The sequence below is a fragment of the Salvia splendens genome, chromosome 3 (assembly GCF_004379255.2).
Source record: "Salvia splendens isolate huo1 chromosome 3, SspV2, whole genome shotgun sequence".
NCBI lineage: Eukaryota > Viridiplantae > Streptophyta > Magnoliopsida > Lamiales > Lamiaceae > Salvia > Salvia splendens.
In genome coordinates this window covers 38557802-38701980 of record NC_056034.1, presented here as the reverse complement: position 1 = coordinate 38701980, position 144179 = coordinate 38557802, and the positions used below count along the sequence as shown (strand labels likewise).

Sequence of the window (144179 nt, the reverse complement as noted above, 5' to 3'; positions counted from 1 at the left end):
ATAACATGATTTTAGTTTAATTTAATTTTTCGCAGAAACGACTGTTTACTCGCATATTTCATTTCCAGTGTCAGCCTTTTCAAATCGTTAAAATTAACCCGTTTGCATCGTGAATCTTACTAATCCAATATTGCCAACGATTTTGAACTAAATCATGTCATGTGTCAACGACAGCTCCCATGATTAGTTTCCCAACCAATCATGTTTCATAATACAACAATTATCAAATACAATAGATTTTTGAATTGAAAATACCAGTTTGCTTAAAGAAAAGGTTAGTAAACGAGGTGGGCAGAAAGAGTTGAATCGTGCAACTGTCTATTCCTCATTTAGATGCATTTGTCACAAACATTACATATGACTCTTATCAAGACTACAAGTCTACAGCACAATACCCCCATTATGGATAAAAAAAATATAAGGGCAAATTGAGAAAAATTTGAAACTTTATTCAAATTCTGGTTTGACTCATAACTTTGAAAATTAGCCAACAATATTATGAATTTTTACATTTTTACAGTTTTTCCATGACAAAAAATTCAGATTGTCTATTTGAAATATATTTTGATTTGATGCACATGTTTCAAATTGATCACGTTGTTGAATTGTTTGCTAATTGTGTGAGAAAAATGATAAAACTAAGGAGTGATGTTGTCCTTGTTCATTTTTCGGATATTACACTAGTTATAATCATGTTTTTATAATCATGTCCTTGTACAATTTATCGTAATTTTTATTTTGGGTGAAAAATTCTTATTTATTTCATTTATACTTATAATCATGTTTTTATTTCCTAAAAGTAAAAAATCAATCTCATTGACTAGTAGCCAGTATGAGAAAAGCTTCATTGAAGATTGTTAGATGGAGTAGCATCACAAATACAAGAAACTGTAAGCAATATTGTAGGTGCATCATGCATGTAGTGATATATCTATATACAGAGGTGAAACCATAATATAACGTTGGAGACCCAAACTAAAGTTAAAAATTATGAGATATTATTCGTTGTCCGCATTGCCGATTTGTAGCATTGACCCAACTGCCAAACCACTTGAGTTAATTCTATAACACTTAATTTCACATGTAATATATCTACATAACCTCAAAATTGGTGGGGGTTCCAATGGCCCCCACCCAACCATGTAGGTCTGTCACTGTTGACAAGTAGAATTTCCATGAAATAGATAAGTACTAAGAGAAAATGAACTAGAGAATCGGTGATAGAAAATAGAGATATGTCAATGGTTGTTGAGAGAAGCAAAGTCAACATCGAATGAACCGGCAATATCGAGAAACGACAATGGAAAAAATATTTTTTTCTTTATAATAAAGAATATATTAAAAATATACATATATTAATGTGTAAATCGAAAAAAAGAACCATATTAGAAATATACATATATTATTGTGTAAATTGAACCGACGATGCCAGGCCGATTGATCAGGCTTCTGGCCTAGTTCGTAAATCAGTCTCTTGCTTCCAAACCTGCCTTTGCCACATCTTCCACCCCTAAATCCTCACACCTTCTCGATCCTTCAACACTAATAGATATAGACTCGGAATGCTCGAGCCTTGACTCAAAGCTGAGCTAAAGTGCTCCTACATCAACAAATGCCCACTTACCTTGCTCATATTTATATTCCCTCATGCTGGAGGTGTCCTTTTTTATTGTTTACAACTGCAGCTTCAGCATGCACAACTAATCACTACTTTTAATATGGATCCAGAAATCTGCTAACACTAGTTCCACTACCTTGTCATATTTCTCTTACTTTACAAATTACTCATTAAAATTAGAGTCCTTTCAATTTGTGCTATTTTTATGGATAGATGGAGTACTACTTATGATACTCCCTCCGTCTCATAACAAGAGTCACATTTTGCTATTTTGGTTCGTCTAATAATAAAAGTCATATTTCATTTTTTTATCATAATGGTAATTAGGTTTCACATTCCATTAACTCATTTCACTCATATTATATTATAAAATTAATAAAAAAAAGTGAGCCTCATATTCTACTAACTTTTAAAAACTTACTATACTTTAAGATAGTACTGTATTAAGATTTCAGACCTAACCGTGGCTGAGGCAATCTTCAGATTATTTATTTCTTTGTACAGCTGTTTGTATCTATTGTGAATGGGGAGTGTAAATTACTAACTCAATACTTAATTGCTAACTATAATGAAATAATAGTCATTAGATATTCAAATCAAGGGCCTAGATCATCAGCCCCGGAATGTCAATACGATCAACAAAAAATGTCAATAAGAGTATTAAAGTCAATTTACGACAAATTAGTTATAACTAACTTTTGAAAAATATCTCATAACTTTAAAACGAATATAACTTTATTGATTTAAATTATTTTTTCGCACAACATATATCAAATTAAAGATAATTTCATAAGGATTCTAACGAGATCTCACTTGCATATGTTCCGATGTCAAAATTTGAAAAAAAAATTAAAATTTTTCATTGATGTACTTTTATTAGCACTAAAAATACCTGCAAGTTTACAAGGTAGATCTAGTATAACTAAAGGTCAGTACCGGGATATCGAACACAGGGAATAAGATTGCAACTGGCTACCATATACTAAGCGTCATATACTATTTAGAGACACGGAGTTTTTGATTTTGAATTTTATAAACTAGATAAACAAAAAAAACAGAAAGCATAAAAATAAAATAATACAAAGTAGACAAAAGAATGTAGAATTTTAGAATCCAACTACTATGACATAGTGATGATTAATCTCATAGAACCTTTACATTTATGTGTCTCCAGAATTATTAGGAAAGTGGCGATTCTAGAATATGCCCTCTCTCGAGTGCACCTATTCAGTAGATTAGACTCTAACTATCAAAGTCTACTTCCAATAGATTAGATTCTAACTCCTTAAGTTCCTAAGACTCAAGCCCTCACAAATGGTTCCCTCTCTCGAGTGCAGATAAACCTATGTGTTGTACTCGTTCCTTTTACCACGTAAAACTAGCTATCTCTCGATTAATCTAGTTAAACGAACATAGTTCTCAAGTTGGCCAGACAAAAGAACAATAAAAGCACAAGAACAAGCAAAATAATCACAAGAGTTAGGAAAAGGTTCAATTCAATAAATCAAAACACATGTATAATAGTTTTCACCAAAAAATCTACAAATGATGTTTAACTACTCATAGACAAGTAGTAAAAACAATAATAAAAGCACTAGACGTGAAAGAAATTGATAAAACCCAAGGTTGAATCTTCAATCTTCAGTCTTTTCTTGCCTGGATCTGCAGAGCTCCGCTCCAATGGAAGATGAATGAATTATGTGTGGAAGATGGAATGGAAGAATGTGTAGAGGGGGAAGGATTGGAGGCTCTGAGATCAAGATTATGAATTAGGTTCAGAGGTATTTATAGGCTGGAAAAAGGATTGTTTTTGATAAATTTCGTGCCCTACAAGAAATAGGAGAGATTTGGCTTCACAGTATATTAATTTATTTTCTTCCGTGAATTTCCGCATAAATTCCTGTCAGCTTTGACTGCACTGCGCAACGTTCGTAGAATTGTCATAACTTTCTCCACAGAACTCCGATTGAGACATGCAAGATATCCACGCGAAGCTCTTTCGAAGACGAGGAGAATGGCATGTAGTAATCACTGACAGGACTTCAAAATCGCTGGCAGAATGGGCTCGAACAGAGGCTGCTGCACTTTGGCCCTTTTTTACCCTTTTCTATCATTTTATATCATTTATTAACAAACACGTCAAAAATACCAAATGTATAACATATGCAATTTAATAACATAATTTGCATGATTGACCTTTAAAACAAGTCAAATCTAGTCCTAAAAAACATACAAAATCTGTGTTTGTGATTCATAAATTTCTTTAACAACTTTATATCAATACACGGCACATAACAACTTTTTAATATTAAAAAAAAAACGAAATTACACATGACTATTATCTTTTTAATACTCCATTCGTTTCACTATAGTTGAGTCATTTTACCATTTCGGGAAGTTTCTTCATAGTTGAGTCATTTCCTTATATGGTAACTTTTTTCTCTTTCGTACTTTACTCTCTTACTTTATTCTCTCTACTTTATTCACTTTATACTTTATTCTCTCTACCTTTTCATCTCTCTTACTTTTTTTTATCTATTTATTTAACACACCCAACATTACTTTCTAAAACTCTGTGCCGAAAAGTTTCGCCTCAACTATAGTGAAACGGAGGGAGTATTAATGACTGAAAAATGAAATTACACATGGCAAATTGTAGACCACGAGAATTCTAAAATCTTATGATATTAAATTAACTGTAGTTAGCAATTAAATGATGAGCTAACAGTTGATCACTCCACATTCCCACATTCCAAGGACGGAACCAGAAATACAAATTAGCTGGTGCTGAAATGTAATAAAATAATAATATTATTAAATTATTTAAAATAATAATAGTAATATTTAAAAATAATTAATATATATAATTCGATTTGTTGTTTCATTCAATTATTTAAAGTCGAACCGAACCAAAAATTAAAATATATCAATCAAATTTAGAAGAACTAATATTATATTTAAAATTTGAAAACAAGTGAGCATGTATATAGAGAAATAAATCAAGTTAAATGATGTATCAAAATCAAAATACATCAATAAAAATATGTATCAGAATCAAAACTAATATAACTGTTGTAAATTAGTTATTTATCTTTTAATTGATTCTATGTTTTTTAAAATAATGAAAAATAATTTTAAATAATGAAATCTATGAAATCGATGAATTGATGAAGATTGTGTGCAAACTAACTATAGTATTGTACTTGAAATATTTTATCCATGAAATATTAATTTTAAGGTGAGGAGATTGAAATTATTGTGCTTGCAAACTTTATATTCTTCTAGGAATTATAATTTGGACGATTTGGTGACAAGTGTCCCACTCTTCATGAAAAAAATGAAAAAAAGGGATGAAAAAAAAGTAGTAAGTAAATTAAAAGAATAGAGCAAAATTGGTGAAAAAGAATTTCTCGGCTCGACAACGGTGTAATTGTTTACACTTGGGCTTGTTTAAAATTTAATACTAGTCCAGCAAGCACAATAAAAGTTAAGGCCCAACAGAACTAATAATACTAGAAGCCCAATTATAATCATCTTCTTTCCCAAATTTTTATAGCGTCTAAAACTGTAAACATTTTGGATTCAGTGCAACGGCGACGGGGCGCCAGCGCAGAGGGAGACCATGGGTGGGAAGTTTTCGGGACCGGCCAAGCCCCCGCTGGAGCGGTGGCTTGGCCGCTGGTGGTTCCGTCCCTGCCACATTCCCCATTCGACGTCAATAGATCACTTTGTTTAAGATCACTAAATACTCTAAATACTCATTAATTCGATGGATAGATATTTGCAGATAAATATTTAATGCGGACGAATATAATTCAATACAAATAGATGTCGATAGATCACTCTGTTTAAGATCTAAATAAAATATACACTTTTTACAAATAAAAGAAACAATTTAAAATATCTCCCACTAGCAGAGCAGAGTGATAATTCCATCCACGTTTTCCAATACATTTGAGTCTAATTGAAACGGCGGAATATAATCTCCTTTATGAGCACGCCACGCGTCCAACACTAGTTACAGAAAATTTGAACCGCAATACGCTGTCGTTTTCCTCGAAAGTACGGCGTGGTTTCCTGGAAGACTCCCTCACCTCGTTTCCACTACCCCACCGGTTACCCGCTTTGACTCACCGATCCCACTCTCCAAATCCAACTCGTGGCACCCACCACTCGTACCAACCCCACGCGGCGTCGTCGGACCCCACCCACCACTGGAGGTGGAGGAGGAGGCCCCCGCCGCCGGTGACCTCCTCCCCATACTGAGAATTCTCTTGAAATACGCTAGCCGACTCGCCGGCGAGCTCTGAGTCAACTCGAACACCGCCTCCGGCCGCCTCGCCGGCACCTCAATTCTCACCCCTATCAAATCCGCCCCCTTTCTCGCCCCCAGGGATGACAACGACGACGACGACGTCGTTTCCCCTTCCGCGTGCTGACACGTGTCGCATAAACCGGGCCTCGAGCTCGAAACCGGTTCAGACGAATTCGACTCCTCCACCGATTCGAGCGGCTCCGCGGCGGCGTGGCCCACCACTTTCTCGACCGGCGAGCGGCAGAGCGGGCAGGTGGAGTGCGAGCGGAACCACATGTCTATGCACTCTATGTGGAAAGAGTGGTTGCATGTCGGCAGCAGCCGCACGATTTCCTTCTCTTCGAATTCCGACAGGCAGACGGCGCACTCCGGCGGCGCCACCTCCTGCTCCTTCTCCGCCGCCGCAGGCTGGTGGTGGTGGAGGAACACCGGGAGCGAGTTCAGCACCGCAAGCTCGAGGCCGCGGTCGGCGCCGGGGAGAACGCGGTCGGCGTAGAGCACGACGTGGGGCCGGGCGCCGCGGCGCTGGCGGTGACGCTCAATTTGCCGGCGGCGGAGCCTGACGAGGTACCACCGGGCGTAGAGGTGGAGGCCAACCATGAAAACGACGACGGCGAAGAGCACGACGATGGCGCTGAGCATTATCTTCCCGCTCAACGCGTAGCCCTGCCCTGGCTCCGCCGCCTTCACCCGTTCGTCCGATGTAGACATGCAAATCCCGAAAAATTACACGAATTTCAGAGAATTGTTTAGTGTGAGAGAGTTGAAGGATAAGTGAGAAAGCAACTAGTGATGAATTGTGGATTTATACAAGGGACAAAACTAAAACTAAAACTAAAACTAAAACTTTAAGATAAAAAAAAAAGAGGCAGGAAAAGTTGATGACGAGGAAATTTCGCGATGGTTTCAGTTAGTCGAGAATTAGGGCCAACTCCTGTCTACGTGAGAGCTTAAATGACGGAAATGGGTCGGAGGTCAAGGGGTTTGTAGTGGAGTGAGTGGGACTCGGTCGGGGGTATATTAGGGATTGCTGGCGGCGGATTAGTTGCGAGCTAATTACACAGGTCAATTGTGTATAGATGAGAGGTCAACGTGACTACAAATAGGCATGCACAAATCGAACCGTACCGCCGGTTAACCGAGGGTTCACAAACCGGAACCGAAACCGAAACCGGCGCCGGTGGTTCGAACCGGATGACGGTTCGGCGGTTCAAGCAGGCCGGTTTAGGTTAAAAAAACATGAACCGTAACCGGCGGTTCAAAACCGCCGGTTCATAGGATTCTGGCTTGGGCGTAGCTTTTCAGGCTAGGTGTGTAGAAAAACAGGCGGTTTACGTAAAAAACCGGCGGTTTCTGCCAAAAACCGCCGGTTTCTGACGTGAACCGCTGGTTTTCGACAGTTCTGGACCTTTTTTAGATGACAGTGTATAGGCGAGAAAACTGGTCAAAAACCGCCGGTTTTCGGCCAGAAACCAGCGGTTTCCATCAGAAACTGTGTACTGAACCGCCGGTTCAGTCCGAAACCGCCAGTTCAGGCGGTAAACCAGGCGAAATTTGAAATTTGATTTTTTTCTTCCAATTTTACTCCTATAAATACCCCACTTCCTCCATCATTTTTACTCACCCCATTCTTGTGTTAACAAGAATTTCCTTCTCAATCTCAATTTCTCTATTCTCTATCCTCATTCTCTCTAATTGCTCAAGTTGTTTACTACTATATTTGTTGTTGTGTTCGTAATTTACCATTTATTCAATACTCCGTATTCCATAATATTTTCATTTTGCATTATGTCTTCTTCTCGTGGTGGACTGGGACGTGGTGATTGGGGCAAAGGAATTGCCCAAGATCAAAGTAGTCGTCCCCAAAGATCAAAGCGACCTAGTCGTCGAGAAGTTATGGAAGAGGTTTCCCGAGTGGCGGCTAAACGCATGCAAGTAAGTTCTAAAAAATAAAATTATTTTTACAATTCATAATTTCGTAAGATTGAGTTTTTAAATTTTTTTTGGTGTTCCTAATTAAAACTTCAACTTATATAATATTTATAGATATAAGAAGATCATAGGACCGTCATGCTACTCGCTGAAATGCATCAAGGTGGGGGGAGGGGCGGTGGTAGTTCCCAACAACAAGATGACGAGTACGACATGTCTATATCGTCGGACTCCGACAATAATGATGATAGATCTCATTCTCGTATTCCGTCTAGCACCGGCGGAAATGAGGACATGCCTCATCCCCCTCCACCCACTAAAAAAGCATTGAAATCTGATATTTTTGTTAAACACTACAAAAAGGTCTCGATGGTAATTCTAAGTCCTAATGATCCGTTCTCTCAAGAAGAGACATCCGCGTTTCATGCATATTGTAACTATTGTGATAAAGTCTACAAATTTGCGAGTGGTGGGGGATATGGCACCATCCGTCGTCATTTGGTGACAAAGCATCCGGTAGAATGTGGCACTGCCTCTACCCAAACCCAACTAAACTTCCAACCTGGTGGCTCAGGTTTGTCAGGTACGCCTCTTTTTAAATATGATCCTAAAAATTTTGCTGACGTTATGACTAGATGGGCTGCAATGAAACAATTTCCTTTTAATGTTTATGATGACAAAAAAATTGAGGTTACTATGCAAAGTGGTTTGAACGTAGCTGTCAAAAGAGTAGGTCGAATGACCGTTCAACGATCTACCGTTCGACAATGTTTGGAGAAAAAAGTTGAATTATCAGGTTATTTACTCAACTTGGGACACAAAGTGTGTATGGACTGATTGTTTTAATAGACATTCATACATGGGCATTACGGTTTACTTTGCGGACAATAGTTGGACTTTGAACAAGCGTTTGATTGGTTTTAGAGAATTTGAGACACCACACACTGCACCCGAAATTGCTTCTTTAATTATTCAAGTTTTGAATAAATTTCAATTACGCAATAAGATATTTTCTGTTGGTTTTGATAATGCAACTGCTAACACTGAAAGTATTAATGACTTGATTGCGGCTTGTGCTCCGGTTATTGGTGGTGAGTATTTTCATCAAAGATGCATATGTCATATTTTGAATTTATGTGTACAAGATGCGCTTGAATTATAGCAAAAGCATGTTAGTCCTATTAGAACTGCAGTTAGATTAATCCATCAAAAGTCGTCTATTGGCAAAGTTTGGAAGAAGTATTGCCATAAAAAGAAGGTAAGATATATGAATTTTATCATGGATGAGTCTCATAGATGGAATTCGACATATGATTGTCTGAATTCTACTTTGACGCATAAAGATTCTTTGTGTGATTTTTTTAGAACCTTTCCCGTTTCTGATTTATATCTGTCGCATAGTTGTAGGGATCATAGCGTGAGTTTATTTAAATCGTTCAAATATTTCAAAAATGCGACTGTTGAATTATTGGGTGTTTATTATTGCACCGTTGTTCGTGTTTTAGAGCATTGCATGTATATATCACTTGGTTTTAAAACTGCGATGAAAAATGCTTCATCTTCTCCTGAATTGATATGTGTTTTATATTATATGATTGAAAATGGCTTAAGTATTTCAATGAGATTCCAACGGTGTTTTTGATTGCAAAGGTCTTGGATCCAAAATGGAAATTAGCCGGTACCTCCAGGATTTTAGATTTTTATTATAACAATTTGAGTTATATTGATCTTGGTCCACTTCAAGCATTGTAAGCGGATACCAATGACCAATGGGGAGTAAACCTAACCGAAACATTTCAAATAAACCTCCCGGACCGGTCAATTGTCCAACAATCCTTCGAGTTTAACTTGCGTGCTCTCTACACCGAATATGAAACCAAGTATAACAGTACCCACAAAGTCAGAAGACCTACTCCTCCTCAACAACATAATTTTGGCTTCGCATTTCAAACTGATTATGATGACCCCGACGCGCAATCCCAATTAGCCGACCTATACAGCTATAGCACCGACGGAAGGTCGACCTCATGTATGGTAAGTAAGTTAGATTTATATTTCGATTCACTCTTTTCCTTTGGTGATGAAGGTCCTACTTCTCCCTCCCAAATCGACGTCCTCGATTGGCGGGGAACACACGAGAAAGATTTTCCATACTTGCGTCAATGGCCAAGGAGATTTTTTTGGGTTCCGGCTTCCACTGTCGCCGTCGAGTCCGCTTTCAGTGTTGGAGCACGTGTGTTAGATGAATCAAGAAGTAAGCTCTCCGCGAAAAATATGGAAGCCGTGATGTTACTTGATGATTGGGCCAAAGCTGACGTCAGAGAACAAGAAAATGACTGGGATGACCGTCAGGAGGAATCACAAGAAGAATTCACCGGGGATGAATCGTAGGCCAACCGCCAACCTCGGCCAAGCAAGCCAAATAGGTAAGTAAGGTAAGAGAACTAAGTGGGCTTTGATTCCCTAATGCAAATGAGCATTGGGGATACGTAGGCACCTCAACTTAAATTTTAAATTTAAGTTGAGCTCAAGTCCTTTTTCCTTTATTTTTTTTCATTTGTTTCTACTTTAAAAATATGCAAATACAATTAAATAATTGTATTTGTATATACTCTAGTCGGTTAAGTAGATTTCTCTATAAGGCTAAATCCGAGAAACTTTTGACAATTCTACTATAATTGTTGATTGTTAGACTAAACTCAACATTTAAGGTTGAATTGCTAAAGGTGTCCTCAATTTAGTTATGTAGAAACATCTCCTTCGCCGACTAAGAGTATATATACTTATAAATTTATTGTTCAGAACTTCAAGTCTTTTTTGTAATCTGTAATTAGCTTCGTTGTAGACTAGTAGTGTCATTCTATTTAAATTTTTTGTTTAAGACTTCAAGTTTTTTGTGATTTGTAATTGTTGTAACTTGTAATCTTAATAAAATTGCAATTTTTATCGTGATTTTTTGAATTTTATTTACGCACATTTCATAGATAAATAAATAAGAAAATGCAAAATCCTGTTCCGGTTCATGAAAATGTTGAACCGGAACCTGCGGTTTTTGAACCGTGTGCATGCCTAACTACAAATTTCAGTTTTTCTTTGAATTTCTTTGAAATTAAAGAATTATTAATTGAGTTTAATGCTTTTAAGTCCACAGGACACACACACCTCTTTCCTACCCTATATCCATTGAAATAAGTAAGATTATATGTAGTGGAGTGGTGTGTTTGATGTAAAAGTTCATCTATGTGCGGACGATAACAAGGACAAAAAGGTTTAAATTTAACTAACTCTAAAATAACAAATCAAAGATTTTAGAGCATTTGTAATGGATACATCTCTTTGTCACTGTGTGTTATCCACACTTCTCTTTTTTCTTTAGCTAATTTCAAATAATTATAAAATACGAAATCACTACATAAAAATGCAAAAAATTAAGACTAATGATTTTTTTTCTAATGTTAAATTTTATCAAAGTATATACTTCTATAATCATAATAATTATAAAACCTTATTCCAATCATAATAATAAATATTACTAATACAATATTCAGTTTTTTTTAAAAAAAATGAAACGTATTATTTGTATATATAATTCAAATTATAATTAATACTAATATATTCCGCGTTGCCTTGATCACTTCAATGGCCATCTTTAGGAATCTCACTATTAGTCAAGTTTGGACTTACGAATCTCGAAGGAATTTTAGTGGCTATGTCTACTAAATCACATTCTAAACAAAGATGATTGCATTTGAGAAAGTGCTGTCAATTGCAACATTTTCAATTAACATTCTCCATAAATGATAAATATAACGTGATAAACTCGACGCGTAAAAAATTACTAATAAATTCTGAATTTATAGTTTCATGCATAAAAATTAATCTATTACGCCAGTCAAACTTATGCCAATATTACCATCCTTTTTCCGGGGAAGATGTTTCACAGCCAACTGCTCAAATTCAAGGCTGATTTTTTTTTCTAATGAGACACTCGAAAAACATATCATAATCTATGGTATTGTATATTATATTTGAAACTAAAGCACCGTTTCCCTATAAAATTCCTATATAAATGCAGAATTTGAGTCTATAAGATTTGTTATGATCCAGATTTTGGGCAATAATACTAATATTGGAGTAGGTTCTAGGAAATCGCAACAATTTTGGGCATATTTTGAGTAAGTCTTATCAGCCCTATATACATTCAACAATCGTTGGTTCTTGATCGATGCTGATTTAGGCCACGTAATTATGATGAATGAGAGTATTATGATCCAGTCCACGAAAAATGAAAATAATTATGAAAGTAACATTATTAAGTGCATAAGAAGATTCTTCAATATTTGTCGGTTGTTCCGTTTTTATCTAAACACAAATTGTTTTTGGAGAAGGGTAGCAACTCCATTAGAAGGATATAAAATTATGAGATTAGGTTTGCAACGTAATATTGGGAATTGTTTTCATTTGGAGTGGGGTTTGTTAGTTACAGTTGACAGTTTCTGGTAACAGAGTTTGATGAGTAAAATTCTATACGAGAGAATAAGCCCAATATGATTTCTCAATGATATATTACCGCTCTCTCACAATAAGAGTCAAATTTTGTCAATTCGATTATACAATAAGAGTTATATTTCACTTTTGTTATTAATAAAATAACAAGTAGATCCCAAATTACACTAACTCTCTTCACTCACATTTTATTAAAAAATCAATATAAAAAATGAGTCTCATATTTCACTAACTTTTCCAACTCATTATTCTTTACATTTCTTATGACCAATGTCCTCTCCAAATGTGACCCCTATTATTGGACGGAGGAAGTATTTTGCTTGTCGGTGTTGCTGAGAAAAAAAATAGAAATATAAGAAATTGTAAATTTATATTCCCTTTGTCCTCCATTAATTAGCATCGGTTGATTTGGCACAGGCTTTGAGAAATGCAGTGGAAACTGGATAGAAAAAGTTAGCGGAAAGTAGGTCCTACTTTTATATATCAATTTAATAATAAAATGTGAGTGAAATGAGTTAGTGGAATGTGAGGTCTATTAACAAAAGTAGTAAGGGTGTCAATTAATTGAGGATGAACGAAAAGAAAATTGGTGCCAATTAACGGGGACGGAGGGAGTATTAGGAAAAATATATGAAAAATTATCAATCAATTTTCTTAAAGATATTTATTTAAAGATTTCATAATTATGCCTGGTAGTGTTAGGCCCAACTTTCTGTTAAAATGGGTACACAATTGAATAATCGATTGGTTGGGCTTGGCCTAATCAAAGTATCGAATACGAGATGTGAATTATTTTACATCCGAAAAGTAGAAGTCCAGCTCCAGCCTAAACAAACGGTACGTGGCTCAGTAAACAAACACACAAATTAATTTGAGCTTTACAAAAAAAAAAGATCTTACAACATTAAAAAGTACAGAAAACCACAAACAACATCTGTCATATTTCTCCTATGCATCAATCAAGTTATTGTATTTTGGGAACTGCTTGATAAATTATCAAAGTGAGTTGGTCAAGTTCGTCACTATACTAATACGTAGTACTCCTATTAATCAAGAATTAATACGTATTGCATACATATGCAGAATAGAGATGGAAGTATCGTGTACTTGGGAGGGAACAAAGACATGTATGTAATTCGTAAAAACTTTCGATACTTAGACTTGGTTTAGTTTTAGGAAACGGCCCAAAATGATAAAACAGTACAGCTAGTCAATTTTTTAAGGACGAAGGGAGTATATAGTAAATTATTTTAATATAATTAATTAAGTAATAAATTGCCCCCTATATTTTTAAATAAAAAATATAATTTAAAGATACATCGCTAAGCATAGCAACGAGCATGGAGCGCATGCAAGCGTATGGTGAGGATGGATAGAGTGGATAAGAAAGAGTCTGAATGCTAGTTAGGGAACTAGCCGTTTGTGGCAGTTTCTCTTTCGGTTACAGCCGATGAGGTGAATCATCATTCACTCATCTTAGCTTGGTATATAGTTAGGTTGAGTAGCTTTGTAATCAGATTAGATTTGTAACAATACTCTTGATCATCAATAAGATCTCTCTCTATACCTTTGGTAATTCTAGTGTATATTCTACAAACTCAAAAGCCTTAGCTTAGTTCTTGTTCGATCTTGATTCACAATCAACAATTGGCGCCGTCCGGTGGGAATCGAGTTATTGATCGGTTCATTGCTGCGATGGCAGCACGTCTAGAGGCAGAGAAGTTCATGGGGAAGAATGATTACGGCTCGTGGAAGATGAAGATGAAGATGAAGATGAGAGCTGTGCTAGTGCAGCAAGGTTTGGCTGCGGTTCTATCTACGGCAGAAGCAGAGGAAAAGGGGAAGGGGCCTGGGCTTGATGAGAAGACGCATGCAAAGCTCGAGGAGATGCAGCTGAAAGCTCACAACACTATGATTCTGTGCCTTGGAGATAAGGTGCTGCGTGAAGTGCAGGGTGAGAAGACCGCGGCTGCGATCTTGAATAAACTTGATGAAGTTTATATGGCTAAATCTTTAGCCAATCGTCTCTACATGAAAATGAGGCTTTATTCCTATTGCTTTGCCGAAGATAAGTCTATTGTTGATCAGTTGGAGGATTTTAGTAAATCCATTGATGATCTTGAGGCGATTGATGTCAAGATCAGCGACGAAGATAAGACAATTCTTGTTCTTAATGCTCTGCCGAGTTCGTACGATCAAATGAAGGATGCAATCCTCTATGGCCGAGACAAATCCACCACGCCGACCGAAGTTCATGCCGCTCTTATGGCTAAGGAGCTGCAGAAGGGAACTGTTAGGCGCCCAGATTCACAGGCTGAATCTCTCAACATAAAGAAGTTCAACAAGAAAAGGTTCAAGAAGAAGTTTGATGAGCCAAAGCCTGATGGAAATGGAGCCCAAGGAAACACGCTCATGTCACTGGTGTAAAAAGCCAGGACACTTGAAGAGGGATTGCTTCGCGTGGAAGCGAAAGCGGGTTGCAGAAAGTCAGCCAAGCAGCAACGTTATTAGCAGTGATGGTGATGAACCCTCTAAGGTGATGAATGTTATGGATAAAAGGGAAGGAGTTTCTTGGATTATGGATTCTGGTTGCTCTTTTCATATGTGCCCGAATGCAGATTAGTTCCAGGATCTGAGAAGTTGCGAAGGATCTGTTCTTCTTGGCAATAATATCTCTTGTAACATCAAAGGAATCGACAACATCAAGATGAGAATGTTTGATGGTTTTGTGAGGATTTTGTCAGAGGTCAGATTTATTCCAGGTGTGAAAAGGAATTTAATCTCACTTGGAACTCTTGAAAGGAAGGGTTATTTGTTCACTTCTGGGGAAATGAAAGTTTGTAAAGACTCAGAGGTGAAGATGCTTGCTCATAGAATGGGAAGCCTCTACTATCTTCAAGCAACTGTGATAACTGGAGGGTCTAATGTTGCAGTTAGCTCTCAGAAGCAGGCATCTGAGGTTAGGCCATACAGCTGAGGGAACATTGAAGGCACTCATAAAGAGAGGGGCCACTGATGCAAGTTCAGATGAAAAACTCCAGCCATGTGAGGATTGTTTGCTAGGGAAAGCTAAGAAGCTCTCATTTCCTACAGGTAAACATACCTCAAACTCACCTCTTGATTATAAACACTCAGATCTTTGGGGGCCTACACCAGTGAAGAGTATGGGAGGAGGGAAGTATTATATGTCGATTATAGATGACTATTCTAGAAAAGTATGCGTCTATGTGCTGAAAGAAAAGTCTGATGCATTTAATACTTTCAAGATTTGGTGCAAAGAAATGGAAACTGAGAAAGGGATCTCTCCAAAGATTTTGAGAATTGATAATAGCCTTGAATATTTGTCAAATGATTTTGATAATTTCTGTCATGAGAAGGGAATCAAGAGGCACAAGACAGTCCCTGCCAATCCACAACAGAATAGAGTGGCAGAGAGAATGAATATGACACTTATGGAATGGGTTAGGTGCATGCTGTCTTCATCTGGGGTGGAGAAGCATTTATGGGCTGAGGCTGTAACTACTGCAACTTATTTGATAAACAAATGTCCATCCTAAGGGATAGGTGGTGATATTCCAGATGAGAGGTGGTACGGAGGGAAGTCAGGATATATTAATGTGAAGCCTTTTGGGTGCAAAACATATGCACACAAGAAGCAGGGAACACTCAGTGCAAGAGTTGTAAAGTGCATAATGCTTGGCTACCCCAGAGGTGTTAAAGGTTACAGGCTTTGGTGCATAGAGCCTAATAATGGAAAGATTGTTCTGAGCGGAGATGTAGTGATAAGGATCCAAGTTGATTGTGATCCATTAACCCAAGATTTATACCATTTGATGATGTTTGATCTTCAATTGGAACACAAAAACACAAAAACAATAAAGGATAGGGTGGATGTAGCCTTCAAAAACTAGATCCAAAAGGATTTGATGGAAGACAAGAGATGAAGAAAAGTGAATTTGATATTATCTAAATCCATTGATGTAAAAAACACTTTAAGTAATCTTCAACTAATGGCTCCACTACTCAAAGGAATTCACAAGCCCTTTGATGCATACCTATACTTGATCATACTTGATTGAATCAATTGATGATCAAGCAACCTAAAATTAGGAATTGGATAGAAACCCTCTTCAAGAGGAACAAATCTCTCAACCATCTATTTTCATCAAAGTCTAACCATGAAACATGAGGAAAAGTACTATTTAAGGCTTGGGTGACCCACTGGGGCAGAATGGGTCCGAAAATGATGCCCGGCTGGGTGGTTTATCCTCCTTGAAATTCACCCGGTCGGGTGAAACTTTTCTGCACTGCGCGGTTTTCGTAAAACGACCATAACTCCTTCTATCGGACTCCGATTGAGGCGTGCAAGGTACCCACGCGAAGTTCTTTCGAAGAAGAAGACATTGTTGATAGTTTCAAAGATTTTTAACGTCATTTTGATAGGCTGATCACTGGTTGAATCCAGATTTATGTAAAATCCTCGATGCACGGCTTCCATGATCGTATCATGTGCATCCTCCAGCAAGATTCTCTGATTATCACATGCTCTCTTATGCTCTGCACATAGCTGAGCAACTAGAATTCTTTGAACCTATGTCTTATGAGGAAGCTATGAGGAGTTCAGAGAGGGAACAGTGGATTCAAGCAATGAAAGAAGAATTGGAGTCACTGATTAGCAACAAAACATGGATTCTGGTAGAAAAGGATGAGTCCAGAAAGATTATTGGTTGTATATGGGTTTTCAAGAAGAAGATTGAATCCACTCAGGCTCAAAATATCAGATTCAAAGCAAGGCTTGTGGCAAAAGGTTTTAACCAAGAAGAGGGAATAGATTTCAACGAGGTTTTCTCTCCAGTAGTGAAGCACAATTCCATTAGAGTCTTGTTGGCAGTGGCTGCAATGAAAGATTGGGAGTTGGAGCAGCTGGATGTAAAGACAACCTTTTTGAATGGAGATTTGGAAGAAACTATATATATGGCTCAGCCTCAAGGCTTTGAAGTCCCTGCCTCAGAGCAGAAAGTTTGTATGCTCAAGAAGAGCATCTATGGCCTAAAACAAAGTAGCAGACAATGGTACTTGAAATTTGCTGAAAGTCTAGCTAAGTTAGGATTATGCAGATCACTTTATGACAGTTATGTGTTCATATAGAAGCAAGGGAACAAGGCTCCTGTATATCTACTGCTTTATGTGGATGATATGCTAATATCAGGATCAAATGCCACTGATATCAGCAAAGTGAAGGCTCAGTTAATCGCAACTTTTGAAATGAAGAATCTCGGAGTTGCAAAGAGGATACATGGGATGGATATAGTCAGAGACAGAAGCAAGAAAAAATTGTGGTTATTTCAAACTTACTACATTCAAAAGATTTTGAAGAAATTCAAGGTTGGAAACATGAGTAGTACAGCAACACCATTGACAGTGCATTTTAAGTTGTCAAAGGAGCAGAGGCAGAAAATGAGACAGAAAGAAAGGAGATGGAACTAATCCCTTATTCCAACATAGTTGGAAGTATAATATACCTCATGATATGTACTAGGCCAGATATAACTCATGCTATAAGTACAACAAGTAGGTATATATCAGATTTTGCAAGGCAACACTGGAATGCACTAAAATGGACCATGAGGTATATGAAAGGGGCTGATAAACTGACTATTTTATTCACTGATGAAGGTGGAGATGAGCAAGAACCACTGATTGGTTTCTTTGACTCAGATTATGTGGCCAATCTAGATACAAGAAGGTCATAAACTGGAAATGTGTTCACTTTGTTTGGTTTAGCTGTGTGTTGGAAGTCAAATTTGCAAGATGTGGTAGCACTTTCAACAACAGAAGCAGAGTACATTGCTCTGACATCGGCTGTGAAGAAAAGCAAGTGGCTGATGGGTTTGATCTCAAAGTTTGGAATCAAGCAAAGTGCAGTAACAGTCCATTGTGATAACAATGGAGCATTGTGTTTGGCTAGACATCAAATGTTTTACGAACACAACAAACATATAGATGTCAAGCTACATTTTATAAGAGACGAGGTGGAGAGTGACAGTGTTAAGGTAGTGAAGAGTGACACTGCACACAACCCGGATGACATGCTCGCTAAACCATTGAGCAAGGAAAAGTTCGAGTACTGCTGCAGACTTGTGGGTTTACGTGTGATAGATTTCTAGTCTTTGTTATATCAGCCAAGGTGGAGATTGTTAAGGATCCATGGCTGAGCATAGCAATGAGCATGGAGCGCATGCAAGTGTATGTTGAGGATGCATGCAGTGGATAAGAAAGAGTTTGAATGTTAGTTAGGGAACTAGCCGTTTATGGCAGTTTCTCTTTCGGTTACAACCGATGAGGTGAATCATCATTCACTCATTTTAGCTTGGTATATATAGTTAGCTTGAGTAGCTTTGTAATCAGATTAGATTTGTAACAATACTCTTGATCATCAATAAGATCTCTCTCTTTACCTTTTGTAATTCTAGTGTACATTCTACAAACTCAAAAGCCTTAGCTTAGTTCTTGTTCGATCTTGATTCACAATCAACAGAAAAAAACAAGGGTTTGTCTTGTTAGAGACGAAGATTGTTTTTTCCTTTCTTTAAAGAACAAGCAGAAAAAAAAACAAGGGTTTAGAGTCGTCGATGAACAAATATTAGAGCTTTTCCATGACAAAAAGTTGTATGTGTATATTTTTGCCCCTTCAACTATAATTTCCTAGCTTTGTCTTGTTAGAGACGGAGATTGATTGTAACGCCCCACTTTTTGAAACCTAATTTGCGAACCCTAAAGTACTTGCATTTAATACTTTTAATGTTGCGAAATCCGTGGATTAATTGTCCAGTGGAATTGTTGTTGGATACTTTTCGTGACCTAATTTTGAGTTGGGCTTTTGACTGGGTCAACTTTGTTGAATATGTGACGTGACTGCTTTTGAATAATTGATGTGGTATGAATTTAATTATTTTTGAATAATTGATAATTTGTTATGGGAGCTCGAAATTTGTGAAGTAAACCACAAATGCAAATTTAAATAATTCCTTTCCGAGAGAAATATTTATTTGACTCAATTCCGTGTTGGATCCGATAAATTAAATAAATAATACAAAATCCAATCTCGTGGAAAATAAATTGTGAAATACAAATGATCGTGAATCAGACTAATTCAATTAAATATTTTCCTTCTTGACTTTCACCAAGACTTTCCTTAGTTCAAATTTTAAATAAATATTCTACAGAGATTTTCCTCTCCTATGTGATCTGCAAATAAAATTTCAAAGAAATAAAATTAGTCAATCCTAATTAATTTTTGTGAAATTAATTAACCATTATCCACCTCTCTCCCACGTTAAAAAAAACCTGTATCCCACTCTCGTGAATCTCTTCCAAATCGTGAATCTCTTCCAAATCTAAACCATCAATCAGCCGCCTCATCTCTATAATACTCCTTTCGCAAATCAAACTCAATCAAAAATTTTGAACAGAGGAGAGGCAGAAAGTTGGATCGACTGCTCCCAAGCCACACACTCTTTTCAATCCATTGCTAGTCTCCATTACTAATCTGATCAGAGGTAATTTCAGAGAAATCTATCATCCCCTTCCAAAATAAATTCTCTTTTGACACATGAAACTCTTTCTGGCAGAAACCGAGAGAAGGGAGGATAGAAGCCACAACCTCTTTTGTTTGCAGCTACTCGTCCCAAATTGTTGAAGGTATACACCTCCTTCCACCCAAATCCGATTTCATACTGCTGCATCCCTACATCCCACACTACTGTCTATTAATCTGAAATAAATCTCTAATCGGAATAACCGAAGCAACCGAATTAAGAACTGGACTTAAATAAATCAAGATCGCACCTCTAATGGGGGAAAATGGGGCTAATCGAGGTTGATCGAGGTCGCCAGAGAGCCGACGAAGGGAGCAGCGGCGGTGACCGGTCGATTGTTGCGGGGCGACAGAACTCTAATTTCTTTTCAATTCGTGTTGTGTTTTTGGGAAGGAAAACGACGGATCTGGAAAGGGAGTATTTGTTTCCATGGTTTTAAAACAATTAATATTAGTTGGGATCCTTTTTTTTTAAAGATGGAATGTGATGTTGTACGTGTGTTTTTTTTTAAATGGAGCATTTGACTTTTAAATTGTGTTACTCATTATCTGATGAATAAGTTAAAATGGAAGTGGACGGTGTACGTGTTTTAAAATGGGAGGATACATGTTTTCTTCTCCTTTTCTTTGGGTTAATGCTGTTTTTGAATTTGGCTTGGCAGTATCTTATTCTATTTATTTATTGGACTGTTCTAATGTTTATTTCTTGGGCCGATATGTATTTGAGTTGGGCTGCTTTGTTTTTCTCTCTTGTCGGACTGTTTTAAAATAATTGTGAGAGCTTGAACGGAGTTGATTAAATCCGAAATTGATCGAAGAGATCAAGTCCTAATTGGATGAATTTATAATCTTATCAATAAAAATAATTGAAGCCTTAGGATGCATGCATCTTAATTGTTATTTGAATTCTTGTGTTGATCTATGTGTTATTTAAATGTTAAAGGTGATTCCTTGCAAACAAGACGTGATATCAAGGGAAATAATATATTTGTGGATTAAGCACTCGAGGTGAGCTTTCTTTTAAATAAGGACAATGTCCTAAATATTTTATCGATGGGAATGAAACTATGTTTATCATGCCGTGATTTGATTTTAACGTGCCTATCTGATGTGGCCGCAAACCCTACTTGGATTAGTGTACACCTATGGTAGATCGTGTGCTAGCGTATGAGTTGGCTGGTCTAGTTACTTGGTTTGTGGCCACATTCCATGTCATGTATGTGCAGATATGGTTAACGTCTATGAGAAAATGACTGATCAGTCGACTTTTTACAATGGGAATGATTTTGAGTGCCTCGGGCCTTTCTAAAGCAAAACCCCGATGGTTACTTATGAATGTCATGATAAATATTATTTTGATAACTTGTTTTCGGCATAAGTCCACTGAGTATTTTTATAATACTCAGCCCTCCATGTGTTTTCCTTATGTGCAGGTTGAGCGGCGACGAGAATTTGGTGGTGTTGAGCAGTTAAAATTGAAGTATTATTTGGTTATCTTTGATTATGTGCAGGTTGAGCGGCGAGGATAATTTGGTGGTGTTGAGCAGTTAAAATTGAAGTATTATTTGGTTATCTTTGAACTACGAGTGTCGTTGTGTCTCCACACATGACGTCACTCTTTCTCTTGAACGCTTCCGCTGAGACATTATTTTTTTATTCATCATTTATTTAGCTTTGAACCTAATTATTTGGATATTTGAAAACTTGATATCTTTTGGATAAATGTCAAACCCTTGGTCATTTTTTTAAATATTAATTATTGGTCAAACTTTTTATAGAAACCCTAGTTTTCTTCGTCTGTTTACTGAGTTCTTTTAATCACGATCGCCCATATTTATTAACCATAAAGGGCGGTCGTGACATTGATATTGAAATTATAATCCCTAATTAATCATTTCAAAATCAAATTAATACATTATATATTGAAATTGAAGAAAGAATAATTGGAAACTGAAACTATTAGATAATTCGACTCCAAAAATGAGATACATGATCTCAATTACCTGATTTTCTAAATAAAAAAAAAAACATGACACATGAAACATGACACGTGAAACAAATCCATAGATGGTATTGCTTAGGATATACTCTTTATGTTCTTGGAATCCATCGCCTTCTCCATGTTTGATTCTATTTGGCTTAGTTAATGTAAGGAAATTTTAGTTTACAATCTATGTGGAGTATGGGCTATCTCTATTGGGCCCGACAATTATTTGTCACGGGCCCAATGTGGTTTAGTATTGCCCAAACCCAGCTGGCCAGTTCTCAACTCCCTTGTACGCCCGATGGCTGCCACGTCTTTGCTCCACGCGGATCACATCTATGAGCCGTCCGGTCTCTTTTGTGTTTGTTGTGTGATCCGTTAGTCTCATTCTTATTCACTCATTTTCAGACTCTCTCTCTGCGATCAAGGGTTTTCTCCTACTTCTCTCGAGAACTCTCTCCTTCTCTCTCCATCAAATCTCTTAATTTGTGAGTTTAGAACGACGACGTCTCTAGTAGAGGTAACATCTTGGGTTTCCTTGCGAAGTCCGATGCTTGATTGAACTTGAGTGTTCAATCTGCTAAGTCGGAGGAGATATTGACGGTTCCTTGTGAGATCATAGAGTTTCCAATGTTCTTGAGTGCCTTGTGAGTTTTTGAGCGGTGTTGTGCGTTTGTGCGTGTTGTAGCTGTTATGACATAATAGAGTTGAGACAAATAGAAATGTAAAGAGACACTGATTTACGTGGTTCACCAATGTTATGCCCACGGACAGGAAACAGAGAACAAATTGTACCCAGATTGTTTTCGGATTACAGAGTTGTGTGCCCTATTTCAATATAAATATAAATAGGCACACAGACGACAGGCTAGGCCATATATAACAATTAGGGCATAAAACAGAAACATAGCATAGCAGCAAACTATACAGATTCAAGGCATACTAACAGTAGCAATGACCGTGAGTAGTAGTTGGTGAATCCTAGGGTTTTCTGAGACAGGTACTTCGGTGTTGGTTCCACGTTGTTCGCCTTGTGACTTTCGGTTAAAGGAGGGGTTGCTTGGTCGGGTGGAGTTGTTGTATAAATCTGTAAAGATCTTCTTTCTTTGTGCTACTAACTCGTCTACTTAGTGTGCAAGTGATATAACTGGATAGCTTGGGCTTGTGTCGGTCAAGACTCAAGTATAGCTGGGGTTCCTTCTATCTTGCTTGTGTATTGGACTTAAAGCCGTGTAACGTGTCTGTTGTTTGGAGAGATTGTTTATCTCTCCGTAATAAACATAAAGAGGTCTCTGTAATTAGTGAATTCTTGACGTTTTGATCCCTACAATCTCACTTCCACATTACTTTGTGTATTCAAAATTAAATTTGATTAAATGTATAACTATTGACAACAAAATTAACAACAATGTCAAGTTGTTGTGCAGTTTCGGTTAAAGGAGGGGCTGCTTGGTTGGTGCACTTGTTGTGCAACCCGAGCCACCATACACTTTGCATATTCGCTTGTGGTTGTTTGTTCTTTCTTGTACAGATTGCTTTCTTTGTTCTACTAACTCCTCTACTTAGTTTGCAAGTGATACAATTGGATACCTTGGGTTTGTGTCGGTCAAGACTCAAGTGTAGCTAGGGTTCCTTATATCTTGCATGTGTATTGGATTTATAGCTGTATAACTGGTATGTTGTTAGGAGAGATTGTTCATCTCTCTGTAATAACCATAAAGAGGTCTCGATAATATAATTAGTGAATCATCAACATCTAATCCCTACAATCCCACTTCCAATTTACTTCCCTACAATCTCACTTCCAATTTACTTTACATGTAGTCAAAATTGAACTTGGTTAAACGTCTATTGACAACAAAAGTAACAACCCTCCTCAAGTTTATGATCATTTCACTACAAGATTCATATAATGGATGAATGAGCTTTGTCGTCAAATCAAGATCAGGTATATCTGGAATGTGTTAATTTTACATTAGAAGATAGCGAGTGATAAGCTTCAGTGAACTATTGCATAGAATAACCAAACAAAGAGTAGTGTTCCTGCAAATTGGATTATATAAAGAAAAACTCGTCTAATTTCTAATCATATACTATATAGAAATCCTTTAATTATTACATGAACCCATAGTTGGAGGAAACCAGATTAAGGAATTTCTCATTTGTGCTTACCACCCCAAATCAACTACTCCTGAATGATGAATCATTATTGGCCAACTCTACACCAAACTATCAGATTAAGTATAATCTTAAATTTCAATACTTCTTCTTTAGAAGCGGTCTTTGCCAATAAGCTCAGATTGTACACATACATCACTACTTTTTCACAAAAAAAAACCCCCAAAAAATAAAAAATAAATTCTCTCTTTTTTTGCATATATGTTCAAGAACTACATTCAAAACCCAAGGCAACAAAACTCACAGCTGATCAAGAACCCTAATTACTCAAAAAACCATAAAATTGAGCTCCAAAAAAAAAACAATATAATTTCCTTTCAACCAGCAGAATCCCTCTGTGGTTTATCAAATAACAAATTATTATCGTCATTCATTTCATTTTCTCCAGTATTAGCAGCCCGATTCTGATTAGCCCTATTCACTTCAATCTCTCTATACCTCTCCAAATACCTCTTGAGAGGCGGCGCGTAGTCGTCGAAGCCCAGGGCCGTCATTGCCCAGCAGACGTCGTCCCCGTTGACCGTCTTGCGGCGCTCCTTGCGGCACTTCTCGGATGCCTCGCCGGTGACGAATCCGATAAACTCAGAGACGCATTCCTGCATCGTCTCCTTGGCCTCCTTGGAGATCTTGGCATTGGGCGGCAGGATCTGCTTCATGATCCTCCCCACGTTCGCGATCGGCAGCAGCCTCTCCTGCTCGCTCGTCGACGAGCTGCTCTCCGCCATGCTTATCGAGAACACGGCCTTTGAAGACTCGAATGCGTTGTCGTCGTTGTTGTTGTTGTTGTTTGAGGCAGACATCTTGAGGGAGAATATTTTTTTTTAAAGAAACTGTGTTTAGTGTCTTTAATCTCTTGGTCAAACTATAGATATAGTGTGTGTTGTGTGTTTGTATATATATATGTGTGTAGATTGTAGATATTCTATGTCATATTTCATGTGTCCTTCCTTGATGGTAACTTATGGCGTGTGACGATACTTGGCCAGCGACATAAAATATTAAACTACAAAATTCATCCATTATAACCCCAATTTCCGTATTAACCCTATAACCAAATCTGGACCACACATTTTTAAAATCACGCGGTTGATATTCAAACTTAGATTTACTTCATAAAAAAAAGCGCGGGGGTAAATATGTCATTTCGCTCATGATAAAATTTACGTATCCAAATTTCGCTCATTTAATTTCTGAATTTCGCTCATTTTATCATTTTATCAGTCAGTCAAAAGTATCATTTTATCAACTCAGAGTATCATTCTATCCGGGAAAACTATCATTCTATGCAATAAACCTAACATATATCATTTTATCATTTTATCAGTCAGTCAAAAGTATCATTTTATCAACTAAGAGTATCATTCTATCCGTCAAAACTATTATTTTATCAGTTTTATGTCATTTTATCACGTTAAAGTATCATTTTATCTTCTTATATGCAATTTCTTCAGCTAAACTATCATTTTTATAAGGTTACTGTCATTTTATCCGCTTAGATTATCATTTTATCAGGTAAAAATATCATTTTATTAAACAAAAATGTTATTTTATACACCAAAAATACCTATCATTCTATCGGCTGAAAGTATCATTCTACCCGACAAAACTATCATTCTATCGGCTGAAAGTATCATTCTATCCGGCAAAACTATCATTTTATCTGTTTTATGTCATTTTGTCACGTTAAAGTATCATTTTATCAGCTTATATGCAATTTCTTCAGCTAAACTATCATTTTTATACGGTTATTATCATTTTATCCGCTTAGATTATCATTTCATCAGGTAAAAGTATCATTTTATTAAACAAAAATGTCATTTTATACACCAAAAATACCTATCATTCTATCGGCTGAAAGTATCATTCTACCCGGCAAAACTATCATTCTATCGGCTGAAAGTATCATTCTATCCGGCAAAACTATCATTTTATGCAATAAACCTAACATTTATAAGCTAAAAGTAACATTTTATCAACTCAGAGTATCATTATATCCGAAAAACTATCATTTTTATAAGGTTTCTGTAATTTTATCCGCTTAGATTATCATTTTATCAGGTAAAAGTATCATTTTATTAAACAAAAATGTCATTGTATACACCAAAAATACCTATCATTCTATCGGCTGAAAGTATGATTCTACCCGGCAAAACTATCATTCTATCGGCTGAAAGTATCATTCTATCCGGCAAAACTATCATTTTATGCAGTAAACCTAACATTTATAAGCTAAAAGTATCATTTTATCAACTCAGAGTATCATTCTATCCGGCAAAACTATCATTATAAGCAATAAACCTATCATTTTATCAGTCGGTCAAAAGTATCATTTTATCAACTCAGAGTATCATTCTATCCGGCAAAACTATCATTCTATGCAATAAACCTATCATTTTATCAGTCGGTCAAAAGTATCATTTTATCAACTCAGAGTATCATTCTATCCGGCAAAACTATCATTCTATGCAATAAACCTATCATTTTATCATTTTAGTAGTCAGTCAAAAGTATCATTTTATCAACTCAGAGTATCATTCTATCTGGCAAAACTATCATTCTATGCAATAAACCTATCATTTTATCAGTCAGTTAAAAGTATCATTTTATCAAGTCAGAGTATCATTCTATCCGGCAAAACTATCATTCTATGCAATATACCTATCATTTTATCATTTTACGTGATATATGGCGAAATTCAGAAATTAAATGAGGGAAATGACAGTTTTACCCCCGCACTTTTTTTTATGAAGTAAATCTAAGTTTGAATCTCAACCGCATGATTAGAAATATGTGTGGTCCAGATTTGGTTATAGGGTTATTACGATATTTAGGGGTTATCATCTGATCACGACTCTATATATATATATATTGATGCGACATTTTGCTAAACTTAAGAGCCATAAATTGTGGCACTTTTGGCTGCAAATGGGAGCTGACAGGTAATAATATCTATCTTAGTGTTAAAGTATGTTTAGTGCTTGCTAACTATTTCGCCAGGTAAGAATCCATCCTCCCAAAGAATATGTTTGACTTTATAGCCTTGGTACGATTTTATACTTTTATTTGAAGTTATAGAGAAAACACAAATCAAAACTTTGATTTTTATAAAAATTGTAAAATTAAAAATATTAATGATATTTTTTTATGTATTAGAATCAAACTAAATGAATAAAACGGACAAACAACGCAGAACGTGCATTAAACGAGCTTGATACTCACGAATGATGTAAATGTATATTTCCATGTAGTTATAGGTATATCATAATGTCTACAAATATAAATAACAACGAAATGATATACCTTAATTGTACATAGCTTTTTTGTATAAATATGTCGAAATATAACTTAGTTTGATTTAATTTGATATCTTATTTAAGATATCTCCTTGTTTTATTATGTTGGATAAATTTGTATTTTGGATGAGGATAAATAGTCCATATTTAGTCAAAATTAAAAATTATAATTTTAAAAAAATTATAAGGACATTATGTTTAATATAAAAAAAATCATTTTTTTAATTATGCACTAAGAGTAAGCTCATAGTACTAGTGAAACGGTATACCTAAGAAACTCCTCAAAGAACGAATACAAATAGTTGAAATTAGACACGAATCTCAATAAACATATGGAAAAAAATGGCAAAAAGACAGAAAAATCTAAAAGTCAACTTCAGTTAATAGCTTAAATCATGTAGTAATAATTGATCAAGCAATAGAGTGGTTAATTCATGTGGTCAAAGGTATTCTCGGGCTTGAATCCACAATGACATGTAAAATAAAACTAGATGATTCTCTAGAATATAATTAACCTCGGACAAAATACATCTGGAGATTCTTGTACCTTAGTAATGTAGTTGCAAAACAATGTGTTCCAATATGACAAATTATTTATTCCAAATGATCATGTGTATGTTCCATTACTGATATACCTAATCAAAAGAGAAAAGCATAGTCATATCCTAAACTATTAAAATTGGACATTTAGCATTAAATCTGTAGGATATTGATAATTAATAAAAAAAAATATCTGAATGATCTGAAAACATGCAAATCCATACGATTTTGTCATGGAATTGTAACTCTAGCTAGTTTCTTAAAGGACCAATTTTTTTTTGACGTGATACACAAAACACTCAAGATAAATAGATGATGAACTAAAAATGCAAAAAACGGCACAAAATGTAAATACAAAAAACTGCTAAGAAGAAAACATTTTACATATGTTCTTGATATGGATTTTCATCTTATTGATGCATAATTTTGGGTCAAATTAATCCCACTTGCTTTTGGTAATTATTCTGTCATCTTCATAACCGTAGAAAATTTGGATTCTGACAGTTTGTCCTAATCACCCACTTCCCCACAAAAATAGTATAGTTATAGTACTACTATTAAGATAAACATAGTATGAGTATTAAGATAAACATAGTGTTATTTTGGACTTAGGCATGCTTCCACAATTATACGTATTTGTACATTCATATCCATAATTTATACATGATGCGTCTATATGGACATGATTTTGATATCACTTTGTTTAAATTTTTAAAATCCACAATCATCCAAGAGTTCAAAATTGAAGAATATGACGATGTTGATTATAAAATTAAAAGAAGTACTAGTATATATTAAGGGGTGTTCGGTTGGCAAGATTAAATCTCATGATTAAATATGTATCATGTTTGGTTCATAAGATTGAACCCTTCAACTTAATCCTAGATGGATAGTCTCATGATAATTAGTCATAGCCTCCCCCCTCCAATTAAAATAATCCCACAACTTAATCCTAGATGGATAGTCTCATGATATTAGCCATGGCAACCGAACGCCACCTAAATGTATAGGTACAGGATTAGATAGAACTAGAAGTATTCTCCCACAATTGAATAATTGATCTTTGTATTCCAAAATACTGTGTATACGTAGCATCATTAATTACAATGATACTGCATTTTATAGAGCATGTATATTTTTTTCGGTTTCATGAGTATGTACTCTGCAATGCATCTTATTTTAATGATAATCATACGAAGATTTAATGATATAGACTTGTAGTTATTTCTTTTATTCATTTCATGAAAATAATTTTAGCATATATCAATTCACGTATTTAATTAAAATAAATTTTATACAATTTTTTTATACGTTAAATCATAATTATATCGAAGAGAAAGGTACTTTAAATCCCAAGTAAATCAATATTGCAAAAAAATATATGAGAGAATTAATTAAAACTTTGCGGACTCATACATACTTCAATCGCACAGATGTCAGATGGAATCGAATTTATTTTGTATGATGATTATCTAAGTCATGGGCTCATGGTGATGATGATTAAGAATTCGAATTTGTTAGTTTGCAAGTGGACAAATTAAATAAATAGATATAAATTAGTTTAATTTGTTTTGAATGAATGCATTCGCATGTTCCAAGGTCGTGGGGTTTATGGATATTCAACCAAGCCAGAACAAAGGAAAAGACAACTTGATCAATTACAGATGCCATATTCACAATAAAGTAAATATTAAACCAGTTCATTACTAGTTATAAGGACTAAGGAGGAGTTTTGATGATTAATTAATACTGATCAATTTATAGTTCACTAAAAAAGATTCATTTGATACTTCTCATAAATACATATTACTGTGTAAAATTAGTATCAATAGTAAAAAAGAGAAAAAAAAATAATCAACAAGTTGATATTAAACAGATGTCATGTTGGTGCAATAAAGTAGTAGTTCCTCTTTTTAAGTGCACCCACATTATACTTTGGTTCATGTTGGTGATTCCTTGGCAGTCCTCTTTTGTCTAATTCATCACTACATTTTCTAAAACAAAAAAGAAAACTAAAACTTTATAATATAAAATGGATTTTAATTATATGAGGAAAAACAGGGTTTGAAAGGGAAACAATTGTTTCAAATTATTAAATTACAACCAATGCTAGAGAAGTCATAGGAATATTCTATGGCCCGCACAGCCCTTATTTTGAGAAGATTCCATTTCAACTCCTTTATTTTGTACTATTGCTGATTATTTTAACTTTATTTAATTATAATTGGATCGTGGAGCTGTTCATGACTAGGGCTTGACCAATCTTGGAGAAGTTTGCTTCAATATTAAATCAATTTTGCCATACCAATCAATGCCTTCATTAACATGCTATGTATCTAGCTGTTATTAAGTTGGTGATATTTTTAGTAAATATTAGTAGTATTGGAATGTCGCATTTAATGAGATGGAAGAGAGAAAAGATGAGCTATTCAACTCGGTTGGCCCATAAGAAGGCTTTACAATTTTATAATGTATAAGCCCAATGGACCGCTCATCAAACATTTAAGAGGTGAAAACATTGTTTATTTTCTTAGGCACTATACCAAAAGCAGTTGTTTCTTATTAATAAAATTATAGTTTTAGGACTTTTTTGTCTTGAGTAAATCCACTTGTCAGATCTCTTATATGGAGTACTACTATTTATAGAATTTATAACTTCAATTTTCGATTAATAGGTCGAAGTGAAAATGTCATACCAGTAAGTTATTGTGGCACTTTAAGAATGTCAGTTAGTTCAAGTAACGTTATTGTGGCACTTTAAAGAATGTCGGTTACTTCAAGTAACTCATATAGATGATAACACAAACATGATATTGTTGATTATATGGGCTGATTTGTTAGTGGACTATTATTGTTGGGCCTGGGATTTATTTTTGACCTAGGTAATGGTGCGGGCTTGTGTTTGCTCTAGCCCAAACCCCGGATGATATACCCCTTTCTCTCCTCTCTGCCGTTTCACTTCATTCTGACTCTCTCATTTTCTCGTCTGTTTGAGTTTCCCTTGGTTTTCTTCTCTGATGATGATTCTCTGGTGTTTCACTACGATTTATCACGGATATTTGAGTGACTAAACGTGTGTGTGGGTGAGGATAAGCAACTGGTTCGGTTGCTTGAGTACCAGAGAAGTTAGGGTTTCTTGTTGAGAGGTTTTCTATGTGAGTGGTCCCGAGAGTGGATAGATCCGGTATAGTGGAGTGGTTTGGGGTTGTAATCCGTTGTGTGTGAAGAGTTTCACGGTTGGATTCAACGTTACTCCCTTGGATCGTGATTTTGGTGAATAGATCTGTACTATTAGCGGGTGGCTGAGCCATAGCTACAAGATCTATGCGATTCCTATGATTTCTCTCTTTAACCTGCGTTATTTGTTTAGATCCGAGAGGATTTTCTATTGTGTTACTAACTAGGGTTTCTAGTGTGCAGGGTTTTCGGTGGTTCTTGGAGCTTCGGGTCCAGGAGTGTTGTGGTCCGAGATAGTTAGCTATATCTGTTGTAATAGCTAGACCTTACTTGTATAAAAGCAGTCGCGAGGGTGATAGTTTGACTGAGCTATATTGTACAAGACCAAAGATGTCTCGGTAATTAGTGAATCCGGGTAGTCTGATCCCTACAGTGGTATTAGAGCCACGGGGGGACTACTCCGGCACGCCGAGTCGCTTAAAGGAGGTGGGCAAGTGGAACCCTCCCTCGAGTGGGGGTTTGCTCTGGTAAATTGGCTGAAACTTTCTGGATTTTTGTTTTCTGTATAGTGCCAAATATAGGATTGGAATTTTGCTGCTGGTAGACAGTCTTGGCAAGACTTAGGGTTTTACCTGTGTTTTTTCTCTGTGATTTGCTTGCTTCCGTGGTTTCTTGGTGCTCTCTGATCTCTGATCTCCTTTCACCTGACCACCTAGCATATTATACTGCCTAAGTGACCCCCTGCGCCCTCCAGAAGTGAGTGATTGCAAACTGGGATAGCCTTAGCAAGTGTTGCTCGTGACAGTCAGGGATTTGAGGTCTGACCTGTGTGCTTTGTGTGTTTTTTGGGTGAAATCTGTGAAAAACCTGTTTGATGTCGGTGTGGGCTTGTTTCTGTGTTGGTTGATTGCAAGATTGTATGTTTTTTCCCTTGCTCTCTGTGTTTTTTGAATTTTTTTTTTAAAAATGGCCCAACATGTTAGCCTGGTTCCTTTTAATGGTAAAAATGATTTTGTGATTTGGAAACAAAAACTGAAATGTGTTCTTATTCAAAAAAAAGATTTTCAAATCTGGTGATGATTCTGTGCCTGATGATACTCCACAAGATAAACTGGATGAAATGAATGAGTTGGCTAAAGCTACTATTATTCTCAATCTGTCCGACTCTGTGATTAGGAAGGTTAATCACATTGAATCTGCTTATGAAATGTGGAAACACCTTGATACCTTGTATACTGAAACTTCTATGTCTTCAAGGATGTATCTGCTTGAAAAACTTTTCAAATTTAAGCTTGATTTGTCAAAAGATATTGATGACAATGTGGATAGATTTCAAAAGCTTGTTCAAGATATAAAGAGACCATGTGATAAAACTATTGATGAATATACAAGTATTGCTTTGATGAATGTCATACCTGATTCTTATAGTGATGTGAAAGTTGTCATTAAATATGGTAGAGACACCGCTCCTCTGGATTTGATTATTAGTTCCCTAAAATCTAAAGAAATGGAACTGAAGGAAAGGGCCTCTGACAAAAATGCTTTAAATAGGGCTTTAAATGTTAGAGGAAGATCTAAATCAAAAGGGGGGAATGAATCAAATGGTGGGTTTAATTCCAAGAAGAAATTCAGATCTAGGTCCAGTAGTAAAGACCCCAGATTTGTTAAGAAATGCTATAATTATGGTGAAGCTGGGCATTTTGGAATACTTGCATATGGATGTGTGGGGCCCTGCCTATGTGTCTTCCCACTCTGGGTCTGTGTATTTCCTGTCTATAATTGATGTTTTTTCAAGAAAAGTCTGGTGTTTTCTTATGAAACATAAGTATGATGTTTTTGGAAAACTTGTTACTTGGAAAAACTTTATTGAAACTCAGACTGGGAAAAGGATCAAGGCTATTAGAACTGATAATGGTTTGGAGTTTTGTAATAAACAAATGGATGATATGTGTGCTGGTTTTGGTATTAAGAGACATAAAAATGTGCCTTATACCCCACAACAAAATGGGGTTGCTGAAAGAATGAATATGACTTTACTTGATAAAGTGAGATGCATGTTAGCTAAATCTGGTTTGTCCAAAAAGTTTTGGGGTGAAGCTTTGATGACTACTACTTATCTTATGAATCGATCTCCTTCTGTGCATTTGTTAGGACAATGTCCTGAGTATGTGTTTACTGGAAAATCCCTTAACCTTTCTCATCTGAGGGTGTTTGGTTGTTCTGCTTTTGTGCACACTAAAACTGATAAACTTGAACCTAGATCTAGAAAAGGTGTGTTTTTGGGATATCCTGAAGGTGTGAAAGGGTATAGAGTATGGCTGAGAGATGAGCCTGGGTTTAGAGTCATCATTAGCAGGGATGTTGTGTTTAATGAAACTGAGTTCCCCTGCTTGAAATTGACTGAAAACCCTGCTCCACAGAGTGTGGACAATGACCCTCTCACTGAGGTGGAGTCCACAGACAAGCCCACTGATGTGGAGCATCCACAAGATGTTCCAAGTGAGGTGGAGCAGCTATTTTGGAACTCTACACCAATCTATGCACCTAGTGAAACACCTAATCAGGGAAATCTGCAAGGTAATGTTGTTATTAATGTGCCCTTGCCTGACAATGTGGATAATGCTGATGAAATGCATGCTAGTCCTGTTAGAGTGAATGCTCCCTTGCCTCCCCAGAATGTGTTAAATAGTCCCTCGGGGGTTCAAAATGCTATTGATGCTCCCAACTTGAATGATTATGTGTTATCTAGAGATAGGACTAGAAGGCAGAATATTCAAAAACCTGCTAGATATGATGGCTATATAAGGTTTGTTGCTTTGATCAATTTGGCTTTTAATGTGCATGAATCTGATGGGGATGAGCCCCAATCTTATAAGCAGACTACTAAATCTAAGTTCTGGAATGAATGGCATAAAGCCATGTTGGAGGAAATGAATTCACTAAAAATCAATCTTACTTGGATACTTGTACCCTGCCTCTTGGTGCTTCTGTGGTAGATTGCAAGTGGCTTTATAAGCTAAAATCAGAGGTGGAGGGTCTGAGATACAAAGCCAGATTAGTGGCCAAGGGTTTTACTCAACAAGAGGGGGTAGATTATACTGAAATATTTGCTCTTGTTGTTAAATTTACTACTGTGAGATTAATGCTTACATTGTGTGCTCATTTTGATTGGAAATTGAAACAAATGGATGTCAAAACTGCTTTCTTGCATGGTGATTTGGATAAACCAATTTATATGAAACAGCCTGAAGGCTTTGTTGATCCTAAGTTTCCTAATCATGTGTGTTTGCTTAAAAAGGCTTTGTATGGTCTGAAACAGTCCCCTAGACAGTGGAACATTAAGTCCAATACTTGTATGCATAAGATGGCTTTGTTAGAAGTACTTTTGACGCTTGCTTGTATGTGAAGAACCTTGACACTGTGACTGTCTTCCTTTTGTTATATGTGGATGATATGTTGATCATGGGTCCCTATTTGAAAACCATAACTGTTGTGCAAACTGCCTTGACAGTGTGTGCTTGTTTTGCATCAAGAATCCTATGTGCACAAAATTCTGAAAAAAGTGAAACATTTTTTATGCTAAGCCTGCTACTGTACCCTTAGCTGCACATTTTATGTTGAGTAAAGACTTGTGTCCTAAATCTGAATATGATATCAATGCTGCCATGAAGAAAGTTCTCTATGCTAATGCTATTGGATCGATGTATTTGATGGTTAGTACTAGGCCTGATATTGCCTATGTTGTGTCTTTCTTGAGTAGATACATGTCTAATCCCGGTACTGTTCATTGGGAAGCTTTAAAATGGTTGCTGAGATATCTGAAAAATACTGCTAAGTATGGACTGTGCTATTCTAGATGTGAAGAAGGTGTTAAATTGACTGGTTATGTTGATTCCAATTATGCTAATGATAGAGATAAGATGAAGTCAACCACGTCATATGTCTTTACTTATGCAGTTCTTGTATAAGTTGGAAATCACAGTTGCAGCATATAGTGGCTCTGTCCACTACTGAATCTGAGTACATTGTCATTACTGAGGCAATGAAAGAGGCTATGTGGTTGAATGGAGTACTTTCTGAACTCAATTTTGTGAAAACTCCTCCTGTTGTGTTCTCTGATTCTCAGTCTGCCATTCAATTGTGTAAAAATCCTGTTTTCCATGATAGAACTAAACACATTGATGTAAGATTTCATTACATCAGGGATATTGTAGAAAAGAATGAAGTTTCTCTTTTAAAGGTGCACACTGATAAAAACCCAGCTGACATGGGGACTAAATGCCATGGGGACTAAATGCTTACCACTTGAAAAACTTCTTTTCTGCATTAAGTATCTGCATTTTGACCTAGGTTAGATGCATGTCCCGGGGGTAAAAGACCTCAGTCACCTTATCTATTTTGGTAAGAGTGTATGGTGGCTAGAGGCACTAAGTCCTATAGGCTAATGGGTGTCAGCCCCTCTGGAGCCTAGTAGGCAAACCTGGTGGTTTCCCTAAGCAAGTGAACTTGGTTCTTTGGTGTTGTGGGGACTGCCTTGTAGGCAATGATGATTTTATACCTTAGCTAATAGTGCAATTGGTTTCCCAAAATAATATCCAAGGTGGAGTATGCTGATTATATGGGCTGATTTGTTGGTGGACTATTATTGTTGGGCCTGGGATTTATTTTTGGCCTAGGTAATGGTGCGGGCTTGTGTTTGCCCTAGCCCAAACCTCGCATGATATACCCCCTTCTCTCCTCTCTGTCGTTTCACTTCATTTTGACTCTCTCATTTTCTCTCACACTCTCTCTCTCTCTCTCACGTCTGTTTGAGTTTCCCTTGGTTTTCTTCTCTGATGATGATTCTCTGGTGTTTCACTACGATTTATCACAGATATTTGAGTGACTAAACGTGTGTGTGGGTGAGGATAAGCAACTGGTTCGGTTGCTTGAGTTCCAGAGAAGTTAGGGTTTCTTGTTGAGAGGTTTTCTGTGTGAGTGGTTCCGAGAGTGGATAGATGCGGTATAGTGGAGTGGTTTGGGGTTGTAATCCGTTGTGTGTGAAGAGTTTCATGGTTGGATTCAACGTTTCTCCCTTGGATCGTGGTTTTGGTGAATAGATCTGTACTATTAGCGGGTGGCTGAGCCATAGCTACAAGATCTATGTGATTCCTTTGATTTCTCTCTTTTACCTGCGTTATTTGTTTAGATCCGAGAGGATCTTCTATTGTATTACTAACTAGGGTTTCTAGTGTGCAGGGTTCTCGGTGGTTCTTGGAGCTTCGGGGCCAGGAGTACTGTGGTCCGAGATAGTTAGCTATATCTGTTGTAATAACTAGACCTTACTTGTATAAAATCAGTCATGAGGGTGATAGTTTGACTGAGCTATCTTGTACAAGAACAAAGAGGTCTCGGTATTCAGTGAATCCGGGTAGTCTGATCCCTATAGATATAGCACCATAAATCAATGAAAGAACACAAATATGAAATTTCATGTAATTTAGTGGCCCAATATATTAACTGAAAGTAGGTAGTTGTTTCTTTTAGATCTCTTAATCAACATATATCTAGGGCTGACAAATCGTGCGGATTGGGTCGTTATTGGGTCAACTTGATAATGACCCAACCCAATAAGGTCTAATCCGAACCCGGCCTGTTAAGGAAACCGTAAATCCGAACACGAACCCGACCTGCTACCTTCAAATCCGAACACGACACGATAACGACCCGAACCTTATATTACACGATTAAACCTTAATTTTTAACCTAATTTACACAATTAAAATTCGTTTTATACTATTTAAACCTAATTTATATGAAATTAAAAATTTTAAGTAATATATATATTTTTAAATAATAATAAAAATAAAAATATTATTTCTTAATGGGTTACTCGTATTGACCCGCATCCGACCCGAACTCAACCCGAAATTATCGGGTTCTTAATGGGTCAACCCGATAAGGACACGGACCCAATAAGACTTGAACCCAACCCAATAATTTCGTACGAATTCGTGTCGGATTATCGTGTCATGTCGAAAATTGTCAGCCCTAATATATCTAGCTTGTTAGTTCTTTGTTAGCATAGTTTTTACTCTTCTTTCAATTTTGTTTTCAGATATAATGTGTAAATTTTTTCGAGTATTCAACTCTTGAAAGTCTTGATCAATCAAAGTACACCACTACACCAACACTTGTCAATGCATAATTAGTTAATATGCAGATAAAAGAATGGAAATATTACATAGAAATGTACTAAGTATGTTTTTCTGATAATTGAAGAAAATGGGATGGATTGCTTTTGTCATATTGATTTATACCTAGAAAATATTATTGTGGTCAAGAACTTGGGATGTATTGCTTTTCTAGAATTTTTTTCTTGAACTTGAAGTAAATGTATGACGCAGTTTATAAATCAAAAAATATGTAGGAGTTATTTTTGCATGTGAGATTAGTCTTTTAACTGGGAGATTATTGTGTTGTGAAATCTAAAAAACGTTAGAAATAAAACACACGGGCTTGAAGAGATATAGAATATATATATATATATATATTAATAGGGGAGCGTTATTCTCCTATTCATCCCTTAGATCCTTTATTCTTCTTAATATGGGCCGTTAGATTTCATTCATCAACGGTGCAGATGATCTGCATTATTACACTATAATGGTGCATTATTAGTCGGTGTGCATTATTCAATTAAAAATCTGCATTATTACACTATAATGGTGCATTATTAGTCGGTGTGCATTATTCAACTGAAAATCTGTATTATTAAATGACATGTGGCACCAATATAACCGTCGGATGACAAAATCGTGGGGCTGAGATTAAAAAGAATAAAGAACAAAAGATATAAAAAGGAAATGAATACATCACGTGTGTTAAGGTCATTCACAGCTTTGTAGTCCAATGTTCTTTTTAATCACAGCCCTTGGATTCTTGAATTGGATGGTTGTGATGATCTGCATTATTTGACGAAAAATTTGCATTATTAGTCGGTGTGCATTATTCAACTGAAAATCTGCATTATTACACTATAATGGTGCATTATTAGTTAATGGTATATATATCACTTTATTGGAATTGATCGAGTAATATGAAATAATTGTTGCAGAAAAAGAGATATGGATAAAGAAATCAGTCAATTACGACTTCACTCGATTGGAAATTTGGAATAAACTAATAAAGTTGTATTTTTTTTCAATTATAATTCTTTCCATAAATGACCTATAGATAATAACGACTTCATGAAATTGAACTAATCTAGAACTACTATTTTTTTTCCTATAATAAATTGTTATCCATAAAGACCTATATAAAATTAAAGAAATTACGACTCCTAACCGCGCGCGGGTTGTTGCTCGCTCTATAAATTGCTACTCCTTTGTTCTTTGATCTTGCATTCACATGAACTCAACAAATCTCTTTCTCTCTTCGATTCAATTCTACACATCTAGTTCTCATAAGGTAAACCACAGTTTCATCCCTCTTTACATGTTGCATATGTACATGCATAACATAAAACTTTACATATTCCATTCATTTGTCTTTTTTTTCTTAGCGTTTTCGTTCCTTTACTTAATTTTGGAGCATCACCAAAGTATAATTTTTTGCGATTTTAAGTGACCTCTTTGTGTTGTCATGATTTAGGTTTTGTCATAACTTATTTGTTTAATTGAATCGATTTTTTTTGTTTCTCTTTTCTAAGTTGATTAGCTTGAAATTTATGTTTATTTCATATGAAGTTGGTTATTTATATATGCTAGAGAAAATATTTCTTGTTGCCGAATCATAGTAGGAGTGGAACCGGATTGGTCTATAGTTAGAATTTTTATCAATTTCAGTAACTAAAATTTATCTTCCTAAACCCTATTTTTGGTTGGTACGTTAGGGTTTGTTTTTCACTTTGTTTATATTGTTGAATCAGAACAAGTCTGTTTTGTTTGCTAGTGAGAGGTGCGAGTGCAATTTTGAAGGCGTTTTTCACCATTCGTTGCAAAACCCATCACTTTTCTTGTTCGGTTTTGTGACCTAAGCTATGAATTCTATGTTGCATTGATTGAGTTGGCGTTTATTCTTGTTCAAGCATTCGAAGTGATGCATCTTTACTTGTGTGATGGCAGATGGCTTCTGTGGAGAATATATATGATCCGTTTGGAAAGGTAGACCCAAAAGACAAGTGTAAGGCTGGGAAGAAACGTCCGGCTCTCTCGGAGGTACGTATAATATTGCTCATGTTTTTATCGCGTTTTTCTTGATTGAATGTGTTGTCCTCATTTTGGTTGTTTTTCTAGAAATCTAAATCATTCGGGAGTAAGCATCAAGGTTCCCCTAAAAGGGCTAAGAGGGTGCTGCCATTAGAGGATTTGTATGTCTCACTTACAACAGATGAGATTCTAAGTTGTTGAGCAAAGATTGCGGCCTTAGCATGGCCTTACTGAATGATCTGTTCTGGGAGGCAGTCTGGCCGCGTTTGCTAGCACGTGGTTGGCATTCGGAGGAAGTCAAGAGCGCTAGCCTCAGACACGCGGCTAGCTCTAGTTCTAGTTCAACCCTGGTTTTCCTTAAGCCCGGAGTGAAGAAATTTGCTAGGAGTGAAGACGAAGATAGGTGATCAGTATTTTGCATGTGTGAGTGGTGTGTTGAGGAAGGTTGCTATAGAGCCTGTCCTGCTCGAGCTCGGCCCAGAATGGACTATTGAGACACTACAAAATTCCAGTCTGCAGCAACAATCAGTCGAGATAAGTCGCAATTCTAGGAAACAAATGCAGCCATAATGGCATGGCCGTGGAGTCAAAAGGGACTCCAACCAATCCGACGTGAATTCATAAGCAACGAAGGTTACAGCACCTGCGGGTGCAGTTTTTACAATTGGCGGGGTGATGCCTTTGTATAGACCGACCCAACCCTCTTTATGCAAAATTTGGCGTAGTGCATCATACATGTTTCTATAAGCACGATGCTCCACTCGAGCTCCATATCTTGGATCACCTTGCAGCCCTTCAACCTAAAAGTTTGTGTCCCAAGATTTAATTTACTTTCATGGCCACAAAATATTGGGGATGATCTAGAATCTAGACTAGAGCTGAGATTGAAAAATAAAATTAATTAATAATCAACAGTTGAAACCGGAAATTTACCTGAAACCTCTTCTTAACCACATCAAGTGGATGACATACAGCTTTAGCACAATGCCAGCAGCCAATCCACATAGGAAAAGCTGGAAGCTTGAGAGAGTATCATCGGCTTCCATATCATAACCAGGTCTGTACCGATTCCAAACCTAGATAAACGAAATCAAATTAGAATCCTAACAAAATATTTAATTTTAAAAAAATCAAGTTACAACAGTAAACTACAGATACATCTGGTAGAGAATGAGTGTGTGTGTGTGTGTGTGAAAGGGCGGGGGCGAGATCATAGTAGATCACCATAGTCCAACGTTTGAAAGTATCATATGTCCCAAACTGCAATCCAGCATACGGCACTATCTCAATCCGTGTTGGTGTCAGTCCAGCATAAAGCCCTCGAAAGCCACGTTTAATAAGTATATCAGAGAATGCAGCCCTCATATTAGGATACACCTGGTTGAAATATAGCACCATTAAGTAAAACCTCGGCATAATTTCTATGCATCAGATGATACAGGAATACAATATGCAAAATTAACTAGGAGACTAGCTTAGTAGATACAAGCATGACCAAGGATTTTTCAAAACTTTGTTCCTAAATAAAGTAGTTCTCTCAACCACCCTAATTGGAGAAAATAGTCATGACTTGCAAGTGTATTCCAAAATACCTTTGGTTCACCTTGTGAAGCTAAAAGGGTTCTTATAAGATCAAATGGGTAGGATCCAACAGTCGCTGCACATCCCGCTAATGCCCCACTAACATATGAAAGATACGAACTTATATTGATATGGTCTTCTGCATAAAGAAAACAAGAGAGTAAGGCATCATCAAAAACATAAAAGAAACGCATGGCAACCGGGTCAACATTGCACAAGAATTTATCATCACAAGTTCACAACAGTTCTTAATAGTATATTTCTATCTCGTCATCATAAAGAAAGACGAAAGCATAATTTACTAGGTCTAACAATCTGATATGAATCAAAAGATGCTGAATAGGTGCAGATAAAGTCAAACCTGACTTGGATGAACCAGAACAAATGACTTCAATTTGTGCAGAACTGTAAATTGTATTGCTGTGTACGGCATCACCATAAGCAAGGCTGGGACATTACCTCTCCAGAAACCCTGTTAGGAAAATAACCAAAAACAAAATGAATATGCAAGGACAAAAGGAAGATGGAATCAGCTACAGAGTCGCAAAAAGTCATGACGAGAATTCAAACGACACACCTACCATTGGATCAATGCAGATAAATGAAAAGGGTCGATAGGCACTTCTAAGGTCGTATTGCCGAAAACAAATTTAACAGGCTACATAAACCTCTTTCTCCCTAGACACAACCTATTCTTTATGGAACCCAACATGCCAAGAAGATAAGAGCACTCAACTAACTGAATGCCACACCATAATATTTCTTCCTCTGTAATTTTCTTTTGCGAATCTTCTTTCTGTTTTGTTCCATACTCGTCTTGTTAGAATTTTTTTGTCATTCACCTCTTTGCCTTCAATTTTTATCCTTGATGGATGTCAAAATGACAAGAAAGATGACTCATTCCCCTTTCTCTTCCAAGTTCACTAGTAAAATCTATTGGATACAATTCCCATATGCTCACACGAGTTTTGGAATTCACAAGCACTACCTTTGATGCCATATTTTTTCCTTATCCTACAGTCAATTCCTAGTCTTAACCCCCGACAGAAAAACACTCACCAACCATGAACAAGCACATTATTTGGTGGAAATGGGAAGGACTTATCTTGCACATGATTTCCAAATACATAATGAGCATGTAAGAAAGAAGTACCAAGCATAACATGGAGAATGTCACATGAAACTCGACCCCTCACCAAAAAAGGAATGTGGATCCACATGCTCTTAAGCCTTATCACATGTAAACAAAGCCTATAGATGCTATATTTCATAGGTAACCAATACCGGCAAGCCTTCCTCCCTAAAAATGTCCTTTGTTGCTTGCAGCATACCAGTATATTTTGATTGACTAAATGCATCTCTCCGAAGCAAAGCCCATTGCGTGGTGGGTTCCAATTGAACCTGCCCCAACATATGCAGTAAATGATACACTTATCACCAAAACTTTAAACCAAAGTAGAAATATGTGCAGATTATAAAGTAAGGAAGCTGCAGGAATTTAGACCATAATTCTTCAAAAATTCAACTTTTCCAAACAATTGAACTAGAAAATCAACCTGAAATCGGATTTTGATCACGTCCAGGGGCGAAGTGACAGTTCTTGAAATCCCACCCGAAATGGCGCCAGCAGATGCATCAATCAAAGCCCTTTTCAGCTGCCCCGACTCCTCCATTCCCCTCCAACAATCACGCTTTAAAAATACATTGAAATGCTGCAATTTTCAAACCCTTATTTTGGCCTAATCGGAGTCACCAGAAGCCATAGCTAATGCACCACAACAAAGAAGAGGTACAAAATACATTGAAATGCTGCAAGTTGTGGACTTTCACATGATAGTTACCAACAACAATTGAAAACCAAGGGAAATTTTTTAAAAAAAAAAGAAATTTTTTACCCGAGATTGTGGAGTTGCTAACAATTCTACGAGCAAGATATGGACTTTGATACAGTAGGGATTTGAAGGGATATAAATGGGTATCTGATTAATACAATCATCCACACACCCAGCAGAAAAAGCAACAGTAGGAGTACATATGTTCAAATACAGATTCATTAAAAAAAGTGAGTATTGAAACCGACCTAAAAACAAAATATTGGACAACTCATATTCAAAGGAGTCAATAGAATCCGCGTGGGACGACACAAATTTTAGGGATATTCTTTCGGAAAAGGAATCATGAAATAATTTCAGTACGATCTATTAAAAAGTTACTGCTACGAGTAGTACTCTTCTAATTTTTACTCTAGTAGTAAGTTTTGACAAGTCTTAGCTCATAATTAAATATATCATTTTTTAACAAAAACTTTAATAAATTAATCGATTTTTTTATCAATAGAATATAGATCCCGTAGTAGTTAATAAATTGCGTCTTTTATTTAGTTCTTGATTCCATAAAATAGAATAATTAAGTAAATAGTAAAATATTTCATCATTTTTTTCTTTTTTAATTTTTTTTATGTTATCAAATAAGTAAAAATAGCAAAATAACACGGATTAAAAAATAAAATATTAAAACATGCATGTTATTAAATGCAGAAAAAAGTATAACGAGAAATAAACTGAAAAATGGGTGATGAAGTAAGATGAGAAGTGAGGTATTTATTGTAAAAAATAGGAATAAATTTAAAACAAAAATCAAATCCGTAGACGGATTTTGTGGGTGGAACGCCCCTGCAATAGCGTTGATATCTGCGAAGACCAGCTGATCCTTAAGATGCTGGATAGAAATTGGTAATATTATTAATTAAATTAGAGGGTGGGATGTTCTCTATCAAAAAACTATTGCAAGTTTTCATTTTCTAGTGAATTTTATAAATTAATGATGAGAAACTAAGTAAAACAGGAATGAGAAACAACTATTTAGGTGGTGGCTTGGAGGCAAGAGAGTCAGAGCATACGGGGGATTCTGGTTGGCATACAAGATGGGTTTTTAATGTTTTCACATCTGGTGGTGATGGTTGCGGATATTTTTCCAATGTATTTGAGATCAATGGCTCTGATCCTGATGTTGTCGCAAAGCTTAGCTTTGCTGCATGAGAAGATAAGCCTCTCTGAGATGGCGGTGGTTCCCTTGATGTTCATGATCTCGACGTTGCTAATCTTGATCAAGGAAGGCTTATCCAAGGAGAAAAGGTTCCATGGGCAGTACTGCTGGTCAAATATGACCGGGTTTCTGACATTGACCATGGTGAGGTTGATGAACCGAAGGTCCGAGATGGTGAGTGTGGCCGGGGCAAAGGGCCATGTCTTGATCCTTACTCCATTGTCGGTGTTGGTGAAGGTGCACCCCTCAACGGTTATCCTCTTCACGTCTTTCTCCTGCACTTTCCTTCCTAAACCGCCGATGCTAATGTCGTGCCCTGGCCCATATTTCACGTTCTTGATGAGCACGTCACTGAGTTCGTCTCCCATGGAAATGCAGTCGTCGCCGGTCTTGATGACGGAGTCTATAACCCTTATGTGGTTGCCTCAGGCGATGTGGATGTCGTCGATGTTAGGGCTGTCCTCAGGGGCGGTGATCATGATGTGCTTGAAGGTGACGTTGCGACTAGAGATGCAGTTGACGTGGAAGTATTTGTTGTCCTTGGTAGTGATATCTTGGATGATAGAGTTGTTGATAAAGTTCAAGCTCAAGTTGATGGGGAGCTTTGGATAGTTCTTGTTTATCTTGCAGTTCCGGGCTTGTTGGCCCTGCCCGTCTAGTACACCGCCACCGGAGATGGTCAGGAAGTTAACGTAGTTGATCGTCACCCATTCGTTGGTCTTCACGGGGAGTTTGGTCGGGTCTGAGTAGGCTTTGAGGTTGCCTTTGATCTGTAGGTTGATGGGGGCCTTGTTCGGCTCGAGCATGCGAACTTGGTTTAGTGTCCAATCAACTGTTGGGATCAGGATCTAGCTTGCCGTTGTTGACGTGATTGCATTTTTCCATGCTTTAATCAATGCCTACATATTTATATCTATATTTAGGAATAATAATTATTTATATTATCAAGTTTAATCAAATTATATTCAATTAATTACCTCACTAATGTCTGCACCTGGCTTCGCTCCGTATTTTGTGATGTCGAACACCGCAAGAGAATTCGCCTTCAATAGTAATTGCAAAACTAAAATTAATGATAATATCATTTTTGTATTCATGATAAATGGATGGATGAATTTTCTTTTCCTTTTAGTTTTTTGGGGTATCTGTATTTTTTTATTGCTTTTAATTTCACAATATGTTCCTCGCAAATATATAATGGAGAATATGTCCAAAATTTGGATGGTTGAACATGTTTGTAATTGGTCCAAAATTTGGAACTATAATCCAATATTTGGATGGTTGAACGTGAATGTAATTGGTCAAACTTTACATACGAGTTGGAATCTTATTAACTCAATATTGACATTTCTTTATTGCTTAGCATTAGATTAATACTAAGAAATACTAGTAATTGTACTAGTTTCATGTGAATTTGCCGTTTGGCCATACTATTATCTCTCTATATCAACATCGATTAAATTATAATTTTCTATTTAATTTCACTACCAATATATTTGTAATATTTTATTTTAATGATACTTTACTCTTTCATAGTATTTATTAGGATTTATTTTAATTACTCCAGTTTTTAGCTTTAAAATATTTGGCGAAGTCCTAATTATTTAAAAACTTAATACTATATCCTAATTTAAATCTTTTAATTTATTTTTCCGACGATATATTATTTCTAGAACTAAATGTATCATATTCTAATCACATAACTTAATTTTTTAGTTTATTTACTTTACAATTCTTAACTAACCAATTAAAATGTCTTAATGATGTCTTTATTTCCTGATATGATTTCTACCCTTTTTCCTATTTCTAATTATATAGTACTACAAATTTTTATTCTTAATTTTACGAGATTGTGGAGTTTCCAACAATTCTATGAGCAAGATGAGGACTTTGATATAGTAGGGATTTGAAGGGATATAAATGGGTATCTGATTAATACAAGCATCCAGACCCCCAACAGAAAAAGCAACAGTAGATCAAATACATATTCATTAAAAAAAAGTAAAGGCCAAAATTAGTCCTGAACATATAGTCATTTTACGTTTTTGGTCCTAAACATTATCTTTTGGATTTTTTGGTCCTGCACATATGGAAATTTGATCTTTTTGGTCATCCGTCAACATTTCCGTTAAAAACTAACGGTCAACGGCCGATTTTGACCAAATTAAACTTTTAATTCTGATTTTTACTCCCTAATTATTTTTACACTTCAATTTCATCTTCTTCCGATGGAGGCCCGATCCGTGGAGACATGGCCGTAGCGGAATTTGCTGATGAGGACGGCGTAGTCGGAGAGGAGGGTGTCGAGGAAGGGGGCAGAGTTCGCCCTTCTCGTATTTCACTTTTTTTAGTTCCAAATTTGGATCTTTCCTTTAGAAAACCCATCTTTGATTTTTTGATTTTTGGATGATGATAAGTGGAAGGAAAGAAGATGAAATTGAAGTGTAAAAATAATTAGGGAGTAAAAAACAGAATTAAAAGTTTAATTTGGTCAAAATCGGCCGTTGACCGTTAGTTTTTAACGGAAATGTTGACGGAGGACCAAAAAGATCAAATTTCCATATGTGCAGGACCAAAAAATCCAAAAGATAATGTTTAGGACCAAAAACGTAAAATGACTATATGTTCAGGACCAATTTTGGCCTACACTCTTAAAAAATAAGTATTGAAACCGAACATTGGACAATACTTATAGAAGTCAATAGAATCTACGTGGGACGACGCTAATTTAGGGATATTCTTTCGTAAAAGGAATCATGAAACATAAAAAAGTTTTAGTACTAGTATTTTTGTTTATAAAAGTAGTACTCTACTAATTTTTATAAGTATTAGTGGTAAGTTTTAGCAATGTCTTAGAGCATTCACAACCGTGCTCTTGCCAACGAGTACGGTTGTGGGCCCGGTCCCACTTTTTCTGCCTGCTCTTAGGCAAGAGCAAAACACCCACATACGTGCTCTTCCGCAAGGACTGGCACAAGGGTCCCACCATTCCATTATTCAATTTAAATAAAAACATGTCCACAAAATTAAAATACATTAAAAATACCCGAAATAATATTACAAAATACATTAAAAATTACATAATTAAAATCCTAAAAAATAAAAATTACATAATTAAAATCATAAATATTAAAAATTACATAATTAAACTCCTACAAATTAAAAATTACATGATTAAACTAATAAAAATTAAAAATTACATAATTAAAGGCTAAAAATACCCTCGTGGAAGACTATTCATCCGGCGGCACTACCCCCAATTGTTTTTGGAGGCCCAATATCATGGCCTCATGCGATCGAAGTTGCGCGGGGGTCATAGTTGACCTATCGGCCGAATTGAGTTGGGCCAAAATCCCCCATAACGAGTTGGTGGGGGTGGAGGTGGCGCATAGGGAACGAGAACGGGAGCGGGTTCGGGAGCATCGCTGGATGGAGTCGCGGCGCGACGGCGGTTGGCCGCCGCATTCTTCCTTCCTTGCGGTCGGCGTTGAGAACCGCTCGGGCCGGCGTCGGGGCTACCCAAGTTAGCTCCGGCAAGTTGGCTAGCCACGTCTTCAGAGCCGGCGTCGGATAGGGATACCGACCTTGACCGTTTGGAGGAGCCGCTAGAGGAGGATGTTATGCCTCCCCTATACTTCGGATGCGACCGCGTCTCCTGCCAAATGTTGAGGTACTTGAACGGCTTGTAGTTCATGGATTGGTAGGTCAACAAGGCGGAACTGATGTTGTCGACCTCACTCCGGCCGCTCCCCGCCGACCGCTCTTCCTGGAGGTAATACTCCTGGAACTTTTGGATTTCTTCGTTGACTCTGTATATGGCGTTGTGCACCATACTCTCGTTGCGCTCGATCGTTCCCGGCGGTCGGTTTTCATTGTACCGGCGACAGATGCGCCACCAATAATGATCGCCGGATTGGTTCGTACCAACCTCCGGATCTTCAGAGATTGACAAGAACACTTTGAACAATTGCTCCATCTCCGCCGGAGTGTACGGTGTGCGGACACCGCGAGTAGGAGGAGTCGGAGTTTGGGAGGGGCCGCTCGACCTCGCTCTAGGCTCGGGTGTCCACCCGTATTGCCCTTCGGGGGCATCTTGGTCGTCGATCGCGTAAGGCTGGTAGCCATCCGGAACTCCGGAACTTTGGGTTTGAGGAGGGGCCGAATATTCCGTTTCCGGACTAGGAAACGGTTGTGAACCAAACCAATCGGGGTTCCAACCGTGGGAGCCCAGGGGTGATCGTCGTGGCCGGACATTGTTATGTTGTAGGAGTGGAAGAAAGATTGAGAATGGAAATGAGAGAATGTAGATGAGAATGGAAATGAGAGAATATAGATGAGAATGGAAATGAGAGAATGTAGATGAGAATTGTGTAGTGTGGTGTGAAAGTGGGGGTATTTATAGATGAAAATGTGTATTTTTGGGGGAAAAAATTGAAAAATAAATTAAAAGTGGGTAGAAAACAGATATAATTTTTTGGAAAGTGGGAAAATATTTTTTTATTTTTAATCATTTTTTTTAATTAAAAACCGATTTTAAAAAAAAATCAAATTGCCAACGGCTATGCCGTTGGTCAATCACCGCCTGCCACGTCACCTGCTCGCTACCACTAACTTTTCCAATTCAATGTTCTTTACATTTCTTAAAACTCGTGTTACATCAAATGTGACTCTTATTAAAGAATGGAGGAAGTAATATTTAAATAAATAAATAAAAAATTTATTACTAAAATTAAATTATAGAGAGTTGATACTGACTCAGTTTCATTTTCAAATCTCATAAGTGGTTCATGCCACTAGTAATAGTGCCCTTATAATTTGCACATTTTCATTTTCCTCCTGTCACGTTGGCATTTCAAATTCTAACTCCATCACCTAATAGCGTCAGACCCAAAATCCACTCTTATATATTCCACCATTTTTATCTTTTTTTAAAAAAAATTTGTGTTATCAAATAAATAAATATATAGCAAAATAATATAGATTTAAAAACACAAATTAAAATATGCATGATAGTAAATGCAGAAAAAGTACCACGAAAAACACACTAAAAAGGGTGATAAAGTGAGATGAGAAGTGGGATATTTATAGTGTAAAAAGTTAGGAATAAATTAAAAAATATTCAAATCCGAAGGTGGATTCTGCGGGCGAAACGCCCCTGCAATATCGCCAATCTCCACGCCCTAGCCGACCGGCACGCCCTATCCTACGGGCGAACATTTAGGCAGTTATATCAGCTGAACCCGTGCAATAGCGCCAATAAACCCGCGGATCGCATAGGGCAGGTTTATGGGTGTTATTGTGAGTGCCCTCAAGATACTTCTGGTATCAAGAGAAAGATAGACTTCATAAAGTGGAACATATTCTAGCAGCAAATGTCAATAGAGAACCTATCATGATGGTGTCAAAACTATAAAGGCTTGTGTGACTGACTATCCATATTTTGGCTAGATAAAATGGACTATAATAACAAGATTTTTGCTAGTTATGTGTCTAGTTAATATATTTGGTAGGTTAGTTAAAAGTTCGTTTTATCTTCATATTTAGTGTAGAAGTTAGAATACAATATTAAATTTTGTGTGGACAAAAATATCATCCATAATATGTATGCACAAATTACAAGTGAAAAGGATAAAGGATAGCATATGATTAAGGACACATAAAACTCTTAACTTCCCCTAACATATCTATCAAATGTGATATTAGCACAAAAGTAAAAGGATGATTTGTGAATGATTATCCATAAAAAAATGGTAGTCGAACTGAAGGTTAGAAAAAGTTTGGTAAGAGTGAGAAATTGATCAAAGATAAGCTTATCAGAGCACATACAAGTATAAAAAATACAAAAAATATCAAAATTTAGAGATAAAAATCTACTCTATAGAGGAATAATAGATTATATCAGATACTAAAGTTAAATAGTCTCCTGTTGTCAGCAAATACATCAACATTCAATAAAATAAATTTAAATTCTCTTCATTTATTTTTCTGACCATATTTTATTTCTAGACTAAATTTATCATATTCTAATCATATAACTTAAATTTTTTAGTTTAATTACTTTTTTCTATTACTAATTTATATAGTACAGTACTAATTTTTATTCTTAATTCTCACCATATTTTATATTTTTAAAATTATCATTTTCATTAATTAATTGTTTCTTTTTTATATCAGTTTCTAATCGTCAAAAGCCCTAATTCGCCGATTAACCAATCGAAGACCAATGTATTCTTCTAGGGCCATTTTCTAAGGTGTTAGTACATGATTGTAATCAGTTTTATTTTAGAAAATTGATATATTTTCGATTCTCTTTCAAGGTCAATGTAGGTATTTGCGAGTGTTGGGTGCACGTACCCGCATCGGGTATTCAGACATGTATGCTCGGGCTGAGATTGGGTGTGTGAGGGAATGGAAATATTTATTGTATCCAAAAAGAAGATTCAAACATGTGGTGGGGTTATATTTTAAAGAGGGAAAGTCTTTTTTGGTCCATAAACTTTGTAAGAGTATCATTTTAGGTCCGTGAACTTTGAAAATATCATTTGAAGTCCGTCAACTATGAATTAATATCATTCGAAGTACTTTTTTAATATTTCCAAGTTTTTATGGACGAAAATACCCTCAATACCTTAAAGGGTACATATTTTTACTTAACTTATCACATACTCATATTTTTTGACAAATTTTCTAAATATAATTTGAACTTCAATATTGCCACTTAATTTTGTGACATGCAAGAAAAGTTCCTTCAACTTTTTATAATTAAAGAATTTTAAAATATTTTTGAGGTATGGATACTTGTAAAATATCAAGGCACGGTCATTGGACGATACTTGAATATTGATATACTTATTTAAAACTAATATCACTATATCAATATTCAAGTATCGTTTATTGACTGTGACATTAATTTTTACGAGTATCCATTCTTAAAAATATTTTGAAATTCTTTAATTTTAAAAAGTTGAAAAATGAACTTTTCTTGCATGTCACAAAATTATATGATAATATTGAAAGTTAAATTATATTTAGAAAATTCATCAAAAATATATAGTAAAGATATTTATAAAAAATATGAGCATGTGATAATTTTATTAAAAATATATACTCTTTAAGGTATTGAGAGTATTTTCATCCAGAAAAACTTGGAAATAGTAAAAAAGTACTTCGAATGATATTAACTAATAGTTGGCGGACCTAAAATGATATTTTCAAAGTTCACGGACCTAAAATGATACTTTGACAAAATTCGTGCACCAAAAAAGATGTTTCCTCTCTGTTTGTGGTAAAATTATGAGAATCACTGAATGAATATTCTACTTAAATAAATTCAAATATAATTACTAAATGTCTTAAATGTTTGGACCATTGAGGACGAAACAATGTATTTTTTCCATAGTAACACATATATTAACACTTAAATATTTGCATGTGAACTGAATTGATATCACAGAGTTTTAGACAAATAAATTACTATTCAAAAATATTTTTACTTCCACTTTCCGTTATCATTACAAACTAAATAAGTGTATTAAAAAGCTTTCACTATCCCAATTTTATAAAAGTAAAATCATACGAAGCAATAGTTATTTTCTCAAAACTTCTCTTAATTTATGTGTATAAGCATAAAGTACAGTTTAGCATAAGAAAACGATAAGGACCACCACAAAGTTAAAATTATATACTCCATATATGAATATTTTTAAATAGTGAACATCTTTTAAATCTTTAAAAAATACTCCCTCCGTCCCGCACTACTCGCACTTATCTCCTTTTTGGGCGTCCCAAGTTACTTGCACTCTTTCCATTTTTAGTAAAAAATTTCACCTACAGCCGTCATTTTTGACTTTCCTATACACTTATTCCTTAATCTCCGAGCCGAAAAGGAAATGAGCGAGTAGCCCGGGACGGAGGGAGTACCAAACTATACATGAAATTACGGGTAGACTGATGGAGTACGTACTAAACAAGCCCAACAGCAGTAAAGCCCATCAGCCTAAAGCCCAAGAAAGAGTATCAGTTCGGCATGACTAAAGAGTATCAGTCCGGCATGACTAAAGAGTTCAGTTCGGCACAACCAAAGAGTTCGGCCCCAGCCTACAGCTCGGTAAAAGCCAACCAATCAAACTCTGCTCTCAGGTCGGCATCAAGCTCTACTCTCAGATCGGCAAAAGCTGCTCGGCAATAATTCAGCAGTTCGGTCTCAGTATTCGACCGAACTAGGAGATAGTGGACTCATGCAGGATTTCCACCTCCACTACACCCACGATCTATTTAGTGGTGTCAAGCAGTCATTAACTCATGGAGGATAGTGGACCCATGCGAGATCGCCACGATCTCCACGACATCCACTACCTAATAAATGGTGCTGCATGCCACGATCTTGGTTGATGGTATAAATAGAACCTAGATCAGATAGATAGGGTTAGACTCTCTCGCTCTCTAGAGATAAAAATATAAAATAGCAAGTCTGTATTTGTAAGCTGTAGAAAACAGATCAAGCAATACAACTCTGCCCTCCTTTCTTCCCGTGGACGTAGATTTACCTCAGTAAATCGAACCACGTAAATTCTCTGTGTCGTGATCCGTATTTTTACTTGCATTTATCACCATCAGAAATTCGCGGATCCATCACTGGCGCCGTCTGTGGGAAACAGAGAACCAAATTTGTGATAAAGCGAATTTTTGACCCTTTTTCCACCCCAAAAAAATGCATACCAGATCACATAACACCCATAATACCGTTCGTGATAACCGTGAGGAAGCTAGTCCAGCTCGCAGGTCTGAAAAACGGCCTCGGGAGACATCTACCTCCGGTTCTCACGAAGAAGGAACAAGCCACTCCAGGAGTCATCGCACCGAGTCTTCCCAGCAGCCCGATTTAAATGAAGCTGTCAAGCTGTTCTTGGCCGAGAAGCAGGAGGAGTTCTTAACCTTCCTGCAGAAGAGCCAACAGCCGGAGAAGACAACGACGGATTCTCCCTCCTCATCTAGGCATGAAAGTCACTACCGCAGTAGTGACGTGTCTTCCAGGAGAAAGAATCCTCAACCCCGACATGTTCCTGTTCCTCCTCGGTACCGGAACCACAGGAGAACTCCATCTCCTCCGTACCGAAGAGATGTCGGGTTCGCCATGTACGGAGCATTAAAGACTCCGTTCTCGGACGATATCACCCGAACTCCTTTGCCGCGGAACTACCGGACACCGTCAATGACTTATGACGGGCTAGTGGATCCTCATGACTTCTTGGGACGCTATCAGTATAATATGGCGAACCAGGGTCTCAATGAGGTCCATATGTGCAAGCTGTTCCCCGAGCTGCTCATCGGGAACGCCAGAAGGTGGTTCGACAGCCTTCCTCAAGGCAGCATTAGATCCTACCGAGATCTAATGGATGCTTTCCACAGGAGGTTCTTTCAGAAAGCGGAAGCCCGGATCACTTCGGCTCAGCTGCTTTCTATTCGTCAAGGTCGCGACGAAAAAATCAGCGACTTTATGACAAGATTCCACAAGGAATGCCTGCAAGTAGACGATCTCAACGATCTGCTTGTCATCTCGGCATTCCAAAATGGAATCCTGCCCGGAGCTCTCTACAGGAAGCTCGTTGAGTGCGGTCCGCAGACAGCTCAGGAAATGTGGGACATTGTGGACCAGTACTCCCGGGCCGATGAGGCAGACCGTCGCAAACGGTCGTTAGACAGCTCATCGTCCCGAGGAGACAGAAGGAAGCCCGATCATAGCGATCAGGGGCATCCTCGCCGGACTCCATTTGAAAGAATTCAAAGGGCTCCGGTGCAAGACAGATTGGGACCCCGTCTCAACCCCGAGAAGCCGCCCGCTCAGTTCGTACCGCTGAACAAGTCAAGAGCGGAAATTTTCGAACTACATTCCGATATGTTCGAAAGACTAAAGCGGATGACGAAATCAGCCGTGCGCCGAGGAGTGCCGACATTTGGCCTTCCATCAAGACTACGGTCACGATACCGAGGAGTGCCGACATTTGGCTGCAGGTATTGATGCCCTTGTGAAAGCAGGGACGTTAAAAAAATACCAAAGCAAGCAGCCGAAAAAGAACAAAAAGCAGGGAGGTGCGAACTGCGCTCCTCAGGATCTGAAAAGACAACAGGATCCCGAAGACGATAACGAGCCGCAATATGATGGAGTAATCCTAACTATTGACGCTCTCCCTGCCGGGAAGACTAAATCGTCTCTGAAGTCATAGAGCAGAGGTTTAAAAGCTCAGTCCGTTTGCTGGGTTGTTGGGTTTCAAAGGACGGACTCAAGGCAAATCCCTCAAAAGTTCAAGTTATTCAGAACATGGCGATGCCGAAGTCCATACACGACGTGCAAAGGCTAACCGGATGTCTAGCCGCACTGAATCGATTCCTTTCCCAAGCAGCCGAAAAGCAACTGCCGTTCTTCAAGGTGTTGAAAAAGGCACCAAAGTTCGAGTGAGGAGCCGAGCAGAAAAAGGCCTTTGACGAGCTCAAAAGTTATTTAGCCGAGCTTCCAATTCTCTCTGCTCCAACAGATGCCGAAGTAATTTTCTTATACTTAGCGGCATCTGATCAAACCATTAGCGCGGTGCTTGTACGAGAAGAAGGCCTAAAGCAGTTTCCCATCTACTTTACAAGCCGAGCATTAAGAGGTCCAGAAACAAGGTATCAACCTCTGGAAAAAATTGCTCTGGTGTTAGTAAATGCAGCAAGGAGACTGCGGCCATACTTCTATGCTCACAAGGTATGCGTCTTAACCGACCTGCCTCTTCGGCAAGTTTTGACCAAGCCAGAAGCATCAGGCAGAATCGCCAAATGGGCCATAGAGCTGGGAGAACACTCAATCGAGTACCTACCTCGGAAAGCCATCAAGGGACAAGCCTTGGCAGATTTTCTTGCAGAGGCCAAGTTCGATCAAGCAATCCCTGTCATTGCCGAACAGAAAAATTCCGCCAATGACGAACTAGCACAGCCCTTGGAATCCGAAGTAGAGCCGCCGGACTGCTGGAGCGGATTCGTAGATGGAGCTTCAAACAAGATGGGAAGTGGAGCTGGTATTTTACTTGTCGCTCCCGACGGACACGAGGTAACCTACTTACTTCGGTTCCTATTCCCCACTACTAATAATGAAGCCGAGTACGAAGCCCTCCTGGCCGGACTCCAGTTAGCGCAAAGTCTGCTCGTCAAATCTCTCAAAGTCCATTGTGATTCACAAGTCATAGTAAATCACATGTTGGGTACAAGTGAAGCTCGTGACGAGAGAATGAAGAAGTATTTGGACAAAGCGCAAAGCATCAGCCGAAGTTTCTCCTATTTTCGGATAATCCGCATTCCCAGAGCGGAAAATAGTCGAGCAGATACCTTAAGTAAGTTGGCCTCAGATCCGAGCTCAAAGGCGGAAGAATTAATGCATCAAAGCATTGATGAAGCCGAGGTACATTCAATATCCAGCTCGCCGAACTGGATGACGCCGATCTTGCGGTATCTGGATCAAGGACAATTGCCCGAAGATAAGAGAGAAGCTCGGAAGATCACGTGCCGAGCACTTCGGTACGAACTTCATGAAGGAGTCCTCTTTAGAAAGTCTTACCTCCAGCCGTTATTGCGGTGCGTAGGACCAGAAGAGACGGACTACATCCTCAGAGAAGTTCATGAAGGATCGTGCGGTAGCCACATCGGAGCCAGAGCTTTAGCTAAAAAAGTTCTGAGACGGGGATATTATTGGCCAACCATGGTACAAGAGGCAGTGCAGCTCGTCAAGACATGCCCGAAGTGCCAAATCCATGCAAATATCCCAAGGATGCCGCAGACCGATCTATCCACTATGCAAAGCCCTTGGCCTTTTATGCAATGGGGTATAGATATAGTGGGACCACTACCACAAGCTCCTCAGCAAATAAAATTCCTAATCGTTGCCATGGACTACTTTACGAAGTGGGTGGAAGCTGAACCATTAGCTACGATAACGAGCTCGAAGGCATTGGATTTCGTCTGGAAGAACATAGTGTGCCGATTTGGCATACCCCACATCCTCATCTCGGATAATGGGACTCAGTTCACCGACAAAACGTTCAAGAATTGGTGCCAAGAGCTGAACATTCAACAGCGGTTCACTTCGGTCTCCCATCCCCAAGCAAACGGACAAACGGAAGTAACGAACCGGATTCTGGTGAAAGGGTTAAAAGCTCGGTTAGAACAAGCCAAAGGACAATGGGTAGAAAATCTCCCTCAAGTCCTATGGTCCTACCGAACTACACCCACAACCTCCAACGGTGAAACTCCGTACAGTCTGGTGTACGGCACTGAAGCCGTAATTCCGGTGGAGATCGGCGTACCCAGTCCCCGAACTCTAAATTTCTCCTCAGAAATGAATGACGACGGACTGAGAGCCGAGCTAGATCTTGCCGAAGAAAGAAGAGAATTGGCATGCATAAAAGCAGCCAAGTACAAGGAGCAAGTAGCCCGGTATTACAACCAAAGGGTGAAGAAGCTGCAATTTCAAGTGGGAGATCTCGTCTTGAGAAACAACGAAGTAAGCCGAGCAGAAAAGCTGGGCAAGCTCGAACCCACATGGGAAGGTCCGTATCGGGTGTCAGAAGTCCTCGGCAAAGGGTCTTACAAATTGGCTCACATGTCAGGAGAACAGGTACCCCGAACATGGCACATTTCCAACCTCAAAAAGTTCCATTTGTAAGAGACAGTCCGGTCAGTCAGTCTTGAGTCCTGTTCGGTCAATGTGCTTTATTTGGTTTGCTTGGTCTTTGTTTGTCTCTATGTGCTTTTTATTTGTCTATATGCGTTTTGTCTGTCTATGTGCGTGTCGTCTCTTACAAATGTTACTGAGGTATCTTGTTCTTCGAAGGCTGATCCCCTTCTTAGAACATATACAAGCCAACGATTGTGAGTCAAAGCTTCTACAGAAGATACAAGACCACAATTCAGCTTAAACAAGCAGTTCGTCTGAAACGAGCTGCAACAAGCCAACGATTGTGAGTCAAAGCTTCTACAGAAGATACAAGACCACAATTCAGCTTAAACAAGCAGTTCGTCTGAAACGAGCTGCAACAAGCCAACGATTGTGAGCCAAAGCTTCTACAGAAGATACAAGACCACAATTCAGCTTAAACAAGCAGTTCGTCTGAAACGAGCTGCAATAAGCCAACGATTGTGAAGTCCAAGCTTCTAAAGAGGATACAAGACCACAATTCGGCTTAAAAATCAAGCACTTCGTCTGAAACGAACTGCAACAAAAGTCCGATTCACGCGATAAAACTTGCCTGAATTAGAACAAGGGAAAGTCCGATCCCCAAATTAGGACAACGGAAAGTCCGATCCGAGCGATAAAACTCGCCAAATTAGGACACAAGCTTAGTCCGGTCAAAGATGTTTATTTCATCAGACCAAAGACGAGTCCGGTCAAAGATGTTTATTTCATCAGACCAAAGACGAGTCCGGTCAAAGATGTTTATTTCATCAGACCAAAGACGAGTCCGGTCAAAGATGTTTATTTCATCAGACCAAAGACGAGTCCGGTCAAAGAAGAGTTCACTTCATCAGACCGAGGACAAACATCAACTTACCCCGTACCTTTATCCAGAATGCCGAAGTGATTCACTTCGCTTTCCGGGGGGGGTAGTGATGGAGTACGTACTAAACAAGCCCAACAGCAGTAAAGCCCATCAGCCTAAAGCCCAAGAAAGAGTATCAGTTCGGCATGACTAAAGAGTATCAGTCCGGCATGACTAAAGAGTTCAGTTCGGCACAACCAAAGAGTTCGGCCCCAGCCTACAGCTCGGTAAAAGCCAACCAATCAAACTCTGCTCTCAGGTCGGCATCAAGCTCTACTCTCAGATCGGCAAAAGCTGCTCGGCAATAATTCAGCAGTTCGGTCTCAGTATTCGACCGAACTAGGAGATAGTGGACTCATGCAGGATTTCCACCTCCACTACACCCACGATCTATTTAGTGGTGTCAAGCAGTCATTAACTCATGGAGGATAGTGGACCCATGCGAGATCGCCACGATCTCCACGACATCCACTACCTAATAAATGGTGCTGCATGCCACGATCTTGGTTGATGGTATAAATAGAACCTAGATCAGATAGATAGGGTTAGACTCTCTCGCTCTCTAGAGATAAAAATATAAAATAGCAAGTCTGTATTTGTAAGCTGTAGAAAACAGATCAAGCAATACAACTCTGCCCTCCTTTCTTCCCGTGGACGTAGATTTACCTCAGTAAATCGAACCACGTAAATTCTCTGTGTCGTGATCCGTATTTTTACTTGCATTTATCACCATCAGAAATTCGCGGATCCATCATAGACATTATTTGAATATTTCCACCCATACAACAATATAAATATTTAGACTTTTTGGATTTAGATGGTTTCTCTAAATGTTTTCATACAAAAAGAATACATCACAATAAGATCATATAAATGAACATTATCAAATATCCCAAATTTTGCAGAACAAAATGTATAAATTAAATAAAAATACAATTACAATCCAAAGTAATGATAAAATTATTAATCTTATTGCCAATGAAATGATGTCACGATTTCAAGCTCGTGAAGCAGCAAAAATTGAGCATGAGAAGAAGCTATTTGCACTTTAGGGGCAGGAGTACCGTGGTAAAGAGGAGTCGAAATTGGACACAACAAATTTGATTGTCTTGAAAGTCTCTAACTCTAAGAGCGTCCACTGTAGGGGAGCCGCCGGCTGCGGCTCGTGGCTCGCATGTGGCTCGGCCGCGGCTCCCTATAACGAGTGCCACCAAAGGCCGCGGCGGGGGGAGGGGAGAGCCACGCCGGCGGCTCGGCCGTGGCGCTTGGGCACGATCCGCGGGTCCCCTATTGTAGCGGCCGAGAGCCGCGGCTTCCCACTTTTTTTAAAAAAAAATTATTTAACTTACACACATTTTACACCATTCTCTACAATTTTTATAAAATTTTCGAAAAATACAAGGTGGAGATGATAATTCCCCCGACTATGTAGATTCGGATACGGGAGCTTTCTGTTGAATAAGGAAATTAATTAATTGGAGAACAAGAAGGCAATGGATGAAAATATGGCAAGAATAAAAAAGGAAATCAATGAAGATTATGGAAAATCAAATAAAAAGGATATTAGTATAATTAAAATATATTTTCCATGTTTAGCTAGAATTAGAGTCTATATATAGTTGTGTAACCATGGAGAGAATAGAATTCAAGTCATTCACAATGTAGTCTTTAAAGTTCTCCCCGTCTTTTACTTTCCGTAATAATCGTTTATTTTCCGCATTATATTTTCTAACATGGTATCAGAGCAGGTTCGATCACGTGGATCGATCGCTGTCTCTATTGAAAAAAAAAATGAAACCCGCCTCGGGAAAACAAGGAAGGAGACAACCAACTTTGCTGGGAAAGCCAAAGCCCAAGTTGGTGAATCTCACTAAGGTTACTGCCAAGTTTTTTTTTCAGAATCTGGTTAGGGCTCTCGAAAATGATCTTACTGGAGTTGAGGGCTGAAACTCTGCCCGACGGGAAGTTCTTCACCAACAAAGTAACAACATAGATGACCGATAGTGAGAGTGAGAGAAAGCTGCAAAGGCGCAGCCGACACACCAATGGAGCGTCAAGATTGCCACGCAAAAGGATCGATGGCGGAATGGCCCTAGAGAGACTTGTTGAGACTAGCAACAAGGAACCACCAAGAAAGGAGAAACCAACGAAATGGATGCTTGACAGAATTCCGAGAAGATGCTGGAGAGCGCATTGCCGCCAGAAGACAGGTTGTCCTCGGGGGCGAGAAAAGAAAGGCGACGAGAAAAAACAGAGGTGGTGACCTGACGAGGCCGCTGTTCTGGCGAATTGAAAAAAAAAAAGAATGAGATGGACGCTGCTCTTATGGTTTAATTATTAGACTCCAATTTTGGATTTTTTAATTTCTCAAGAATTAGGAGTAAAACTTGGACATGAGGTTGGCTGTTGGCTATTATTTTCGGTTTGAAGATTAGCCTCCGAAAGAACTCAAGAGAGATTGAAAGAGAACGAAGAGAGTCATGAATTAACCGGCCGAGGGGAGAGGAAGAATGCGACCGAATAACTCCTCTCCAAATCTAAGGTGGTCATGAAGGCCAAAGAAGACCGATTTGATATTGCCGGAATGGCCTGAGAGAAGGTCTCCATTTCCTGCAGCAGTGCCTCCGGAAAAAGAGACAAAGAAGTTGATAAATTATCCGGCCTAGGGGGAGAGAAGGCCACGACCGAAGAATGACTATCAGACCAAAGGAAAAGATGACGAGTTATCCGGCTGAGAGGGCGAGATATTGATCAACCGAATGACTCGTCTTCCAAGCAGAACCACTAGTGGAGAGAATACTGCTGGAAAAGAGCTGAATCCCAGACACAACTGTATGATAATCGATCACTGCTGCAAAGGTAGCCGTGCCGGAGATGGACAGAAGATGGCTGGCCCCGTCGAGAGAGGAGAAGCTACTGCCTAGGGCAGCCAAGATAGAGAAATTACTTTAAAATGGATGAAGCGTTTGGCCAAGGGGAGATATCAGCCACTTGCCAAACGATTCAATCTCCGAATCAAGGAGAGAATTTCCGAGGACAAAGGCGGAGCAACCAACGTCTGCGCGGCGAGGGGAAGAGAGATAGCGTCGCCACACAGCCACTATGAAGAGCTGGTAGGAATGGGATGTCGTCGGGAAGACGTCGAGAACCTGTTGCCAAAAGAGGATGTGATGGTATGCTCGCTGGTAATGCAAGTCCAATGTCGTCGGGAAGACGTCGAGAACCTGTTGCCAAAAGAGGATGTGATGGTATGCTCGCTGGTAATGCAAGTCCAATGACTGGCGAGAATGTAAAGCCTGATTATGGACGAGTAGAAAGGCTGAGAAGAGCCGTTGATAGTGGAGCCAGTAGCAAGGCTACAAAGGCCACCGAGAAAGCGGACGAGAAAAGGCCACCGAGAAAGAAGACATGATGCGCTATCTATGATTGACATGATGCGCTATCTATGATTGACATAGAGGCTTGGGAGTTGCCATGAAGAATGACGAGAAGAAATCCAATAGAATGATCGGAGAATGAGGGACTCCCAATTGAGTTAAGAAGAAAAACCCAGAAATGGCAGGTGGAAGATCCAGTGACGGGGATGCACAATTGATGGCAATCACCTTGGCTGCCGGAGGACATGTTATCCGAAAAAAAACCAAAATTAAGCTTTGGACTGCAAATTAAATTGAGTCAAAGTTTTGGCTCCTAGACAAGAGCAAAAACTGTCTAGATTAGCTCCTCGACAAGAGCAAAAACTGTCTAGATTAGCTCCTCGACAAGAGTCAAAACTGTCTGATTTAGCTCCTCGACATGAGTCAAAACTGTCAGAACTAGCTCCTCGACACGAGTCAAAACTGTCCGAATGAGCTCCTTGACACGAGTTAAAACCGTCAACAAAAATTGAAGAACTCCATGAAATTAGTCTAAACTTTCAATGATGAATGAAGAACTCCTTGATAAGAGCCTAAACTTTCAATGAAGAAAAATGAAGAAGCTCCTTGAAAGAGTCTAAACTTTCAATGAAGAAAAAATAACTCCATGATATGAGTATAAACTATCAACGATGAATTGAAGAAGCTCTATGATACGAGCATAAACTGTCAATGGAAATTAAAGAACTCTTAAATACGAGTATAAACTATTTATCAAACTAAAGATCGTGCAAGTTAAGTGTCGAAAAACTCGATACTCAACTTGAGGGGGAGTGTTGGAATAAGGAAATTAATTAATTGGAGAACAGGAAAGCAATGGATGAAAATATGGCAAGAATAAAGAAGGAAGTCGATGAAGATTATGGAAAATCAAATAAAAAGGATATTAGTATAATTAGAATATATTTTCCATGTTTAGCTAGAATTAGAGTCTATATATAGTTGTGTAACCATGGAGAGAATAGAATTCAAGTCAGTCACAATGTAGTCTTTAAAGTTCTCCCCGTCTTTTACTTTCCGCAATAATCTTTTATTTTTCGCATTTTATTTTCTAACACTTTCCACCTCCCCAACACTGGAGATCGAGTCCCACCCCCCCATCCCAGATGTGGAGTCTGCCATCGTCGGCGCCGTGGCAACAAATACCTCAAAACCGGGGTCAGTCCCCCTCTCATCAGCAGAGGTACGTGGGTCGTCCCCAATCGGGGTTGGGCGACTACCAACCCAACATGGACGCGATCAACATTCCGCATTCTGATATCCCTTCTCAAGTTCAATCCTCCCAATTCCATTCCAATCAATCTCTTCTGGATGAATCTAATAGATTCACATGGGAGGAATTGATGGGGACATCGGAGACCCCGACGGCCGGACGTGTGGAGATGAGGAGAGGAGGCGGCTCTTAGGGGGGGCGAAGCGGCGGTGGCGGTCGCGGTGGGAGACGAGGCGGTCGCGGTGCGCGAGGCTCCGGCCGCGACGGAGAGCAGCAAGGCGCCGGCCATGGCGGTCGCAGCGACCGCAGTGGGGGCGGTGACGGAGATAGCGATGGCAGTAGCGGTCGACGGGGGACTTTGTACACAAAGGCGGCGTCCGTTGCTATTGCCAGGGCATGGGACGCGGAACACTGCTGAAAGCGGCCGCAGGGAAGCCGACACAAAAGCATTGTCGATGCAATTGTTCAATACTGAAGGCTACGCCATGTTCGGCTACTGGGAAGAATTCCTCATTCTGCGGGACTCCCCGAAATTCAGAGCCATCTGCGAGGAAGAGATTGCTACTGGTGCGAAGCGTACAAGATTCGGCAAGGCCAACAACTACAGCAGTAGTAGCGGCTCACGTCCCTTCGACCTCAACGACGATGTTTTGGAGGAGCCCCCCTCGTCACTCTCCCGGCGCCCACGTCCACAGGGTCAGCAGTCCACAATCCGAGACGCTAGATCCGCCTCCCAACACTCTGTTGAGGGCACGTTTGCATCCCGCCCCGGACGGCCCAAGTGGCGTTGAACAACACCCTGGAGGTGCAGATGATGAAGCAACTTCATGATACTTTGTCCTTGTATGAGAAGTTGGCCGACCCGCCCACCAAGCGGATGTACTACGACCTCATACTGAGGCTGAGGTCGAGGTTGGGGTGGGAGAAAGCGGCAGCGGCAACGGCAACGGGAGCTGAGGGCGGCGATGGTGACGGCGATGGCGATGCAGCTGGTGAAGAAGAAGCGGCAGATTCTGATGACGCCACCGAGTAGGCGGCGGCGTTGTCTTTTTAGTGTTTTTTAAAAAAAATCGTTGTTTAATTTTGCCCCTTTCTATAATACAACGAAGATTTGGTTTAATTTTTTTATATTAAATTATGCATTTTTAATAATTATTATAGTCCAATAATTTTTTTCTACTTAAATTAAATATACAAAAATGAAAAAAATTTAATAATTGGTGGCTTGGGCTTGTCCATTATAGTGTGAACAAGTATTTTTTTGGGCCGGCCAAGTTTTGTGGATTGGCTCAAGGCGGCTCTACTACTGTGGACACCATAAGTCCTTGAAAATGGGGCTTTGGTGATTTTTGTGAATTTGCTAGCAAACATAATATCGTGTTTGATTGTAAAAGGAGGCCAGGCCAACATATGACAAAGTTGTGAAATGACGGTCTTGTCCCACAAATGTTTTGTCTTGCCTTATGTACCCTCCAAAGAAGTTTAAGCGGCAAATCATACTACCTCCGTCCCCCAAATATTGTCCCACTTTGACCATGCACGGGTTTTAAGAAATGTAATGGAAAATGAGTTGAAAATGTTAGTGGATTGTGGGTCCTACTTTTATATATTAGTTTTATAATAAAATGTGATTAGGAATGAGTTAGTGGAATATGAGGTCCACTATCAAAAATGATAAAAAAGTGAAATGGGACAAAGTTTGGGGAACGGATGAAAATGGAAAAATGAGACAAACTTTTAGGAAACGGAGGTAGTAATTTTCAAGGTAAAAATGGCAGAATAATCAGTTTCAAGAAAGAAGTACAGTACTTAATTTTCTCCACGATATCACCCTCCAAAGTAGGCCAGAGTTATACAATAGGGTGTCCTAACATGATTTCCAACCGAGTCATGTGTTTTCTCCCGGGTCCGTGTGTTAGTTTTCAAAGCAATCAAACAAAGAGTAGTTTAATGAGTAGTGTTATTTTCAAGGGTTTTCAAGACAATCAAACACTGTCCCAAAATCATTATTTATATATATCAATTTATTTATAACTTATATTATTATAGCCAACTATAACAACTAATTAAACACTAATAATAATACGAGTTTCATTATCCACTAACACTACTTTAACTATCCTTCTCTCATTCTCTCTTACTTTACTAATTATACATGACTAATTCTCGTGTCATTTTAAAGGTTTATATTTTTATAGGACAGATGGAGTAATATATGTTACTATTTCTTGAAAAAACAAAATTACTTCCAATGTAAATAAGTTGTGAATTTTACAATGTACATGCAACGAGTTAAATTCTAGCATAATATAAACCAAATGAAAATTACACAAGTAGCATTGAATAAAATATTGAAAAGTATATTAGAAACTTGCAAGACTTGCCTGCCTGGAAATAACTAAAGAAAGAACAAAATTAATTATCAGAGATATCCCGCAAAAATAAAATAAATACTGTAATTATCGACAATCGTGGTAGCCGCCAGATAATTTACATATACCGTGTCAACGTTGACTTGAAGAAACACGTTACGCCAACACGATAATTATCATATTCATAGCTCTCTCTCTCCTTATTCATTGCAATCTCCGCACTCTCTCTCTCTCTCTAATCCGTTTCATCGCAATTCATTGGGGATCTCAAAAATGGAGCATCGAACTCTGGAAATCACGCTTCAATCGGGGAGAGACTTGAACAAAGTGAATCTCATCTCCAAGATGGACGTCTACGTCGTCGTTTCCATCTCCGGCGGCGACAAAACCTCCAAGCAGAAGACCCGGTCTCCGGTCGACCACGACGGCGACGCCAATCCCACCTGGAACTTCACCATGAATTTCACGGTCGACGAGGCCGCCCTGCAGTCGAACCGCCTCACCCTCGACTTCAAGCTCGTCTGCGAGCGCGCCCTGGGCGACAAGGATGTTGGCGAGGTCAGCGTCCCCATCAAAGAGCTCCTCGATTCTCCCGCCGCCGCCGACGGCAAGAAATTCCTTAACTACCAAGTCCGCAAACCCAGCGGTAAACCCAAGGGCCAGCTCACTTTCTCCTGCAAATTCAGCGACAAAATCGCCGCCGCCGCCACAGCTCCGGCCGGTAAAAGTGATTTTACCGGGTACCCTGCCGGAACTAGCTCCGGATATCCACCTTCCGGAGCTTACCCGCCGCCGTCGGGCTATCCGGTGGTTGAGGGAGGCAGCCATTATCCACCGCCGGCGGCTTACCCGGCGGCTGAGGGAAGTGGACAATATCCACCGCCGCAACCGGCGTATCCTGCGGTGGCTGAAGGAAGTGGACAATATCCGCCGCCGGCGTATCCCGCGGTGGCTGAGGGAGGTGGACATTATCCGCCGCCGCCGCCTGCAGGATATCCGGTGGTCGGCGATGCTCATAAACCGGGAGGATATCCGCCTCCACCGCCGGCTGGGTACGGTTATCCGCCGCCGCCTCCGGGGTACGGTTATCCGCCGCCGCCTCCGGGGTACGGGTATCCGCCGCAGCAGGGGTACGGGTACCCGCCGGTGGCGGCGCAGCAGCCGAAGAAAAAGAATAAGTTTGGGTTGGGATTGGGGGCTGGGCTTCTCGGCGGGGCTATCGGCGGAATGTTGATCGGAGATGCGATTTCCGATGCGGCTGATTTTGACGGCGGCTTTGACGGAGGGTTTGATTTCTGAGCTTTATTTAATGTGGTTGAATTTTATGTTGCTTGTTGAATTTATTTATACTTCTAATTAATGTATATTGTAAATTAAGTTTTGTGTTTCTCTTTTTCATATCAAAACTAATGTTTGATTCGGGTATATTGATTAATTATGTTTGTGCTTTTTGATGTATAATCATTCAGTATTTGAGTAGATTATTCACGTTACAGAGACACGTTCATTTTGCAAGTTGTTGAGTTGTTGGTCCACAGACTAATTCCAATAGATGGAGCAGCAGATTTGGCACGTATTTTATAGGTCTTCGTTAAGCTATTAGAATCAAAACTTGATTAAGAGCATCTCCAGTGGGCGGACATCCCACTCGGACATCCACTAGGACATCCCAAAAACACCTTCTGCCACGTCACTAGGACATCCCACCCCACTGCCACATCACTAGGACATCCCATGCATATCCGCCCTTCCCATCGCCCTTCCCACTAGGACATCCCGCAATAAAAAAAATCATAAATTCACAAATAAAACAATTTACGTTTACGGAAATAAAATTTGACCGAGAATACGAACGGGAAAAATTAACAACTTTATCGGAAAAAACATACATGATTCGAAAAAAAAAATTACACACTAATAAAAAAAAAATTCATACATTATCACGTCAACCCCTCTGAGTCCAAACCTCTTCGATAATATCCTGCTGAAGTCGAATATGGGCATCTGTTTGCCGCATGTCGGCAAATGCACGCAGCCGCTCGACCTCTCCATGAGGTACCCCCATATTCACATTCGCGGTGGCCACGCCGTGACTTGGACCTGCACCCGTATCATCTTCATTGGTCCACTGAGTCAGTTCCGCAGCTTCATTTTCGACAATCATGTTGTGCATTATGATACATGCGTACATGACATCGCCGATGTTGGGAATATACCACTGCCGTGCAGGACCCTTCACTACCGCCCACCGACTCTGGAGCACACCAAATGCCCGCTCCACATCCTTGCGCGCTGCTTCCTGACGGCTCGCAAAGTATGTCTTCTTTTGTCCGGTCGCATGCTTGATTGACTTCACAAAGACAGGCCAGTTTGGGTATATCCCATCTGCCAAATAGTACCCCATATTATGTTGGTTGCCGTTGGCGACGAAACTGATGGCGGGACCAACGCCATTGCACTGATCGTTGAACAGGGGCGACGACTGGAGAACGTTGATGTCGTTGTTGGACCCGGCGACTCCAAAATAAGCATGCCATATCCACAACCGGTAGTCAGCTACAGCTTCAAGGATCATCGTGGGATGCTTGGCTTTGAAGCCGGTAGTGTACATCCCCTTCCAGGCGGCGGGGCAGTTCTTCCACTCCCAGTGCATACAATCTATGCTGCCCAACATCCCAGGGAACCCGTGCACCGACCCATGCATATCTATCAGCATCTGGCAGTCTTCGGGGCTCGGACTCCGAAGATACCGCTCCCCGAATATCGCTCTCACGCCCGCGCAAAAATTTTGCAGACACTCGACTGCTGTCGACTCGCCAATGTGGAGGTACTCGTCGAACATGTCGGCCGCGCCTCCATACGCCAGTTGTCTGATTGCGACAGTGCACTTCTGCAAGGGCGTGAGTCCGGGTTTGCCAGCTGCATCCTCTCTGATCCTAAAAAACAGGTATCTACTCTCTAAAGCACCCACGATGTGCAGAAACAGCGGACGATGCATCCTAAAGCGTCGCCGGAATAAGGCTTCCCCAAAACGCGGTTGCGGAGCGAAGTAGTCCGCATACAACCGAATATGTGCAGCAATGTGGTCACGGGGTACTTGAGTTCGACGATGGATCGGCCGAGGTACCGCCGCCTGCTGCCGCCGCTGCAACCTCTGTTGTAGCAGCCTCTGTATAGCACCTGAAACAGCGACCTCCAACTCATTCTCGCTATCACTTTCACTAGACATTCTAGATATACTTGAGATTATAGATGTAGAGAGAGAAACTTGTTATTAACGCAAGTGGTGCGAATGAAATAAAATTCAACGAGCCGTATATATAGAGTTTCAAAAAAAAAAAAAAAAAAAAACGGGACGTCCGACCGGACGTCCGAGTTGAAGCCACAGTGGCGGACGTCCGCCCGCCCGTCGCCGGGATGTCCGAGGACACCCGACGTCCTCACGGGACGTCCGTATCCGACCTCCGACCTCCCAACGGCGGACGTCCCGTCGCCCTTCCCGGTGTCCGACCGGACGTCCTACCGGAGGGGCGCCATAGGAGATGCTCTAACTATCAATCATATTCAACTCCACACCCAAGAGACTAGTCAAATTAGAAAATTGGGGTTTCTAGGTGAAAATGTTGGAATTTGATGCGACTTATTAATCCTTGATAACTTCGTCTTACTTGTTGAAAACAAAATGACGCCCATAAAACAATTTATTTTTAAAATTAACACAAGGGGAGAAAGAAAATAGTGATGATTTAAACATAATAAAACCATAATTTACAATGTAAACATTCATCAGTTTCATGACACTTTCATTCCTTTTGCATGATTTAGATTTTTTTTGGTCCTTTTCGCTTTTAGAAATATCTCTTCCCCAATTTATTCTACTCCATCGTTCATTCTTATTTTTGTTCTTTCGGTTCACCCTTGACAACAAATATATTTTCCACCTCTTCATATTATTTCGGTGTCAACAAAATAGTATTGTTCCAAACAATTAACTAGTCATGTGAAAGCTGGACAATTCTCAGTCCCTTCCCATTACATGTTCAATGTTGGCAACTATGACATCGAGGAGGCACAACCAATCCCTCCAGGGAAAAGGTTAAGAAGATTCCTTACACTCCAAGTGAAGGAAACAAGAAATATTCATTAGATGAGATGAAAGTATTGGCATGTATCAATGTCGACGTCTCCAAAGACCCGTTGATAAGCATCGGGCAAATGATCTAAGTTCTTGGGAATGGATCACAAACAAATACCAAGGTCAAGTGCAGAAAGAACGTTTACAAATTCACCTGCTAGGCTGCTACATATCCTATTTACGGAAGATTTGGCTAAGTGGTGCGGCCTGTGATAATATTCGAAATGATACTGAAATGGCCTTCTATAACGATATGGAAGAATAAACTTTTAAGTACAAGGATATATGGATAATTGTTCATGGCCACCCAAAGTTACTTCATCTGGTCACATAAAGTAAAAAAAAACTTAACTATTTATATTTTGGTTTACTTTGTCAACAAGCAAATCTGCCCACATGCTTACCGTCAATGCTCCACAAATAGGGACGCTAATGCCGTCGATTGAATTCTGATGTCTCAAAGCAGGGACTGAGCATGTAGGGACTATAAAAAGACTAAAAGTATATCTTTTAGTAATTCAGAAGGTTGATAGGGACTTTTATATAATTATTTACATAAAATTTGAATAAATCTAAAAAAATTATAAAAGAAAATATTAAATAAAAAATAGTAGTTCATTAGGGGCTTAATCCCCTTTGGTCCTCTAGATGGGTCCGCCCATGTGAGTTTGAGTCAGTGTCAGTCCCATGGATCACAAAGCTACAAAAGATTAAATTATGGTCTCGATTAAACTACAGACTCCAAATTTAATTATGGTCTTTTCATCATAGAGCGAGAATGTTAGTGCATGTTTGATACACATGATAAGTCCAAGATAGCTAAATTATCAGGCCTTAACATGTTTTTGGTAGCCAAATTACTTCATCTATCTAGCCCATGTTTTTTAATCGGCCCGAACCAGGCCCGCCTCAATAACTCCATTTCTCATGATATGCAATCACAGGGGAATGGGTGTGATTGTTTATCTGCTCATTCATTGGAACTTGATACTCATGTAATTGACTAAAATAACCCTCCACATCTACCCCTCTCTCTCTCTCTCTCCACATCTGTTGCAATTCAGAGCATGCGTAACGCCATGGGCCGGGCCGCAAATTGCGAGTCCCGGCCCGTCCCATGCATTACACGGAAGGCCGGCACGGCTCAGGCCCGTCCCGGGGCCGCGTTCCCGGCCTGGGGAGCGTCCCGCGTCACGGCCCGGGACGGCGTTGCACGGTGACGGGCCGCAACTGGCGAGTCCCGGCCCAGCGTTACACGGTCCTCGGGCCGGGCCGCAACCAAATTTTTTTTTATTTTAAATTCGAAAATTTTTTCTATAAATACTACTCCATTTTCATACACATTCAACTTCACATTCAACTTCAAATCTCTTCCTAGAATTCGAAAAAATGTCTCCTCGTCAAAGAATATTCGAAGATCAATTGACCCGAGTGTTAGGAGAGGCGGTACCCGGCAATCCAAGAAGAAATGAACAACGAAGTTGAACGCTTCCAAGCTGCTATTCAAGCTTGGAACGAACAACGAACCCGGGTACCACGTACCCGGATGTATATTCACCGAGACCGTGAACAAGCTGCCTTGCGGCTTTTCACGGATTATTTCTCTAGAGATCCGCGATGGAGTGATCAGATGTTCCGTCGCCGGTTCCGGATGCGGAGGCCTTTGTTCATACGCATTGTCAACGCCGTTGTAGCTCGTGACCCGTATTTCTGCCAAACTACCGATGCTGTGGGCCGGGAAAGTATATCGACGTTGCAGAAATGCACGTCTGCCATTCGTCAACTCGCTTACGGAACTACATCAGATATGTTCGATGAGTATCTCCATGTAAGCGAGCCTACTGGACGGGAGTCCCTCGCTAGATTCTGTCGGGCAGTCGTCGAAGCATTCAAGGATACGTACTTGAGAAAGCCAACGACCAACGACGTTAGCAAGTTGGTCGACATGCACGAGCGGGCCCACGGCTTCCCGGGGATGCTTGGAAGCATCGACTGTATGCACTGGCAGTGGAAGAATTGTCCAACGGCTTGGAGAGGACAATACACTAGCGGGCACAAGGGCACACATCCCACGATTGTGTTGGAGGCCGTTGCCGATTTCAGATTGTGGATCTGGCATGCCTACTTTGGTGTCGCGGGGTCCAACAACGACCTCAATGTGTTGAACGAGTCTCCATTGTTCAACGACTTGTGTGCTGGGCGAGCACCGAACGTAGAGTTCACGGCCAACCACCGTCGGTATAGTATGGGGTACTATCTGGCAGACGGGATCTACCCTCGATGGCCCGTGTTCGTGAAGACTATCACAGCTCCGACAACCGATCGGAGGGCAATGTTTGCCCAAAGGCAAGAGGCGGCTCGGAAAGATGTCGAGCGTGCATTCGGAGTCCTCCAAGCGCGGTGGGCTATCGTGAAGGGAGCGGCCCGTGGTTGGCAGCGGTCAAACATCGCCGACACAATGTATGCATGTATCATAATGCATAACATGATCGTTGAGGACGAACAAGATAACGTCACTTTGTGGAGCGACGATCCGCTCGCCAGCACCGGGAGTAACTACGTTGTCACCGAGCCGCCCGTGCAGGGCCTTCCTCACGACATCCGCAATGTCATGGCTCGTTCAGCTGCGATGCGCCAAGAGGAACAACACACTCGCCTCCAAGCCGATCTAATCGAAGAAATTTGGACTCGCAACAACGTTTTCCAGCATTGACGTTATGTTTTTATGTATTTTATTTTCAGTTTGAAAATTTATATGTTGTAATTTTGCAGTATTCGATGAAATTAAATTTTCCGTATTATAAATTTTCAGTGTTTTTTATTTTACTTTCAAAATAGGTTGGAGTTGTGAATAGTGTCATTTATTAGTTGCAGCCCGGGCCGCAACCTACAGGGTTACAGCAGTTGGGGCCTGGGCCGCAACTGTAGAAGAATGATGACGTGGAGGGGACTTGGGGCCGGAAATGGGGACGGGGTTACTGATGCCCTCACAACCAATCTCTCTCTCTATCTCTCCCCCTTCACTCCGCCCCTCTCTCTCTTTACCTTCTTCACTCTCCTTGCCTTTCATTGGTCAATCACGATGAGTACGGCGGTAGCGGAGGTCCTCCATGGACGCCGACTCTAGCCCCTGTGATTAGCGTCAGATTTGGATCAGATTTCTTGCGATTAGCCCGTGCCTAGTTTCTTATAACCTAATTTTGATTCAGATTTTGTTTCGATTTTGATTTTTTAGATTTCTTTCTTATACAGCATTCATTGTTTTTGTTGTTTTTTTATTATTCAATTTTTTTTTCGATTTTGTTTTGGTAGAATTATTCTATAGCTAGCTACTCATTGTTTTTGTTAGCTTTTTATTATTCAAATTTGTTTCAGATTTTGTATTTGTAGATTTCTTCAATAGCTACTCATTGTTTTTGTAGTTTTTTGGGTTGAGATTTTTATTTTTTTTATTTTTTATTTTTTATTTTTTATTTTTTACAGCAATTCATAGTTTTTATAGATTTTTTTCTGACTTTTTTAAAATATTTTTTCATTGTGTTTAAAGTATAATTGGTACTTACAGTGTAAACTGGTTACAAATTATTTAATTAAATTTAATTTGTAGAAGGCCATAACCAATAACCACATTTAATTAAAATAAATATATTGCTAATCACAATTTGTGAAAATATATGTACTACTAAGGACATAAACGTCTTTTAATACCTTATCTTAAATTGTATCTTAACGTAGCAAATACACAGATTAAAATCATTATCTTAATTTTTATCATGATTTGTATTATTATCTTAGATATCTTGTTCTTCTTAGCAAACAAGCACTTAGTGTTTGAGATGGTCTTCCTAAATGAGGTCCAATTTATCTGGTAAGCCCATCACGGCCCAACAAGATCATCTCCCTAAAACCTTACTGAAATGATAAACTCACCTAATAAAAATCCCCATTTCCGAAACCCTAATTGAACAATCGCCATGAGACCTCTCGACGAGATTGAGACGACCGCCGTCTTCAACAAGCTCCACAAATTCGTCGGCAACAACCTCAAGAACATCGTCCTCGAATCTCAGGCCCACGAGGGACCCGAGCCGAACCCCGGCCGCTACTGCTTCCGAATGCAGAAGAATCGCGTCTACTACGTCTCCGAATCGCTCGTGAAGCGCGCCACCAACATCAAGCGCGACAAGCTCGTCTCGCTGGGGACGCAGATCGGCAAATTCACCAAGGGCGGGAAGTTCCACCTGACGGTCCAGTGCCTGAACCTGCTGGCCGCCAACGCCAAGCACAAGGTATGGCTGAAGCCGACGGCGGAAATGAGCTTCCTGTACGGGAACAGCGTGTTGAAGGGCGGGGTCGGGAGGATTACGGAGAGCATTCAAGTTAATGACGGCGTGGTCGTTTTCTCAATGTCCGATGTGCCGCTGGGATTTGGGGATGCTGCTAAGAGCACCGTGGATTGCCGGAAGATGGACCCCAATGGGATCGTTGTGCATCGCCACGCCGATATTGGAGAGTATTTGAGGATGGAGGATGACCTTTAGTTCTGATTGAATGGTGAATTATGATATAATTTTGGGAAATCTATTTTGTGTTGGTTGATAATTATCGAAGTGTTTCCGATTGAAAATGTGTTGTATTTTCATTTTCTGATATCATTTCCTCTGATTTGTTTGATGCAGATTATTAATGCTAATCGTTGTTGTATGCTGCTGTGTGACCCAAGTTCTGGTGGTTATGTTTCCATCTTGATTAGCGAATGTTTTGGTTATGAAATTTTGTACCTTAATGTTTTATTTGTCTGAGTTTGTTAGGATTGTGATGAGAAGTGAAGAGTTATGGGGTGAGTTTAATCGTTAATTTATTATGATACTTGTTCTAGTACATAGGGAGTAGTATGAATTTTGTTTGTTAATATGATTTTGGTGTTTGTAAGATAGTAGTGTGAATGCAACTGGCCGAGGTGATTGGCACAAGTAATGCTTCTCACCAAGTCAACAGGTGCACATATTAGAAATTTAATGGTACAACAACCAGCTCTTGTCTCCCAGAGTTACGGTCGCAAGATAGAGAGTGTCATACATACATATCTCCTTTTCGTTTTATGGTACAACCAGCTATTGTCTCCCAGAGTACAACAGGTGCATTTTCATAGGCTGCTAAGTTTGATTGTAAGAGCATCCGCAACAGTGCTTGCTGGCGTCCGTGCTGCTGGCGCGACACCATTGTCGCCGCCGCTGCATTCCCGCCGCTGGCACCGCGCTGCTCGATGCATCAAGCACGTCCGTGCCGCTGAGAAGGCTACGTGGCGCGTTTCTATTGGCTAACGGATTATCCATTGGAAATTCATTTTTTTTAAATCGAAAATAATACCAAAAATTAAAAAAATATATTTTCAGATTCCCAAAAATATGTCTGTTTTATTATCGTTTTGCTGAAATTTTTTTGATTTTTTCATAATTTTTTTATTCTCAAAATCATCTATAAATACACATTCATTTTTCACATCAAATCAGCTTTCATTCATCTCTCATTCATATTTTTTCATACAACTCATCTACATCTTCCTCTCTCACTCAAACTCTCTCAAATGGATTTCACCGATACTATGGCGAAAGGAGAGTGCGAAGAACAAGAATACTATGTACAATATCGTGCTGCCTATGAAGTCTATGTCGTCGCCACTGCCCCTGCCCCTGCCCCTCCTCCTCGACCAATTAGATCAATTCGCCGCTACATCTCTCGTGACCGGGAGTGTAACGACCCGCTAAAACGATATTATTAGAAACAATAATGTTGGCGTAATTATACACATATGAGTGACTTTTTGCGTAATTAATTTTCGAACTACGATAGAGTGTTGTTTACGATGGAGTGTCGTTGTATTCCAGACGTTAGCCAAGTATATAAAATATATATATATGTATAATAAAAGAATCAGATCCCAAAATCAAAATTTTAATATCCGATACATCCAACAAAAGTCCAACAAAATTTAGTTTGTACATCGTATGTTTTAAGAAAACGGGTACTTCAACGCGGAGGACCACGAATTGGAACCGATTATACCTACACACCAAATTAAATGATTAAGTAAGCAAATACTCAAATAATTAATTAAAAAAAATATTTAATAAGCGTATCCGAGAAGGAACGCTTGTCATGGCAGCATTTAATGTTGCCTTAATGAGTAGTAGAAACAATGAATGATGCATTAATGAAGTCTAAAAAAAAATCCTCATCCTCTGACATATGGTAATCATTCTCTGCAAAAATAATTGCAAGTTACGTCACTTGCCATCTTTTATAAATCGGTACATTTATGCACTTTCTTTCACCATAAAACATCACCATCATATATCCTAATTTTCCTTCACATGCCCCACATTATCCCAAACCCCACATTATCCCTTCACAAATCCCACATAAACTTTTACTCCGCACCCGCCCCACATACTATTTCCTCTGCCCACACCAACCCCACATCGGACAGAGGAGTCCAAGGAGGAAGATTTGCTCACACTTGTAGAGTCAAGCACTACGAACCAACAACACTTTTCACCACCAAAAAGGTAAACACCAAGCCTTTCTTTCTTATGTAAAAGCATGCATTAAGTGAATTTAACAACACACATAAGTCCAACCTGATTTCACCATCAAGTTTTTAGTAGCAAGACAATTGTTTGAATTCATCGAATTCATAAAATAGAGAAACCAAGTTATACAAATATAGTAAGCACAAGTTAACAACTTATCTCTAGAATAAAAATCTGTCGGATTTCCGGCGATGGCTCTTTGGCAGCCCGGATACGTCGAGGACAGCCCCACACCCCGATTCTTCATTAATTTCACCAACCTTCGCAAATTAAATTCCAAAAAACCTCAGATCTAAGACTTTAAATCCTTAGAAACTGAAATAAAAGGAAAGAACAATAAATCAACCCTTACCTTTCGGGAGTCCGGCGAGGAGGCGGTGGATATCGGGGGGGAGAGAGTGGAGGGCCGCGACGGCAAGCCGCCGCGCGTACAGCAGCGGCAGCGGCGGCGTGAGCATAGCCGAGGGAGAGAAGAGAATGGAGAGAGAGAGAGAGAGAAAGAAAGAGAGAGAGAGGAACCGACGGAGAGAGGGAGAACCGATCCGCTACTGTCCGGAGACGGTTGGACTGCCGGTAGGAGGGCGGCGAAGCCGCCGCCTCTGCATGCCGGCGGTGAAGAGAGGAACCGAGGGAGAGAAGGGAGAAAGAGAGGAGGAGAAAGAAGGACCACCGCCGGAAGTGGCGGTGGCGCGACAACGGCACTGGAGGGAGGCTGGCGGCGGCGGTGGCGATGTGTGAGAGGGAGGGAGGCTGTGTGTATTTTGTGAAATGAGGGAGAAAGACAAGTGCAAGGGTATTTGAGTGTGCATCATTTAATTGGGCTCGTTTATTTGGGCTTCTGATTTAATTACTTGGGCTGTATTAAAAAAAACATTGAGCCCAACTACTTGTGAATATTTTGGTACAGCAGAAAATAATTAAGAAAGGCCCAGTTTCGAATTTAATTTATTTTGGGCTTAAAATAAATTGTTTAAGAAAGATGGGATATTTAGTTGCGATCCGAGTTGTTATAGTTTTACGTAAAACTTATAGTGACGCATGGAATATCAACTTAGTCGGAGCCGGAAATAGAAAACGGAATAGTAATAAATAATGTAAGTTTTAGAAACTTCTTAATAAATAATATAATAATAATAATAGTAATAATGTTAAAAAAACTAATTATAGTTGTAATAAAAAAAAATAATAATAATAATAACAATAATAATAGATTAGTTTAAACCTTGAGATTTTCTTTCTTATTTAATTAGATTAGTTTAAAACTAAATTAGTATTTTCCTATTGTGATATTTTCAAAAGGGTACGTTCGCAAGTAAAGTCGGAACGAAGGATTCAAGTTAAGAAAACTAAGCGATCAAGGTGAACTTTCCTATCCTACATACTAATGTGGATAAAAATGCAAATTATTTTGAGGTGATATTTTATGAAAACACGAACACATGTTTGTGACTCTTAAAAATGTTGTCTTGCCATAAATATTTTTGTACGATGCCTATCTGTTTGGCTAAGGCCAAAGGAATTATGAATGATGATATAAGTCGAATTCGGGTCCCAGTGAGGGTGGTGTCCCCGCTCGGACTAGTGTATACAAGCTACCTCTGACATGTTGGGCAGAGTAGGTGACCGAGGAAGGTGGCCACCTTCCCGGCACAAGGATACCTCTGACATGATGGGCAGAGAAAGTGACCGTGCGAGAACACCATCTCGACGGCACAATGTGATCAGATATGGCTAAGTACCGGAAAAAGGGGCTGCAGCCCAATGTGAATATTTTTAGTAAGCTCGGGTCCTTTTCAATAACACCCCCGAGTATTACTGTGGTGATGGCTTGACAATATTTTCAAATGTATATGTGTAATTTTCGGCAATGTGTTCACTGAGTACTTTTTTTACTCAGCCCTGCATATATTTCTAAATGTGCAGGTTGAGCAGCGAAGTGGTGGAGGAAGTGCTATTGAGACAAGACATTTAATTCAGTCAGATTTTGACTCTCGGAGGTTCATGTCTTCACACATGGAACCTCGTTCATTTGCTTCCGTTGTGCATCTAAAAAGACTCAAGTCTATTTTATTCAAAACTCTGATATTTCGAAATTTTTACAAACAATTACTCTAGTTTTCATGATCGAGTATCTTTCTTCTATGTATCAGCACTTAATTAGTCATGTCTCACAACCAATGTTTGATTTTATTTTCTCTTATTTCTTTCCCCGCTTCTTATACCCCCACCCCTAGTCACGGTTCCCCGACTATGCTATCCTTAGCTAGTCCGGTCGTGACAGGGAGGGAGCCAACGAAAGGCTCGTTGCCGACTATTTTTTCGACCAACCGCAGTTTCCTGAAGATTACTTTTGGCGCCGTTTTCGCATGTCAAAACGGTTGTTTATGTGTATTGTCAACACATTATTCGCCCGTGTTGAATACTTTCAATCAAGTAGAGACGCAACCGGTCGGCAAAGTTTCTCGGCGTTGCAGAAGTGTATTTGTGCCATCCGACAACTTGCGTTCCTTTTAGAACACAATATGAACTTTAACTTAGAAGTACAATATGAACATTTCTCGCTTTCTCGAGCGACGAAAAGAAAAGGGCGCGATAAGAAAGAAACTTTGTCACGAGAAAAGCAATCCAACATAGAACAAAATGATGTTTCTAGAAAGATGATACATGTTGGATGCCATTTTCTACGTCCCAATGACATGAATAATCTGGGTTAACCATATGTCTTTCTTGACAATCCAATCACTCCAAATGATCATACCTTTGATCCAACTAAGCGATGTACACATATCAAGAGAATATGATTACATTGTAAACAAAGAACCTAGCTTTACAATATAAGTAAACAGAAACGACGTGTTACGAGGATGAGCGTTATGACGAACCGGGAGTACCAAAGAGTCATAATCCCCACATATGGTCATCTGACGTGATCATAAGGTGCAAGTAGCTTGTGACCAAAGTTTCTCATAACCCATTTACCATTCTCTATAAAGAGTTAAATAAGGGAGTATCACCATTGTAGTTAACCAAGAAGATTCATCAGCAACGCTTACTTGGGTTCCCATGAATTCCATTTCCTCGCATCCCCCTGATCAAAATACTTTTTGTTGAATTAAGATATTAAATGACTTCTTTTGCAAGGTAATGTGTCATTATTTTCCATCTTCTATGTCAAGGTTGTGAATCACTTTCAGTTTTGAGCTTGCTCCCTCATGTTTTCTGATAACCTCTAGTGACTACGGTCCTTCTTTATTCGTTCTGTATAAAAGCAATACTTTGACTCTCTGAATTCTTGTCACCAAACTCCTATACTAGGAGCTACTTTATTTATAGCCTTTAAAATGAACATATTTCCCTAAACTATTGTCTCTTCAATGATAATATATTCTTCAAAGATCATTAGTAGACCTTTAGTGTTTTCAAATGTGCTTGCTGACACTCATTAATTTATAAAGAATAGTCACCTCTTCTTAATCCCACAATAATTATTCCATCATGCTTTGAGCTCTTTAACAACTCCAAGTCTAAAGTAATTTGCTCTCTTCCCGAACTATTTTGCTCTGGTTGTCTTCTCTACTAGTTAATTTCCGTGATTTGGTAATAAACTTGGTGAATTCATTAACATGATATAGTATCACGATGTTGTTGACCCAAAATGGTAGTTCCTTGTTATTCTTCTTTCTCAAATCCACTTGAGCCCAATCATTTTCAGTCTTACTATATTGGAGCAGCCATCTGGTGAGACCTTAAACCTTTTAATTTGACCATTTGTGGTTTCATACATACTTATTGACAAGCTCTTTGTTTTACCTGAATACTCTTATTTTCTGAATTCAAATATGATTGTTGTCTCTTGATTTGAGCTTTTCTGCAAGCTCCATGTTAAAGCTGGCACATTGCTTCTCCCTTGGCTAGTTTCCTCTTATTGCCCTCTTTATTAGTTAGTTTCCCTGAATTGCTTATAAACTCTAAACCTTTCGTTGATATGATCTTCTATCACAGTGTTGTTGAGCAAAATGCAATTGTTTGTTTTTCCTATTCTTTTCAAATCCATTTGTAACCCACCATCTCAGGTCTTCCTGTTATCATCTGGAGATACTGGAAACTATTCTACTTCACTGTTCATTTTGATTATTTTATTGGCAACCTATTATTGACATCTGCATTCTATTCATCATACCCCACTTTTGCAATTTATTCCATCTGGCAAGCTCTTCCCACAATAAAATTCCCAAGCTCTATGGGTATAGCTTAAGCCCTTTGAAGTTATATCTTTTCTTTTCCGGGAGTGAGCATAATGAGCCCAATTGAGCCTAGTCTTTGCACTTCATGAAAACCTTTGTTGCAAGCTACTGACGAAAGTTTGTGGTGAACCAAACACTCACGTAATTGAAATAATTATAATCGTTTTATTTTCATGGCTACCTTGGAGCCTACCCAAAGCAAGAACGATTCGAATATTTCTCTTGGAGTCCTAATTTCAGTTCCTATCAAAGTTAAATTGTTAGACCACCTCTAAATTTCCTCGCGTGAGACCCTCAAGGAAGCGCAAGACCTGCAAAAAAAAAATCCTACGCTGATGAGCGTCGAACGGAATTGAAAATTAACATCGATGAGAAGATCTTCTTGAAAGTATCCCCTTCCAAAGGAATAACCAGATTTGGACTCAAGGGAAAGCTGAAACCACGATTTATTGGACCCTATGAAATTCTGGAGGAAGTGGGCCTAGTAGCATATCGCTTGGCATTACCACCCAACTTTGGGAACATACACAACATATTCCACGTCTCCCAACTTCGAAGGTACGTGTTCGACCCAAAACATGTGATTCGCCATGAAGAAATCGCTTTAGAGCCTGACCTAAGTTACGAAGAAAAGCCGGTGGAAATACTATATCGAAAGGTGCAGCAGCTTCGGAATAAGTCGATTACTACAGTAAGGGTTTTGTGGAAAAACCACGGACATGAAGAGGCAACATGGGAGTTAGAGGAGAAAATAAAGGAGAAATATCCCGAGCTTTTTGTCTAAATGCATCCTAAATTTCGGGACGAAATTTCTTTTAAGGGGGATAGTATGTAACGACCCGCTAAAACGATATTATAAGAAACAATAATGTTGGCGTAATTATACACATATAAGTGACTTTTTGCGTAATTAATTTTCGAACAACGATAGAGTGTAGTTTACGATGGAGTGTCGTTGTTGTTGTTCCTGACGTTAGCCAAGTATATAAAATATATATATATGCATAATAAAAGAATCAGATCCCAAAATCAAAATTTTAATATCCGATACATCCAACATAAGTCCAACAAAATTTAATTTATACATCGTATGTTTTAAGAAAACGGGTACTTCAACGCGGAGGACCACGAATTGGAACCGATTATACCTACACACCAAATTAAATGATTAAGTAACCAAATACTCAAATAATTAATTAAAAAAAATATTTAATAAACGTATCCGAGAAGGAACGCTTGTCATGGCAGCATTTAATGTTGCCTTAACGAGTAGTAGAAACAATGAATGCTGCATTAATGAAGTCTGAAAAAAAAAATCCTTATCCTCTGACATATGGTAATCATTCTCTGCAAAAAATAATTGCAAGTTACGTCACTTGCCATCTTTTATAAATCGGTACATTTATGCACTTTCTTTAATCATAAAACATCACCATCGTATATCCTAATTTTCCTTCACATACCCCACATTATCCCAAACCCCACATTATCCCTTCACAAACCCCACATAAACTTTTACTCCACACCAACCCCACATACTATTTCCTCTGCCCACACCAACCCCACATCGGACAGAGGAGTCCAAGGAGGAAGATTTTCTCACACTTGTAGAGTCAAGCACTACGAACCAACAACACTTTTCACCACCAAAAAGGTAAACACCAAGCCTTTCTTTCTTATGTAAAAGCATGCATTAAGTGAATTTAACAACACACATAAGTCCAACCTGATTTCACCATCAAGTTTTTAGCAGCAAGACAATTGTTTTCATCGAATTCATAAAATAGAGAAACCAAGTTATACAAATATAGTAAGCACAAGTTAACAACTTATCTCTAGAATAAGAATCTGCCGGATTTCCGGCGATGGCTCTTTGGCGGCCCGGAGACGTCGAGGACAGCCCCACATCCCGATTCTTCATTATTTTCACCAACCTTCGCAAATTAAATTCCAAAAAACCTCATATCTAAGACTTTAAATCCTTAGAAACTGAAATAAAAGGAAAGAACAATAAATCAACCCTTACCTTTCGGGAGTCTGACGAGGAGGTGGCAGATTCGGGAAAAGAGGGGAAAGGGGCTGAGGCGGTGGAGCAGGGGTGAGGTGATGGCGGTGGATATCGGGGGGAGAGAGTGGAGGGCCGCGACGGCAAGCCGCCGCGCGTACAGCAGCGGCGGCGGCGGCGTGAGCATAGCCGAGGGAGAGAAGAGAAGGGAGAGAGAGAGAGAGAGAGAGGAACCGACGGAGAGAGGGAGCACCGATCCGCTACTGTCCGGTAGGAGGGCGGTGAAGCCACTGGCTCTGCATGCCGGCGGTGAAGAGAGGAACCGAGGGAGAGAAGGGAGAAAGAGAGGAGGAGGAAGAAGGACCACCGCCGGAAGTGGCACGACGGCGGCACCGGAGGGAGGCTGGCGGCGGCGGTGGCGATGTGTGAGAGGGAGGGAGGTTGTGTGCATTTTGTGAAATGAGGGAGAAAGACAAGTCTAGGGTATTTGAGTGTGCATCATTTAATTGGACTCGTTTATTTGGGCTTCTGATTTAATTACTTGGGCTGTATTAAAAAAAACATTGAGCCCAACTACTTGTGAATATTTTGGTACAACAGAAAATAATTAAGAAAGGCCCAGTTTTGAATTTAATTTATTTTGGGCTTAAAATAAATTGTTTAAGAAAGATGGGATATTTAGTTGCGATCCGAGTTGTTATAGTTTTACGTAAAACTTATAGTGACGCATGGAATATCAACTTAGTCGGAGCCGGAAATAGAAAACGGAATAGTAATAAATAATATAAGTTTTAGAAACTTCTTAATAAATAATATAATAATAATAGTAATAATGTTAAAAAAAACTAATTATAGTAGTAATAAAAATAATAATAATAATAATAATAATAATAACAATAATAATAATAGATTAGTTTAAACCTTGAGATTTTCTTTCTTATTTAATTAGATTAGTTTAAAATTAAATTAGTATTTTCCTATTGTGATATTTTCAAAAGGGTACGTTCGCAAGTAAAGTCGGAACGAAGGATTCAAGTTAAGAAAACTAAGCGATCAAGGTGAACTTTCCTATCCTACATACTAATGTGGATAAAAATGCAAATTATTTTGAGGTGATATTTTATTAAAACACGAACACATGTTTGTGACTCTTAAAAATGTTGTCTTGCCATAAATATTTTTGTACGATGCCTATCTGTTTGGCTAAGGCCAAAGGAATTATGAATGATGATATAAGTCGAATTCGGGTCCCAGTGAGGGTGGTGTCCCCGCTCGGACTAGTGTATACAAGCTACCTCTGACATGTTGGGCAGAGCAGGTGACCGAGGAAGGTGGCCATCTTCCCGGCACAAGGATACCTCTGACATGATGGGCAGAGAAGGTGACCGTGCGAGAACACCATCTCGACGGCACAATGTGATCAGATATGGCTAAGTACCGGAAAAAGGGGTTGCAGCCCAATGTGAATATTTTTAGTAAGCTCGGGTCCTTTTCAATAACACCCCCGAGTGTTACTGTGATGATGGCTTGACAATATTTTCAAATGTATATGTGTAATTTTCGGCAATGTGTTCACTGAGTACTTTTTGTACTCAGCCCTGCATATATTTCTAAATATGCAGGTTGAGCAGCGAAGTGGTGGAGGAAGTGCTATTGAGACAAGGCATTTAATTCAGTCAGATTTTGACTCTCGGAGGTTCATGTCTTCACACATGGAACCGCGTTCATTTGCTTCCGTTGTGCATCTGAAAAGACTCAAGTCTATTTTATTCAAAACTCTGATATTTTGAAATTTTTACAAACAATTACTCGAGTTTTCATGATCGAGTATCTTTCTTCTATGTATCAGCACTTAATTAGTCATGTCTCGCAACCAATGTTTGATTTTATTTTCCCTTATTTCTTTCCCCGCTTCTTATACCCCCACCCCTAGTCACGGTTCCCCGACTATGCTATCCGTAGCTAGTGCGGTCGTGACAGGGAGGGAGCCAACGAAAGGCTCGTTGCCGACTATTTTTTCGACCAACCGCAGTTTCCGGAAGATTACTTTCGGCGCCGTTTTCGCATGTCAAAACGGTTGTTTATGTGTATTGTCAACACATTGTTCGCCCGTGTTGAATACTTTCAATCAAGTAGAGACGCGACCGGTCGGCAAAGTTTCTCGGCGTTGCAGAAGTGTATTTGTGCCATCGGACAACTTGCTAATGGGCAAATAGATGACCTATTCGACGAGTATTTGCATGTCGGTAAGTCAACTGGAATCTTATGCCTTAAAAATTTTTGGAACGCCGTTCGTTTTACTTTCGGTGAGGAATTCCTTCGGGCACCCACCACCGATGATTGTCAACGGTTGCATCGTCTTCACGAAACAGTCCACGGTTTTCCCGGTATGCATGGCAGCATTGACTGCATGCATTGGAAGTAGAAGAATTGCCCGACTGCTTGGAGGTGGCAACACTTAAGCGGCCACAAAGGCGGCGGCTCAACATTTATCCTTGAAGTGGTCGCCGACTACCGCCTATGGATTTGGCATGCATATTTCGGTATTGCCGGATCCAACAACGACTTGAATGTGCTCTATTCTTCACCACTCTTCAATGATGTTTTGAATGGTATAGCACCGGCGAACGACTTCACCGTCAACGGAAATGCATACCACATGGGTTACTATCTCGTCGATGGTATCTACCCAAGGTGGTCGACTTTCGTGAAGACGTTCAGCAATCCGCAAGACCCGAGACGAGTTCTTTTTGCGCAGCGTCAAAAGTCTGCTCGGAAAGACGTCGAAAGAGCTTTTGGGGTCCTTCAAGGCCGATTCAACATTGTGAAGGCCCCTCTCGGCTGTGGTACGTTAAGAATATCGCCGACATGTACACATGTATTATCTTGCACAACATGATTATAGCTGACGAAGGACCGAGGACGGCTAACTTTTACGACGAGGATGAAGCCGGAAGCTCAACCGCGAGGTCTTCCCTATGACGAGGTGTGCATACAACGGTGGGCGAGAGGATCGAAACAAGAAACACAATGTGCGATACTCGAACCCACACTGAGATACAAGAAGACCTAATCAAACACATTTGGGTGAAATTTAGCCACGAGTAGTGGGTTTTTTTAATTTTATGAATTTAATTATGTAATTTTAAATTTTTAGGATTTTAATTATGTAATTTTTATTTTTTTTGTAATTTGTAATAGTATTCTAGCTATTTTTAATGCATTTTAATATTGTGGAAATGTTTTTATTTAAATTGAATAATAGAATGGTGGGACCTTTGAGCATTTACTTGCGGAAGATGATGAATGTGTGTATTGTGCTCTTGCCTAAGAGTGGGGAGTAAAAAAAGTAATAAAAGTGGGTCTGGACCCACATCCGTGCTCTTGCCAAAGAGCACGGGTGGGGATGCTCTAATACCATATCCAAATTTTAAAGCACGAGGGTTTATTATCCACTGTTTTATCTCCCTTTTAAGTACTATGTGTAAAGGAAAACAAAAGAAAGGAAAGATGCATAGTTTAGATGAATCATAGTTTAGTGGATCAGTGAATTCATAAGCATAATTTGGATTTGCTGTTGTTGGTGGTGGTGTTTTAATTTGTTTGATTTTATTGTAGTCCCCTTCCCCCTTCCAGTCAAGTGTTCAAATAGAAAAATTGATTTGACAATTTAGGTAATCAGCTTATCGGGCTGTGTTATCTTCAGATGGAAAATAATTGATAGTTGAAGTGAGTAAAAAGAGTTGCCTTGGAAATAAATCATCCTCCCTGGGAAAATTTGTCTACTCTACAAAAATGAGTTGTTAAAGAGTGCACACCGCACACACCCTCATCCTATAAGAGCATCTCCTATGGCGCCCCTCCGGTAGGACGTCCGGTCGGACACCGGGAAGGGCGACGGGACGTCCGCCGTTGGGAGGTCGGAGGTCGGATACGGACGTCCCGTGAGGACGTCGGGTGTCCTCGGACATCCCGGCGACGGGCGGGCGGACGTCCGCCACTGTGGCTTCAACTCGGACGTCCGGTCGGACGTCCCGTTTTTTTTTTTTTTTTTTGAAACTCTATATATACAGCCCGTTGAATTTTATTTCATTCGCACCACTTGCGTTAATAACAAGTTTCTCTCTCTACATCTATAATCTCAAGTATATCTAGAATGTCTAGTGAAAGTGATAGCGAGAATGAGTTGGAGGTCGCTGTTTCAGGTGCTATACAGAGGCTGCTACAACAGAGGTTGCAGCGGCGGCAGCAGGCGGCGGTACCTCGGCCGATCCATCGTCGAACTCAAGTACCCCGTGACCACATTGCTGCACATATTCGGTTGTATGCGGACTACTTCGCTCCGCAACCGCGTTTTGGGGAAGCCTTATTCCGGCGACGCTTTAGGATGCATCGTCCGCTGTTTCTGCACATCGTGGGTGCTTTAGAGAGTAGATACCTGTTTTTTAGGATCAGAGAGGATGCAGCTGGCAAACCCGGACTCACGCCCTTGCAGAAGTGCACTGTCGCAATCAGACAACTGGCGTATGGAGGCGCGGCCGACATGTTCGACGAGTACCTCCACATTGGCGAGTCGACAGCAGTCGAGTGTCTGCAAAATTTTTGCGCGGGCGTGAGAGCGATATTCGGGGAGCGGTATCTTCGGAGTCCGAGCCCCGAAGACTGCCAGATGCTGATAGATATGCATGGGTCGGTGCACGGGTTCCCTGGGATGTTGGGCAGCATAGATTGTATGCACTGGGAGTGGAAGAACTGCCCCGCCGCCTGGAAGGGGATGTACACTACCGGCTTCAAAGCCAAGCATCCCACGATGATCCTTGAAGCTGTAGCTGACTACCGGTTGTGGATATGGCATGCTTATTTTGGAGTCGCCGGGTCCAACAACGACATCAACGTTCTCCAGTCGTCGCCCCTGTTCAACGATCAGTGCAATGGCGTTGGTCCCGCCATCAGTTTCGTCGCCAACGGCAACCAGCATAATATGGGGTACTATTTGGCAGATGGGATATACCCAAACTGGCCTGTCTTTGTGAAGTCAATCAAGCATGCGACCGGACAAAAGAAGACATACTTTGCGAGCCGTCAGGAAGCAGCGCGCAAGGATGTGGAGCGGGCATTTGGTGTGCTCCAGAGTCGGTGGGCGGTAGTGAAGGGTCCTGCACGGCAGTGGTATATTCCCAACATCGGCGATGTCATGTACGCATGTATCATAATGCACAACATGATTGTTGAAAATGAAGCTGCGGAACTGACTCAGTGGACCAATGAAGATGATACGGGTGCAGGTCCAAGTCACGGCGTGGCCACCGCGAATGTGAATATGGGGGTACCTCATGGAGAGGTCGAGCGGCTGCGTGCATTTGCCGACATGCGGCAAACAGATGCCCATATTCGACTTCAGCAGGATATTATCGAAGAGGTTTGGACTCGGAGGGGTTGACGTGATAATGTATGAATTTTTTTTTTTATTAGTGTGTAATTTTTTTTTTCGAATCATGTATGTTTTTTCCGATAAAGTTGTTAATTTTTCCCGTTCGTATTCTCGGTCAAATTTTATTTCCGTAAACGTAAATTGTTTTATTTGTGAATTTATGATTTTTTTTATTGCGGGATGTCCTAGTGGGAAGGGCGATGGGAAGGGCGGATATGCATGGGATGTCCTAGTGATGTGGCAGTGGGGTGGGATGTTGATACGAGTAGTCCTTTAGTTTAGATATATTTTATCTTCCATATCTTTTGTTTAGTTATCTTTTGATTCATAGTATCTTTTCGTATCTTGTTTTCTTGTTCCCTAAGCTAGTATTCTAGTATTATAAATAGGGCTAGGTTGTTATCATTTTAATCATTCAATAAATATATTATTTTCCACAAACTTGTCTTGGGTAACAAGAATATCATATTTCGTTTCCAAATTGTTGTTCATCGGAGAACGTCCGAAAATCAGTTGTTACAGACGTTTTCCGTAACGAGGCCGGATGGCTAACTTCTCGGAGAGATAAGGTGATCGAACCTTCGACGTGCTCGAAGGAAAGCTCACGAATTGCTGATTTTCGGACGTTCTCCGATGAACAACAATTTGGAAACGAAATATGATATTCTTGTTACCCAAGACAAGTTTGTGGAAAATAATATATTTATTGAATGATTAAAATGATAACAACCTAGCCCTATTTATAATACTAGAATACTAGCTTAGGGAACAAGAAAACAAGATACGAAAAGATACTATGAATCAAAAGATAACTAAACAAAAGATATGGAAGATAAAATATATCTAAACTAAAGGACTACTCGTATCAACTCCCCCACGGTTAAAATCCACCTTGTCCTCAAGGTGGGAACCACGAACCAAAGACGAGAGTTGAAAGCACAAGCTTGGCGAGGCGTCTCCTCCTGGATCAAATGCATACCGAATAGTTGGACGTGTCACTTCACCTTCTCCATAAAAAATCATCAAGGTAGGATCAAAACAGTCGTCAAAATTCAGCGCTAAAACGTGAAGCTTGTTAACACGTCCACGAACTCCCAAACACGCCGTGTAATTTCGCGGCGGGACCATCCGTGCATCGATGGCAAGCAATGTCGGTCGCTGAAATATTCTTGCAACATCACTATCACGCAACTCTCCCTTTTCACCCAAACAATTCCCAACAACATCTTGGGATGTCACTCGAGCAACGACAGCCTTCTTCACTTCCTCAATGGAATCAACCTCCTCTACATCGTCTAATAATGCCTCTTCCTCCGTCTCTTTACTCATATCGGGGCTGCACGGTGGGTCAATTTCATCAAAAGATGGAACTTGTTGGTCTTCGAGTCTGCCATCTCTACCTTCCCTAGATCCCCAATTCTCACTAGGCAAGCCACGATCCATGAGTTTCTTTGCTACTGCCTCTAATATGGAGTTCTCTGAATCACAAAGCTCTGCATCTAATATGGAGTCCTCTAAATCACACAGCTCCCCGTCGCCGTCTCGTGTTGGCGAATGCGTGTGAGTAATGACCTCTCCATAGTCGAAGGGTTGATAGTGTTCGGGCAGTGGATAACGAGTTTGGTGGAGGTGGTACGGCCGGCGTCTATCCGGCTGATACGGAGGCGGCGGTGGGTACCTATCCAACTGGTGGTGTTGTGGCCGCCGGTACGTAGGCTGGGTGTAACGTCGATGCTGCTTGTCCCAATCAGCGCCACCACGATCAGGAAGACCGTAAGGTGGTTCCGGATCAGGCCGTTGTGGCGGTCGAAGCTTCCCTAGTCGCCGGTCGTTCGTGTTCATACGCGACTCCAATATGTCCACCCGTCGATCCATACTGTCGAGGCGTGCATTTAATTTGGCAAACCCTAATGTGATTGGGTCGACCGAAGCCTTCCCCGATTGGTCGGGACGACGCGGCTGGCCTATATGCAGCGCCGGCGTCGCTTCCCTCGTCGGCCGTTCCGACGTAGATGGGCCATGGTATGTTGACGGCATGAGTACGGGATGAAAGCACCAGTTGTTACGGACGTTTTCCGTTGGGCAGCAAATATGGAACGATAATATTCTTGTTGCTCAAGACAAGTTTGTGGAAAATAATATATTTATTGAATGATTAAAATGATAACAACCTAGCCCTATTTATAATACTAGAATACTAGCTTAGGGAACAAGAAAACAAGATACGAAAAGATACTATGAATCAAAAGATAACTAAACAAAAGATATGGAAGATAAAATATATCTAAACTAAAGGACTACTCGTATCAGATGTCCTAGTGACGTGGCAGGAGGTGTTTTTGGGATGTCCTAGTGGATGTCCGAGTGGGATGTCCGCCCACTGGAGATGCTCTAAATTTGGTGTTTATGAGGTGTGAAGAGAAAGTCAGTCGTATTGATGATGATTGCTTAATTGTTGAATGAATTAAGTTTGAGATTGTCTCTCTCAATAATAATTAGTCAAATTTTGGCCTTGAATTAACTATGATACCACTACACCAGATGCGCTTCACATGTTGTGCCTTACATTCATTTAATTTAAACTGTTTTTTATTTGTATTTAACTTGTTCTACCTACAATTACTATACTTCACAAGTCAAAACTCGTAGATCATCCAACTAATTAAACACTTTTGATTGATGCAAGACTAAATCTAAATCCGACCTATACTAGAAGAACTAAAATTACAACGTACTAGTATTTGTTGCTTTTGATACCAAGAAGTTTAATTAGTTGGCAGACCTTCCAATAAGATTTGAATTATTTGTAGGCTTTGAGCTTATACCAACTAATAAGATCGCAATTTTTTTAATTTATGAAAAGGGAGAGTAATTAAATTTTTATCCCCCTAATTTAATTCGCGTCTTTAAATGACATAAAATATGGAGTATTACATGATAAGCCCGAAGAGGATTCAATAAGATTTGAATTATGAAATTTATTTTGTATCCAGAACTTGTTTTGTTGAATTTAAAAAGTAATTCTTGACGTGATCGACTTTAGCGTTAAAGTTAATTAATTCCCCAATATAAAGATATAAGATCTAGTAACATAGTAAAATGACGTAAGGGATGATACTAAACTTCACATTAAGACAAGGAATAAAGCTATGATTCTTAAAAATTGCGTATTCAAATTCTTATTGTATACTATTTAGGGCTGGGGAAAAATACCGAAATACCGGCCTTATCGTACCGAAAAAATATCGAAAATACCGAACTTTTGGTATACCGTGATTTTCGGTACGGTATAATACCTTACCGAAATCTTTCGGTAAGGTAACGGTATGAATTTTCATATACCGTGGTATACCGCTTCATACCGAAGTTCGGTATGTACCGTAAATTAAGGTATATACCGTAAAATATAAATTTAATAGTATAAAATGTATTTTATATATTTTTAAAATTATAAAATTTATTGTGAAATATAAATATAATTATGAATAAAATATATGTAATATATATTTTTTAAAATAAAATATAAATAATATTCTAAAAACTCAAATTATCTATTTTCATTGATGTTGAAAGTAAGGTATACCGCAAAAGTACGGTATACCGAACTTTGGTACGGTATACCAAAAATGAGGTACTGCATCGGTATGGAAATTGGTCATACCGAAAATAAGGTATGCCGAAGTTTGGTATACCGAAAATTTTGGTAAGTTAAAGGTATGATTTGTTCGCATACCGAATTTACGGTAAGGTATACGGTGTGGTGGCTTCGGTAAGGTATACCGTACCTACCCACCCCTAACTATTTGATACAAAAATAATACATCGATGAAAGTCATTATCTACGGATTTGGAGATAATTTCAAGAAATTACTATAATTATAAATATTACTTTTAGTGAAAAAATGGAATAAGTCCGTAATTCCAAAGCTTTTCCTTTATTCTCTTATTCGACGATATTGATCTAAACCCATATTCTAAGGTATGGCATAACCCTAATATGTAATGACAACTTTTTGGCTTTGATATTCCGTTAATACCCAAATTATAGATACTTTCTTTAATCGCCTTAATTAAATTAATGCATTTTAGAAGGTGCTCACTTTTTGCATCCCAATTAGATTTTGGGAGCAAGTATTGGAGAATCCATTCAATTCATGTGAGGATTTTTAAAGTAAGAAATGACATGTAATTCTCATCATTTCATAGATCTTTATTTCTACTTTGTGAGAGAATTAGTTCGATTCGATTAGTTAAATAATATTGTCGTGATAATCGACTACTTGTAGTTAATCTCTTTAATATCTAGATCAAGAAAGACTAATATTCTCCACTTGTGGTTAATATTAATGTATTTATGCATTGTATTATAATATATACATGCCGTCACCAACGATAGCCGTGTTTATTTTGATTGTTCTAAAGGAAATTAACATATAAATATATAAACTTAATTATTTTTATTTAGCAACAAAATCTTCTTTTTCCTCTTAATATTCTTAATTATCAGACATTTTTAAATCAGTCATTTTTAATGCTCAGAATCTAATCGAGGCGAGCGACACGCACAAATGGAATAGTAACATATCACTTTTCAATCACCATCGGTTTTTTTTTTTTTTTTTCGTGTTACATATTTTACTAGATATATAATTATCCACGCTTCATCTATTTTTGTCCACGATTAATACGAAATACTATAGTTTTGAATCATATACAATGTACGACACGTTATATTTATACCCGTAATATTCTTCTATAAATTTGATCGAGACATATCAATGATTTTCTCTTGAAAAAAAGTTCGAACTCGTACAATTTAAACAAATGACGATATGTTTTGTCCTTTTCATTGATTAACAAGTTTTGTGTGATCATATTGATTTGTGCTAAAATGCATAGCATAAATTAATGTATAGGCTACAGCTAGCCCATTGTTGAATAATTGAAAATGAACAAGCCTCTTGTTCTTACAAGACTAAACATTTTAATTTTTATTTTATTATACAGCCTTAATATTTAATACTCGCCCCGTTCTCTGAAAATAGAGATTTTTTCTTAATATGAAATTGGTAAATTAAGAAAGAAAGAAAAGTATAATTAAAATAGTATTAGTAGAAAATGAGACTCATATATTAGGGACATTGATTTGTATAAGAACGTTCTCTGAAAATAGAGATTTTTTCTTAATATGAAATTGGTAAATTAAGAAAGAAAGAAAAGTATAATTAAAATAGTATTAGTAGAAAATGAGACTCATATATTAGGGACATTGATTTGTATAAGAAGTTTCTCAAAATAAATGTTGTCTGCTTTTAAGGGAAGGGACGAGCAAAAATGACAAGTTTTGTTATCGTCTAAATTACAGCGCAAAAGTTCCTATTGTAAAAAAAACTGCATTCATTGAGCAAGAGATTCGTATCAACTTTAGATTATCAGGATCCGCTACACACACATCGAGCAAGAGATTCATATCAACTTTAGCCATAAATTGTTGCGTAAATGATTCTTTGTAACATTTTCATTGTTGCATAAATTGTTGAATTCGTTCTTTCTTTCTTTGTAACATCTTCACATTATTAACCTAAACCAATGTAGAGGGACTCCCACTGTGGTGTGTGTGTGTGAGAGAGAAAGAGAGAGTGGTCCATGAGATTCGGATAGAAGGATAAAAAACCAAAATCTTTATGTTGAAAAGGACAGTGTTTGGTGTTGGTCGGCTAAGTTCTGGTCATTGCAATTGGACCATTTCTTAACGAGATAGACATTTTCCCAATTTTTGCTTCTACAACTAAATGCCCTTCAAACTTTTCTTTTTAATTTTTTGGATGAATAAAAGGCCAATGGGGAATACTATGAAATTCCAAATTTTGTATCGCACGCCAAACACTATTTAGCAACCCAGTGGGATTTTAACTGTACAAATTGTTGACTTCACACATAATGAGTAGTATACGAAAGGGCTCTTTTATCTTTCTTTTATTTTTATTAAAAAATAAAAGATAAAAAACTATTTGAGTTTAAAGTTTAAACAATAGTCTAAGAAGAGAGTTATTGATATGGGCCTCATCTACTATCAACTCTAGTTTAGTTATCTAAGGAATTTACTATATCTTTATCATAGACATTAAAATATAAATACATAATTTTATTGACATTTCAATATATTGTATTGACATTTTTAATACACTACATTAATGAGTTAGCTGAGTTAAAAAGTTTGTAATATAACACACCCCTGATATACACTATTTACCATAATCCTTTTTTTTATAATATGTGAGTCTTCCATAATTTTTAACTAATCAGATTTACAAATATCTTTTACTTATACCGTTCTTTTATTTCTCATGCGAAAAAAATTAATTCTCGCTGCCTATTTCGGCTCGACGGCGAAATCCCACGACGTAACCCCCTGTTGATCATCGATCCTCGAACGCCAATCACCCGATAAGAGTAGCTCCCTATCATCTGGTGAATCTCGAGAGCTAGTTGATACGAGTCTCTATCATCTATAAACCATAGTTTAGTTATATTAGGGATTTATCATATCTTTCTCATGGAATATATGCTTAGGATATTATTATACTCTCTCCGTCCCAAAAAAGATGTCACATTTGTGGAACGGCACGGGATTTTAGGAAGTTTTGTTTGGTGTGTTAGATGAAGAGAGAAAATATAATTTTTATATTAATGCGAAAGAGAACTTTTTCCAAAAATAGAAATGTATGGCATCTTTTGTGAGACAAACTAAAAAGGAAAGTGTGACATCTATTATGGGACGGAGGGAGTACAATTTATTTTACCTTATTTCCGTATGATATTTTTCACTCATCTACTTTTTTCTCTCATACTTTACTCTCTTTCCACTTAGAGCATCCGCAACGGTGGCAGTCGTCGCCACCGCCGTCCGCGCCGCTGGAACGGATGTGTCTCGCCGCCGCTGCGCTCGCGCCAGCGAGCAGCTGACGTGTCGCGCGGCGATTGGGCAACGGCATAGCCGTTGCCTTTAAATGTTTTTTTAATTTAAAATCGGTTTTAAATTAAAAAAACTGATAAAAAATAAAAAAAAATTCACTTCCCAAAAATATTATAACCGTTTATCACCGTTTTTTACACTGTTTTTTATTTTTTATTTATTTTTTTCCCCCCAAAAATACACACTTTCATCTATAAATACCCTCACTTTCACACCCAAAAATTCACATCAAACTACACAATTCTCATCTTCATTCTCCAATATCCATTCTCATCTTCATTCTCCCATATCCATTCTCATCTTCATTCTCCCATATCCATTTTCATCTTCATTCTCTCATACCCTAACAATGTCCGGCCAAGGCGATGACAACCCGCCCTCTCACGGTTGGAACCCCGAATGGTTTGGTGCACAACCGTTTCCTAGTCCGGAAACGGACTATTCGGCCCCTCCTCTCACCCAAGATTCGGCCATTCCGGGTGGCTACCGGCCATACCCAATAGACGACCAAGGTGCCTCCGAAGGGCGATACGGGTGGACACCGGAGCCTGGCCGACCGCCCCCTCCCAAACTCCGCCGGCTCCTACTCGTAGCGGTGTCCGAACACCGTACACTCCGGCGGAGATGGATAAATTGTTCAAGGCGTACTTCGAAATCTCCGAAGATGCGGCGGTTGGCACGAACCAATCCGGCGATCACTTTTGGTGGCGCGTCTCTCGCCGGTACAATGCAAACCGGCCGCCGGGAACTATCGAGCGCAACGAGAGTATGGTGCGCAACTGCATCGGTCGAGCCAACGAAGAAATTGGCAAGTTTAATGGCTATTTCCTCCAGGAGTCGCGGAATGCCGGGAGCGGCCGGAGCGAGGTCGACATCATCACTGCCGCATTGAGCACCTACCAATCCTTGAACGGTAAGTCGTTCAAGTACCTCAACGTTTGGCAGGAAACGCGGTTCCACACGAGGTATATGGGAGGCGTAACATCCTCCTCGAGCGGCTCCTCCAAACGGTCAGGGTCGGTATCCCTATCCGGCTCCGGCTCCGAAGAAGTGGCTAGCCAACTCGCCGGAGCTAACTTGGGTAGCCCCGACGCCGGACCAAGCGGTTCCCAACGCCGACCGCAAGGAAGGAAGAAGGCGGCGGCTGACCGCCGGCGCTCCGCGACTCCATCGGCCCCCGCCCCCGAACCCGCACCCTATGTTCCACCTCTACCCCCGAACAACTCGTTGTGGGCCCTTTTGGCCCAACTCAATATGGCCGATATGTCAACTATGACCCCCACGCAACTTCAAACGCACGAGGACATGATATTGGGTCTCAAAAAACAATTAGGGTTGGTGCCGCCGGATGCGTAGTCTTCCTCGGGTAATATTAGCCAATAATCATGTAATTTTTAATTTTTAGGAGTTTAATTATGTAATTTTTAATTTTTAGTATTTTATTTATGTAATTTTTAATTTTTAGGATTTTAATTATGTAATTTTTAATTTTTAGGATTTTAATTATGTCTTTTTTATTTTATTTGTAATTTGTAATATTTATTGTGGTTTTTTAATGAATTTTATTATTATGGAAATATTTTTGTGTAATTGAATTTTAAATTAATTGTGCTCGTCCTTGCGGAAGAGCACAGCTGTGGGTGTTGTGCTCTTGCCAGAGAGCAGGCAGAAAAAGTGGGGTCGGGCCAACAGCCGTGTCGCTGGCAAGAGCACGGTTGTGGATGCTCTTAACTCTAAATTATCTATTTCATAAATCTCGTGTTCAAAAGAAGTGTCACGTCAATGCGAATTTCATTGGTTATAAATTTCTGAAAATAATTAAAACTCTTGTTTGGAGGTAGAAGAGTCAATATGAAGAGCTTGGGTCAAATCTATTAGTATAAAGGTAAGTTAACGTAGTTTCTCAATCAGAATCAAGAATCTCCCTTTGTTTCTAGTCCAAAAGAGCCAGACCATCCATCCTAAACTTTTTGAATTTTTTTCATTTTTAGTGGAAAAAAGTTATTCCCTCCGTTTCTTCATAGTTGAGTATTTTTCCATTTCAGGAAGTTTCTTCATAGTTGAGTCATTTCCATATATAGTAATTATTTTCTCTTTCTTACTTTACTCTCTCTTACTTTTTCTCTCTACTTTATTCACTTTCTACTTTATTCTCTCCACTTTTTTTCTCTCTTACTTATTTTATCTATTTATTCAACATTCAACATCCCTTTCTTAAACTCCGTGCCGAAAAGTTTCGCCTCAACTATGGTGAAACGGAGGGAGTACTATATTTCAATCACCCCATTCACACACTTGTGTGAAAAGACCTCCTATTTTCCCCGAAAAAACTTTTACATAGCTAACAAGATTCTCGAAAATTTTATGCAATTTCTTGGTTCAATGGTTCTATCAATGTACTCCCTTACATATATAAATGTAAGAAAGAATATATTTATAATTACATTTAGGAAAAAATAAACCAAAATTGTCATAACCTATTGGGATATATAAAATCCTAGAATTATGTATATGGAATAATGGAATATGGATAGACATTAATTGTAAATTGTAAATGATAGATCATGTTAACACGCGACAATATAGGGAGTATGATTTAATGTTAGGATGATTTTTTATAATAGCCTTGAGGATATCTATATATGGTGATCATACATTTGTTTCACGAGTACTACTAACTAATTAGTCGTCTTATTTATATTTCACTGCCTCAATATTAAGGGGAATTTATTGTGTAAATATATTTACTTGAAGTGTGATCTTGATTATTAGTGTTACATACATATATACATACTACTATAGTATCATATGCCAATATTTTCTAAATATTAATGCAACTCAGACTTTGATTCCTTCAATTAATATTGTTAGATTCCTCTAGTCCATGATCTCTTGAAAGCAATACTATGATAAATTGTTTTCTTGCAAGATTTTGTGATGGCAGCCAGCTAAGATAAATGTGGATATCGTTTCGTGACAAAATCCCTTTAGTTTGTTAAGGTACCACTTTGAAATACAACTACTATTAGTTATTTTCGATTACTCTTTTTTTTATACTACATGATATCATAAATTAATTTTTTATGGGGATGAGGATTTCTAGAATTCGCAAAATATTCTCCCATATAGGGTGGGGTTGTGCATGGAGATAATCGCATAAATTCAGGATTCTACTCAATCCGAAAGCCTTCTTTATTTGAACAAATACAATGCCTTAAAAAATTCTATAATTAATAATACTATACTAAATTTGAAAATTGGTCTATTACATTTGCATAAAACACTTCTTGATCATATACATGAAGCATTGTGTTATATTTTGGTCCTAAATAATATGTTTAGGTCTATATTTAATGATTCCGTTAAAAATTAACGGTCAACCTCATTTTGACCTAATTGATAAGTTAAATACATGCAAAAACATACTCCCTCCGTTCCTGAAAAGTTTAAACTATTTCTTTTTTAATTCGTCCCTAAAAAGTATAAACTTTCTAATTTTGGAAATTTATTTCTCTCTAATGAGGTGAGACTCATTCTCCACTAACAATACTTTAAAAACTTTTTTTTCTATCTCTCTCTTACTTTTTCAATTATGCATTACAACTCGTGTCGAACCAAATGTTACTCTTTGAAGACGGAGGGAGTATTATCTAGGACCAAAAGCCAATACACTTAAAATTTGTAGTACTAGATTTTTGTACAAATATACATGACTTAATTTTGGACTTTAAAACGCGGTGACCATTAATTTTTAACAAAATTTATGGATCAAAACGTATTATTTAGGATCAAAAGCTGACACGTATACGATTAAAGAATTTTTTTTTCAAGTGTACGTAATCAATTTAACTTTAAACTTAAGACTATCATGGTAGATGTGAGGCAATTTAGAATCGTAACTAGATGTACATGTTGCATACATATACAGATAATAATGTATTAAAAAATTAACACATCCTTAGGTGTTTACAGCAACTAAGTTACCATAAAAATTTTAAATTCTACTACTATTGAGTGATTTTCATCCGCTGCTAAATTCCATATTTCGCGAGATTTTTGTAGTGAGAGCGCCACATGTCACCTGCTTTTAGCCAAAAATTGGAGGACAAGGGTGTATCAGTCTTTTTAAACAAATCTAAGATAACTCAAAATGTTAAATTTGTCATAATTTCTTTGATTTAAATTATTTTTAAAATGTTATATAATAAATTAAAGATAATTTTATAAATATTTTAACAAAATCCTAATTGTATATGTTTCGGCAAATTCTTTTTTGTACGAAAATTTGTATTTGTACAGATTCCTATCAGTATACATGTCCTAAACTTATGTGTCCAATAATGCCCCTTCGCAAGAATTCGTATGCTGGTTTTGTAAATTTCATTACTATATTCCAAAATCGATTCTATAAGAGAGCAGTTGACCTAATACTGATAATATTAAATCATCATCTTAGATAATAACCAAGAACTAATATAAGCTAGCATATGGTATGACAATCAAATAGTATAAATAATGACACACGTGACAATATTATCAAAATAATTCTAGTTTAAAGTGATATTTTAGTCATTTCACCCACAATTAGTTTTAATATTTAACTTTTTTCATCGTATAAAATGTCATATCATTATAAAAATTACTTTCTCTTTTCAAAAAATAACTCCAAATTTTAAATTTCACAACTTTCTTACTTTAAATTATTTTTTTGAAAACACAACTAAAAATATAATTTTATTAGAATTCTAACAAAATCATACTTACACTTTGTTTATGTGAAGATATTTGCATAATCATTTAAAAATAGTTTTTACTAAGAATTATGATGATACTTATATACTGTTACAATAATATTATACAGCTATTGTGATAATATTGTACAATTAGTATGATGAGAATGTATAATAAAGTATAATTGATGTGATGATATTGTATAACAAGTATGATACCTAGTGTGATGACAATGTATAATTAATATGATGACATTGTACAGCTCATGTGATAACTTTGCAAATATATTATTTTACAGAAACATTGTAAATTTTTATTGTGAATATATCAAATTAGGGTTCGTTAGCTAAGGTAGTTATGTGAGAAAATCGTAAATATGTATATTGATATTGTGTGTGAATGAAACAGATATTGTCGGTGAAGGAAGCTCAGGCCACCCGCAACGAGTGACGCGTGGTGGCTCGTAACCCGTCACGCCGGGACGAGATCGCGGCGAGACGCGTTGCAGCGTCCCGTCTCGTCCGCAGCCCGCCGAGCGTCCCGTCCCGCCGAGACGGATGGCGAGCCGTCTCGCCACGCGCCAGCGCCATGCGTGACGCCCACTCACCGGCCCGCGAATGGGCATCGTCACTCTGATGCAATAAATCATTTTTTAAAAATTAAAATTAAAAAAAAATAATAATAAAAATAAAAAATAAAAAACGGTAATATTACCGTTATTATTACCGTTTTTTCTTTTTTTTTATTTTATTTTTTTACTCTATAAATACTCCTAATTCATCCTCATTTCACACACAAATACACATCTATTCTTCCCAAATCATCTCCATTTCCTCTCCAATTTTCATCTAACCTCTTATCACAAAATGTCCGGCGACGGAAACTCTGGTGGTGGCGGCTCCGGTGGGTTTAACATCAACGCGTTCGGCGACGGGGGGCATGTACAATGTCCTGGGTGGTTCCGGTTCGTCGACGCCGGGGTACCAACCACCCCATTTTGATGTGGATGCATACGCCCGTCCCTCCGCCCCGAGGTATTCGCAGGGATTATCCCAGATTCGGGAGGATTATTCGGCTGAACCCACTCCGGAAGGAGGCCGAGGCGGTGGAAGCTCCAGGGCGGAGGCGGAGGCGGACGAGGAGGAGGATCTAGGCCGGCATCCGTACATCCCCAAGGAAACGCTGGCTGTGTACAACGCCTGGATCAGCGTCTCGTAGGATCCCATTGTTGGGAATCAACAATCCCGGAAGTGCTTCTGGAAAAAGGTCAACGAGGCCTACCACGAGATTAAGCCGAAGGTGTCCCGCCGCCGCACATTTAAGATGATCCGCGCTCACTTTGACCGAGTCGACAGAGAGGTCAAAAAATTATGCGCCATCTACAAGAGTGAAGCGGCCCATTACCAAAGCGCAGCCACGGGAGCCGACATTTTGAGGTCGGCTTTGCGAGTCTACTTCGACGACACCGGCAAACAATTCAAACATGTCGATGTTTGGGAGGTCGTCAAAAACGAGGAAAGGTGGACCGGCGGTGTCCGGTCCAACTCGGGCTCGACCTCGAAGCGCACGAAGCACACGGCGGGTGGCCTATACTCGTCTAGTGAGGGTGGTTCGGGCAGCGCCGCACAAGAGTTTGTCTCGCAGGAGGTTGAGGGCACGGCAGATGATGCCGGGGTTCCTCCCGTGGGCGCCGTCGGCTGCAAGGGAGAAATGCGGCGAAGGCGGCTAGAGGGATGAGGGGCCGAGCCGAATCAAGCCAGGCTGGCTCGGGCTTGGGGGCACCCTCAAACTCCCTAATGTCCATGTACATGACCGCCACAATGGCGGACACTTCCAGCATGACGCCTCCCCAATACCAAGCCTATCTTGCCGGAATTGAGTTTATGGCAAGACAACTTGGTATTCCGCCTCCCGGTGGCTTCAGTGCACCTCCACCGCCTTCGGGGGATGATTCGCCGGCGGAGTAGTTTTTTCTATTTTCTATAAAATTATTTTTTAAATTATGTAATTTTTATTTTTTTGAATTTTAAGTTGTATTTTTATTTTATGTTGTAATTTTATTTTATTTAATGAAGTGTGTTTTTATTAATTGAATTTGTTGGAAATAAAAATAAAAAATGAAATTGAATGAATAGTAATTTAAGAGACGGTTAAGGGACGGATAAGAGAATGAGGGTTGCAGGTTCCGTCCCTTAATTAAGAGATGGAGTAAAAAAGTATAGTGGAGTCCAAAAATAGTAATTTAAGAGACGGTTAAGGGACGGATAAGAGACAGCGTTGCAGATGGCCTTATAGTACTATACATGCATACTGATATATCTTTCTATATAGCTATACTGACATAAAAAAATTGCTATGGCGTGTATTGATATTATGTGTGAATGAAACCGATACTTTTATAGCATGTGCTAAATTTCCCTTCTGTATAATTGAAAATTGCTATGCTATATCCTAAAAATGAAAAGTTATTCTTAATTTATTACTCATGACTTTTATTTTTCCGCTTACTTTATCAACATTTTCTCTTTATCTTTTCAATTTTACCCACTTTATCTTATCCTCTTTTATATTTTATCAATTTCGTATTAAATTTTATATCTTTTATTAAAAATAAGATTATTTTTTTATGGACGGAGTAAGTGAGTAATTTGGGTAGCATTTAAAACATGAAAAAAAGAAGAAAACTTGAAATTCCGGTAAAGAAATATATCTGGAATATTTTATCTAAAATTTGCAAATATGACACTCTAAAAATTCTAGCGGTCTACCGATCGATTTGTCCTTTGTCTTATGCTACACTTGCAACTTTTGAATATGACAATTCTTTTTTATATTAGAAAAAAGGTGCTAGTCGCCCTAAAGGTAACAATTCTAATTCTCACATATACTAATATTTTTCTCAATTTAGATGATAAATTTTTAGCATATATGGGTTCCACAAGGTATCTATATCGACTTGACACCGTCCCATAATTGTTCTAAAAAATTAAATAGTGGTAGTACTATATTAAATAAATTTAAAAAATCCCTATACTCACCCACGTGAACAAGATACATGCATGAAACATTAATTTGATTTAAGATATTATGCTTTTCTTTGCTAAAGCTTAATCTTATTCTCTCAAATCTAATTAATACTCCACGTGTCTCAAACTAATTAATCAAGTCTTTCAACTATTCACGTATACTATAGTTGTCTAATGACAGCTGTTATTTTTACTCCTCCCTTATTCACTGAATCAAATGTGTACACATAGAATAGAAAAGTAAAAAAAAATAGACTCGCCAATATTATAGCACGATATAGTAGATACAAAAATAAAATACTAAAAAATTGAAATAGACATATATGCCTTGTAGTATTACATCACGAAGAATCTAAATTCTAATACAGCTGCCCCTATATAAACTCATGCAAATTAACCATTTCCCACATCGAAACAAAATCCTCACTTTCACTTACATATTTATTCCAATAATGTCCGGCGTTTGGGTGTTCAAGAATGGGGTGGTCCGGCTGGTGGAGAACGGTGGCAGCGACAGTCCTCGCCGGAAAGTGATGGTCCACGTGGCATCGGGTGAAGCCATCACATCGTACTCGGTTCTTGAGAGAATCTTGTTTTCACTAGGGTGGGAGAGGTACTACGATGATCCGGAGCTGCTGCAGTTCCACAAGAGATCTACGGTGCACCTCATCTCTCTCCCCCGAGACTTCAACAAGTTCAAATCCATTCACATGTACGACATCGTTGTCAAGAATCGAAACGAGTTCGAAGTCAGAGACATGTGATGTCATGTCATCCTTCTTAATTAATTACTATATATTATGATTTGTGTGTGTGTGTGTGTGTTAATAATTAAGTTGTTGAGTTTGTTGTGTTCGTAGTTTAATTAGAGAATTAGAGTTATTGTTTGTTTTGTACAAAATGGTTGTCTACTAATTACGTTGTTTAAGTTTGTAATGAATTGGTTGTGTGAGATGATTTATGTAAGGTATTCAATTGGCTCTGACCATTTGATGTCACATTTATTCCAACAATAATTTAATTTAGTATGAGAACTACTTTATGTTTTTCATTTAATGCACACCCCATTAACTTGGAGGTTGGATTATCAGGTTAGAATACTTGAATCCAAGTACAATCAAGAAGGTGGTCAATGCTCCAAGTCTTTTCGAAGACACAAGTGAGATTTTTTGTGTGTGTAAAAAAGAGGTCTCGACTTATTCTCTTCTAGGAAAACATATAAAATGGGAGAAACTGATTGCAGGTTGAGTTACAAAGCAATCTTGAATTAATTATTTTTATTCCAATAAGTATTTCTCGTTGGAGCTAGCTAGCTAGGGATAAATGCCATAAATGGAAACTTGTCCTTAATTAGAAAAAAATATTCCAACTAATTAAGCGTACATTTTGGGTACGAGCAATCTTAGCCTCTAAAATCTCAACATCTATCTTTTGTTGTTCAAGCTACACTTGTTGCATAAGAATTATTGGAGAGAGAGATAGAGAGAACAACCAATAAGCATAAACCAAAATTTCTGCTTATGTTTTTGGTTTCAAGAAGATTCTGTTGATTCTTGATAATTCCAATTCATAATGCAAATCCATATCCATCATGGATAGAAGATTCAAATGAAAAAAATTAGTCTTGTTAAGATTTCTTCCATAGCTATATATGTACAAATTTGAAACACGGTAAAGTTGAGGGTCCAAATTAAGCTTCTTCCATATCTATAACCAGCCGTAGAAAAGTCCTATGAATTCAACCATAAAAAAGTTCTTCAAAGGCTGCATAAAACATATCTCCATAATTTCAACTAGATTCCCAGATTCTGCCCAAAATTATATTCCAAATTCTAGTGCGAAAATGTCCTATTAATTCAAACAATGTATAGTACTCCTATAGATTAAGCCATTGTGAAATTTTATATGAAGATAAAAGGCTTATCAAATAATACCTCTAATATAGAGTTACTTGGACAGTAAACCCTTTTCCAAAGCCCACTCCTTTCCTGAATGGGCTTCTATGACATTTCACTCTCCTTCTAGTAATCATTTGTAGAGATAAAAAGTGGAGTACTTGACTTAATAATAAATATATGTTGTACTATTTTTTAGATATATGTACCTATTGTTTTGTGATATTTCTGTCTTATCCTATCCAAGAAGTATGGGACGAGAGAGTTCTGTATTTACCCCTCTTCTTGCAAAAGGTTGAAACCCAACCCCTAGGGCCCCCCACATTTCGGCCCGACAGTATTGTCAGGGGTGTTCAGTCAGGGTATGCAGTTGCCCGCTAAGGTGGAGGGTCGTAAACCACTGTCCTTCCTGAAGTCCACCTCCCAAGACCTGACACTTGTGTCTGAGAGATGTTACAACTACACAGCAGTAGTGGGAATCGATCCTTGGCCATTCTTGCAAATCTGCCCCTCCATAACCAACTGCGCTGCCCACCCCTCTTGAGCTTGATTTTGACTGCTAACAGCTTTTCTCACACTCATGCCGTGCATACATTTTTCCATTTGCATGAAACTTATTTCAATTATTTATTTCCTAGCTACTGCAATATTTATTGTCTTTTCATGCATGGCTGGAAGCATTGATCATTCAGCCACTAGTTCTGATACTCAGATTCGATCTCTACCCCCATCATCCAATTTATCTTTCTATAAAGACAGAGTGAGTACCCACAAACAAGAATCCCTAATTAAAGTGTGTGTGTGTGAGAGAGAGAGAGAGAGATGCATTAGAATAAGATGGGCTCTCATGTACTTTGCTCAAAATTCAATCTTGTTAGTAAGGATATAGTAATATATTAATCCATAAGTTGATGTTCTCATTAATAATTTTTCGTACATAGATCCTTCTCCTATACATGTATTATATGTGAACAATTTTTTGGAAGAATATGATGTGCGAAGGTTCTTGAGAACCCAATAAGACAAAGATCAAATATATTAGAATTTGTGTAGGATTTATTTACTCACTATGGCAATACAATACAATGCCCAAACCTCAAGAAAATATCATGCTTGCAACTTTTAGTTATTCAATAAAAGAAAGAACCTAGTTCTAGCCCATAGGTACAAAAGAAAAAAAAGCAACAATTCAATTCCATATATAGCTTATTCCCTAGCTTAAATACACAAAGTTTCTCCACCTATTTACACACATCTTTTCCCAAAAGAAAAAAAAATTCCACAATACATACATATCTAAACCTAAAACCCCTATATATATCCCCACATTCAACACATTCACCATCTTCTTCAATTGAGTATCATACAGTATAGTGCATGAATAATGTCTGGCGTTTGGGTGTTCAAGAACGGTGTGGTTCGACTGGTGGAGAACGCTGGAGAGTGCCACAGCAAGAAGATGCTAATACATGTGGCCTCAAATGAGGTGATGGCATCATATGCTGTGTTGGAGAGGAAATTGTTGCAGCTTGGATGGGAGAGGTACTATGATGATCCTGATCTGCTGCAGTATCACAAGAGATCAACGGTCCATCTCATCTCTCTCCCCAAAGATTTCAACAAGTTCAAATCCATGCACATGTATGACATCGTTGTCAAAAATCGAAATGAGTTTGAAGTAAGAGATCTTTAGTGATATGAGATGATCAACTAAGTTTAATTTCTAGGGTTTGTTTTTGTGTGTGTGTGTTTGTTTGTTTTACTTTGTGTGTTTTAACTAGGGATGATCGTCTCTTTATTGTATTATATCTTCTTGATTTGGGTTTGTATTGTAAGAAAAATGGAATAAGGGGTATGGAGATTATATTGTAGGAATTTGACGTAGTGAACTTACAAGATTGTCTAGTTTGGAATTTTCAAGATAAATAAAGAGAGTGGTGTTTTTTATATATGCCATAGTACTTGTTACCTAAATAATACTCCATCTATTCCATGTTAATAGAGGTGTTTCATCATTTTCTACACCCGTTTTGAAAAAATAATATAATAAAAAGTTAAAGTGGAGAAAAAGTAAAGTAAGAGACAGAATAATGTTGAGGAGGGTCTTCTGAACATTATTCTCTCTCTTAATTTACTTTTTCTCTACTTTAACTATTTATTGGAGTATTATTTTTTCAAAATGAGTGCAGAGAAAAGTCTCTATTATGGTGAAATGGAGAGAGTATATATTATTGTTGATATAAAGAATGAATCGTGATTGGTTTGATTTTGTTTATATCTTTTTATCGATTTTTCCACCAACTAAGTAATTTTCTAGAATATTGAGTACATCTAGATTAATTTTCTTATTCTTTTCTTTGTAGTAGTATTAGTTACTATTAGTACAGTATCATTTACGAATTCTTTTCTTTGTAGTATTAATGATAGAGAACCAATAATAAGATTTAAAAAAACCGAATTTGTTGAGAATGGGGTGATTTTTAAAAATAATACTAGCAGTAATATAAAGTACTCCAGTCCTTCGTCCCATCATAAGCAAGTCACATCTTTTAGACCTGAGATTTAAGAAATTGATATTTAAAGAGTTAAGTGGAGAGAGAACAAGAAAATACTCCCTCCGTCCATAAAAAATAGTCTCAATTATGGACGGTACTTGTTTTAATGAGAAAATTGGTAAAGTAAGAATCAGGGAGAAACAATATGTAAAGGGAGTAAGAAATATTGCATAAAAACTGTTGAAAAAACTATTTAACCGTTGCTATATGAAAAGGCATAAAAACTGTTGAAAAAACGATTGACTTTAACTGAGAGTAATGGAAAATTTCTATGCCATATGTATAGATTTGAAATGCTGAAGATGTATAAATAAGTTGTTCAGAAATATCAATAATGCTACCACATGCACATTAATAGGTGCCGTCGATGGAATGTAGGAGATGATTCCTAGTTTGCTTGTGTACTCTACTTTTATTTCCTGTTCTACTTATAGGAATCACAAATTCCAAACTTGGTTTATGTATATTGTTCTCCGAAATTCTAATGATTTTAATATATAGAATAGTAATGTACGTACCATGGATCAAGTAAAAAAATAATTAAAAATGTTTTTTTTTAAAGGAGGATCAACGATGGTTCCCTATCTACGCCCGAAGTGACTCGGACCCCTGGCCTAACGGTCGGAGGTGAAGCGTCTTACCACCGAGCTGTGCTTCGTTGTCTGGGTGGGAACAAACGAGTCCACCTACCTCCCCAAGCACGGGTCCAGGCCGCCTCCCCCAAACATGGGTACATGCTACCTCCCCCAGCTCTTGGATCCAGGCCAGTGAACCCATCACTCCCAAGGGAAATTAATCCCCGAGATGCGCCTCCCAGGGGTCGAACTCGTGACCTCCAGGATGGACACGGTATCCAGCGCCCTTTACCGCTAGGCCAAGAGTGAAAAATGTGCATGATTCACTATATTAGAAAAAGAAATTTCAAAATTGAAGGTGGCTAATATTTATGGACGATCCAATAATGAAAAATAGAACTATTGATTATAGATGAATATAATATTATTAGCCTATATAGAAAAAACAAATTAAGTAACGATATTCCAGAGAGGCGGCGGATGTGCACCTAAACCTTAACTGTTGCTCTCTGAAAGACACTGATCGGTGTCCATGTCCCCTTGAAAAGGCAGGACGGTAGATCCACTTTATATTGATCTGTAATTAAGTATAATATTGCTTTCTTAATCTGGTAATAGGATTCTCGTTTTGTTATTTTTGGTCTGTCTGTCAATAAAGATTTTTAACTGTAATCTATAAGTAGGTTTCACATTCCACTAATTCGTTTCACTTAGAGGTCTTGTGTTGGACTTGGGTGAGTGACTTTGTCAGTAGCCTTTTCTTGAGATCTTAGATAAAAGTGTGCACCGTGAAAGATTAGTGTATGTGCTAGATTGGGCCTTACTATTCTTACATCTTTTGCTCTAAACTGCTTTTGTTTTTGCAGATTTTGTGTGTTGTAGTGTAGATATGTAACTTTCACCTGTATTTTTTATTTATATTTGTTGCAATCAGTCTGATAGTCGTGTGACTGACAAAAGTTGTTTGTAAATCTTGTGAGACCGATCCTTGCATTAGTTATAAGAGCCTAACAACCAAAAATAACTATATCCAATTAGCAAATATTAGGACAATATTTTTCAATGATCATGTGACATTGTTTTGTGTTGGCAGATTCCTACTTTAAAACCTCCCTCCTTGACAAAGATGCTTCCCACCCCTAAAGACAATTAAAATGTCCAACTAAATTTCTAAAACTAAAGAAAGGCTAAAGAAAAACATATTCCCCCTAAACCTAATGTGGAAGACAGCCCTATTTTTCCATACAAGTTAAGCTACTACAATATTTTTATAGACAGGAAAGAAAACTTTTTTTATTCGGTCTCGAAGAATTCTATATAAAAGAATGGTCTATACTAGTATTTCCTTATGCTTGAAGAGGATTTGCAGCCCACCATGTTTTCTGGAATTAGGACTATTTTTTCCCCCTACCCCCGCGCGTTCCTACTTCCTACTCCTACGTAGGGGTGGGTAAAAATATCGAAAAAAATGCATATCACTCGTATCCTACCAAAAATTATTGAATTTTTAGCATACTGTAATTTTCAGTAGAGTACGATATCGTACGGTAAGTTTTCGATACCGTAACGGTATGAATTTCCTATACCGTGGTACATCTAAAATACGGTATATACCCATATTACCGGTATACCGAAAGTCTGAAATATATATCGAAATCAATACGTTTCGAATTAACGATATATAGTGTATATACCAATTAAAATAATAGTAATAAAATTTAATATTTTGGATTAAAACCATAAATATATCCGTTAATAATTTATAAATCATTTATAAATTTATTTATATATTTTTCGGTATAAAGTTGTGCGAAACGGTATAACGGCTTCCGAAGTTCGGCATGATATACTAAAATATTGATACGGTAACCGTAGTGATACTACTCATACTGAAAGTTTGGTATGCTAAAATTTTCGAAATGGTAATAGTATGGAATTCTTTCATAATGATATTTTTGATACGGTATAATGTATAACATTGTCAATACAAAACAAAATAACCGCAACATCAGAAAGAATTTTTATGCCTCCGGAAATTATAAGGCCCCTTTTGTAACTCCAAAACAAAAGAACTGCAACTTCAAAGTATCCAAATTGCTTTGGCAATTTCCAGTTTCAAAATCCTTTCCTCCGTCCCTAATAATTTATCACCATTTGATCCGACACGGATTTTAAGAAATGTAATAGAAGTGTTTTGAAAAAGTTAATGGAATGTGAATCCTACTTTTATATGGAGTATTAATTTTATAATAAAATGTGAGCGAGAATGATTTACTAGAATGTGAGGTCCACTACCAAATATAGTGAGTAGTAAAAGCGAAATGTGACAAATTTTTTGGGATAAATAGTGTTAAAGGGACAGAGATATTACCATATTTTAACTTAAATTTATTCAATATTGATTTTTCGGGCTTTTTAAGTTTTCCTGATTTTTGGCAATTCTGTTTAGATTTTCAAAGTTCATATAATTCGATTTGATATTTTTTGGACCAAGAGTTGAATGCTTAAGGTAATTTTAGGAGGGGGGGGGGCTGTCTTTAGTTTAGTCGTAGAGATTAATTAAGTCCTTGAGATCTAAAATTTTCATCAATAAAATCATCTATATCATTTCTTTTGTAAAACTGGAAAAAAATGTTGTCTATTTTACATGGAAAAAACAGTTGAAGCAATAATATGGGAATCGAACAACATGGCTCCAAGAGGGTAGAGTTGTTGGCTGTTGGTGCATGGAGAATCCTCTTTAACCACTATAATCGAGACGAGACGAGTGAAGATGGAGACCGAGAATACTAACAGTTAAAACCCCCGCAGACAGAGAGGATGATAATGAGGACTAGGAAGAGGATAATTCCGAGCACAACCAACTTTATTTTCATGTTTTGGTACCACAACTTTCGCCGGAGTTGTGTCCCTCCTGTCTTGAACACTTGAGCCTGCAGTGACAACAAATTGGGCTCAGTTCTGTTTCATTTCATACAAACCCTTTTTCATGCGCTAGGATTGAACATAGTTATGGGAAGAATAATAGCTCGCAAGTCTCAACTCACCGACTCGCGCAAGTCTTGAGCCTTGTCGTTGAGATCCGTTAGGTTTTGGCCTCTTTCTATAGTCTGCAAGATGCACGGAGGAGAGTATGACATGAACAATATACTAGATGAAAAATCAGTTCAAATGCACATGTTGAGATCACATAGATATGACACATGTAATGGATTGTTACTTGAAACGAAGAACGAGTTCAAAGCACTTGAAATGCAGAATTATATAAGATGAAAAGATACATTCTGTGTTAAAGAACTCTTACTCTAATTTTAAAATTTAATGCTAGAAATTCAGCATAGTAATTGAACTGTAAGAGCAACCAAAAATCATACAGAGTTATCAAATTAAGATCAAAAGCAAGATATACACACTGAAAAGAGCACGGTAGAAGAATTAAGCCTGCATTTAGCGAAAGCAGTAACGTAACCAGAAGCAAATAAGAGCGTAGTAGTATAATTTTTTAGTGCAGTCCATTTAGCCTACCTTGTCTATATTCTCCAGCATAATACTTTTGACTTCGGAAACTTGGGCTTTAACTTTCAATAGTTTCTCGATCTCATCAGCGTGATCAATGATATATTGCATGTGTTCTTTCATTAGAGGCCTGCATGATTCTTCGAATTACACATATTTATCCAACGCTCATGTCAAAATACTAACATAAATCGTGTTTTGTCATTTGGAAATGAGAAATTTACCCAAATTCTTTATTGAGACTTTTTGCAACTGCTGTATCGGCTTTACCACCACCATATCTTTTCCTGAAATCAGCTTTAATGCGTTCCAAAAGTGCGATTGAGATCTGTTTTCCAACAGATTCTTTGGCAACGACACAGTAACCTGCATGGGAGGTAAGCATCGCATCAAGCACTCATTAAAAGGATAAAGCAAGCAAGAGACACTCAAGATAATTTCAGAAAACACACTTCAAGAGAAATTTCAATTTTCAAAGCTCAGTACAAAATTCTTAATAACATCTATCTCTTGAATTTTAATACTATGTGCATATTTTTCCTCATTTATATCATTCGAAGAAGAGGGAAAGAAAACCAGCAAATAGCTTTTGAACACACAGCACCATGTAGGGAGATTGTGATATCATGTTAGTTGGCCTATATATTATAGAATCCGATTAGCAGATGATATTTCCTCACAAAAGTTCAATACTCTAAACTCCACTGGCATCATTAGATGCTGGAGAAAAAAGGCCGATGTTTTAAGGCCAAAAATCAGGCATTGATTAGGAAACCATCAAAATTCACAAAAACTTTCAAATTTCACTTGCATAGAAATCACTCCACCACATTATTGTGCATTAGCCCAAACTTAATAAAAAAAAAGTTAAGAACGTAATGGTAACAGACATCAGACACATCAGTGTTCTGCAAATTATCATATATGAACTCAACTATTTATAACATGAACTTTTCACATTCAACATTCAACAGCTCATACTAAATTCCCAAATAAAGTTTTGGAGCTTTGATGTGATTGAGCAATGAGCAGAAAGCAAGTAGTAATACAAGAACCAACAACTCAGAACCTCGTGATGTTAGAAGTCTGCAAGATTCAGCCAAAACGAGTTTCGGTTGAGCCATCGCGACACTACTACTAACAGTTCAGATCATCCAAAATCCTATAAAGCAACTCGAATTAGCTTTATTATCAGTCATGAATGGCTGAAACACATTTCAAGATTGAAGTATATTAGAGTGGGAGGCTAAGGCCATCCACAACGCTGTCTCTATACCGTCTCTTAAACCGTCTCTTAACTACTATTTGAGCACTATTTGAGGGCCCCACTGTCCTTTTTTCCTCCATCTCTTAACTAAGAGACGGAGGCTGCAACGCTCCGTCTCTTAACCGTCTCTATACCGTCTCTTAATTACTATTCATTCAATTTAATTTATAATTTTTTTTAAAACCCAATTCAATTTAAACAAACACACTTTATTAAAATTAAAACAATATTACAACTTAACATTAAAAAAGCGAAGACATAATTAAAATTCTAAAAAAATAAAAATGACATAATTTAATATTCTCCGCCAAAGTTTTCCCAAATGTGCTCAATTAGATCCTCTTGGAGTTGGGTGTGGGCGCTAGAGTCGTGTGTCCTTGCCCGAATAGCCAACCGTTCTTGTATAGATGGATGCGCTCCACTTCGCGGCGGACTACTTGCAGTTGAGCTTCCGGGGGATTCGGGGTCGAACCAATTTCCGGCATCGGGTCCTTCGTCTCGGACAATCATGTTGTGCAAGATTATGCACGTATACATGATGTCGACCATGCTCTCCATGAACCACGAACGAGCCGGGGCTTTGATGATGTTGAAGCGCGCTTGGAGAACCCCGAACGCCCTCTCCACATCCTTGCGCGCAGCCTCCTGCTTCTGCGCAAAAAGAGCCTGCTTTGGGTTCGCTGGCCTGCCGCACGTCTTCACGAAGGTCGGCCACTTCGGGTAGATGCCGTCGGCGAGATAGTACCCCATTTTATACCGTCGGTTGTTGGCGACGAAGTTGATGGCCGGCGCTTTACCATCCAAAACTTCGGTAAAGAGGTCGGACTGTTGGAGCACGTTTACGTCGTTGTTCGAGCCAGGGACCCCGAAGTACGCGTGCCAGATCCAAAGTCGGTAGTCGGCAACGGCCTCGAGTACAACGGTTGGGTGGGTGCCTTTGTGGCCGCTCGTGTAGGAACCCCTCCAAGCCACCGGGCAATTCTTCCATTGCTAGTGCATGCAATCGACACTGCCAAGCATCCCGGGGAATCCGTGCACTTGTTCGTGTAGGTTGAGGAGGAACTGACAATCCTCCGTGGTTGGCCTCCGGAGAAATTCGTCACTGAAGGCTGCCCGGACGCCTCTGCAGAAGTTGAGCAAGCACAAGCGCCCAGTACTGTCTCCGATGTGCAGGTATTCGTCGAATATGTCGGCCGTTTGTCCAGTCGCAAGCTGCCGGATGGCTGCAGTACATTTCTGCAGCGTCGTGTGGCTGGGACGACCGACCGCGTCGAACCCTTCTCGGAAGAACTCCTCCCTGGCCGCCAAAGTATTCGCTATGTGGAGAAATAGCGGTTTCCGCATGCGGAAACGGCGACGGAAATAGGTATCTCCCCAAATCGGGTTATCGCAGAAGTAGTCGCGTACTAACCGTGCGGCGGCTTCCTCCCGGTTCCGATTGATGTACTTCCGGGAGCGTCGTGGGGGTGGTGCGGCTTCCTCCGCCTCTCGTCGTCGATCTTCTTCGAGTGATTGTTCCATTAATTGGCGCATTTGCTCAAAAGGATCCATTTGTTTGAGTTGATTGAAGATGGAAATTGGAGTGATAGAGAGGATTTGAGAGGAATAGATGTGTGTTTGTGTTTGAAATGAGTATGGAATAGAATTATTTATAGAGTAAAAAAATTTAAAATTTAAAAAATGAAAATAAATATTTAACGGTAATATTACCGTTTGAAAAAAAAAATTTTATTAAAAATCGATTTTTTTTTAAAAAAAAATGAATTATTGCGTCATCAGTGACGACGCACGCATGGGGACGTGCCACGTGTCTCGGGCGCGTGGCGAGACAGCTCGTCTCGTGTCTCTCCGAGACGAGCTACGCGACGAGACGGTCGCGAGCTGGAGACGAGATGGCCGCTGCAATGCGTCTCGCGGGGGTCTCGTCTCTCCGAGACGAGACGCGAGCCCGGCGCGAGACGCGTTGTGGATGGTCTAATCAAGATATATGCTATTCATTCAACAATCAATTCATTCCCAAAAGATCATTTTATTTATACAAACAACTGCATCCACAGCATACATACCAATCGCTTCCTCCTTATCCATACAAATTTAACTCCAATATGATCAAGCACAAATGATCTTTTGGTATTGCTCTAACTTTTCTCATCACCAATTCAAATTTTGATATGAATCGAAGCTGAAACGATTCTATATCTATAAAATCACAACTTAAGCAGTTCAGGAAATTAAAAAGAAAAAAGAAAAGCACATGCAAAAATCAAGTGAGCATAAGCTTAGTTCTATGAATTTTCAACAACTTTCACCTGTCCAAAATCAAAACCAAAAATAGATCCAATACCCAATTCTCGAAAACCTGAAAAGGGTAGAAAATTTTTCCAAAATTGGCAAACTACCGAAATTTCATGAAACTGAAACTTCTAGCTAAAACACAAGAAGTGGAAACTAAAGATTCCCACCCCAGATCCAAGAAAAATCAGCTCAAATTCAACTCTCATTCCCCAAAATTGTAAACCAAATCAACAAAATAAATTACAGCATAAACTCAGACAGCCCAAAAAAATAAGTTTTTTACCGTATCCATCTTCAACTAAAAAGTTAAAAATGTGGTGATCACAGTTGTAGGTGAACTTGTTGTTGGTCGAAGACAGACGCTGCAAGCACTGAGCTGCGATCGCCGGAAAATTGCCTGTGAACTCGGTGTACTCCGCCAGCACCATCGTGCCACGCGCCACGAAGCTGTATATGAACGATTCTTGGCCCATGGATAAGACGATTCACCGATTTCCGCAGCAGAATTGAATTGAGCAGCGATTTCGCGAACCCCCACCGCCGCGGCAGTCGAAAGTTTCTTTCTTTAACGTTAAACCGCCGTTTTTTGGTGGTGGGCTGTTTCCGATTGGCAGCTTCTGTTTTTGGTCACTTTCTTGCTTTCTTTTAATCTACTGTATAACTATTTTACTCCATCTATCAGCAAATAAGCAAATAAGAGTCTCGTTTTTTTTAGTCCGTCCACAAATAGGAGTCCCGATTAACTTTTACCATTGACAGTAATAGAAATTCATTTTCTATTAACTCATTCCCCTCGCATTTTATTTAAAACTAATATATACTATAAATGAGACTTTTAATGACGGAGGGAGGGAGTAGTACTTAAATTTTCTCTTTTATAGTATAATAATCAATTGAACCACGAATTTGGTATTATTAGTGTGATTTGCATTTTATAAACCCGAGTTAAATAAATATTTTTAATACTAGTAACTTTTTTTGAATCACCGAGTTAACACATTTGAAAGTTTATGAAATAAGTAAGGCCAAGTCTAATTTCTAGAAGTTCTTGAAACATTTTTCAATAGCATTTCCTTTTGTTTTGATAAGTTTTTTTAGATTGCTTCGAGATTGATGAAACGTGTTGCATTTATCAAGTTGCATTTTTTCATTTTATTTAATTTATTTTTATTTATTAAAATGAGAGTCCATGTAAGTAATTGTTTATTCATAAATTTTAGTCGCTAATCAACTTTAATCAAAATTTAAGCTCAAACAGATTTGGATAGATTATTGATGCAAAAATGTTTTTAGTTGTCAATTTCAAATTCAATTTAGAATAATTTGGTTGGAATATATGCTATTTATGAAAAATAGGAATTCTTTTGCTTTGCAATTAAGGAAGCTTATTGAAATTTATTCTTTAATTGGACGGAGAGTAGTGGGGAAATAATCAATTAGTCGGCCAATTAAGATTTTGTCAATTAAAATTGCAGCAGGATTTTGTTGACTAGGATTTTGAGATATAGATTTTCTCCTGACCATGAATCCTAACTCTGACCGTTGTTTTATAGATAAGGACAGCGATATACATATAAATAGTCAAATCTTCAATCATACTACTACTATACTGCTGCCCTAAACCAATTTTTATATTTTACTATAATGGCATCATTAACTCCCGCCCGATTTCAGGCCCCAAGTCTCCTCCACGTTATCATTCCTCTACAGTTACAGCTCAGGCTCCAACTGCTTTAACCCTATAGGCCACAACACAGGCCGTGTAACACCCCTTACCCGGTAGGTAACCCACCGAATAAGTGATGTCACGTTTCAGTATCGAAAACCCGTGCTGAAATTTTTCCTTTTTCTTTTTAGCTTAAAAGCATAATTAAAATCTATTACATTTAAAAACTTAACATTTATCCAGCGGAAGGTTAAAGATTAAACTATTACATAACATGCCACGACTACTAAACCAAGTTGACCACCAGTGACTCGCCAAAGATGCAAAGCTGCGCAACACCACTGACATAATGTCGACTCTAACCTGCAGGGGGGAAAGAGGGGGAGTGAGCTCGAAAGCCCAGTAGCAATATCCAAACTACAGAATCCAACCCTCTCAGCTAAGACAATAATAACTATAATAACTACATTATTTCCTTTTTAATCTTTTGCTTGTTTTCATTTCAATTTCACAGATTTCCAAAATTACTTACAATCACATTATATCAAACTTATTTGTATTATCGTCATACAACTTTTCCATATATTCTTACTCATGTCTCTTCAGAGATTTCATTCTTAATGCCATTTCCTTATTATCTTGACTTATTATTACAATATATATATTCCAAATTCTCAGAATTTTCACACCAAAGCATACCTGTTCAGATACCCATATATATTCATCATATCATCCTCGTCATATTTCTCTTATGGTCTCTTGATAACATATTCATATATTTATTTCTATACTACAACATTTTCATTGTATCTTATAGCTTTGGTTTCTCCAGATTTCGCATATCATCATATATCATTTCGTATCACATTTTTCTCATTTTACCATTTATTTTCGTATACTATTCTTCCGTGTTAATTACCCCGAGCGGGGACCGTTCAACATAAAATATCATTTCCTCCGTGAGGACTGATCAACAATCATATCATATATCATATTTCACAAATCACATATCACATATCACATATTACAGATCCTTTATTCACAAGTCATCAGATATTAATTTTTTCTTATCTTATCATATATTACAGATCATTTATTCAGAAATCATCAGATATTATTTTATCTTATATTATCATATATCACATATTACAGATTACAGATCATTTATTCAGAAATCATCAGATATTATTTTATCTTATATTATCATATATCACAGATTACAGCTTACAGATCATTTATTCAGAAATCATCAGATATTATTTTATCTTATATTATCATATATCACAGATTACAGATTACAGATCATTTATTCAGAAATCATCAGATATTATTTTATCTTATATTATCATATATCACAGATTACAGCTTACAGATCATTTATTCAGAAATCATCAGATATTATTTTATCTTATATTATCATATATCACAGATTACAGATTACAGATCCTTTATTCAGAAATCATCAGATATTATTTTATCTTATAGCCCCAATATCTACTTGGTTTCAGGCAGGGTACACGGACCAGATCAGAAACATAATCAGATGCAGACGCGGATTTTGTCCTCGAGAGGACTCCGCACAGACCACCCATAGGGTGCAGACAGATAATCAGACCACCCATGAGGGTGCAGACATATAATCAGACCACCTATGAGGGTGCGGACAGATAATTAGACCACCCATTAGGGTGCAGATCAGACAGATCAGATAGGGGCCCATCAGATAACAGACGATCCTCGCTTCGGTTATCCAGAAGACGAGTGATCACAGAAAATGCAGCGCTGCTGTCCTATGGCATGCCAATTGTACCCAACACATATGACCAAGCAAACAGGACGTTTTATTTCATATTCTTCTTTCAAATCTCTTTTTCACATTTATTCCATTTCCAAATATCACTTCAGATAATCATTCTTATCGAATTCACAGACACTCTTTTTCATATATATTCAGATATTTTTTTTCATAATCTATTCAGACATATTTCACATTATTCAGATCTTCATAATTTATTACACTTCATTGCATATCATATCCATTGTCTTTATTCATATTCGTACCATTTTTTTTTCCACAGATCATTCATATTAAAATTAATAAGAATCATAATAATCCACATATTAAATTATAAGCATATTTAAGCACATTATTTAAACATCTCACATATAATCACATTATAGCACACATCATCTCAACCTAAAGAATCGAAAACCATAGAGAGGATACGCTACCTCGCAGGCTTATGAACATAAGCCTATTTCACCTTGATACTTCTCTACCCTCTAAATCCACTCCTTTGTGATCAAAACGCACTATATGCTCCTTCGCTTTATGCATAATATAAATAGCGTACCAATTAATAACTCATATTTACCCATGATCATGTTTTCATCATTAAATCATCTAAATAAATTAATTTGCTATATTAACTTAAATCATCTAACTATACAACTGCACTGGACTGATTCGTCATAAAAATTCTATATTCATTCGGAAGGATTTAGAGGCTTGACCTAATATTTTTAAATGCCCAAAGAAGTATAGTTTATAATCCAACAAGATTCATTCAAAAATTTCTAATGGTTTGAGAGATATTCTCCTTTTACCAGAGACTAACAAAATCGAACAGTTTCTGGCAACATTTTCTACACAATTTTTATAAATAGTATTTGTACTCTTTAATTAGTCACAAAATTCAGAGAACAATGAGACACCATATAGTTAATTTAGAAATTATGAAATCAAGTTTTCATTGACCTTAAATGCCCTGAATAATTCGGATAGAACATACTAAAATATGGCAGTTTACCACAATTTTGACAGTTTCCGGCGGTATTGTCTTAACAATTTATACATGCAGTAACTGAACTCCTAAATTCTCCATAAAATTCAGGGGACCTCAAGACTAAATATAGTTATTTTTAAAATTGTTAAACAAAATTTTTAACCTTTCTTAAAATGCTTAATAATTCAAACTAGGAGGCGGCAGATTAGAGAGTTTGATTCTTCTCAAGCTTTTATCTCAAACCCAACCATTCCACATCAAATATCATCAATTCAGCTCCCCCCCTGTTCAATATTCATCCAAATTCACATCCATGTAATCAAACTTCTAATTCAAATATCAAACAACGACAAATGAAGGCCTATGATCGCGTAAACGTCAATATATCGAAATTTAATCGGTTAGTTTTCCTACCCCCGAGTGAATGAAATTTCAGCCCTTCAACATCAACATATACTCAAGTTCAAGGTATAAAAAATAGGATAGGGAGAAAGGGCTACCTTGATTTTCTGGCGGATATCCGATTTCCCGATCGATTTACCGATTAAAATGACAAAAGATTTGGAAATGAAAAGGTTGAGCTCTTGTCTTCAATGGAAGAGAGGGGTGGACGTTCTTGGCTGAAATGAGGGGTGGGGGGTTGGAGTTGATGATAGACACAATTTTATTCTAGAGAATTCTAATTATTATTTAATTATTTAGTTAGTTTTTAAATAAATTAATTATCTTGTAACATTTTATTGCCCTATCATATGATATCACTTTTAGCAACTCTTTATATCATCATTTAGTATTTAAATTCTAGTTTAAGGAAAAATTATTCCTGTCTATATCTTCAAAAGTTTCGCCGATCGTTTTCGCTAAAAACTGAAATTATCGGCGATAGAAATTTTTTTAATTACCTTCAAATGGCCCAAAACAATTCCTCACATTATCAACAATTATTCTAGGCCATAATTTGTAATTTATAAAATTATTACCCCTTAGCTTCGATTTATGATTTTACACGGACAAAAGAAATTGCCGAAAATTGACTAATCGGCATTTCGTATCAAATTTATACCTTACGGTTTAACTTAACTACTATTCCTCACCACATATCCAAACCTTTTATTGGTGCCTATAATTCGGGATGTTACAACTCATCCCCCCTAAAAGGAATTTCGTCCTCGAAATTCCCTCGGGTTTACATCATTCCTATAAGCGTCGCATATACGTATGCCATTCCACGACATCCTATATCCTCATCTACATAGCGTATCCTCACTTCCATAACCAAACACAGAATGACATACAAAATCACATAATCACATCTTAACACATAGCCACATTTTGCGATCACATAATAATATTATCATTATCTCTAATATACTTCAAGCACATTTGTCACATTATCATTTCTTTACATAGTAATTTCCATGTTATTTGCATCTTTTCTTTGTCCACATGAGGCGCACATATCATATTCATCACGCATATGTATAATTCACATACTCATCATATATTGTATAGTCCCAATTGCATAGTCCCTATTCGGGCACTTATAGCCGACGAAGGGTGCATTTCACTTTCCACATATCATCATTTCATTACGTTTTCCTTTATTATCATTCACAACACTTCTTATCTTTTCCCTTTTTCCTTTCTTAAGTCATCATGTAACATCATTCTCTTCATGTATTATCACTTATCAGTTTATTTACCACAACTTCGTATTAATTTATCTGATCAATTTCTAGCAAAAATTGGGCAGCGTTTTCTCTATAACCAGTGCTTCCCCAAAACCAACAAGATACAATGTTAATCACAGATTATCAAATCAAACCACCAAATCACAACATAATTCAAATATCAAGTCAGTATTCATCAACAACCATATTTATTTTCAAAACTCATTCTTATCCATAACTAACACATTTACAGATCACAGACAACACTTTCAACCAGAATACCATTTTATATCATATAGCTCAATTTCAAACTCATATTTTTAGACATATCTTATCATATACTATACAGCTCGCTTAGAGCATACATTCCCATTTTCCATTTCATTTCTGAATCATCATTCGGTTCTAACATTTATATAGCTCGTATTCGAGCGCACACATAATTCTCACGGAGTTCACATTTCCAATCATATAATTTATTGTCTTGCACGATTATTCAGTTCATATTTCCATCACATCACGTCATATCTCATATTGCCCGATTCGAAGTACACATGTAATCCATATAGGGGCACACATGTTCAGATCATATAATTTATTTCTTATTCGTCGCATTTTCTCATTCGCACATTTATGGTTTTATTCATATAATGCCTTATAGTTTCATATGTTTTCATATCAATATTTATCATTTTGCCAAACACATTTCCTTTCACATATTTCTATACTTTTGTTTATCATTATAGGATATTACTTTATGACTCTTAATCCATCTTATATCAGACAATCCACATACCTTTGTGAATTTTCGTGTTACACTTTTATATCATGATGGTCACTTAGTCTATAACTTACTTTCTTTCCATATCATTCCTTTAACTCATTTTCTTCTCTTTTACTTATACTCTTTCATAATCTGCATATATTTATTAGTATCTTTCATTAGGACATACTTTTCATCAACATTTTCAGACCCATCCTCCCGGAATTTTTTTTTTAAATCTTTTACACATACCGACGCTACCGAGATTAGAGCTATATGGGGTGGCCAGTCCCATATAACATCTTTCTCGGTCACACGGGAAACTATGTCCCGTACCTTGTTAACTTCTTTCCACTTTAGACATAAGCAGCTGCATCGAGTCACTGGTACTAACAGACAATTAAACCTATGTGGCATGTTTCTACACACTTTACTGAATCACTTCTTTCCAGAACCGCCTAAACTTAGGCTCTGATACCAAAACTTGTAACACCCCTTACCCGGTAGGTAACCCACCGAATAAGTGATGTCACGTTTCAGTATCGAAAACCCGTGCTGAAATTTTTCCTTTTTCTTTTTAGCTTAAAAGCATAATTAAAATCTATTACATTTAAAAACTTAACATTTATCCAGCGGAAGGTTAAAGATTAAACTATTACATAACATGCCACGACTACTAAACCAAGTTGACCACCAGTGACTCGCCAAAGATGCAAAGCTGCGCAACACCACTGACATAATGTCGACTCTAACCTGCAGGGGGGAAAGAGGGGGAGTGAGCTCGAAAGCCCAGTAGCAATATCCAAACTACAGAATCCAACCCTCTCAGCTAAGACAATAATAACTATAATAACTACATTATTTCCTTTTTAATCTTTTGCTTGTTTTCATTTCAATTTCACAGATTTCCAAAATTACTTACAATCACATTATATCAAACTTATTTGTATTATCGTCATACAACTTTTCCATATATTCTTACTCATGTCTCTTCAGAGATTTCATTCTTAATGCCATTTCCTTATTATCTTGACTTATTATTACAATATATATATTCCAAATTCTCAGAATTTTCACACCAAAGCATACCTGTTCAGATACCCATATATATTCATCATATCATCCTCGTCATATTTCTCTTATGGTCTCTTGATAACATATTCATATATTTATTTCTATACTACAACATTTTCATTGTATCTTATAGCTTTGGTTTCTCCAGATTTCGCATATCATCATATATCATTTCGTATCACATTTTTCTCATTTTACCATTTATTTTCGTATACTATTCTTCCGTGTTAATTACCCCGAGCGGGGACCGTTCAACATAAAATATCATTTCCTCCGTGAGGACTGATCAACAATCATATCATATATCATATTTCACAAATCACATATCACATATCACATATTACAGATCCTTTATTCACAAGTCATCAGATATTAATTTTTTCTTATCTTATCATATATTACAGATCATTTATTCAGAAATCATCAGATATTATTTTATCTTATATTATCATATATCACATATTACAGATTACAGATCATTTATTCAGAAATCATCAGATATTATTTTATCTTATATTATCATATATCACAGATTACAGCTTACAGATCATTTATTCAGAAATCATCAGATATTATTTTATCTTATATTATCATATATCACAGATTACAGATTACAGATCATTTATTCAGAAATCATCAGATATTATTTTATCTTATATTATCATATATCACAGATTACAGCTTACAGATCATTTATTCAGAAATCATCAGATATTATTTTATCTTATATTTATCATATATCACAGATTACAGATTACAGATCCTTTATTCAGAAATCATCAGATATTATTTTATCTTATAGCCCCAATATCTACTTGGTTTCAGGCAGGGTACACGGACCAGATCAGAAACAGAATCAGATGCAGACGCGGATTTTGTCCTCGAGAGGACTCCGCACAGACCACCCATAGGGTGCAGACAGATAATCAGACCACCCATGAGGGTGCAGACATATAATCAGACCACCTATGAGGGTGCGGACAGATAATTAGACCACCCATTAGGGTGCAGATCAGACAGATCAGATAGGGGCCCATCAGATAACAGACGATCCTCGCTTCGGTTATCCAGAAGACGAGTGATCACAGAAAATGCAGCGCTGCTGTCCTATGGCATGCCAATTGTACCCAACACATATGACCAAGCAAACAGGACGTTTTATTTCATATTCTTCTTTCAAATCTCTTTTTCACATTTATTCCATTTCCAAATATCACTTCAGATAATCATTCTTATCGAATTCACAGACACTCTTTTTCATATATATTCAGATATTTTTTTTCATAATCTATTCAGACATATTTCACATTATTCAGATCTTCATAATTTATTACACTTCATTGCATATCATATCCATTGTCTTTATTCATATTCGTACCATTTTTTTTTCCACAGATCATTCATATTAAAATTAATAAGAATCATAATAATCCACATATTAAATTATAAGCATATTTAAGCACATTATTTAAACATCTCACATATAATCACATTATAGCACACATCATCTCAACCTAAAGAATCGAAAACCATAGAGAGGATACGCTACCTCGCAGGCTTATGAACATAAGCCTATTTCACCTTGATACTTCTCTACCCTCTAAATCCACTCCTTTGTGATCAAAACGCACTATATGCTCCTTCGCTTTATGCATAATATAAATAGCGTACCAATTAATAACTCATATTTACCCATGATCATGTTTTCATCATTAAATCATCTAAATAAATTAATTTGCTATATTAACTTAAATCATCTAACTATACAACTGCACTGGACTGATTCGTCATAAAAATTCTATATTCATTCGGAAGGATTTAGAGGCTTGACCTAATATTTTTAAATGCCCAAAGAAGTATAGTTTATAATCCAACAAGATTCATTCAAAAATTTCTAATGGTTTGAGAGATATTCTCCTTTTACCAGAGACTAACAAAATCGAACAGTTTCTGGCAACATTTTCTACACAATTTTTATAAATAGTATTTGTACTCTTTAATTAGTCACAAAATTCAGAGAACAACGAGACACCTTATAGTTAATTTAGAAATTATGAAATCAAGTTTTCATTGACCTTAAATGCCCTGAATAATTCGGATAGAACATACTAAAATATGGCAGTTTACCACAATTTTGACAGTTTCCGGCGGTATTGTCTTAACAATTTATACATGCAGTAACTGAACTCCTAAATTCTCCATAAAATTCAGGGGACCTCAAGACTAAATATAGTTATTTTTAAAATTGTTAAACAAAAGTTTTAACCTTTCTTAAAATTCTTAATAATTCAAACTAGGAGGCGGCAGATTAGAGAGTTTGATTCTTCTCAAGCTTTTATCTCAAACCCAACCATTCCACATCAAATATCATCAATTCAGCTCCCCCCCTGTTCAATATTCATCCAAATTCACATCCATGTAATCAAACTTCTAATTCAAATATCAAACAACGACAAATGAAGGCCTATGATCGCGTAAACGTCAATATATCGAAATTTAATCGGTTAGTTTTCCTACCCCCGAGTGAATGAAATTTCAGCCCTTCAACATCAACATATACTCAAGTTCAAGGTATAAAAAATAGGATAGGGAGAAAGGGCTACCTTGATTTTCTGGCGGATATCCGATTTCCCGATCGATTTACCGATTAAAATGACAAAAGATTTGGAAATGAAAAGGTTGAGCTCTTGTCTTCAATGGAAGAGAGGGGTGGACGTTCTTGGCTGAAATGAGGGGTGGGGGGTTGGAGTTGATGATAGACACAATTTTATTCTAGAGAATTCTAATTATTATTTAATTATTTAGTTAGTTTTTAAATAAATTAATTATCTTGTAACATTTTATTGCCCTATCATATGATATCACTTTTAGCAACTCTTTATATCATCATTTAGTATTTAAATTCTAGTTTAAGGAAAAATTATTCCTGTCTATATCTTCAAAAGTTTCGCCGATCGTTTTCGCTAAAAACTGAAATTATCGGCGATAGAAATTTTTTTAATTACCTTCAAATGGCCCAAAACAATTCCTCACATTATCAACAATTATTCTAGGCCATAATTTGTAATTTATAAAATTATTACCCCTTAGCTTCGATTTATGATTTTACACGGACAAAAGAAATTGCCGAAAATTGACTAATCGGCATTTCGTATCAAATTTATACCTTACGGTTTAACTTAACTACTATTCCTCACCACATATCCAAACCTTTTATTGGTGCCTATAATTCGGGATGTTACAACTCATCCCCCCTAAAAGGAATTTCGTCCTCGAAATTCCCTCGGGTTTACATCATTCCTATAAGCGTCGCATATACGTATGCCATTCCACGACATCCTATATCCTCATCTACATAGCGTATCCTCACTTCCATAACCAAACACAGAATGACATACAAAATCACATAATCACATCTTAACACATAGCCACATTTTGCGATCACATAATAATATTATCATTATCTCTAATATACTTCAAGCACATTTGTCACATTATCATTTCTTTACATAGTAATTTCCATGTTATTTGCATCTTTTCTTTGTCCACATGAGGCGCACATATCATATTCATCACGCATATGTATAATTCACATACTCATCATATATTGTATAGTCCCAATTGCATAGTCCCTATTCGGGCACTTATAGCCGACGAAGGGTGCATTTCACTTTCCACATATCATCATTTCATTACGTTTTCCTTTATTATCATTCACAACACTTCTTATCTTTTCCCTTTTTCCTTTCTTAAGTCATCATGTAACATCATTCTCTTCATGTATTATCACTTATCAGTTTATTTACCACAACTTCGTATTAATTTATCTGATCAATTTCTAGCAAAAATTGGGCAGCGTTTTCTCTATAACCAGTGCTTCCCCAAAACCAACAAGATACAATGTTAATCACAGATTATCAAATCAAACCACCAAATCACAACATAATTCAAATATCAAGTCAGTATTCATCAACAACCATATTTATTTTCAAAACTCATTCTTATCCATAACTAACACATTTACAGATCACAGACAACACTTTCAACCAGAATACCATTTTATATCATATAGCTCAATTTCAAACTCATATTTTTAGACATATCTTATCATATACTATACAGCTCGCTTAGAGCATACATTCCCATTTTCCATTTCATTTCTGAATCATCATTCGGTTCTAACATTTATATAGCTCGTATTCGAGCGCACACATAATTCTCACGGAGTTCACATTTCCAATCATATAATTTATTGTCTTGCACGATTATTCAGTTCATATTTCCATCACATCACGTCATATCTCATATTGCCCGATTCGAAGTACACATGTAATCCATATAGGGGCACACATGTTCAGATCATATAATTTATTTCTTATTCGTCGCATTTTCTCATTCGCACATTTATGGTTTTATTCATATAATGCCTTATAGTTTCATATGTTTTCATATCAATATTTATCATTTTGCCAAACACATTTCCTTTCACATATTTCTATACTTTTGTTTATCATTATAGGATATTACTTTATGACTCTTAATCCATCTTATATCAGACAATCCACATACCTTTGTGAATTTTCGTGTTACACTTTTATATCATGATGGTCACTTAGTCTATAACTTACTTTCTTTCCATATCATTCCTTTAACTCATTTTCTTCTCTTTTACTTATACTCTTTCATAATCTGCATATATTTATTAGTATCTTTCATTAGGACATACTTTTCATCAACATTTTCAGACCCATCCTCCCGGAATTTTTTTTTTAAATCTTTTACACATACCGACGCTACCGAGATTAGAGCTATATGGGGTGGCCAGTCCCATATAACATCTTTCTCGGTCACACGGGAAACTATGTCCCGTACCTTGTTAACTTCTTTCCACTTTAGACATAAGCAGCTGCATCGAGTCACTGGTACTAACAGACAATTAAACCTATGTGGCATGTTTCTACACACTTTACTGAATCACTTCTTTCCAGAACCGCCTAAACTTAGGCTCTGATACCAAAACTTGTAACACCCCTTACCCGGTAGGTAACCCACCGAATAAGTGATGTCACGTTTCAGTATCGAAAACCCGTGCTGAAATTTTTCCTTTTTCTTTTTAGCTTAAAAGCATAATTAAAATCTATTACATTTAAAAACTTAACATTTATCCAGCGGAAGGTTAAAGATTAAACTATTACATAACATGCCACGACTACTAAACCAAGTTGACCACCAGTGACTCGCCAAAGATGCAAAGCTGCGCAACACCACTGACATAATGTCGACTCTAACCTGCAGGGGGGAAAGAGGGGGAGTGAGCTCGAAAGCCCAGTAGCAATATCCAAACTACAGAATCCAACCCTCTCAGCTAAGACAATAATAACTATAATAACTACATTATTTCCTTTTTAATCTTTTGCTTGTTTTCATTTCAATTTCACAGATTTCCAAAATTACTTACAATCACATTATATCAAACTTATTTGTATTATCGTCATACAACTTTTCCATATATTCTTACTCATGTCTCTTCAGAGATTTCATTCTTAATGCCATTTCCTTATTATCTTGACTTATTATTACAATATATATATTCCAAATTCTCAGAATTTTCACACCAAAGCATACCTGTTCAGATACCCATATATATTCATCATATCATCCTCGTCATATTTCTCTTATGGTCTCTTGATAACATATTCATATATTTATTTCTATACTACAACATTTTCATTGTATCTTATAGCTTTGGTTTCTCCAGATTTCGCATATCATCATATATCATTTCGTATCACATTTTTCTCATTTTACCATTTATTTTCGTATACTATTCTTCCGTGTTAATTACCCCGAGCGGGGACCGTTCAACATAAAATATCATTTCCTCCGTGAGGACTGATCAACAATCATATCATATATCATATTTCACAAATCACATATCACATATCACATATTACAGATCCTTTATTCACAAGTCATCAGATATTAATTTTTTCTTATCTTATCATATATTACAGATCATTTATTCAGAAATCATCAGATATTATTTTATCTTATATTATCATATATCACATATTACAGATTACAGATCATTTATTCAGAAATCATCAGATATTATTTTATCTTATATTATCATATATCACAGATTACAGCTTACAGATCATTTATTCAGAAATCATCAGATATTATTTTATCTTATATTATCATATATCACAGATTACAGATTACAGATCATTTATTCAGAAATCATCAGATATTATTTTATCTTATATTATCATATATCACAGATTACAGCTTACAGATCATTTATTCAGAAATCATCAGATATTATTTTATCTTATATTTATCATATATCACAGATTACAGATTACAGATCCTTTATTCAGAAATCATCAGATATTATTTTATCTTATAGCCCCAATATCTACTTGGTTTCAGGCAGGGTACACGGACCAGATCAGAAACAGAATCAGATGCAGACGCGGATTTTGTCCTCGAGAGGACTCCGCACAGACCACCCATAGGGTGCAGACAGATAATCAGACCACCCATGAGGGTGCAGACATATAATCAGACCACCTATGAGGGTGCGGACAGATAATTAGACCACCCATTAGGGTGCAGATCAGACAGATCAGATAGGGGCCCATCAGATAACAGACGATCCTCGCTTCGGTTATCCAGAAGACGAGTGATCACAGAAAATGCAGCGCTGCTGTCCTATGGCATGCCAATTGTACCCAACACATATGACCAAGCAAACAGGACGTTTTATTTCATATTCTTCTTTCAAATCTCTTTTTCACATTTATTCCATTTCCAAATATCACTTCAGATAATCATTCTTATCGAATTCACAGACACTCTTTTTCATATATATTCAGATATTTTTTTTCATAATCTATTCAGACATATTTCACATTATTCAGATCTTCATAATTTATTACACTTCATTGCATATCATATCCATTGTCTTTATTCATATTCGTACCATTTTTTTTTCCACAGATCATTCATATTAAAATTAATAAGAATCATAATAATCCACATATTAAATTATAAGCATATTTAAGCACATTATTTAAACATCTCACATATAATCACATTATAGCACACATCATCTCAACCTAAAGAATCGAAAACCATAGAGAGGATACGCTACCTCGCAGGCTTATGAACATAAGCCTATTTCACCTTGATACTTCTCTACCCTCTAAATCCACTCCTTTGTGATCAAAACGCACTATATGCTCCTTCGCTTTATGCATAATATAAATAGCGTACCAATTAATAACTCATATTTACCCATGATCATGTTTTCATCATTAAATCATCTAAATAAATTAATTTGCTATATTAACTTAAATCATCTAACTATACAACTGCACTGGACTGATTCGTCATAAAAATTCTATATTCATTCGGAAGGATTTAGAGGCTTGACCTAATATTTTTAAATGCCCAAAGAAGTATAGTTTATAATCCAACAAGATTCATTCAAAAATTTCTAATGGTTTGAGAGATATTCTCCTTTTACCAGAGACTAACAAAATCGAACAGTTTCTGGCAACATTTTCTACACAATTTTTATAAATAGTATTTGTACTCTTTAATTAGTCACAAAATTCAGAGAACAACGAGACACCTTATAGTTAATTTAGAAATTATGAAATCAAGTTTTCATTGACCTTAAATGCCCTGAATAATTCGGATAGAACATACTAAAATATGGCAGTTTACCACAATTTTGACAGTTTCCGGCGGTATTGTCTTAACAATTTATACATGCAGTAACTGAACTCCTAAATTCTCCATAAAATTCAGGGGACCTCAAGACTAAATATAGTTATTTTTAAAATTGTTAAACAAAAGTTTTAACCTTTCTTAAAATTCTTAATAATTCAAACTAGGAGGCGGCAGATTAGAGAGTTTGATTCTTCTCAAGCTTTTATCTCAAACCCAACCATTCCACATCAAATATCATCAATTCAGCTCCCCCCCCTGTTCAATATTCATCCAAATTCACATCCATGTAATCAAACTTCTAATTCAAATATCAAACAACGACAAATGAAGGCCTATGATCGCGTAAACGTCAATATATCGAAATTTAATCGGTTAGTTTTCCTACCCCCGAGTGAATGAAATTTCAGCCCTTCAACATCAACATATACTCAAGTTCAAGGTATAAAAAATAGGATAGGGAGAAAGGGCTACCTTGATTTTCTGGCGGATATCCGATTTCCCGATCGATTTACCGATTAAAATGACAAAAGATTTGGAAATGAAAAGGTTGAGCTCTTGTCTTTAATGGAAGAGAGGGGTGGACGTTCTTGGCTGAAATGAGGGGTGGGGGGTTGGAGTTGATGATAGACACAATTTTATTCTAGAGAATTCTAATTATTATTTAATTATTTAGTTAGTTTTTAAATAAATTAATTATCTTGTAACATTTTATTGCCCTATCATATGATATCACTTTTAGCAACTCTTTATATCATCATTTAGTATTTAAATTCTAGTTTAAGGAAAAATTATTCCTGTCTATATCTTCAAAAGTTTCGCCGATCGTTTTCGCTAAAAACTGAAATTATCAGCGATAGAAATTTTTTTAATTACCTTCAAATGGCCCAAAACAATTCCTCACATTATCAACAATTATTCTAGGCCATAATTTGTAATTTATAAAATTATTACCCCTTAGCTTCGATTTATGATTTTACACGGACAAAAGAAATTGCCGAAAATTGACTAATCGGCATTTCGTATCAAATTTATACCTTACGGTTTAACTTAACTACTATTCCTCACCACATATCCAAACCTTTTATTGGTGCCTATAATTCGGGATGTTACAGGCCGCAACTAATAATTGACATTATTCACAACTTCAACCTATTTGACTCGTAAATGCAATACGTTGAACAATTCAAACCGGGAAAATAAGTTGTTCATTCGAAAAAAGAAATTACAAATCCTAGAAAAAAAATATAAATCCAAAAAAACTAAAAATTATAACATAAAAAATGCAAAAATACTAAAAATTATAACATAAAAAATGCAAAAAAACTAAAAATTATAACATAAAAAATACAAAAAAATTAAAAATTACGCCTCCCCTCTTCTTCATCTTCCTCGCTCAACTTCCTCTCTCCCTCCCTCTTCTTCCTCTTCCAAATGCAAAAGAAATCAGAAAATTGGGCTCCGTCACCCATCTCCCTCTCCCTCTTCTTCCTCTTCCAATTTTTGGCAAAAATTGCAGCTCCGTCATGGCATGGAACCATCCAACGTGAGCCAGGGCCAGACCCCGGAACCGTCCCCAGGCCTCAACTGCGGCCCCAGGACCGGCCCAGGCCGCAACGCCTCTCCCTCCAACGCGCAGGACGGGGCTAGAGACTCGCGATTTGCGGCCAGGCCCCTTGCGTCAACGATGCTCTAAAATAATACTCTATTAAATGGAGTATAAGAATGTACAACACCTACTACGACAATTTTATGAATCATATATTCAAAAATAGTGTAAATTTTGAATTTAATATAAATAATAAAGAGAATTTATTTTATAGTGTGATATATACTTAAAAATAAATTTAAATTTTATGTAAATGGTTGAAGATGATTCTAAACTTATAATCTCCTTTTGAATATCGAATATTTGGATTACTTAAATTGTACTTTATGCAACTGAAATAATAAATTTTTTATTTTCAAGATAGGTGTAATTGTTGCCCCTTAGCAATGCTGTACTTTGTTTTAATTAGATCCATTTCGTAGAATCTTAGTCCTCTTAAAATAGAATGAACGGGATCTGGATTATTTTTTATGACCAAATTCTGAATCGGATTTTGACCAAAGCAAAATCTTTATAAAATTAAATCTAGATCTAGGAGGATCTTGCAAATAAACACTATTTTGAATTGATGTGAGATTTTGATTGTGTAATCAACATAAAATAATCCACATCGAGACAAGTTGTAGCCCTCAGAGCATCTTCAGTGGTTCTGGACATGCAATAGTCCTCCCATAGCCTTGCTACTGCCACATCATCAGCACTAAAATCCTCCTGCCACATCATCTGGACATGCAACTGGACATGCAATAGCCTTCCCATAGCCTATCCACATCACTAATAACAATTATATAATTTAATTTACAATCGTAGCAACATACGGAATTTAATTTACGAGACAAATACCGGAAAATTGAATAATACTATTAAAATTTTAAAAAGTACAATAATTTAAAAAAAAGTACATTAATTTCAAAAAAAAGTACAAAAATTAAAAAGTACAATAAAAAAATTACATAAAAAATCACTACTCGCCGCCGTCCTCGCCTCCGTCATCGCCCAGCCCTTCGTCGTCGCCGCCTCCGCCTACGTCGCCACCAACGCCGCGGCTACTCCTGCCGGTATCCCTCTGCAACCCCTCCAATTCTTCACGCATGCTCCGGAGCAATACGCGAAGATAAGCCTTCTCCTCGGGGTCCAACGCCGTCCGGAAGTCGGCTAACGTCTTCACCATTTGAGCGCACGTTTGTTGACGCGCGAAGAATTTGAGCTCCTCGGTGGACCTGCCGAGGGGGTATGCCGACTGGACCTCCTGGGAACTCGGGGTGCCCCCCCCGGCATCCCGATGCGCCCGCCTTTGGCCAACCGGCCGAGGTCGGGGACCGAACGAACGAGGGGTCGGGACCTCCTGAGCCGTCTCGGGGAGGTCGTGGGAACCACCGCTGCTGCCGCTATAATCACCGGTATAGTTCAGTTTCTGCTTCTTCGGCCAGCCAGCGTCGACACTTGCCCGGAATTTCTCCGACTCGTTGAGCACAAGGTAGCAGTTCCAGTAAGTGAACTCATAGTACTTCCCGGGATCCGGGTAGGCTCTCTCCGCAATCCTCCTGCAGTCTTCCTCTATTTGGCCACTGGTCCGCATGCGGAGGGCGTTGGCGTACAAACTCGAAAATCGAGAGACGGCAGACATGATTCGGTCCCAGCACTTCCGGCACTCCTCCCCGGTGCGCAGTCTCCCTTCAGGGCAAAATACCATGTAGGCTGCGGCTATCTTGGCCCACAAGTTGACGATCCTCTGGTTGTTCGAAACGAGAGGATCATCGCAGACTCACCCACGCCTTGGACACCGCAACGTTCTCTGCATCCGTCCACTTCCTCCGGACCCGGCTATCCTCACCCGGCTGCGACGACTCGCCAACCTTCTAGGCCTTGCCCTTCTTCTTAGGGGCGCTCCGACCCCACCCTACTCCCCGACTTTGAATGGGAGTTTCCGGAACCTAGTTAATATCAAAACCCAACTCCTCTAAGTAGAAGGTCTCATACTGCGTGTACTGTGCATCCGTTGGGGTCGATGTGTGCGAAGAACTGGTGGAAAAATCAAAAGCCGGCCGATAGACGTTCCCCCCCCCGGGCGTCCCCTGCGGCGGTGGCATCATCTGCTGCGCCGGTGGCTGCATCCCGGGTGCCCACCCCGGCATCATCTGCATAGGGGGTTGCATCGGCGGTACCCCGTGCCAAGCCGGCACACTTCCCCCGGCGGCCATCGGTGGCATCATCTGCTGCCACGGGGTACATGTTGTAGTACCCGGTCATCGGAGGCCAACCACCTCCCACGGGAGCCGGGAGAGTCTGAGACCCTCCCCCGGGAGTCGGGGGAGTCTGAGACCCGGTCGTCACTGGAGTACCTTCGTTGGTGTTCTCCATTTCTCGGTGTTGATCTTGTACAGAAATTAAGATAGAGAGAGTACTCGTTAAAACAAGTGGTGTGAATGAAAATGATGTCCAAAGCGCGTATACATAGTGTTTCGAAAAATTAAAAAAAATTAAAAATCTGACGCCGGTCTGACGCCGATCCGGTGCCTACAATGGCGCCGTGAGGATCGGCGTCAACCCAAGAATCGACGTGGGCACGCCGATTTTCATGCCGATTTTGCCGACGCCGCTCGCAATGGTTCGGCGTCAGCGAAAAATCGGCGTGTCGGTGACGACGCTGCCATTGGAGATGCTCTCACTGATCAAGTCGAAAAAATCGCATTCCGTCCAATCCCAGCAAGACAAATTTGAGGGAGACTTGTTGCGAAGGGGTCCACCCACCCTATCCTACCTTCGTCTCACTCAAAATGTCTATTTTTGGTCGCATCCAAGATATCAACTTTATTTATATAAAAATAAATCACTCTTTCATCTCTCCTCATTAAAATATTCAACAATTTTTTTTTCTATTTACTCCACCTAACAACTGCTCCTAAAATCTCGTGTCACTCAAGAATGTGGACGTCAGTGAGATGGAGGGAGTATTTTTTTATGATAATTAATTAGTTTCCTTGTCTCATCTCAAATGATTATTTTTTCATTTTGGTTTGGTTGTCCCATATCAAATGAGTGATTTTTTTTTTAGCAAAAAAAAATAATTTTTTACTCTCTCTTGGTTCATTCTCTTTATCAATCCTATGTTAATAGTATTTTATTCTATCTACTTAACTTAGTAAATATCATTACATTAAATTAAATGGTAAAAGAAGTTGATCACTTGCTACTGGACAAAAGAAATACTTCATATAATTATAAAACTATCTCTCTTCCTTAAATATAAGGCCATCCGCATATGTATCTTAATACCGTCTCTTAACCGTCTCATCTCTTAACTATTCATGGGCCACACTGCACTTTTTACCCCATCTCTTAACTAAGAGACAACACATGCATCCTTCCATCTCTTAACCATCTCATCCCTTAACTATTCATTCAATTTCATTTTTTATTTTTATTTCCAACAAATTCAATTAATAAAAACACACTTCATTAAATAAAACAAAATTATAATTTAAAATCCTAAAAAAACACATAATTAAAATCTTAAAAAAATAAAAAATACATAAATTAAAATACTAGAAATTAAAAATTGCACACTTAAATTATAATAGTGTTTGTGAGAGTGTAGTGTTTGTGTGTGGAAAAAATGGTGGGGGAATTGAGTTATTTATATATGAATGTGGGAAAAAAATCTAGAAAAAAATCGGTAAAAAAGCCGAAAAAAATGGTCAATTTTTTTAATTTATTATTTTCAGATTTTTTTAAAAAATAATTAAAAATAGCCTAAAATCAACGCCCACTCACAGAGCCGGCGAGTGGGAGTCACGCCCCAACCGCTGCTCACCATATGGCCGACGCGCGTGGCGAGACAACCCGCCGACCACCCCTCCCCCGGGCTACGAGACGCGACAACAGACCCGCAATGGCATCCCTTAACCATCCCGTCTTGGCGGGACGAGTCCGAGATGGTTAAGGGATGCCGCTGCTGATGCTCTAACCATTATACCGTTTTTTCTCCTTTTTATTTATTTTTTTCCTTAAGCTCATTCTATATTCATCTATAAATATCTCATTAATCACTTAAATTTTTTTCACACAAAAAGTTACTATCTCTCACTCAAATTTCTCTCTAAAGTTTTATTCTCATAATAAAAACTCTAAACTTTTACTATTATGTAATTTTTCAGAATTTTTTACTACTAGTATTTTTAGGATTTTTAACTATGTACTCTATTTGTTTTATAGTGAATGTCACACTTTTCTTTTTAGTTTATCTCAATAAAAGATGTCGAATTTCTTTTCTTAGAAAAAATTCTCTCACATATTAATATATAAAATATATTATTTCTCTATACTTAACACACAAATACAACTTCCAAAATTACGTGTCATCGTCCAAAAGTGATAGTACTACTCCCTCCGTCCGTGAATAGGAGTCTCATTTTTCCATTTTAGTCCGTCCGCGAATAGGAGTCCCTGTTCACTTTTACCATAAATGGTAATAGGGTCCCACATTCCACTAACTTATTCCACTCACATTTCATTTAAAACTAATATATATAAGTGGGACTCATATTCCACTAACTTTTTTCTACTCACTTTTATTGACATTTCTTAAAACGCGTGCCACCAAGAAATGGGCTATTAAGGGAATAGAAAAAGTATTTTATAATTTGTTAATGAATGAACTGGTTAAAAAATTCTTTAGGGCATCAGCAGTGGGGCGCCATATGGGGAGCCCTAAAGCCCGCCCTATGCACCGCCACGTCAGCATTTTATCCTCCTACCCTTCCACTTGCAGTGGAGCGCCCTAAGGCGCGCCCTATAGGTTTTGCTATTGTTTTGATAATTAATTTAAATGTTTTCAAATATATAAATGTAAACTAATTAAAAAACACAACGATTAAATGAAAACGGCAAATACTACATTGATTAAAAAAAGAGTTACACGGGTTAGAAATAAAAGTTACAAATGAAAAAGTTACAAATAAAAAAAAAGTTACACGGGTTAAAAAAAGTTACACGGGTTAGAAAACGGAATCGAAAGGTTACAAATGAAATGTGGGGTAGGGGTATTTATATAAACACAATTTTTGAATTTTAAAAATAAAAAAAAAATCAAAAATGCGTTGCATAGTCCGCGCCATCGTCCGCGTCGCCTACAGTGGGCGGCCGATGGCACAGACAATGTCCTATCGTCCGTGCTTCGTCCGCGGACTAAGCTTTGGACGAGGACGAAGCATCGTCCATCGTCCGCGCATCCACAGTGACGGATGATGGCTCGCCTGAGGCATCGGGCGGCCTATCGTCCGCCCCACTGTGGATGCCCTTATAAGAATATAACCTTGTTATATAATTTGATTATACATAATGCGAATAATCGCATGGATATCCATGGACATCAGAGTCTGTCATCTTATATTTTTCATGGAATATAAATAATAAATTTACCCGCCCTAATTTTGAACTTGACGATCCATTGCTCAATAATCGCGGTAGCTTTTCGATTACCTCAGCTTTAAACCCCCAAAAATCAGCTCCACATAAAATCTCAAATCCAAATCACATTCGATTTTTATCATTGTACGGGCGATGGAACGTCCGGAATGTATTCCTCATCCACCTCCTCCCTCCGAGGTATGGAGTAATAAATCTTCATTACTTCATTCATTTACTTGTTAGTTTTAGTTTGTAATATTTGCCCTTAATTTTTCAGAAAAAAAAAGAGAGAATGTAACGCCAGTGAATCTAAATATTAGTGTAACAGTTCCAATTGTATGTTTTTCATGGATTTTAGATAGTTTTTGGGTAAAAATATTTGAATTTGGGTATTTCAGACATTGGCTGAATCGAGGCAGGAGCTTGGCAGCAGAATACAGAATCTTAAACAGGTTTATGGATTTTAGTATCGTGGATCATACTTAAAAAATTAACTAGCCCAACTTGAGGTATTGAAGTATTTGGGATTGTTTAACTAAATTAATATTTGACAAAAGTAATTGTTTGTTCGGTGGAGTTTTATGTTGGAAATAATGTAGCCTTTTAAACAGCCAAACTCTTGCTATTACAAAATAATTAAAAACTAGAAGGTAAATTAAACAAAGTAAATACAATAAAAGGAACAAGATGCAAATTATTGTCTTCTTCAAGTCGAGTTGAGGTATCCATCTCTCCGCAAGACGAGATACGCCTCGGCTAGTGCTCACGGATTGGCGTAACGTCCCCAAAGATGGAACGACTTTCTCCTACCGAGTTGAAGCACCTCAAACTCGTAGGCTCCGGCGAACTTGAATTGGAGGCGAGAACCGAGCAATGCAATGATCCTTATGATGTGAACTAGAATGCTTGAGAGCTAGAGAGAAGAGAGAATGATTTGTTGGTGTGTTTTCCATCTCTCAAATCCATATATTTATAGGATATGGGAGGTCACCTCAAAGGTCTTGGCATAAGGCATCCCATAATGCATTTGTAGGTTAAACCATATGAAAGACCAAAGGACTTAAGGAAATGAAAGGCTTAAACCTTTCTTATTTCCACACGTTTACAACAATCCCCCATATTGGTTAGAGCGCTGCAAGCTCAAACTAACACCAGACACAAATGCATGTATGCAGACTCTTTGCTCAGTTCTCGAAAAACGATACTGTATTTGGAGAGGTAACTTGTGATTTTGAACTTTCCATAGTCAACACTATCGGACATACCGGCAGGCTAGTGGACCCGATGCCTTGAACTATTCATCCTTGGTGTATGCCTAGTCAATTGCATCAACACAATATTGTCTCAACTCCATCAGTTCTCACGTTTGTGTCCGTGGACACCTCTTTGGAATTCATAAGTGACTCACACACACGAAGCGGCCCCACTTCTTACTTACATAGGTGATTCTTTCATGAGTATCCTGTCATACTGCATCTCCTTGAAATTTCAAGAATCATTAAAAGTCAAAAGACTTAACCTCTTACCACATGCAAGTTACAACACTCAATGCTTTCTAAAGAATGGGCGAAGATTAAAATCTTCTGAGTGTTACAGCTAGATTTGTATAGCTTCGTTTTCCCATTGAACCAATTCCATGGGATCTCCAATTGTATGGTTGGGTTACCACTATACTCATCTTTTAAGATGTGGTTTTCAGTCTCATTCCTTTTAGCAATTTATGCATTGGATCACGGTTTAAACCTTTTTTTAACGGATCCGCTAGGTTATCCACTGACTTAACATAGTCAACTACGATAACACCACTTGTGATCAATTGTCTTACGGTATTATGTTGTCACTGAATATGTCGAGACTTACCATTATAGAAGCCATTGTGTGCTCTACCAATAGCTGCTTTGTTGTCATAGTGTATCACTACTGTGGACACTGGCTTCTTCCAACTTGGAATGTATTCTAGGAAATTTCTGAGTCTCTCGGCTTCTTTCCCTGTTTTATCTAATGCGATAAACTCGGATTCCATGGTGGAGCGAGCAATACACGTATGTTTCGTTGACTTCCACGAAACAACACCACTCCCCACAGTGAACACATACCCATTCGTCGAAAATGAGTTTTTTTAATAAGAGATCCAATTTGCGTCACACTACCCTTCAAGTACTTGGGAATATCTTGTGTAGTGCAGTCCAAATTCAATAGTATACTTCGAATATCTCAAAACTCTGCACAGAGCTTTCCATTGTTCATTGCTTGGGTTGCTCGTGAATCGGCTCAACTTGTTCACCGTACAAGCAAGATCTGGTCGAGTACAGTTCACGATAAACATCAAACTTCCTATAACCTTTGCATACTCTTCTTGAGCAACAGGCTCACCCATATTCTTGCTTAGATGGACATTGAGCTCCAAAGGAGTCTTTGCTGGCTTACAATCAAACGAGTTGAATTTCTTAAGCATTTTCTCAACATAATGAGATTGCGTTAAGGCAATTCTCTCATTAGTCTTCAATATTTTGATTCCGAGAATCACATCAGCTAGACCCATATCTTTCATATCGAAATTTATTTTCTACATGTTTTTTGTCTCGTTAATAATGGTACTATTGCTGCCCATTATCAACATATCATCAACATACAGACACACAATAACAAACATGTTATCTGTGTTCTTAATGTAAACACACTTATCACACTTATCACACTCATTGATAGTGAATCCATTTGACCACGCAGCAATATCAAGATTGTGCAACGCAGCAATAGCAAGAAGCACCCGAATGGAAGCTATTCTCGTAACAGGTGAGTAAGTATCAAAGAAGTCATGCCCTTCTTTCTGTTTAAAGCCTTTGACCACTAGGCGAGCTTTGTACTTGTCTACAGTACCATCGGGTTTATATTTCTTTTTCAGAATCCACTTGCATCCTAAGGCCTTACAGCCTTCCGGAAAGTCTACTAACACCCATGTGTTATTTAGCATGATGGATTCAATTTCAATGTTGATAGCTTCTAGCCACCACACTGCGTCTGGGCCAGACAGTGCTTCTGATAGTGACTTTGGTTCACCATCCAACATAAAAGTTATGAAATCTGGACCAAAAGTCTTATCAACTCTAACTCTTTTACCACGTCTGGGTTCTGCATCCCCAGGAATTGGCCTCGTCACTTTCGGAGAAATAGAACTAGTGGTTTCATCCACCATTCTTTCACTAGAACGATAATCTTGCTTCTTGCAAGGAAACACATTCTTAAAGAATACAACATTCCTAGACTCAATTATTGTTCCTTCAGCTACATCCGGTATAGCTGACTTATGAACTAGGAAGGGACACGCGCTGCTGTTTAGTGCATATCCAATAAAGATACAATCGACTGTTTTATGGCCAATTGCAACTTGCTTTGGAGGTCGCACTTGTACCTTTGCTAAACACCCACACACTTTGAGGTATGTATATGAAGGTTTCTTTCTCTTCCACAGTTCATAAGGAGCCACATCCCTATTTTTGAGTGAAATCTTGTTCAAGATGTAATTTGCGGTTAGCAAAGCTTCCCCCCCCCCACATGTTCCGGGGTAAACCTAAATTAATCAACAGAGCATTCATCATCTCTTTCAGTGTTCGATTTTTGCGTTCAGCAACACCATTCGACTGAGGAGAATATGGAGCTGTAGTTTGGTGAATTATACCACTTGCATGACATAATTCTGCAAATGGCGCTACATGTTCACCTCCTCTATCACTTCGAATACACTTAATTCGACAATTAAGTTGATTTTCGGCTTCATTTTTGAAGTCTTTAAACGCTTCAATTGCCTCATCTTTACTTCTTAATAAGTAAACGTAACAATACCTTGTGCAATCATCAATGAATGTGATGAAATACTTATAACCACCTCTAGTTTGCATAAATTTTAAATCACATATATCTGTATGGATCAACTCTAGAGGTTTTGTGCTCCGTTCTACCGAGCGGAATGCCATCTTGGTCATTTTTGCTTCAACGCAGACTTCACATTTCTTTTGTGAATTAACCTCATTAACTTTTAGTAAATCAAGATTTACTAATCTTTTTATAGCATTTAGATTCACATGTCCTAATCTACAATGCCATAAATCGACACACTCAAGCAAGTAAGACGAAGAAGCATTCTTATTATCTTTCACTTGATTCGGTACACGACCACCAGTGGCCATTACATTAAGTTTGAACAAGTCATTGGAAAGAAAACCTTTTCCAAGGAAAGTATCAAAATTAGATAAAATAAACTTGTTAGAATCAAGCACTAGCTTAAAGCCATGACTAACAAGCAGACTACCAGAAACAAAATTTTTACCGATGTCTGGGACATGCAGCACATCCTTCAGCTTCAGCTCACGACCAGATGTCATTAAAAGCTTCACTTCTCCCATGCCAACGACTTCAGACGAGTCGTGGTTTCCCATGTGGAGCTTCTTCCCTTCGACTTGCTTGTAGGTCGAAAATTGGCTACGATCAAAGCACACATGCACAGTAGCTCTGGTGTCAACAAACCAAGCCTTCGGATTGTCAATGTGGTTCACTTCAGAAACCACAGCAGCCAGATCATCATCGTTGAAGTCTCTCTCGACCATTTGAGCACTCTTCTTGAATTTCATCTTCTTAGGCTTTCGACAGTCATTCGCCATGTGGCCCGGCTTATAACAGTTGAAGCAGTTGCCTTCAAACTTTCGGACAACAGCAACCTTCCCTTTGCCCTTGTCATTTTCCCTCGGGCGGGGACGCTTGGAAGAAACCTTCCCTTTGCCCTTGCCTTGGCATCTTCAAGTCCTCCTAACTTCTGATGGTACCGCCTACTCTTCAACACGAAGATGGACAATCAGGTCTTCTAGCTTCATCTCCTTTCTCTTGTGCTTTAGGTAGTTCCTGAAATCCGTCCAGCACGGAAGAAGCTTCTCGATCATTGATCCAACAACAAACTGGTCTGGCAGGGCCATCCCTTCAGCGTGGACATCATGTATAATGATTTGCAATTCTTCAGTTTGCTCTACCACTGAGCGAGAGTCCACCATCACGTAGTCCAGAAACTTTGCGACTACAAATTTCTTTGTACTGGCGTCCTCGACGCGATACTTCTTGTTAAGAGCCTCCCATAAAGCTTTGGAGGTTTTAGCCCCGACAAAGATAGAATAGAGACTATCTCCAAAGCCGTTCAAGATATAATTCTTGCACAAGAAATCTCCTTGATGCCAAACATCAGCAGCCCGGACATTAAAGTCCGTCTCCTCCTCAGATACAGTTGGAGTATCCTCCTTGAGGAAATTAGCAACACCCAACGTAGTTAGGTAAAACATCTTTTGTTGCCAACGTTTGAAATCCAAGCCCTTAAATTTTTTGGGCTTATCAGCTTGAGCCATGACCCTTGAGGTCGAAAAAGGTGCCATCGTTGAGGAGCCAGCTGCAGCAGAAGATGATCCAATGAAGTTGTTTCCGTTCCCTTCAGCTTCGGTCGACATAATTTCAGCAAGAGTACACTATCTCGTCTTGCTATTATTGGAAATAATGTAGCCTTTTACACGGGCAAACTCTTGCTATTACAAAAGAAACAAGATGCAAACTATAGTCTTCTTCAAGTCGAGTCGAGGTATCCCTCTCTCCGCAAGACGAGATACGCCCCGGCTAGTGCTCACGGATTGGCGCAACGTCCTCAAAGATGAAACGACTTTCCTCCTACCGAGTTGAAGCACCTCAAACTGGTAGGCTCTGGCGAACTTGAATTGGAGGCGAGAACCGAGCAATGCAATGCTCCTAATGATTCGAACTAGAATGCTTGAGAGCTAGAGAGAAAATAGAATGATTTGTTGGTGTATTTTCCATCTCTCAAATCCACATATTTATAGGATATGGGAGGCCACCTAAAAGGTCTTGGCATTAAGGCATCCCATAATGCATTTGGAGGTTACACCATATGAAAGGCCGAAGGACTTAAAGGAAATGAAAGGCTTAAACATTTCTTATTTCCACATGTTTACAACAGTTTATGTTATCTGTATGTAGTACTCCATTTACATGTGATCGAGTAGTGTTATGTTTCTTGCTTTTGAGTTGATCAGTAATTTCTTCCTATTCTTGCAATAAAATAGGACCTAAGGAACTGGAGAATGAAGCTGGACACTCAAGTTAAGGTTTACTATGATGTAAGTAATACCAATTCATTTGGAGAGAATGACTGATCATGATGAGTTGCTTTGTCTTTGTAAGTTGTTGTAGTCTATCCTTCAACATTAGTTGTATGGCACAATTGTACTATCCTTTTGTATGGTGTGTTTTCAATTGTTTACAATGGAGTAGCCACGTACAAGATGTTTATTCGTACATATACATTTAAACAAGAGTCTGAGTATTGGTGTTCGAATGTGGACGATTTTGAACTCCTACATTGGTATGCTTCTGTTACCACATAAGTTGTGCGCTGTCTCATCCTAGAAACTGAAAATTTGTCCGGACACAGTGATGGCTGGGCGAATTTTTGATGGTAGTAAATGCAGATAATGAATATAGATCACGACACAAGGAATTACGTGGTTCGATTTACTGAGGTAAATCTACGTCCACGGGAAGAAAGGAGGGCAAGATTGTATTGCTTGATCTGGTTTTCCAGCTTACAAATACAGACTTGCTATATGATTTTTTACGTCTAGAGAGCTCTCCCCTAGTCTATCTGATCTAAGTTCTATTTATACATTGAACTAAGATCGTGGCTTGCATCACCACTAACTAGGTCGTGGCTTACATCACCACTAAGTAGGTCGTGGCTTACATCATCAGTAAGTAGGTCGTGGCTTACATCATCAGTAATTAGGTCGTGGATGTCGTGGAGGTCGTGAGATCCTGCATGGGTCCACTATCTCTTTGTTTGGTCCGCTATCCTGCATGAGATCCTGTATGAGTTGACACCACTATCTCCCAGTTCGGTCGAATAATGAGACCGAACTGCTGAACTATTGCCGAGCAGCTTTTGCCAATCTGAGAGTAGAGCTTGATTGGTCGGCTTTTACCGAGCTGTAGGCTGAGGCCGAACTCTTTGGTAATGCCGAACTGATACTCTTCCTTGGGCTTTGGGCTGATGGGCCGTTACTGCTATTGGGCTTGTTTAGTACGTACCCCATCACTACCCCCCCCCGAAAAGCGAAGTGAATCACTTCGGCGAAGCGAGTCACTTCGGCATTCTGGATAAAGGTACGGGGAAGGCTGACGTCAGGGGACGTGCCTTGCGCGTGACTGCATTAAATGCGACAGTAAAATCCGGCCGTTGAATCCTGAAAAGGTGGGATTCGAAACGGTGTGATGATTTTGAAATCTTCTCCGAATCTGATAAATACGTCCTTTCTTCATCATTTGAACACTTTTGCTTATTGCTTCTTCTGCATTCTCTCTCTTTTGCGTAAAAATTTCCTTCCGCTTTCAAGAATTTCTTCAGAATTTCTTCAGACTTTCAAAGAGTAAGAACTATGTCTTCTTCTTCTTCTGAGTCAGGTAGCGGTAGGAAAGGGGATAAGGGGTCTTCTAGCCGGAAAGAATCCTGGGAGAAGACCGTAGAGTATTTTCACAGCATCTTGAGTAAGGATACTGTGATATCCTTACACGAAAAATATTTTTTTCCTGGGGGGAAGGTTGCGATTCCCGACGACCTTCATAGGGCTGACTCGCCGCCGGAGGGTTACGCC

The 144179-nt window shown here is 38.2% G+C and overlaps 7 protein-coding genes, 2 long non-coding RNA genes and 2 pseudogenes across 10 annotated transcripts; 5 read left to right on the top strand and 6 right to left on the bottom strand.

Moving 5' to 3' along the window:
• Nucleotides 1-5432: 5432 nt before the first annotated feature.
• Nucleotides 5433-6775, bottom strand: LOC121793564 (RING-H2 finger protein ATL2-like). Of its 2 annotated transcripts, XM_042191594.1 has the most exons (2): nucleotides 5887-6775; nucleotides 5433-5848 (listed from the first exon to the last, which is right to left on the bottom strand). In XM_042191594.1, exons 1-2 carry the CDS (start codon nucleotides 6642-6644, stop codon nucleotides 5749-5751), a joined length of 858 nt encoding a protein of 285 aa, XP_042047528.1. In that variant the 5' UTR covers nucleotides 6645-6775; the 3' UTR covers nucleotides 5433-5748. The 2 variants fall into 2 exon arrangements, with proteins under 2 accessions (XP_042047528.1, XP_042047527.1); XM_042191593.1 differs by having other exon boundaries at nucleotides 5433-6775.
• A 12680-nt stretch (nucleotides 6776-19455) lies between these two features.
• Nucleotides 19456-21698, top strand: LOC121793936. The gene is made up of 3 exons (XR_006049198.1): nucleotides 19456-20072; nucleotides 20912-20976; nucleotides 21402-21698. It is a non-coding gene; the product is annotated as an uncharacterized LOC121793936 (long non-coding RNA).
• A 2749-nt stretch (nucleotides 21699-24447) lies between these two features.
• LOC121796986 (nuclear transcription factor Y subunit B-5-like) lies at nucleotides 24448-24964 on the bottom strand. Its single transcript, XM_042195735.1, has one exon. It carries the CDS (start codon nucleotides 24928-24930, stop codon nucleotides 24448-24450), a length of 483 nt encoding a protein of 160 aa, XP_042051669.1. The 5' UTR covers nucleotides 24931-24964.
• A 14472-nt stretch (nucleotides 24965-39436) lies between these two features.
• Nucleotides 39437-42972, bottom strand: LOC121795960 (annotated as a pseudogene).
• An 826-nt stretch (nucleotides 42973-43798) lies between these two features.
• LOC121796985 lies at nucleotides 43799-45040 on the bottom strand (annotated as a pseudogene).
• Nucleotides 45041-64618: 19578 nt separating this feature from the next.
• LOC121797435 (protein SRC2-like) lies at nucleotides 64619-65956 on the top strand. The gene has a single exon (XM_042196191.1). The coding sequence runs from the start codon at nucleotides 64795-64797 to the stop codon at nucleotides 65818-65820; it is 1026 nt and encodes a 341-aa protein (XP_042052125.1). The 5' UTR covers nucleotides 64619-64794; the 3' UTR covers nucleotides 65821-65956.
• Nucleotides 65957-72541: 6585 nt separating this feature from the next.
• Nucleotides 72542-73588, top strand: LOC121793366 (60S ribosome subunit biogenesis protein NIP7 homolog). Its single transcript, XM_042191363.1, has 2 exons — nucleotides 72542-73210; nucleotides 73336-73588. The coding sequence occupies exon 1, from the start codon at nucleotides 72631-72633 to the stop codon at nucleotides 73195-73197; it is 567 nt and encodes a 188-aa protein (XP_042047297.1). The 5' UTR covers nucleotides 72542-72630; the 3' UTR covers nucleotides 73198-73210; nucleotides 73336-73588.
• A 28474-nt stretch (nucleotides 73589-102062) lies between these two features.
• LOC121793937 (flowering-promoting factor 1-like protein 3) lies at nucleotides 102063-102647 on the top strand. Its single transcript, XM_042191959.1, has one exon. The coding sequence runs from the start codon at nucleotides 102115-102117 to the stop codon at nucleotides 102424-102426; it is 312 nt and encodes a 103-aa protein (XP_042047893.1). The 5' UTR covers nucleotides 102063-102114; the 3' UTR covers nucleotides 102427-102647.
• Nucleotides 102648-104835: 2188 nt separating this feature from the next.
• Nucleotides 104836-105487, top strand: LOC121794008 (flowering-promoting factor 1-like protein 3). The gene has a single exon (XM_042192019.1). It carries the CDS (start codon nucleotides 104942-104944, stop codon nucleotides 105248-105250), a length of 309 nt encoding a protein of 102 aa, XP_042047953.1. The 5' UTR covers nucleotides 104836-104941; the 3' UTR covers nucleotides 105251-105487.
• Nucleotides 105488-109254: 3767 nt separating this feature from the next.
• Nucleotides 109255-114427, bottom strand: LOC121797434 (vesicle-associated membrane protein 724-like). Its single transcript, XM_042196190.1, has 5 exons — nucleotides 114049-114427; nucleotides 110428-110569; nucleotides 110213-110333; nucleotides 109735-109797; nucleotides 109255-109620 (listed from the first exon to the last, which is right to left on the bottom strand). The coding sequence occupies exons 1-5, from the start codon at nucleotides 114236-114238 to the stop codon at nucleotides 109477-109479; spliced, it is 660 nt and encodes a 219-aa protein (XP_042052124.1). The 5' UTR covers nucleotides 114239-114427; the 3' UTR covers nucleotides 109255-109476.
• Nucleotides 114428-115594: 1167 nt separating this feature from the next.
• Nucleotides 115595-130323, bottom strand: LOC121795959. Its single transcript, XR_006049668.1, has 7 exons — nucleotides 129939-130323; nucleotides 128884-128979; nucleotides 124328-127013; nucleotides 123274-123369; nucleotides 118718-121403; nucleotides 117664-117759; nucleotides 115595-115794 (listed from the first exon to the last, which is right to left on the bottom strand). It is a non-coding gene; the product is annotated as an uncharacterized LOC121795959 (long non-coding RNA).
• Nucleotides 130324-144179: the final 13856 nt, after the last annotated feature.

Excerpts from the sequence above, each read along its gene's own strand:
- LOC121797434 (XM_042196190.1), bottom strand. The coding sequence starts at position 114,238 with ATGGGCCAAGAATCGTTCATATACAGCTTCGTGGCGCGTGGCACGATG. Across the intron at positions 110,570-114,048 it reads TTTAGTTGAAGATGGATACG|GTTACTGTGTCGTTGCCAAA; the intron begins GTAAAAAACTTA and ends CCTCCCATGCAG. Across the intron at positions 109,798-110,212 it reads TGCTGGAGAATATAGACAAG|ACTATAGAAAGAGGCCAAAA; the intron begins GTAGGCTAAATG and ends TGCATCTTGCAG.
- LOC121797435 (XM_042196191.1), top strand. The coding sequence starts at position 64,795 with ATGGAGCATCGAACTCTGGAAATCACGCTTCAATCGGGGAGAGACTTG.
- LOC121793366 (XM_042191363.1), top strand. The coding sequence starts at position 72,631 with ATGAGACCTCTCGACGAGATTGAGACGACCGCCGTCTTCAACAAGCTC.
- LOC121793937 (XM_042191959.1), top strand. The coding sequence starts at position 102,115 with ATGTCCGGCGTTTGGGTGTTCAAGAATGGGGTGGTCCGGCTGGTGGAG.
- LOC121796986 (XM_042195735.1), bottom strand. The coding sequence starts at position 24,930 with ATGTCTGCCTCAAACAACAACAACAACAACGACGACAACGCATTCGAG.
- LOC121793564 (XM_042191593.1), bottom strand. The coding sequence starts at position 6,644 with ATGTCTACATCGGACGAACGGGTGAAGGCGGCGGAGCCAGGGCAGGGC.
- LOC121794008 (XM_042192019.1), top strand. The coding sequence starts at position 104,942 with ATGTCTGGCGTTTGGGTGTTCAAGAACGGTGTGGTTCGACTGGTGGAG.